At 41.8% G+C, this 144,179-nt stretch overlaps 3 protein-coding genes across 8 annotated transcripts; 2 read left to right on the forward strand and 1 right to left on the reverse strand.

Moving 5' to 3' along the window:
• Positions 1 to 956: 956 nt before the first annotated feature.
• On the reverse strand, positions 957 to 39,107 carry NUP58 (nucleoporin 58). 3 transcript variants are annotated; one of them, XM_075050710.1, is made up of 16 exons: positions 39,073 to 39,107; positions 34,232 to 34,371; positions 32,910 to 32,948; positions 31,292 to 31,444; positions 30,117 to 30,251; positions 29,258 to 29,368; positions 26,367 to 26,391; positions 25,839 to 25,904; positions 24,870 to 25,044; positions 23,421 to 23,500; positions 22,614 to 22,732; positions 20,419 to 20,501; positions 17,503 to 17,704; positions 11,429 to 11,527; positions 8,527 to 8,622; positions 957 to 3,068 (listed from the first exon to the last, which is right to left on the reverse strand). In XM_075050710.1, exons 1-16 carry the CDS (start codon positions 39,090 to 39,092, stop codon positions 2,899 to 2,901), a joined length of 1,713 nt encoding a protein of 570 aa, XP_074906811.1. In that variant the 5' UTR covers positions 39,093 to 39,107; the 3' UTR covers positions 957 to 2,898. The 3 variants fall into 3 exon arrangements, with proteins under 3 accessions (XP_074906811.1, XP_074906810.1, XP_074906809.1); XM_075050709.1 differs by lacking the exon at positions 39,073 to 39,107 and adding an exon at positions 38,298 to 38,610 and having other exon boundaries at positions 32,910 to 32,945; XM_075050708.1 differs by lacking the exon at positions 39,073 to 39,107 and adding an exon at positions 38,298 to 38,610.
• A 2,622-nt stretch (positions 39,108 to 41,729) lies between these two features.
• MTMR6 (myotubularin related protein 6) lies at positions 41,730 to 66,565 on the forward strand. Of its 3 annotated transcripts, none has more exons than XM_075050713.1 (15): positions 41,781 to 41,841; positions 44,977 to 45,186; positions 46,646 to 46,762; positions 48,687 to 48,849; positions 49,815 to 49,972; positions 50,692 to 50,820; positions 51,869 to 52,003; positions 53,165 to 53,297; positions 57,955 to 58,064; positions 59,149 to 59,274; positions 60,525 to 60,574; positions 61,378 to 61,578; positions 62,326 to 62,460; positions 62,540 to 62,666; positions 64,519 to 66,565. In XM_075050713.1, the coding sequence occupies exons 3-15, from the start codon at positions 46,697 to 46,699 to the stop codon at positions 64,777 to 64,779; spliced, it is 1,794 nt and encodes a 597-aa protein (XP_074906814.1). In that variant the 5' UTR covers positions 41,781 to 41,841; positions 44,977 to 45,186; positions 46,646 to 46,696; the 3' UTR covers positions 64,780 to 66,565. The 3 variants fall into 3 exon arrangements, with proteins under 3 accessions (XP_074906812.1, XP_074906814.1, XP_074906815.1); XM_075050714.1 differs by having other exon boundaries at positions 41,792 to 41,841; positions 45,116 to 45,186; XM_075050711.1 differs by lacking the exon at positions 44,977 to 45,186 and having other exon boundaries at positions 41,730 to 41,841.
• Positions 66,566 to 100,263: 33,698 nt separating this feature from the next.
• Positions 100,264 to 102,305, forward strand: AMER2 (APC membrane recruitment protein 2). Of its 2 annotated transcripts, XM_075050415.1 has the most exons (2): positions 100,264 to 100,912; positions 101,318 to 102,305. In XM_075050415.1, exons 1-2 carry the CDS (start codon positions 100,267 to 100,269, stop codon positions 102,196 to 102,198), a joined length of 1,527 nt encoding a protein of 508 aa, XP_074906516.1. In that variant the 5' UTR covers positions 100,264 to 100,266; the 3' UTR covers positions 102,199 to 102,305. The 2 variants fall into 2 exon arrangements, with proteins under 2 accessions (XP_074906516.1, XP_074906515.1); XM_075050414.1 differs by having other exon boundaries at positions 100,264 to 102,305.
• The last annotated feature ends 41,874 nt before the right edge of the window (positions 102,306 to 144,179 follow it).

Consider the following 144,179-nt stretch of genomic DNA (forward strand, 5'->3'; position numbering starts at 1 on the left):
AAGCAATAAGTGTGGTAGTATCTAGCTAGCCAACTTGTCAGGAACAGAGACAAATGTGAACGTAAAGAAAGTTTTCAGGTGCTGGACCAGGAAGAGGTTCATGAAGCAAGCAATCTAAGGCGTAACGCTATCTTACTTCCTGCTACATTCATTGTAGGGAGAAGAGTGAAGAAAAAACAAGTTACTTCTACTAAAAAAAAGAGGTCACATAAGTAAGTTTACACCACAGCTGTACAACAAGGTACAAGCTAACAGAGAACCACATCCTACATATGTGACTTCAACCTTCCTCCAGTACTTATTTTTCTTTCTTTACAGAACAAATAATCCAGACTTGATTTCATTTCACAGTGTTTAAGTACAGGTCAGCTTCTTAACCCGCCTTGTAGATAACCAAGCCACAGCTTGGATGTATTTGTGATTTGCACTCTAATTATATTATATGTCTTTAAATTGTGGGGGGTGGGGATAAATTCAAACAGTGTATACAATGCTGATCCCTGAAAATCATGGCTACATTCAGCCACCCAAGTAATATTCTGGGAACATAATTATTTCAAATCCCATTTTGACTTTAGTTCGTACTCCAGCATGTCATTATTCTATTACATAATCACTTTTTCACTTATGTCCTTAGTTTAGCCTAAGTGTTGCTTTAATGTGAAAAGAAACAGAACACAGGTACCCAGGAGGCAAAGACTGCTTTCAAATTTACAAAGCCATACCTAGTGCTGTGTTACATTACAGCACGATCCAGGTCTATATAGTGCACTGTGAGGAGATCTAGACAAACCCACAATACAATACCTCCCTTCACCCCCTCACTTTCAATCCAAGATCAAGGCCCTAACTTCAGCAAGAACAATTTTGCACTACATAAATTCTAGGAAAAACAATTCTACATATTAGCTGATGACATTTTTGTTTCTCCTATAACATAGGAGAACAGCAGGAAATGATCTTTCAAATAGGGAAATATTTATTACAAGGATCACAGCATTATTGTTTTATTGTTTGCACAATGGTAAGTTGCACATAGGGACAAACAGTACACATTTAGAATTAGTTTCACAAATTAATACATTACAAGAGAGTCCAGTGGTTTAACATATTAACTATTAAAAAAAGCAATAACAAAGGAATACAAACATTACGATTTTGACTGCAGCCCGATAAAAGTTTAAAAAAAAAGGTTGAAATTAAACTGTAAGCTTTATTTTTCCGAGACATTAAAAAAAAACCACATTGTATCCCTTCCTAAGAGACTGCTCACAAAGATGCAATAACATACAAGTACAAAAGTGAAGAATTCTGTGCTCAGTTTCCCTTAATTTTATCAGATCAAGTGACAAACTGAACATTTGTCAAAGAGCAATCACTGCTGGATGCAGACATCATTTCCAAAACATACAAAATGGTAGTAACTCTTTAACAATAGAAAGCAAATGACCTGGTACTAGAAAAATCTTAAGCACTGTAACTGTTTTAGAAAAAAAGGTGCTTTTGTGAAAATGATTGTGAATATTCATTTGATGCATGTTATATACAAAATATCTTCTACATAAAAAGCAACTTGGCTCCAAAGTTCCATGTTCACACTTCAGCCTGTATCTTTATTTGCGAAGATTCAATTGAGCTATTATTCCCTCCTTAAGATGTTTTCCCAGCTATTTCTAGTGCACACCAAATTGGAAATGCAGCACAACAAGCTATGATGTTGTAATATGCAAGATTCATAAACTACTGTTGCAAGAGGTTTAACCTTCAAATTGCATCATTTTCCTCCTCCATCCCTTAGCAGCAAGTTATTGTACTATACCTCGTATTGAAAGCAGATATGCAACTGCTTTTAAGTCAGTGCTAGTAGCACTGACAAGAAGCTAGTGAATCAACTACGTTTTTGTAACAGCTAATTTGGGTTTTCATTAGAATAGCATATCCTATCTCCCCCAGTTGCAGGGAAAAGCTCATCCAGCCCAACAACCCTCTGCTTGCACACAGACCTTGTGGCATCCTGAACTTTCAGCTGAAGTCCTGCAACACTCTACTGTTCAGCTCAGCAGAAAAAAACAAAACCAGTTTGGGAACACCACCTATGAAATGTCTGTGTCAAAACCTCAGATTCTTCTTTACAGTTGGCTGCTAAATGGGTTAAGAAAAAGGTTAAAAAAATCCAGCTACTAACCACTACTTACCAAACTTTATGAAATAGTAAACATTGTAGTCAGCTGGTCTTAAACAACAGAACACAAGAAGCAATGATGACGTAGCCCAGGACCCACTATTTGAAACTCCTTGGAACATCAAGATATGGGACCACAGGGGAACATGGAGAAAGAGAACGCACAAAGAAAAGGAGACCTGTCTATGGGGTGAGGTTTGCACATCTGTATTTTATACACATATATATACACATACATACACACAGATGTGTGCACTGTACTGTATATATTTACATCCATATACACAAAAACACCCTGAAGTAGATTTAAAGGCCATATCCAGGAACAGAAGATATGAACTCTAGTATTTGTACTAGAATATATTTTATCTGTACAAAAAAACAAATATGCATATATTCATATGGTATAAAGCTTATTAACAAAAAATATTCTGCTACTAACATTAGGTTAAATAGATGGTTTTACAAGATTCTTTAATAATAATGCAGTATAGAACATTTCTAAAACTAGGACCAAAAATAAAAATACATAAACGGGTTTCTATTCACAAGAAAATAGCTGTTCAATATGATTCCATTTTGTATTTCAGACTAGGGAAAAGTAGCAAAATTTTTATAAATCTCCTGGGATGCAATTTAACTAATGCATCAATCTAGAAAAATAGACTTTTCAGATGAACAAAGTTGATTCACTTCCCCTTCCCTAAAAGGGGTGCCTATCTTTTCCCTCGCTTGTTTCCAGCTGGAGGTTTCTTCAGCTGAAGAAGTTGCCCTCCTGTCCCAAAGCCTGCAGATGCAGGATTAGATACCCCGAACGTCAGGCCAGCTGATGCTGTGATGCCGGGATTGCTGAAGTTAAACCCAGATGTAGTCGAGCTGCCAAAGCCTTATATGAGGGAGGGAAAAATATTTTAAAACATAAGTTATATCAGAATTGCAAATTTGCTCTCCTTGGAGTTATGAACACCAGCCACTTTATTACCAATATTTGTAATACTTTATACTAACATGGATCTACAGCAGTACGCCACATTGCTAACACTCTTGGACTTGCTATAGCTTGGATACTACAGCACTAATGCAGTCTACCTCAGTGATTGTAATTCTATCCTAAACCACAAGTCTATTATACCAGTATCCATACAACAGCAGCACCCAAAAGTCTCACCTGAAATTGTACAACAGAAGAAGCACAACTCCTCAACTTCTTGGTCTAAATATGTAATGCGTACGTAGGGTGGGGGGGAAGGCAGAAGCAGAAGTAGACCACAGCCCGCTCACTCCACTCACAGCAGGTAAATGGCAAAGCTGGAGTCGGAGCTCCCGGTCTCGTGCCCTACTGTCTAGGCTACCTTTGCCTGTCTTAACGTATGTGGCACAGACCATGCCTTAAATGAGAGGCAGAGAAGGCTCAAAATCCTTGCTGAATTCTTGGCAATTTAAAAACCAACCTTTACAACTTAAACCAAAAAGCAGCACTGAAAACAAAGCTTTGGAAAAACTGAATGACTAGGTGAGCAAATTGCACTATTTCAACTCCTCCACCCTCTTTTATCAAGGTAAATAAATTGAACATTTGGTTCAGCTATCAAACAAGATCAGTTGAAGAAAATCTGCTTACAGTTTTCATCAATACTAACACCAACTCATTTTACTTTCTTTTGTAAATTTGTATCAGTTATGCACAACCAACTTGGATAATAATTGAAACTATTAGAGGATGCTAGAAATTTCTCAACTGTTACTTAATTAGCAGTAGAACTTCATAACTCCGCTTTTTGTTCTCTCAAGAAACTGAGTAAGGTAACCAATCACACAAACTAACAAGTATGACATGAGCAAGTTAAGATTTTAACAGTTTCATACAAGTTGCACACGGAAACCTGTAAACAATTAAAATATTCAGAAAAAATTGGACTGATTCACAAGCAAAAAAGGGCATGTTCTCAATACACATTACTTAACATACTTTTGTTAGTTGTCTAGTAGACAGTTAAAGCAATCCTTTGATCCCATCAGGATCTTCAACTCAATGCCAAATTATTTTTAAAGCACAGAAATAAAATCTCAACTGGTTGTCTCATCAGAATCCCAAAGTGGCTCTCACAAGCCTGATGTCTTCTGTTCTCTCTCGTTACTGATGCTTTGCATCAAGAACTACTTCAAAACATCACGTGAAACTCTTCCTCCTGCAATCTCTGGACCTGAGTTACACACCACATCATCTTGTCAAGAAAATCCCCCATTACCTACATTCCAGTAACTGCAGTCCTTCAACACGCAGCTGCCTGTGCAGAACTCGTTGTCAATGTAATAAGTGGGCAGATCTAGAGTGTGACTAATGATACTGTTCATTTGGGTCTTGTCTAAATTTTGTCGAATAATTTGTCTCATCCTAGGATGTAAGGGGTGAAGCAGATGCAACTATTCCTCCATTTCCCTGCTAACTCTGAATCCCAAGTAAGATTTTTAGAGGAATAAGCTTATTCTTCATCAGGGTGTCTCATGAATTAAAAAAAATCTTTAATAATCAAAACTTGTCTTGGTAAGGTACCTTTTTACTTCAAGTATGTATCTGAGATAACAGGTAAGCATTGCCTCCTATAGAAAACATCATGAATGCCATTCATAATAAAGCTGTATGTGATCTATAGTGTCAGGAGTTCAGTAGGCAAAGGTAAAGTGCTCAAGAAGTACCTCCTCCTAGCTGCTTCTAGATGCAGGGATTATTTTGAAGCACACAGGGAAGGCAGCCTGAGCTTTGAGTAATGTTAGAATAAGAAAGAGATGTATAAACTGTGTGATAGAAGACTGAGAACGTGCTTGTTAATTTAGATATAACTTGGAAAGTAATAGCTGTTGTGTCAGAAGTGCCATTTAGGGCAGCCACAAAAGCGTAGAAAGGCAGAAGGGAAATTCATCTAAATGGCTTTGTCCATCATGGCAGCATAACAAGGCCATGGTACAAAGTTCTTAAAAGTAAACCAAACCCTAAAGCAGAGTAAATGTTCAGGAAAAAACCTTCAACGAGGTATACATTCAGTCTTATTCCTGTTGCAAGGAAAGAAAATCAATCACGGAATAACTCAGTTCTAGACAGAAGAGTCACAAAGTCTTGAACCATAGCTACAACGTGATCAACGATTTCTTTGTTGAAATTAGTATTACTTAAGTGTAAACAATTATTTTCAGAAAGTAAATGACAACCTGCCCTTTGAGGGCATAGAATTAGCATCCCCCTGAAGGACCTTAGAGTACACGTTATTCCTTGGGTTTTTTGCATCTCTGCTTCAGTCAGCTCTTTAGATAGGTAAGCCAAACATGGAGGTACACACCTCCCCGTAACAATTTTTATTTTAATGCTACAGGGATAAACAGCAGTTCAGCAGATCTCAAAGGCAATCTATTCCTGCCCTCATCCCCCATGCTACAATAGGTGCTCTAGATCAAAAAGAATTTCCAGCACAGCTTTGACTAATGTACTATTAGCCTCTGTATCTGAAAGCTGCTCATAGTTACACATGGATTATATTCAGGTCTGTTTTTCAGCAGTATGAGTACGTCCAGCCACAATCCCACTTGACTATCTCTTATCCCATGTACTGAGGCTGCTATTCTTCTGTAAGTCTCCAACACAAATTCTCAGCTCAGCTCTTCAAAGCCTATTTAGCATCTCGGTTTTCACAAAAATAGTGTGTGTGTACACACCCCCCTTAACATTGTATCTATAAATTCAATGGTGATTTTTTTTCCTTTTTGCCATCACTTTGGGAGTCTTAATGCTTTTTACAACATCCCACTCACATCAGCCTTTTCGGTTGCCATCAAATGAATAAGATTAGGAATTGAGACTTGATTTGTAGTCAGCATTCCACAATGTCTGTGTGTTTCAGAGGGAAGTCTGAGACACTTGTTTCATCCCGCAATTGTGTGTACTAAAGAAATTGAGAGAAGACTGCAGTTGCTCAGCTTTTCGTCTACTGACACAGTAGACACAATGACTGCTCCTGGACTAAGCCCAATTTACTATTAGAAGATGCTAAAGTACATTCAGAGGACTCAAAATTTTCTCCTCAAGCATACAAACTGAAATTGAGAAAAGCAGTATTACTACTAGAAACATTTTCAAATCTTTTAAAGCAATTAAATCTAACTCATCACTTACAAACACTTGACAGAAGCAATTTGGGAATTTATAATTTTCATTCTAAAATAACAACAAACTGATTGAAAACATGTGGAGGAGACTTGGGTCATTACCTAAGCAGCCTAGAAGGACAGGGTGATGGAACACTTACTAGACATTAGTTTCGGAAAACACTTAAGCACTCGCATCTAAACACAAGCAGTAACAACACCATACCCCATAAGCCATATTCACCCCCTTTTCCTAGCCTTTTCAAAAGAAAAAGATTCAGAAACAAGATATAACTAATATAAACCATAATATTTTTTCAGGATCCTGTAAATGTTAAGAAACAGGACATATTAAAATTAAAAAAATATATAATCTGACTAGCTTTGGGCATCATTCAAACCCATTTATACACCCTCAATAAAATTAAACTAAAGATTATATACAATCCAGAAGCTATACGGCATAGGATTTCAGATATAAAAATGTAAATGTTAATGTGCTTCTGGGCTACCAAATTTTTATAGAGGTTTCTATTCCATAATCCCAGTCTAGATCAGGATTTCACGACTGCTTTATTTTATAAGCACAAAATGATGGGAATTACATTTAATCTCTTATATCCTGGTTACCACCTTCTGTAGCCGAGACTCTTGAGATAACTGAAAACAATCTTCATTTTATTAGGTCCAGCTCTCTTACTGCTAAAGAGAGACTGGGTGTGCTGCCACCATGACAAAGCCTGTTTTGAGGAATGCAGTGAAATGACATCTAAATTGTCCCTGCACGCCACCAACATAGCTAAGACAGACTTGCTTTGGCTTGATACCTTATTAGTGGTGGACAACTGATCCATACTACTAGTTTTCGAATTACGTATTTTAATATACTAAAAACTAAATTATGTACTTTGCAACTTAGCAGTTTGAAATGCTGGAATACTATTTATATAAATATTAATAATAGGTAATTTAATATAGGCTCAGGAAAAATAAGCTACAAGATAAAAACATAAACAGTGTAAGTTTTCCACTTGTTTATGATATTAAAAACTAAGCAAAAGAAGGTTGATGCTTAGACACAGCATACTGCAAAATCAGAGATGTTCGATCAAGAATTTACAAGGGTGTTACACATTCATGAGTGTTAGCCAGCTTAGAGAGCTATTTCCACCTTATAATATGAAGCTTAAGGTACTTTACAGGCCTAATTTGACAGCACAACCCATTACTAACCAAGTTAAAACCAAAACAAAATGAAAAGCATGGCAACTAACAAGACAGTGGTCCAAGCTAATGTACTGGGCACTTGCTAATAAATACCAGCCACTTGGTATGTTTGTATTAGTAGCAGTTAAAAAAAACATTTTGCTTTTAAAAAAGAAACATGCTACCAAAAGCCAATCCCAGGAGACATAATACTCCTTCAATCTGTCATTGAAGAAAGACTGTAAGACAGTCTATAGTAAACTGTTTGCCTCAAAAACAAACCCCTATTTAAAAAGCAATTAGAGATGCAAGCTGTAGAAGTGACTAAGATTTCAAACATCTGAGTTAAGGAGCAACTGCATCCATATTTTCATTTTCTCACCACCACCAAAACTAAATAAAAAAAGTGAAATTACTACTGAGTAGTTTAATTGCCACAGAAATGTTTTCAAAGTAGTTAACACAATGAATTACGGATATATGCAGAGATACAATATCTATAACTTACTATTCAAATAGAAAGGATAAGCAAATAAACAGTTTTAAGGAAACATTCTGGACTTCTAAAAAATAATTTAAACTTTACTTCTAAATACAGGAAGTCAAATTGCTGGTACATTTGTCACAAATTTATACACTAATTTCAATAGCTCGGTAACTGTATAGACTATGCATTCATGTAGTAACTGCATTTCTGTGCCTCAGGCTGCATCTGATCCAGTCTGATGCATCTGATCTCCTGTTTCCACTCCTAATTAGATAGACACCATCAAACGGAAAAGATTAATGCTCACTCAACACTGTCTACCTAGGAGACCTTTAACAGAACCGGAGAACTTCTCTGAAAGTGTGTATTTAGCAAGTAAATAGTTACTTTAATCGTTATATACACATGCAACTTTAAGCACATTTGTTCAGTAGCTTTCTTAGACTGAGGGCAGCAGTTTGATTATAATACTTTTGCTTTAAGATAAACTTGAATTCAAGAGAAACAAACCAACCTGCACTTAGACTTCCTGATGGTTTACTTGTAGTTCCAAACCCAAACGATGATGCTCCTGTGGCACTACTTCCAAAGGCAGAGCTACTTCCAAATCCTAGTAGAATAATAGTAAAGACATACAACAAAAAAAATTACAGACACAGCAATTAAAGACACATAGGTTTTGGGCTAGTATTCTAAAACCAAACATAATTCTAAGCATTATTTGGTAAACAAATGTTCCTAGGATTATTGTCTCAAGAGTGTTTTATTCTCAACACAGCATTGAGTTAAGAAAACTGCAAACAGGAAAGCATTGGAGAAAAATACTTCCTTCAAAATACAAAACTGAGTAAAGGAAAAGATAAGAACAGGTGAAGTAAACTATCAGAGTTTACAAAATTGCTGTTGAATGGCTGTTAAATTGGCAAGAAAATGGTAAACAAATGGGCCAAAACTAAGAAAATTCAGACACGTTATACGACTTCTATTACAGAAAGCCGCAGTGTTCATTCACAACTCAAGGAAAAGTTTTCTAGAGTAAACATTTTCTTGAGTTTACATTTGGCTTATTTTAGAGTCGTCCCCCTCCCAGGTTATGGGAGATCAGCTTTATCTAGGAAACCACAAAATAGGTTCAATATAGAATAGAAATAGAATTTCACAATATTTAATGGGAGAAATCATTGTATAAAGGGCAGCCATAACCATATAGCTGTAATAAAACTCATTCTGTTAATTCTGTAATTGACATTTTTAATTTCATAATATAACTATTTCAAGATTTCAAATTGTGTTATTAATACGAGATCACTTCAAAGGAAAAGTAAGTTGATATTTGCAGTTTGAGATAGAGGCCAGACAATAGGAACAGTAAGAGAAATACATTCTGTGATTTTGGCTGTCTCCATAGGTTTCCAAAAGAGAAGAGTATTTGTATTTGAGGAATTTATGCCCCCATCTTAAGTTTCAAGTGTCAGGGAAATACTTGCATTTACTGCAAATTGAGCCTTCACCATTCCTTTACAGAAATAATTTTTAGATTTTAAAACTAGTAAGAATTGAACACACTATCTGAAGTCCTATCTTTTGTCCTATCTAGTTTGAAATGAATTACCAATGATCAGGCAAGGTGTGTGCAAATATTTAATGAAGCATAGCATCCCTATGCTATGTATCTTATATACTTAAAATGCAAGAGCCTCTATGTTTATCACTGACAAAATTGACAGAATATTTATCATTGAAAGAAAGCAAGTTTCCCCAATTAAAGTGATGTTTCAAGACTATACATTAAAAATTGTCCTGTTCAAACCCCCCCAAGATTAAAAAAATAAACAAAAAAACCCTTCAGTATTCATTCTGCTAATTTGTTTCCAAGAGCACACCTGCAGGACATTTTGCATATATTCCTTTATTCTTCTACATTTGCTTCTATCAGGCAAGTCTTGATTTGTCAAAAGATGAAAATTTTGCAAATTAATACAGAATAGATGAAGTGCAAGCAAATGCCCTTCTAAGCAGAGAACTAGCAAAAAAGAATACAAGTTAGGCTTCTAAGACAAAACTAGAAGCAGTTGTCCACCAATTTAAAAGAAAATGTTCTTTAATTTACATAGGCAAGATTGGTGAACACAGATAAACAATCTGTAGTCTACAACCTCTTTGGTTGAAAAGGAAGAATTTTATGGGTTTTTTTAAGGCATTTAAAACATTGTGGGAACAACCTAGTAATTCAGAAGTACTTTCCTTTTAGCCCACCATTCTCAGTTATTTTTCCTGTTTAGATGTACAGACTTTCTTGTATCTGAAAAAGCTTAAAATCTGATGAGAAAGAACATTGGTAGATTTAAAGATAACTTCAAGATGATAATTTAAGGTAAAATTGATGCAACATTCAAGTTACATCATCTTTCCAATACTGAGTGATATTTAATCATTTTAAATACAACACTGATTCATGTGTTTGGCTCAAAGAAGCAAAATGTAGGGATGCAGACCGAGGTGGCAGAGAGGAGATGATGTAACAAGAAAAACCACAACACATTATGTCTGTGCTCAGCAGATGTAACAATTTTCTTTGCAGATCTCATACAAAAGCTTCAGAGGATACTAGTGTCTTTTGAGTTGTGCTGTAGGAACAGGAACCCCTGACCTATACAGATAGGAAATTTACATGCAGATTAGATTCTACTAATCACTTAGATTCTACTTGTAGTTCTACTACTGAGAATTCATTACATTTAAATGGAAAGGTCTACATGAATTTTATAATCTTTATTACCACCTACTCTTTCACAGTCACGCATCCTCTTGGAATACATTTCCCACCAGCACTATTAACATTTTGATAAGTATCTTTCCCTCACCTTCAAATGTTGCTTTTTCAGTTTGAAGAGGGATTTTTTTTTTCCACCTCAGCACTGAGGGACAGAGTGACAGCTAAAGCAAGTATGTTTCAGCAAGTAGGATCCCAGAATTGTAGTAATTTTTTAGCATTTATTCTTATCTTAATCCAAGCAGAAATGGATCCCTATAGTTAAGAGTTGTACATAAAAGTGAAAAACTTCTATGGATTAGCTATGGCATGATCCAATGTCTCAGGTGCCTAACTTTCATATACATAAAATTAAGTCAAGTTGTAGTTACAAAAGGATGTACTTGATGTACTTCCCTAGGTTTAAGAACAGAACTTTTATGTGATTAATTCATCCTGTTTTTTCATTACAATGGCTTATTAGTCTTAGTATTAGCCTTAGCAACTCCTTCTGCAAGACATGAAGAAGTTTGGAAAGCACAGACTGCCAGATTGCAAGGTCCTTCCCTGAAAAAGATCATCCTCTTAGGGAGTTAAAGGTTTGCAAGAGATTAAGATGTGCGGTATAATAATTAAATGAAAGATTAGAAAAGTTAAAGTGTACCTCCAAGGCTTGAAGAACCTAAGCCACTTGATTGCAAGCCAGTGCCAATACCTGAGCCGAATGGCGTTCCAAAACTAACTCCCAGAGATGGCTGTGGCCCTGGTATAAAAAAAATGAGAACAAACTTGCCTTACTCTTTCATAGTAAAGAGGTCCTTTATTTATTCAAGTATTTGATAATGTGAACATCATTGCTTTCAACAAATCCCATTAAGATCCCAAACTTTACCTCATCAATATTCCTCACTTAACTGACTGCCTCTACATCCACCTAGTAAAAAATCTAAGAAAACACTGATTGTAATAAGGTGAAACTAGTCAAGGCTAGTAACATGATAACAACACCATTTAGTATTTTTAAAAGTTAACCAGTCTCACCTTACACTTTAAAACATTAATCAAAACCTTGAGAGTACTCATAGGTAACAACATTTTGCCACCTGTATTAATGGAATCAGAGTAAGGGAAAAACCTTCAAATTAAAAACATGAGCACTGACACTAATGTAACTAAAACTATATTTAAAAGTTAATTTAATAAATCAGAATCTTCAAAACTAGTCAAGTATTCCATCCAAATTTAAACAGAACACTAAGATAAAAAACAAGACAATGACTTTATTTTATTAAATTTATTGTTCATTTTTAAGCAAGTCAATTACACAGTAACATGACAATTCAATTCTTTTCCACACAAGTGATAACTGAGATCTTTGAAGCTCTGCTACATAACACCATTCAATAAGGTAAACTAGTCAAACCACCTGTTTAAATAAACATTTACAAAAGGCACAGTTCTGTGTACCTTAATGAATTAGATACATTCAAAATTTCAGAGTCAGAGTTTGTCCCATAATTAAAAAAAAAGTTGACAGTACTTTCCCTGCATATTCACACTAAGATGCAGGACTGTCAAAAAACATTTTCAGTCTGCCAAGATGAAATTTACAGCCTCAGTTCCTTCCCCGCCCCCTCCCCCCCCTTAACCTTGGGAAATAAAGAATCAACTTGCTAGCCCATTACTAACACATTTTAAAATAATTAATTCTGATAAATAATTAATTTATTTTGACAGTTTTCACAGTACAATCTTATACTCCTGTCTTTTTCAAACAGTTTTCAGTGCACTAGTTTAAAATTTTAACCATTGAAGATAAAATACAGTGCCAAGCTCTTAATCCACAGACATTCACACCTTTCCTCAAGGTAGCCTTCTCCATCTTTGAACGTACTTTATGTACTATATCAATGAAAATGATGATTTATTCAAATATTACTATACAAGCTCAGATGATTTCAGTCTTTTTCCTATACCATTATCACACTTGCGCTTATTTTCATTCAAAACTTCCTTCTTTATACTACAAAGTTTCCTGTTACTAATATTTATCTAGAATTTTAAAATGTAAATATTTCAAGCTTTTAAAATCATTTCAGTATTTGAAGATTTAAATGGAAAATCATTCTGAATCAAGTGAAAGGCACTGTATATTGAAAAGTAACATCTTTGCTAGGAACACAAAATTCTTATGTGATCCAAGCTGAACGACATCTGTATACTCAAAGTAGTGTTAAACTAGATTTTAAGGGCAACTAAAAGTTGTTAGCTTTCAGTCTCTGCTTAGCAGGGAATAGTTGGGAAAACCAAGCTATTTTTTCAGCTAAAAAAAAAGTATATCAGATGTTATAATGACAAATTTTCACATAAATTTCAAACTAAACTTGTTTACATCCAGTTTAAATAATGATACATCTACCTAGCAGCTCTTTAAAAATAAGAAAACTGTTATCAATAAAAAGAAACAAAAAAACCTACACAAGTTAGTCATCTAATAAACTAAAAGAACTCCAAAACACATATCCAGTCCCTTCTCAAGTGCACAGGTTTCTATCTCAGTAGGAGGCACTGTTAGTGGAAGACATTAAAACAAAACACTACAGTCCTCCAGGCTAAGCTTTTTACCAAATGCAACATGCTTTTTAGAACCAGTAAAAAAACATTATTCTAAAACACCTCAGATTATATAAAACAGGATCTTATGCCTTAGGCTAACAAGCTTTTCATTGAGCAACAGCATATGATATTTGTTGATTTTGTACCATAATGTTCTGAAGGCATCATCACTACTTACAGTTCTTGTAAGTAAACATAATTTTCAATAGCAAAAACCTAGTAATAAAAGATTCTTCAATGCCAAAAGTACTAGCAAAAATTTGGCACTTCTGGCTATTATAGGTACAAGACAAATTCTTTATAACAAGTATTTTAACATTTTAAAACTTGATATATTTGCCCTGTAGAGCTTTTCAGTTTAATGAATAGGACCCACTACAAAGAGTCCACACAGGTCAGCCAGATTTCCTAAAGTGACATTCTGCAATTTTTTAAATCACAGCTGGTCCTAACAGTGAACAAATTTAGTGTCACAACTTAGATCTGATTCTGACAAAATAATACACTAATTTTAACCAAGGTTGATATCAAATTACACAATAAAAATTTTAAGTGCTATAAAGATTTCAGTATCCTTTCTCATAAGCACTTCAGTCTCATACCGAGTCAAGCCAAAACATAGACTGTGCTAATAGCTCGATAATGCTTTGACTAACTCTGCACTTTACCAGTTAAGGAGAGAGTAACTAAGTTTTTGGGAGGGTACTTTATTTTTAGAGGAGGAAAGGTGAGCTTGAATAAAAGCATTTCTTTAAGACAACTTAGTCTTACCAGAAAAACAGCCTCATGCATTTACAGCTCTTAGTTCACTAGGCTTTGATTTCCTTCAAAATCTTTTACTTTAGTCCTATCAATAGTAACAGGTAGACTAGCCACCATCATTTTAACTTCCATGCTGTTCAAGATTGCTCAGGGAGGGTGCAGGTGAGGCAGTGGTTAAAACTCTAGCTGCTACTGCACAAAAGCATGACCAGCCTCACTGCTACCAATAAAGCTATGCTCAGAGCAAAAGTGCTAAACTAGGGAGAAAAGTTGTGTGCAGGCAAGACTTAAGCATAATTTTAGTAACTCCAGCTTCAAAAAACAGCACAAAAATCGTGCTTCAGTGTGCACACCACAGTCCTGGTATCCTGATTACCCATCCCAGGAGACCAGTGGAGTGCATCTTTGCTCCCTTTCTTCCATATGGCCAGGATCCACTGGCTTGACTTAGTTCAATAGAAGCCAGACATGTCTTGGCACACAGAGAGAACATAAATAGGGTGCGTATCTACACCCAGGAACTGGGGAAACGTTCCCTGATCCCACAGCTTAGATGTAGCTACTAAACTTTTAACTTCTGAACATAAATTTAAAATAAATTATCTATCTTTTTCAGAGAAAGAACAGTAACTAACTCTAAATTAATCTTACAAAATAGACTTAACCATGTAAACATCAATTATTTTTTTTAAAAAGACACTAACCATCCTGATCCCTCAATACTAGAGTACCGTAGATTAGATTTTAGTCAAAAACTTTAAAGCCCAGATTAATTTCCTTGGTTTATTCTTATCTTCAAGAACAGCAACAGCAGGTCAGGTATTACACAGACACCCTCTCCCCCCCTTAGCATACACCTCATTTCATAGTCTTTTCTGTCATAATCTTCTACCACTCCTCATCTGTCCCACACTTCAGGATCTAGATCTTACAAAGAAATACATGCTATTTTAACTTATAGCAGATAGTTTATCAAATTCATAATAACTTAACACAAAGTTAACATGCAAACATTTGCAGTTTTACTGCAGCAAATGGCCATTTGAAAACTCAAACAAGGAAAAGGAAATGAAGAGGAGGCAGTCTTTAAATATTTAAAGATTCCTGCAAAACTGCAAGAATAAATTCTTTTCCTGTTCCACTAAGAGTAAGACAAAAAGTGGCAGCCTTAATCTAAAGCTAAGAGGTTTTAGGTAAACTGTTGGGAAAAAGTCAAGCACTGACATCAGTAATCTATGAAAGCTGTGAAACTCTCCTTTCTAGCCAGCTTTTAAGACTTTAAGATATCTCTGAAATAGGTCAGGCCTGACTAGTCCTGTTTTTGAGCTAGAGGAACAGAAAAGATGACTTCAAGTTCCATTTTCTAAGTTTTAAGCACTCTTGAAGGGCCACTCAAAACATCAATCTACCTCTGTTTCTCCACATCATCAGGTGAGTTGCATGGAGGGTAACAGTATTCCAACTGAATAAGTAGTAAACAAATTGTTGTCTACTTTTGTTGGCATGTTTGACATAAGTTAATGGCTTTGTTCTGTCTGCATCACTCTTGTAGTTGGCACATTTTTGGCTTTTGAAATACTCTGCCAAAACAACCAACCAAAAAAAACCCAAACCCAACCTCAAAACCAACCTACATTGACTCCCATTTGCTCCTTTCACTACAAAACGTTACAAAATACCTCAAGGTATAAAGTGACCTTACATCAGGTGTGTTGGTACAGATCAATTTTGCCTTTTTTTTTTTCTCCTCTCTTCAACTCCTACCCCTAAGAGAACATTCACAAAGTCATGCCATAAATGGCATCAACTTACTGAAGTTATTAGCAGTTCTCTTGAATCTGGACTAGGAAGAAGTTCAAATCCCTCACCCCAATTCACAAAAATGCAGGTGTAAATTTAAACGTGGCATCCCAAGTATATGACTTGCATACACAACTAATCCAGTAATGACCGTGGAGAGTATTTTAAAAAAACATGAGACAAGGAGGAAGATGAAGGGAGGGGGAACTACTCTGGCAACATTAGGTTGCACAAGCCAACTTCTATCTGCATTAAAAATCCTGAAGCATGACATTACATTATCTCGTGTTTTCTGTTTAAAACCAGACTCTTTTGCAGATGTCACTTCAACCAAATTTCCATGGATTAACATAGCAGCAACAGGAAGACTGTGGTGTATGATGGAAATTTAGAAAAGAAATATTTCATAAAGACTTCATTCATTGTGTTCAAAATATTTTGGTGTATTTGTCTTTTAAGCCCATCTCCTTGCTGTTTATAAAGGCCAGGGCTGGAAGCACGTTTTATTTTCCTTTTATGGAGATGGCAAGGACAGTCTATTAATTTGTCAAACTTAGGGTGGTCGCTGCATAGGTCTCTAATTAAATCCATTGAAAATATGACGGCTATTATAAGACAAGAGAAGGAAAAGGTGCTAATATGACTTTCAATACACCTATGATAAACAACATTTTAGAAAAATGGTAGAATGAAGTTACCTATGATTTTCATAATTTGCTGACAGACACATATCCATGTTCAAGTAAAATTAAACGGAATTTATCTTATTTCTGTTAAATGATTAAATATTAATTCCATTCTCTACATTCAGGAATCCCTCTCTGAGAAGTGTTGGTTAGTATAACAATGTCAACTAAGGTGCCTTAAGTTATTTCCTTTGCCATACATATCTATTCTTCATTAGTAGTGGGTCATGCATTTCCTCTGGTTTGGCCTTCCTCTTACACATATGCATACACAGAACCACTGATCCACTCTACATTCTCTAATATTTATCCGCAACAGCAGAATGGCTAGCAAAAACTCCTCAACATCACCCTGACAAAGGAGTTGGCTATAAAATAATAAGCCAGGCATCCATCTTCCTATTCTACAGATGTTTGCTCCACTATCCTTCCTGTTCTACAGCATTTTTCATTTTACAGTTCCAAAGTGCTATATAAAAATGCAATATTAATTTTACATAAGAAAAGGTAATATGCATTTAGATATTCTCTCCTCACCGATTTGCAATAATTTACTATAACCATACAATTCTGGAAAGAGGCTATACTATGTGTATTCAGAGATGTTACTTAAGAGTGAAGACTCACATTCCAAGGGGTAAGTTCGAACAACACAGTAAATATCACTAATACAAGTAAATTCACAAGATTAAGTATCTGTTGTATAATTATTGCTAAGTCTACCCTGCATTTTTCTATTGGCTATGTATCAGTAACTTTGCTCATCACAATGTTTAGATTTTTAGTCTAACACAAAGGAAGACCTCATAGAAAATTTTACACAAATTTACTATTGTCGTAACACTAATAATCTATAACTTGAATGCACTCAGACCTGTAGCAGGCTGTTGCTGCTGAGTAAGTGTTGCAGCCATCGCAACGGCTGCTGCATTTGGTATGTTGCTGAAAGGGGTCGGTCCAGTGGTAACACGTGGCGCGCTCTGCCACTTCTTAGCTTCCGTTCGTCTTGCCTCAAACACATCCATGGCATCTCCCAGAAAGGTTTTCCTGTAGCCAAGGTATTGGTCTTTGAGCATCTGAAGAGGGTGGGGGGAAGCCATTTTAGTTCAGTGTATTTGACATAAAACCTTAACTTAACAAGGAAAGAGACACTGAGTTATAAATAAAATTTAAAAAAAAAAAGCCTCCCACAACCTGAAAGGGTCTAGTCAGGGTATAAGCTGGAAAGAATTGTTTTACATCAGCTACAGCCAGAACAATTCAATTTGTATCACTGTACTAGCGGACCCAAAAGGCAAAATACAGCCATATTACTAGCTTGTAACAAAACAATACACTCTTCTTCAGTGCTACCCTTTCTGCATGGAGTCTGCTTTTGCTCCCCTATTACCTTCACCTCTGTTGCCTTCCTTTCTTTCACTCTTGCCTGCCTTTCTTAGCACAAAGCTAAAGAACCTACCAGAATTTTAGAATTCGCTCGTTTCTGATGCATTTCATCAACTATATAATGCAGTGCAAATGCAATAGATCATTCTGCTTTAGACTAACAAGTAGCCCAAATCTGCTGTGCTGTGATCCCCCTCCCCTTGTCTATGCCCTTTCCTCCCTCAAAACCCCACCTTCTGTGGCAACACCTGGCGTGGCCTGTTCATCATGAGCCACTTCTACCTGTCACAGATGAGGGAACTATGCATATCTTAGGTAACATAAAAAGAATAAATGGCTTCAATTAAAGAACTGATAGAATTATTTCCATCTTCTAACAGAAAATCTTTACATGTAAAAGATTTATTAAAAGCAAAGAACAGTAGGTTCAATTGAATTTTATGGAAGGCATATTATGTCCTGTTGTTCCTGGCTAATGATATGCTTGTTTCCAAGAAGAGGAGCTTACAGTCCAAGAATTCTGACTCAGGATTTGCACAGCTGTAATTCTAAATCTATCAGTAACAGCAGGAAACACAGAAAGAATGACCTCACTGTCACATCAAGAGTGCTGTCTTTGGAGAGAAGAGACATTTGTAGAACTCTGATGAGATTTAATACAATGACATGCTGACTGCCATAAGAGCTGACAAATGCCATTAGACATTGTAGAGCAGCTCTTAAGGTTAATCTATGCAGAATGATTTAATGACATTCTCTACTTGAATTGTGCCCAAGCACATTTTACTCTTCACTGACCTTGGATACAGAATACATCTATATGTTCACAGATGATGTAAATATATTTAACAACTAGCCCTGTGCAAAGACATTTTAGGCCATATTTTTCTACAACTTCAGACCTTTGAATCAAAGCGTATGTGCAAACCAGAAAGCCTACTTCAGACAAAGGAATGAATTGCAGTCACAGCTCTGCCTTCACAAACCATAAGGCAGAGACAGCAGTTTCAAAACTGCTCTCCTCTCCTAGCTGAAAAACTAAAACAGATGGTCAGAATGACAGATCCACTTAAGCAGTACATCCATTTTTGTGATTTTTAAGTTTTAGTTATAATTGCGTCTTCCAAAATATCAGCCTTCATGTCCACCCACTAGATTAAATCTCAAAAAAATTCCCCCCCCCAAAGAAAAATCCTCAAACCAGCCCCTTAGTTTCAAGCAATAGAATACTTAAGCTGAAGTAAAGCCTTTCCTATTCAGTCACGCTGACAAGGTACTGAAGATACTATTGCTTATCCTTGTGTACTAACCCAGCTCTCATACTGAAGAGGAACAAAAATGTGTCACCACAAAGACCACTGCATAAGTTCAGGCTACAGTCAGATCTCAGAAGCAAAGAGTCCAGAACACATTTGGGATCCTTTTCGTGTAATTCTGCTGAAATTACAGAGGAGCTGATATATTCTATACCAAAACTGAGTTAACTAAGAGCAGCATAAATATCTGATAGCAGGTAGCTGTAAACCAGTGAATATCCTTGCTGACAGAAGTAATGCAATGCAAGGAATCTAGATCATACAAGATCCTCAGTATCAAGTAAAAAGTTTCAGATGTTGGAGAACTAGCAATACTGTGCAGAAGAAGCTTTGAGAAGGAAACAAGCAGAAGATTTACCAGAGGTATTCCTATTAAGGAAGTCACTTAGCAGAAACAATCCCAAACACTTGTACTCTTCTCCAAGGTTGTTTTTTTTTGTAACCAAGAAGGATTCTGATGATCTCAAGAAAAATTATGGATTGTAGAACATTCACATTTTGTCAGTATGTCCAGAACTGTAAATGGGAAATTCCAGCCAGAGTCCATGATGGGAAAAAAAACCAAGCTTAACTAGGACCTTTGATACATTAGCATTTTTTTTAACAGTAGCCTTTTTTTTTCTCTCTATATATGACTTTCCACAAAACCAGGTTGAAAAAAATTAAACAAGCCAGAACACAATTTTCACCAAAATTCTTTGCTATGTTGAAAGATCTTACATATGAATACCTACTTTTTTTCCTGTTACCTATTTGAGTAAGAGCAGATTTATATCATCTTCGCTCGAGATCAAGAGGTCATTGGGCAAAAAGCAAAACATAGAAGCATGAGCTCAAAGACAGACATTTCAAAAATTGATCAACAATTAAAAACGAAAAAGAGTTAAATGAAAAACATTTTGTAACGTAAATGACTGTGGAGTCACTTTTTAAATCAAAGCACTTCTCCAGGACAGTTTGAAAATTTTTAGTAGCAGTTATTTTAACAGAAGGAAAAAAAAGAATACCTGAAGATATATTACATTTTCAGAAAGTGACTCTTTGTAGTTCTTTCACTAAATACACAGGAACACGTCAAAACAACATACCTTTACATTTTCATGTATTGATTGAAGTTGTGCAGCTAAAGCTACAAATGTTTGATAGATTTTCTGCATAGCCATAGACAAATCTGTAAGGGGCATATAAAATATTGGTAAGTGACAATCTTACTACCAGGAGAAAAGATTTAGTGCTTATATCACAGCAAGAAACCCACCCAAAACCCATACAGCACAAAGCACAAAAAAAATTGCATGAGAACAAGTTAATGTCTATAGGAAATACAGAATCTGATAGCAATTGGGTGCCACAAGTCACCCAAGGACTACTTTTGATAGGGATTCAAACTGTATTTTGGAAAGTATTCTTTCATCAGATTTATTTTTATATGCATGGTAATTCATTTCCTATGATTCTCTCATTTAGCAAAGCTAAAAAATTTTATTTAACTTAACTTTATCTAATTACATAGGAACATTCTACCCCATTGGTTTTTACATAAAATAGAGTTACATCAGGTTTTCTTGTATTTGTATATATTTTCCACTCTTTCTGACTTAAAGCACAGTTAAGTGTTCAGTTGATTTTGCCAAAGAGACCACAGTAGAATGTAAGCTTTACTTATATTTTAAAGACATGCTTAACAAGCACCACAGGAACTCCTATTCTAGCTCTACCCATAAGCATATCATAAACACAACAGGGAGCTTCTTGCCTACATAAAGTCTTAGATTTAGGATATCCTACTTCCCACATAGATATGAAAGTGTTTTCAGTGCACTGACCCAACTAATGCAAAACTTTAGCATTAAAGGGGAAATCTCAAAGGTTTTGGCAAAATGAAGCATCTGCTGACAAAAAAAACACTTTTCCGAAAGAAGCACTGAAAACAGTGTACCAAAGTGGACAACAAAAGCTAAGTGGTCTTTCACTGTGAAAGGATCAGCTTCTGCACTTCCTTGAAGGATGCATATAACCTACTGAAATGCAAATAGTAGCTATCAAGTTCTTCAAGATCTGTAGGTCTAGCAATGATTCTTGAACTGAAAAGGTCTGTCTCTCTATAGGGCAATTTCTCCATTATAATTTGCATTTCTTTCTGAAAAAGAAAAGCTGGGGAACAAATCTCATGCCAACCTGCAGTGTTGTGGAGGCAGCAGTATCTAGGAAGACTGGCCACAAGTTTCCAAACTATCTAGAGGCAATTTATTGATACTGAATACTAGACATTTGAAAGTTTCCAAGACATTCTGGGTCATGGTTTCCTGTATGGTAAAGGCTACATATGCAATACAGTGTCGACTAGATCACCAGATCATTTGCTGACAATCTGAGCATGGTGGCACAACAGATTAAGCCTTGCCCACACAAGCAAAGAACCTTTAGATAATAGCAGAAACTGCTGAAAAACCTAAGGAAAATCTGTGAAGGCATCCCTCTCCTACTCTGGACAGACAAGAAGATCACATGGAAAGATAGAGGACCCTCAGGATTCAGCAGATCTTCCATTCTGGAAGCTAGGTCTAGACAGTTCTCTTGTTTTTGACATATAAGGTCCAGAGTCTAGGTACCATCCTGTGATGGCAAGATGTTCAAGTATCATGTGGCACAAAAAGACATGCACTTGAAATCACTACTTATCACAGGACCTGTAACTAAAATGGCCCAAAAGATAAAAATGTCTACGATCACAGGAATGGTGGCCAACCAGAAGACTACTGTCCAGAGGTCAGTATTCTCTGACCAGAGAGATTCTCCCAAGATTGAATGATGTGGCAGCAAACAAGACTAAATTTTCTCAGTCTGTCAGAGCTGAAGGCAGTATCAACAGGCTCCAAACTAAGGAAAAGTTCCCATTTTGATTTGGAGCTGGCAGAGCAGACACCTGTGTTTGTCTGGTCACACAGCCCAGTGCAAGACAGAAGGTACCAGACATCAGCCTTACATGAGCTAGATGCTCAATGGAAGGAGATGGATGCAGCAGCAGTCAAAACAAACTAGGCTTACAAATTGCACCTCAGGAACTGGATCCATCTTAAAAAGCACAAGAACCTTTATGAATTTAACCTTTAATTCCAAATCTTTACATTGAACAACTGCAGAATCTATCTGAACACTTATTTCCGTATATTAAACAAGAAAAGCCAACAATAGCAAAGGAGGAGATTAAATACTAAGTTTTTCTTATAGCTATAAGATTTTTTAATTTTTATGTATGAAACATTGAAATTGAAACATTTACCTTGTGGAGTTATGTGTGAATTATTTGCTTGAGTAGCAAGATGATTTTCTAGCTCTTCTATTTGTTGCCTGTATTGCTGCAGCTGTACTTCAAACTGCTCAACCAAGATTCTGAAGTAGCTATAGGAGTAAAACAATGAAATCATATGATTAAACTTCACTAGTCTGCCCGTATTTTTTTTAATCTCATCTGTATTAGCTCCCAATTTTCATTTAATTAATGGCAACAGTTACGTTCTATGACATTCTTGATGTCCCTCTACTTGTGGAGAGTAAAAGACTGTATTTCTCGTGTCTATGAGATAAAGATAAATTAAGTGTAAAAATAAAACACTGATTCTATGAAGCATTCAGTACAAATGCTACAAGAAGCAGAAAAAAAATTCATATTATGAAGTTCATAGAATCATAAAATAGTTTGTGTTGGAAGGAACATTTAAGGTCATCTAGTCCACCCCCCCTGCAAGAAGCAGGGGCATCTTTAACTAGATCAAGCTGCTCAGAGCCCCATCCAACCTGATCTTTAATGTTACCAGGGATGGGGCATCTACCTCTCTGGGCAACTTGGTCCAGTGTTTCACCACCCTCATCGTAAAAGATTTCTTCCTTATATCTAGCCTAAATCTACTCTCTTTCAGTTTAAAATCATTATCCCTTGTCCTATTGCTACAGGCCCTACCAAAAAGTTTCTCCCCATCTTCCTTATAAGCCCCTTTTAAGTACTGAAAGGCTGCAGTAAGGTCTCCCTGGAGGCTTCTCTTCTCCAAGTCATATTATTGACTATTTTTTATGAATAACAGTAACTCACTCTGCTGGGGCTGTATTTTCATGCTGGAGACCAGGAGGAGTTTTCTGTGTTCGTAAAGCTATTTCTGCATTCTTTAGCTCCTAAATAAATAGGGAAAATAAATAAAAGATAAGGTTCTGTATGAAGCATTCAAAAAGAAAAACAGCTACAACTCTACGGTTCATTCACATAAAATACTTTCTTCATATACTTAACAGCATCATAGAATCTGACCAGAAATTCTTCAGAGAATAGACTGCCAGAATAGACTGCCTGGGAGAAATGCAAATACCAGCAGAAGTTTGGGGAGGGACAAACAACAACACATACTGAAAGCACACAGCTCTCAGAAGTTGAGAAAATACTGCACTGAACTGTCAGGTAAGATCTAATTTGTACTGTACTTCAGAAATCCTGTTACGATTGAAGACTAGGGGAAAAAAAGCAACAGTCAAGTGCAAGGAAGTAACACACCTAAAAGAGAAGAAATAGAACAAAAAGGGTTATTTCACCTTTTAAAAAAAAGATTAACTAGTTCAAAAAAATGCTTCTCTTTCTATGGAAATGATCTTTTTATGCATGATAATTACAGCACATACTTCTGTTTAATACTTTCTAATAACTCCACCATTAAGAATTTCTCAGTGCCTGGTTTTGCAATTGTTCTCAACTGCATCATTTGCAGAAATATGAGAATATCAGTAACAAGTTTTTGTTTTCACAGAAAACTGTTGGCAAGGCACAACTACAGAGTATTTCCTTTTGGTATCACAAGATACAGAAAAAACATCAAGATTTTTACTTTAGAATAAAATGCACTTATTTATATAGCAAGCAGCCTTGACATGCCAGATGAAATATAAAGTGGTACAGAACTTAACTTGAAAAGTACTTGCATCAAAACTTGAGCTCAAACTGGTTGCACAGTTAAGATGCAGACTGGTGGACAGAGTTGTGATTCAAGTTCACTAAATCAATAGTAGTGCTAGTTAAGATATTTTGGTCCCTGAAATACTATGGACTGGTTTTTGTTTGGTTTTTTGGGGTTTTTTTTTGGTTTTTTTTTTTGTTTGTTTTTTTTTAAAAGTCATCAGAAGAAAACATACTTGCATTTCTGCTGCTCCAGAGTCCAGCATGTTGTTACAAATATGTCTTCACTAGCAGCTGAATATATAACTGAAACTGAACTAAAGCGGGCACACATTCCCTTCTGATGCCTGCACTGTGTAGGAGTGCATTCCCAAATAAAAGTAATTTTATTGCTGTTGTACTTATCTGAAAATACTGACATCACAGATTTCAGTCTCCCCCAGTAACTTCAAATACATGAGAAGGGATTCAATGTTTCATTTTGTTTACAACTGTTTTAGTTTGGACAGTTGTTAACTTGACTGATAAAGAAGGTTAGTTATCCTATATGAAATAACCAAAACACAAACTCTACATAACAAAATTTATATTCAATTATACCTGTGCAGTTTCTACTTTCAGCTTGTCAATATTAAGAGTGTTTCTCTGTAATCCACTGGCAACTACAGACAGAAGTTGTTTCAAAGCTTTAATGTCTTCTTGTACTTTAAGCATTGCTTTAGAGGACATTCTACTAATTTCTTCCTGAACTTGTTTTTGTTCTTTCACAAATTTCCTGGGGAAGGGAAAAAGAAGGGGGGCGGGGAAGAAAGAAACATATTGTATCTGAAGCACCCAAGTGTTTACCTCTCAGTCACGTTATTTCAATAGCTATTAAATTAATTTTTCCAAAATCAAGTAATGAACAGTAAAGATAATACTATGCTATACAGTATTTTACCTCCCAGCACGCTAATACTGTAAAAAAAAAAACCAAAACAAACGGCCCGAAGCCCCCCTAAACTTCAATAGCAAGTGTTCAAGCATTTTATGCTGAACCCTGACAAACCAAGATATCTATCAATTATATTATATATATAATAATAATATATAGCATCTATGTAAAAGTGATTACTACTTTGAACTCATAAATACAGTGACATGCAATCTCTTTGACTAGTCTACAACCCACCTCCTTCCTGCCTGAGGAAAGGTTCTTTTGTGGTCCTCTCTATTCTATACGAGATCCACAATGCACATGCAATATGGACATAACGTTCAATACTTACCATGCATGTGCAACAGGCTTAATACGCCCAGGGAGAGATGGATTAGATTCTAAGAGCATATTCGTTGGGCATGCCCATTTGTGTAAATGCATGGAAAAGCGAGGCTGAAAAAGAACAGCCTAAGACTTCAGCTACTAGAACTGTCTGTCCACTCTGTTCCCAAGGTTAACCTACAGAAAGGCCTCAGGCCAGTGAGTTATACTGCATGCAGCCTGCAGTAGGGTGTTTTTGTCACAGAGCTTTGACAGCATACAACACTTTAGCTAATCAAACTATCATAAATAAGAAAACCACTACTTACTGTAGATTTTCTACATCTTGACAGATTACTGGAGGTAGATTTTCATCCTTCAGTGCTTTGCTATCTCTACAAGAGACAACACATGTTTAGATGGTGCTTTAATACTGCCAAACATTTTTGCGTTACTACTAAATATTATGAAAACATTCAAGTGACTGATTACACAGTTTTGCACCCATTGCATGTATGCTGCAACTAGGAATGATTTGGATTAATGCACACAGATACTATGCCAGGGTCCAAGCTGGCGGTGTAAGCATTGTACAGATTTGCAGAAACCACTTTTCAGACCACATGATCAGTCCATAGCAGATGCCAGATAAGGTGTAGGTACTGCATTTGATGGGAAAATTGCAATGTTTAAAATTATGAACCACCACTACTAAATTGGCCATATTGCAAAAGTTGGTTATTTACATTTATACCTTTTTCAAGATCGAAATAGTAGAAAAGCCACTACATTTAGTTTAGCTGTTTTCTAATAAGACATGAAATGCAAAGAAAATGCACAGAAAATCTGACACTTACTCTGGTCTTGTTCCTGTTTTGTCACCTAGAAAATAAAAATTGTAGGTCAGAAATAAAGCTTTGAAGAACAAAACAACCTTAATGAAATTTTAGGGAAGAACTAACAATTAGAACCTGCTTGATTTCTCTTGATAAGAGGAACAGACTAGGCTAGCCACAAAAGAAAGGTTTTAATTTACTCCTCCTTAACAGATAAATATCTTTTCAAGACCAATGGTTCAGCAGTTGAGGTGCTAATTTCCTGGCACATAAAGTAATGCAAAACATCTTGTGTCACTATACAAGTCACTACAAATGCATAAACAACTGCAGTTGCATAAGAAATCTATTTCAGCTTGTGCAACCACAACTCACTTAAACCTGCACTCACAAAACACACAGGTGTTTAAATTCAGCAATAGCAGTCTCCTCTCAAATACGAAGGTAATGAAGATTTGCCCATTGGACTTCCCTGAGAATTCTGCTATTGCAGCAAGTCCTGTAATGAGTGAGGTTTTACAGAATTGAAGATGTTACTGCTTACCTACCACCTACACGCTCTGAACTACACATCTGTAGATCAAGATGCCAAATGCCTCTGAGTAATAGAATGGAGCTGAAAACAATATTGTGCACAACACAGGCCATGACTATTTCTAGTCATGGCCAGGGGCAGTAATTGCATCCCATGCCGTAGCAGTCTGCTAGAAATAACACTTACTCAGAAAGCCCAAGCAGCAGGCTTCATCATCTTCAGCTGGATGCAGTTCACATTCTCACTTCCCTCTCAGTGCCACCAAGGCAGAAAGTAGCTATGCAGCTAATGCTAGTGCCACAAACATTTTAAGCTGCACAAGCCAGTGCTCCTGCCAGGAAAAGCTACTACTTTTAGAAGCAACATCTGCTTAAGTTTTCTGTAGACTCTGTCACCCAGTACATTAGAGAGCATGGAGTCTCACCATTCCCTATGCCTTTTGCTAAGGGGAAAAAAACATCTACACAAAATTGGAAAAAAAAAAAAGATAAACCCCAGAATTCAGGACTCCTTTCTCTGCTGATAACCTAAAGATTAGGCAGAAAACTAAGTATACGTTGCTTTCTCTCTCTGGCCGCTTTTCTTTTTTTTTTGCTGTACATCAGAACAATACTTACAAAGTAAAAGATACAGATTCGAAATCAGATTTTGCTACTTTCTGGGCAAGTGAGTGCTACAGTTTTTACATTTATTTTTTTATATTCTTTTTAGTAATACATGAGGAAAATATGTATAAGAACAGCTTCTTTTCCTCCAGCCGTAGACAGTCAGTCTCCAGAAGGAAAAGCTTTTATAACCAATTCCAGAAGAGAGAACACAGGTGCTAGTCCCTATCTGTCCTGAGATTCCTAGGGCACTTTTCTTTGGTAGCCACATCTCCTCCTCCCTTTTCTTCAGGAACAAAAAGAAATAAAAACCTCAAAACCATAAAACCACCACCCTCAAACCTTAACTCAGTTCCTCATATGGTAGTACAAACAATTGCACTGACAGAATTGAGTAGCAGCACACAGGTAGGGATATTTGTCAGGGCTGCTTAAACCAGCACTATCCATTACAGGAAACACTCCTAAATTAAAACCTAAATTAGAGGGGTGGGGGGCGTGGAACAAACCTCAAAACCCAGTCTCCTTCAACATTTCCCACTGCTTAGCTAAGGGGTGTCTCTGCTTATCATCCTGACAGCAATAGTTCAACTCACCCAGTTCCACTATGCAACATGTAGGGAATTCAGGTACTCATCAAGTTTCCACCCTAACAGCTGGGCAAAACAATGCTGAGATGTCAGACTGAAGTAGATTTTGAATCTGTGGTTCTCTGGTCCTCATTTTAAGATACTTGTATATTATAGAAGTGTTGTGATATCCTAATATTATAGTAATGGAAATCCCATAAGAACCTAGGAATTTGAGCTGTTTCATTACTCCCAGTTTCAGTAATAAACTAAAAAAAATCAACAACATGCAGAGCACTTGTTTGGACAGTCAATATGCTATCTCTTCTACAAGTATGAAGTATGTCTACACAACTTGCGTTAGTCTGTGAAGATGGTTTCACAGAGTTTCTATATTTCCTTCTCTTTTAGCTATTGGTATACCTAATTTCTTTGGTTCCTGAATGGAATCAAGAGATTAAATTAAAAGTATTGATTTCCCAGAGGAAATGCACATTTTAGAATCAGCTTTAGTTAAGCTTACTCTGAAAGTATAAAAGCAAGACAAATTAGTAAGTGTCCATATATCAATGCTCAATATTCCCTTACTGAAGTACTTCAAAGCTACAACAGAGGTAAAGTTTTTATAACTAGTTTTAATGACCTGAAACAGTGTATCAGATAGAACTATGTACCACCAGAAATACAGCTTTGAAGAATAACAGCTAAAAATAGGACATTTTTATTGTGCAGCCTTTAGAAAAAACAAACCAAATTTAAGATCCATTACAGTTGGAGAAAGCTGGTTTCAAAACAGTACTTCTCATATTTGCAATGCATTACTTAAACGTAGCTCTACTCCCCCCTCTACTGGCTATTTGACATACAGCTGTTCAGAAATCTGCCACGGTTTTTCAGCAAACAACCCTATGGGTCTTCACTCCCAGAAGGCTAAAGGGTTTCGATCCTGGTTCTCAAGTATGATATCGGCTTATACTTAAATAAATTTACATTCCATTCCATTTGCAACCAAAATCTTGTTCTTCTATACAAGCACAATATCCAAGAATGAAATTAACTGAAATGCCTTGTAAGAGGGGAGGGGAAAAAACAAAAAAGTTCAAGTTGTCAGCTTTAGTTCCACATGATGCAATAGTGTCTTTGCTGTAGTGCTCTGATAATTTTCTCAATAAAAAAATTATGAATGTTTTAAGACAAACTTACTCTTTTTGTCTGAAGAACTACTAAAATCAATGCCACCAAGACCTTCATTGGCAGTAGTTGAAGGAGCTGCAGTTGTCCCCAGAGTCAAACTCAAAGCATTCTGCCCAAGTCCTACAAGAAACCCAAAAAGAATTTCTGCACTTAAAATGCTGATAATTAAAACTCATTTTAAACTAAAAGCACAGATAATCTTGTTTGCAGTTTCAGTGCCCATTTACTACATTTGGATTAAAAAATATGCAAAATAAACAGAGAAGAAAACAAATTGCATGAAGCTTCACACAACTGTATGCAAGTGTTTTATGTAATTTCTTGACATTACTAGGTAGCTAATTTGATAGCTAAGTTATCATCAGCCTCTTCAGTATCTGTTTCATTTAGAGTTTAAGAGCAGTGTTACCAAGACTACAACACAGCACAATTTTTTCCTCTAGAGCTGAAAAAGACAGAGAAGCCACGAAATGACAATACTAACATTTAAAGATTTTATTCAGACCAAAACCCACCAAAATAAGGAGCTCCAGACTTCTCCACAGTTAAAGGAAATACTTATATATCATTGCCCTCTCCCATTTATGATCAACTTCCTTGAGGCAATTATGGCGATAACAAAGATTTCCTTACATTCTCATTTTACAAAAGTGTTAAGTACAAGCGAATGAGAAAAAAGCCAATGATTTCAGATTTCATTTTATTGCCCATGGATAGCAACACTGTTCTTAACTGTAACACTGTTAAAAATTACACTTTCACAGTGTTAAGATTTTATATAAACTAAATCTTAGACTATGAATTTATACAATCACACACTAAATTTCAATGTTTTGAGACAGGAGGAAAAAATTAAAATAACTTTCACCTGTTGCTGCTGTGCTTGTATTCTGGAAGAGTGAACCTCCTAAACCTGCTAAGGCTCCTCCTAAGGAAAGGCCTGTAGAAGCAGTTGTAGTTGGTGCAGTTGTGCCACCCAAATTTAACGTAAAGCCAGTAGTTCCTGCAGAGAAAGCAAACCAGCTTCATGCAGGCACTGCACTCAAACACATCCATAGACAATCTGAAATAACTGAAAGTTTGAACAGCATCTTTATCATAACTGAATAATAAACTCAATTGTTGTTTTTATTTCCTGCAGATTTTCCAAACAAAGCCATAGAGACTTTTGAATTAGATGTTATTTTGTTCTACAATATCAAATCCTGATTAGTCCATATTTACCTGCAACTATATAGAATTTTTGAGTCCCCCAGAACACTAGAGAATCCAGAACCTGGCAAAGAATTTATTTTACAGCATAAAGGATCTAACAAGTGCTACTGACTTTATATATTAGAATGCTGAAATGTTAATGCTTTAGGGTAAAAATCAAAATATTTTATACAAGACAGATGATACAAGAACATTTCCTTGGTAGTTTGAGCTGCCTTCTAGAAGTAAGCATCCCAGCTTTTGGTAGGATAGGGAAGAACTGAGTAGAGAAAGACCATAGGCATAATGGGACAGAGCACAGAGGGCACAGATAGCTCAGCTCAAATGCAGACTCCTAAGGTTAAGAGAAACGAACTCCAGTGTTAATTATCATCATGCATGGTGCAGTTTAGCTGAGTTAAATATGATGGCAGTGTGCCAGTATGAGAACTACACTGGAAAAGACCTTGTTTCCACTACTAGTTAAACCATTTTAGGCCATCTACAGAAGGTAGACATTTTCCAAACCTTTCAGCTGCGCAAGTAGGAAGCTTTCAACCTTCAGTGGGGTTAACAGTAACAAAAATAATGACTTTACATGACAAATCAGCTCTCACTACACTTCCAATTACTTAGATTTTACACTGCCTATTATCACATGGTATACTGCCCATAGATCTATCTGTATTAGGGTACCCAAATTTAGAACTAGAAGTCCAATGAACCTTCTTATTGAACTAACACAAAATTATGTAAATACTAGAAAAATATAGACTGTAGAACTGTTTTACATAAAGTTTTATTGTTTAGAAAAAAAAAGCTAAACAAAACCCCTAAACATTTACCTACCTGCTGCAGGAGTTGATGTAAGAGCAGATGATAATGATAGGCCACCTGCTGAGGTAGAAGTAACAGGTAAAGCAAATGGCGTGGCCGAACCTGCAGGTTTGTTGAAACCTAAACTAAAGCCTGTGGTAGCTGCTGATGTGGTGGCAGGCGTGCCTAAAAGAAACCCAAAACCAATTATCACTCTTAGAACATTCTGTTTGAGAACAAATGTTCAATTCACCTTATTTTCTGAACTATTCCCATTTAAGCATCATGAACACCATGGCATGCAAGATCATTTGCATCAAGTAAAATATCCCCATAGCACCTTCTGATAAATTTCAATTACATTAATTCCACAGGCATTTTCACTCCAGAATTCCTAGTGATCCAATGGGCTTTAATCATGGACTGGCAATTATATCTAGTGGTAATCCAAAAAAACTGTAAAAAAAAAAGGTTTCCACCAAGAGCATCTAATAGATGAACCAAATATTAGCAAATGGAGCTATAAACAATACTGCCCAAATATAGACTTAAAATTCTCAATTGGATGTGCATACCAAAATGAATGCACCATGTCCTTTCAATTTGTAAACAAGTATGTTGAAATGTTACTCCCTCAAACTTTCCTTTTGAACACTTTTAAAGTAAAGCAAATAAAGCTTTCACTTCCTGATGTTTTCATGGTAAGAATACATTTTACATTCTAGAATCCATGTTTCAAAGTAAAGGAGGAATATGCATATACATACACAAACCAAAATAGCACTCATAAGAAACACATACTTGGTATTCTCAGTAACTGCTGTCTGTCTGTTTTGGATGACATAATTTCATTCAGCTATTGAAAAGAATTAATGTTCCTCTGCATAGTACTGACTGCCATGTGTGATTATGCATCACACAATCTGTTCTGGGTTAGCTGCTGCTCCTCCCTTCTGCCCATTTCATTTTCTTCTTTATCCAACACTATTTTTTCCTATCTATTCACAGTATGGCTTCCAAAGTTCTTGGACTGCAATCTATCTTGTAGCACCACCCCCATCCCCAACATTTCTGATAATCAAGCTCATGTTTCTCCTCAGATATCAGTTGCTGGTGTTTAAAAAGAAAAAAACCAAACCCCACAACTACCCACATATTCCTGTATTTCTAATGACAGCTGAAAAATAGTAACTAAAGATGTATCAGAGAAACAAAAGTAAAACATTCCCAACATCCATTCCCTGTTCAACCCTCTTTATTCTTCTAAAAGAGGCAATTACCAAACAGACCCGTTCACACAAAGTTCATTAGAACAAGAAATTCCGTATGAAGAACTCTTTGGTAACGTATTCCACCTCCTCTCTGCTGAAGGATGAAACTCATTAGGGAGACATAAATACAAAGTCTAACTTTTCACTATGACCACTGTCACTGTTGTACAGGAACAGAATAATCCTTTAACAACAAGTAACAGTGCCCAGAACTGCAGGGCTCCACTCTGGTTTGCAGCCTTAACATCTGGGCTGCAAAGCGGACTGCAATTAGTAACAGGGGAAAAAGCTCACGTATGACCACTAACTTACTACATTACAAGAATCTATCTGTATTTTTTTTTGCCTTTGTAACATTAAAATCCAAATGAGGTCCTTACCTAGTGTCAGTCCTGTAGCAATAGTTGATGCTGTTCCTGCTTTAAGAATGAAAACAAACAAACAGAGTAAGAATAGTAACTGAAGACCACAGAGCAGCTATGATAGTAAAAAACATGAAGCAAAACACTGAAGTAGTGCAACATTGAGACAACATGTAGACTATTATACAAGCTTTTTCTGTAGTATGTAGAAAGCAAAACAACACTAACATAGAAAACAGTATTTGTAAGCACCAACAGCACAAATCAAAGCATAACTGACATCAAAACCCATCATTTTTCTTTATAAGAATCTGCTAACAGTGAGGCTGATGTTAACACATCAGTACAGCAAATCGTTTGAAATTTCAAACAAATGAAGATAAACAAAAATATGGAAACTAGTCAGTCTATCAAGTATTTTTTTAGCCACGTGGCAGTACATAACATTAGCATATAAACCAGCAGATTTACAGTATAATGAAGAGGATTATAGAGTCCAAATTCTTTGTACAATCCTGTGTCTTGGTTTAGGGTTTCTGCCCCACTGGTAACTTAAAGAGATTATTTTGAACACAGTGCTATGCCATTTCATATTTTAAAAACATCTGATTAGAAGATCAAAAGAATCATTAAGAGCTAAAAGAAAATTACCCCAATGTAGCCAAACACAGTAATAAAGGCTTTCAGTCTGCTGTTGAATTTATTTCTAGTAGATTGGTTCTTAGAACCTTCACCACCTACTCATACAAGTGTACACCGATGGCTAAAAAAATACCTCCAGTCAGAAAGTTTTATTCTTTTGCACTCCAATATTCCTATAAGAATATGTTCATAGGCTGAATTAGAGACCTAAGAAAATATTAATAAATTTCTTCATGCATATTGCTAATGTTAAAAAAACCCGCAAACAACAAAATCAGAAATGTTTACTACTGCAGGATTACAAACACCACATTACAAACAATGATCTCACAATGTTTTTAAATATTTGTCAGATCAAAATATACCTCAATCTTAAATCATAATTTTGAGCATCCAAGATGAGGAGTTAGATTTCTAGAAAACATCAGCATTCAAATTATGGAACAATTTACACACAGGCCCAGGCACAGTTTTCTGGTAACTGCATTTGTGTTTCTGCAGCATTGGTACTGCATAATTCTCAATGAATGACTTTTAAACTGTTCAATGAAGCCTTTTTACAAAACTAGGTAAGTAATATTCCGAGCTACAGAACTACTGTAAAAAAAAGTAAGCATGTTATGATGAACCAGATTTTGTGTACATGATATATTTCTTCACTGTTGATTCAAATTTCTGCTGTACAAGCATTTTTCTACCTGTACTGGTGCCTCCTAGTGTAAAGCCAGTTGTTGATTTTGATCCAAAAAGTCCACTCCCAAAGCTCACTGAAGGAGCTGATGTAGTCGCTGTAGCAGTGGAAGAGCCCAGAGTTCCAAAATTAAGTCCTCCTGTTGAGCTATTACAAAATAAGACTATTAGCAACAATTATTTTTCAAAATAAAAAAATCCTCCACCACCCCTTATTTGTTTCTTTCCCATGCCATCATTCATTTTCCCAAACCACACACAATGCAGCTGGACAAGACTAAGTCCAAGCTCACTACCACCAAAGAGAAAGAGGAAGCCCATCTCCCTTTTTCCTTCTACAGCTCCATAACTCCCACTGCTTCCTTGACACCAGCTCCAGCATTTGCTTAACTCCTTGCTGAGCTGATACATCTTTACCAGACCAGTGGGAAATTTGAACTTTTTTCTGTTAGAACACCTCATTAGTTCTGCCTAATTATTGTCCCTGAATACTGAAATGGGAGAATAAATGCTATAGGCAGCAGGAAGACGACAACAAACTTGCAACATCTTTTCAAAGCAGGTTACAAGCCCAGTTAGATAACTCTGACCAGAAGCCTTAACCAATGTTACTTTATTTCAATCTAAAGTGATAAGCAGAGATGCACAACCAATCACATCAACAGCACAACTTTGCCCTATCTTACCACCAAAGCACACTGATGCATTAATCCATTTTCTAACCTTCCCCACAAGTGCAAACCACAGAGGACCCATGCCTACCATATTTTCTTTTATGACTGCATACTTGTCAGAAAGTTACAGAAATAAACTTCCACAGCTGTTTTCACAGATGAAGGGGAAGAGAAAGGAAGGAGAGAATCAGGAATCAGTCAGTCATCACCAGTAAAATTAAGCCTTTTGTTTATTTTGGGTAACTACACATTTTAGAAGTTTCATGGTAAATAGAGAACAAACTTTGCATTTCACAAAGAAAGCATTAAGTTACTGTACAAAACACGGGGGAATACAATAATCATGATTATCTCTAACCAATGAAAATACAGGTACTAGCAGCCAGATGAGTCTACAATTTTAAAAACTTTGTTCTTAAACTGACAAAAAAATCAGGTGAATATTTATTTGTAGTAAATTCCTGCTCCCATTTGTGAGCCTTTTTAGAAACTAGGTAAGTTTTCTCTAACAACATTTTGCATAAGCACAACAGTAGCGCTGAAACAAAATGCAATTTAGACTTCAGAGTTAACAGTCATCAAAAAGTATCATATGATTCAGGTGTTCAGTATTCTCTCATTGTTCCCTCATCTCCTCTCTTTTTGTATGATGCCATGTCCTAGGCATAGCAAATGAAACACAAAAGTAAATCCTTAAAAAAAAAAAGAAAAAAGGCTATAAGTAGCTTTTACATTAAAAGTTTTCAAAATATCTACAAAAATGATTGCGACAAGCCCAGCAAAACGTGGTTGCAAGTTCAAAAATCTAGGTGTGAGTTATTTTTAAAGAAGTAATTCAGGAAGCAGAGTGTCCAAGAAGTTTAGAAGGACACAGGCCCACTAATTGTCCAACTCCACAGGAGCCAAAGCATTTCAGCTTTCTTTACTCCCAAAATTTCAACATACCAAACTACACCACCATGACCTAACTGCTCGTAAACTTAAACATACAACATGGTGCTTCTCTCACTAGTCAAGAGTTTGTGTTTCTCATCTTTTCCCAGTACAAAGATGACTCTTCTGCAAAATCTTTTCTTGTTTCAGCATTCCAGTAGAAGAAAGGTAAGGTACAAAATATGCAATTCAGCACTATAGGACAAAACCCCAAGTAAAACAAAGTGACATTTTGGTTTTTAATATAGAAAGAAACCAAAGTGTAGAAATAAAGCAATGGCAGTGTTCTCACCAAGAGGAGAAAGCATGTGCCAGAAGGACTATCTACTCCCCACAGATGGAAGGAAGAGGAGCTCAGGTCACTGAAGTCAGGTCTTAACTCTAATTTTAGAACTAGAACAAAGCATCGCACCTGGCTAAAGCATACTATAGGGAACATCGATTGACAAAAAGAAAGAGCATTAAGTGCCTGAATGGATATTGGTGCAATGCAGGAATTAGGTAGGCTGACATATCACATAGGCTTTGGGCCACCAAAATATAATCTTTGGTCACAATGATGAATAATACTTGTGCTTGGATTACACAATAAAGCCCCTTTTCTCCCAACATCTGACAATACTGTCTTAGACCCAGCTCAGGAGAACAGCTTCTTCTTATAGTCTCAAACATGTTCTCAAGAAAACCATCTCATAGGGACACTCAAGATTCTTTCTCCAATCATCCAGCGGTAAAAAGGCCTCTTTCTCTGTGATACTCCTTGACCAATAGCCCTGAAGGCTTGTCCTGCTTGTAAGAATAAATATATGAATAAAAACACAGAGTACCATAGTGCTATTAATTAGCACCTGTTAAATTTTTACTTATTATTTTAAAGAGATTAAAAAGCCAGCTAGAACAGAAAAAAAACCCAACAGAAAAACATTTAAGTTCAATAGGCCATTTTTAACAAGTGCTGATCAAAAAGACAGGAGTTTCCCTTGTTTCAGGCAGTACATTTAAAAGAACGTTTTTGAATAAACAATTATTTTAACTTGCTCATTTTAATCACAGGAAACCTGCATCAAACAGGCATTAAGTAAAAGAAACTTAAGTGCTTTACCAACTCCATACAAGCTTTGCTGTAGGGGTAAAAAAAACCAAAAAACAAAACCCCCAAAAACCCCAAACCCACCACCTAAGCCAAAAAGCCTAAGTACAAGTAACACATGAATGTCATCAACCTGTCATGACCACAAAATTAAGAGTATTAGAAGACACTCAAAAAACTTGTTCCCTCTCATATAGGCTTCCAAAAAGCAATTCCGCCATTTAATCCAGAGGTACTCTTTCAGATCTAGATTTTCTGTTCCCTTCCCCTCACACTGCGAATTCCTGACAATTCTGACAGACAACTATTTTCAAATATATCTGCTTCAGGTGAAGTTCCCTTGAGTAGCTCATGCTTCCCATTTAGTTTACAATGCAGTGATCAGTTTTGCCTGATCATATTTGGGAAAAACTCTGACACAAAGCTGCACTACACCAGCCCTAATCTTCAACGGAGGCATAATAGCAAGCAGGTCAGAAAAAAACAATCTCTGCTAGTATAGTTGTGTGCAAAGAAAGAAAAAAGAAAAAAAAAACTCAGCAACAGCGAAGATCTACCTATTATCCTGAGAAACCTAATTACTAATAATGCCTTTAGTACAGAGCCTGCTGTATGTCACATGCACATCAAAGCACAGCAAAGTTCTCCTTTTACTCCAAGACAATATACACCAAATACGCAGTTATCTGTTTCAGAAAGGATAAGGTTGCACCCAATTTCGGGGGGGGTGGGGGGAAGAAATTTCACATTTGAACATAAAACGTTTGGGCTTTGACATCAACGAGCTCCATGCCACACACACAAGCTCAGGCTGACTGCTGAAACCTAGATACCGCTACGATTCACATTCTGCGTTCAGAACGTTGGAGACCACCGTGAAGGGAGACACTTCGCTCCGACAAAACCAAAATAAAGCAAAACTAGAAGCGCACCCCCCTTATCCGCCGCTGAACAGATTCATCCCTACGTCCATATTTAGGGACCCGGCCGCCAGGCAGGTGAGGCAGGCAGGGGACACCGCCGCCCCCTGCGTGCCGCGGCAGACGCGGTGAAGCCGGTTCACCCGCGCACCGAGGGCCTTTCCAGCCGAGGGTGCCGGAGCTCCGGGACCCTCCCGGGGCAACAGCAGAGCCGCCCAGACACGCAGCCCAGGGCCTGCGCCTCCTCCGCGCTACCCGACCCCGGCACTCACTCACACACAGACACGCGTGTGCCGGCCGGGCCTGCCCCGCCGCGGCCCAGGCCAGGCCCGCGGAGTCGACGGCGGCCTCGGTGGCGGGCCGGGCCGGGCCGCGGGAGTCTGGGGGCGAGGGGCCCGCGGGCAGGGCCGAGCCGAGCGGGGGTCGGGGAGGGAGGTGTGAGGGAACGCCGCCTTACCTCGAAGTAGCGGCTCCGAAGGAAAAGCCCCCGCCTCCGCCTCCTCCTCCCGCCCCGGCGGCGGCGGCCGCCGCGGAGCCCAGGGTCCCCGCGCCGAAGGAGAAGCCCGCAGACATGGCGGCGGCGGCAGGGGGAACGACCGGAGAGAGGGGCCAAGGAGGCGGCAGCGGGCCCTCAGCGGCGGGAACCGGGGAGGGCGGCGGGAGCGAGCGGCCTCCCGAGGAGTGGGCGGCTGCGGCCTCCTCAGCGCCTCATGGCTGCTGGCGCCAACTTCGAACCCGGCGGCGAGCGCGCGAGCACCGGCCACGCTCCTTACGCGCGCCCGCCGCAATGCACCACGGGACGACGGCGGGACCGCGCCGCCCGCCGGCCCTTAAAGCGACAGCAACGCGCGGGGCGGCAGCGGACCCCGGAGCCGGGCTCCAGGCCTAAGAGGCGAAGATCAAGGAGATCCTTTCCCAGCAAGACAGCCGGCGGGAGGCAGCCTCCCCCAAGGTCCGCGCCTCGCCCGTGTTGGAACCGGCAACCGATTTCTGAAGGGCTTTTGTGATCCCTGCCCCGCTGGTCCCGAAACCGGGTTCGGCAGCCGTGTCCCGGCTGCTGGGGCTGCCCTCGGCTGTCGGCGGGCGATACCTCAAAGGTTACCTCCAGGTGACCGGCCTGGAAGCAGGAAACCGGCTCAAAATCCTACTCGAATTCCGTGAAAACCCCAAAACCCGCTTAATTTCAGGCTGAGCCTGGGCTCGCAGCCAGCACAAGGGCACGTGGTTCTCACCTGCCTCTCCAAGGACCCATCGTTTTTTAACACTGTCGCACGAACAGCACCTGAATCTCGCAAACTCAATTACTAATTACTGCCCGCATTTACTGCACAAATTACCGCTCACGGTTTCCCTACCAGGCTCTATTTCACGCACACGTATGCCACAGGGCGTGGCGTGAAGCTGCGTAAATGGTTCCACCCCTGCCCCGTCTGGTCGCTGGATCACGACATGACTCTCGTATAAAACCGGGGAACTGTAAGAAGCCACTGTTGAAATGCAGGGGAGCTTCTCAGGGTATCCTACATGCCACGTTTGCTCGGGAAAAGGCATTACTAGACTTTTCTTTTAACTATACCTGATAGTCTAGATGAATCAGTGCTATGAAAGGTTTTCTATGATTACCTCCAGAGTTTCTCAAAGCATCCCAAACAATGCAAAAACCTCTACTTTCTGCTGCTCAGTGCTGTGACTGCTGAAGACTGCGGTGGCCAATGGATATTATTTACCGAAAAGATTTTTGAGATTATTTATGGGTGACTGGGTAGCTGTCCTTTACAGAAGGCAGAGCTTCAGGCACATAGTTAAATGTAATTTGTGATGCTTAGTCCATGTTTACTTATATATTGCATGCACATGCCTATCTTTGAACATCTTAAAAAAATGAAAGCCCCAAACTGTGAAATGTTAGATGGCATGTATAGAGTGACTTCCATAGAGTCATTTGTCAACAAGTTCTTCTGATCTGACAGGCCATGAAGTGGCAAGATATATTGGCATAACAGGAAAAGGGGACCTGTCAAGGAAAGAGTGATGCTTTTCTAGTATGATTTTAATAACTTGTGACAGTCTATGTATGTCACCGCTCAAAAACTTCAAGATCATGAAGTCTCTGTGTTAGTAAAAGAGGTTAATTTTGTATAAAAACTGTCCTACTGAATTGTTACTAATTTAGATAATGAAAACAGCACGACTGTTTCTTGCTAGCCCATTCTGCAACCTTTAGGCTAAGTTTTATCATGTCTTTCAACTACTGTACAGCACATGCAAGATTTCGTGCACCAGCACCCACACAACTATGACATGGATGAGTCAACTGCACTGTGCAGCTTGTGAATTTGTTCTTGTACAGCCTAAAACTCTAACCCCCCTCAACACGCTTTTACCAGTTCTTACTTCAGTAAGGCCTTTGACACTGTCTCCCATAAGATCCCCACAGAGAAGCTGTTGACATACGGGGTAGGTGAGCAGAGAGGTGGATTCAAACCTGTCTGAATGGCCAGGCCCACAGGGAGGTAGGTGATCAGTGGCACAAAGTCTAGCTGGAGGCCAGTAGTGACCCAGGGGTCAATACTGGGTCCAGTCCTGTTTAACATCTTCATTAATGACCCAGGTGATGGCCAGTGTACCCTCAGCACATTTGCTGATGACACCAAACTGGAAGGAGTGGCTGATATGCCAGGGGGGTCATGCTGCCATCCAGAGCGACCTCAACAAGCTGGAGAAAAGGGGTGACAGGAACCTCATGAAGTTCAACAAGGAGAAGCGCAAAGTCCTGCACCTGGGGAGGAACAACCCCTGGGGGCCAGCCAGCAAGAAAGCAGCTTATCCAAAAAGGACCCGGGGGTCCCAGTGGACACAAGTTGAACATGAGCCAGCAATGGGCCCTTGCCGCAAAAAAGGTGAATGGCATCCTGGGCTGCATGAGGCAAAGTATTGCCAGCAGGTCGAGGGAGGTGATCCTTCCCCTCTGCTCAGCACTGGTGGGGCCGCACCTCTGCGTACTTGACTAGAGCACCTCTCCTGTGAGGAAAGGCTGAGAGCTGGGACTGTTAGGCCTGGAGAAAAGAAGGCCCAGGGGGATCTCATCAATATATATAAATACCTGAAGGGAAGGTGCAAAGAGGATGGAGCCAGAGTCTTCCCAGTGGTGCCCAGTGACAGGACCAGAGGCAATGAGCACAAACAAACACAGGAGGCTCCGTCTGAACACCAGGAAGCACTTTTTCCCTGCGAGGGTGACCGAGCACTTAACAGGTCGCCTAGAAAGGTGGTGGAGTCTCCATCCTTGGCAATGTTCAAAAGCTGCCTGGACATGGCCCTGGGCAACTGGCTCTGGACAGCCCTGCTCAAGCAGGGGGTTTGGACGAGATACCTCCAGAGGTTCCTTCCCACCTCAACCCCTCTGCGATTCTGTGATACTACAACAAAAAAGACCATCTTCCAGGAATTTCCACATTCTCGAGACTCTAAAAGACCGAAACTCTCCACACCACAAACAGAGGCCTGGGTAAACAGGGAACGGTTCTTGTTTCCCACACACTTACTGTCACCCCACCGCGGTGCCCAGGACCTCTCTCTCCTCAGGCCTGCCTGCCTGGCGAGGCTTCACGGCCACCACTGAGCTCCGTAGCCCCCAGCACAGCACCCACAGCCCCTTCCTCTCCCCCGAATCTCACAGAGAACCCCTGGAGCCCTGCGGGACACAGCCAGACCCGCTCCCCCCTCCGCCCACCACCTCACGCCGTCTCCCCTCAGCCATCCCCGCCCCGGACCGCGCATGCGCGTTGCTCGCCAGCGCGGCCAAAACGTCCTGTCCTCCGCCTGCCGCCAGGGGGCGCTGCAGGCGGTCACCTCCGGCTTTGCCCCGCCCCAGCGGCCGCCCCGCCCCGCCCCGCCCCGGAAGCGTTTCTAGGTGACGGCCGCCCCGGCCTAGCAGTACCACAGCGGGCGGCGGCCGCAGCTGAGGGAGCGCCGCTATGGAGCACATCCGCACCACCAAGGTACCTCCGCCTCGGTTTCGGCCTTCCTTCGCCGGCTGGAGCGTCGCCTCGGCGGGGGAGACGGTCGGCAGGGGAGTGGTGGCGTTGCCGGTGCCGCGCCGGTAACTGCGGGGCGGGCGGGCGGCCTGCTCGGCCCGGCGAGTCCCGGCCCCGCCGCTGTCAGCTGCGGGCGAGGGCGTTGTTGTTCTTCTTCTGTTTTGTAGCTGTTGCTTTCCTGGGAGGGGTATTGGGACGGTCCGTGGTGTTTGGAGTGTCCCTGGGCTCCGGTGGGGGCAGCCCGGCCCGGGTGCGTGTCCCCCTGCCCCGCCGCTCCCGGGGTGTCCTCCGAGCCGAGGGGGCTGGAAGGGGTGAAAGCTCCCGCGGGGAGCTCGGTGCGTGCTGCCCCGGTGGGGCCTAGCCGGAATGTACCGTCTCGTTAACAAGGGGAAGAGCTAAAAATTCTCGTGGCGTAACGGGGCCTGTGGTGTGGGGTGGGGAGCAGAGGAAGGCAGCTGGGAGGGGGCTGCCGTTGTTGTCTGTAGTCGGTATGTGGTTCCGTGCAGTTTTTCCTAGCTTTGGGGGCAAATCGGTTGTGAAAACAAGTATTGGTGTTTTGTTTGGTTTTTTTCTTCCTTTTAAAGACTCTGGTGTGCGTTGTTAGGAACGCAAGCTATCGATATATATGCAATGTGTTAGGCTATTAAAAAATTGGCTAAGCTGCAATTAAGGCTTTAGACTCTTCTGATTTTTTTTTCTATTTTTAGTTTGGTAGGTTGTCCTTTCTCTATAATAAAGATGAAAAAAAACCCCATGAGTCTTTCTTCTTTTTTGTAAATAATTTTTGAGTAAGTTTTTAAGTCACAGCTTTTATAGAATTAAATTTCTGACAGTATTTTTCTTATCTTGCTCATCAACCCTGACTGCAAGGGCTTCTGAAAAGACTGCCCTCTCTGTTGGGCGCTGGAAACTGTCAAGCGATTAGCTGCCTAACCTGGCAGTCTGACTTTAAACTAGATTTATAGATGTGTGGAGAAAAGGAGTGGTCATATTTCAGCTGCAAATAGTACGTTTATAACCAATAATTATATAAAGGTAACAGGCGCTTTCTTTTTGTAATAGCTTATATAAATTTTATATAAAACATGTATACCTAGTTTTATTTTTCGTATACATTTGTATCTGTGCATATGAAACAGGAGGAAGGTCTGTGATGAAGCTACTGTTAGTGATGCTTTACTTTACTGGATGAAATAATCTTGCACCAAGCTGACAGATTGAAGATAAGGTTTCTTTATCAGCCTGTTTACTTATAAACCTGAAAATCCTTGTTTGGGAACTTAATATTGTATTGTTACAGTCAATAACTAATTTCAAAATAAAAACTAGACTAAAACCAAAGTGTCTTGATGATCTGAGTAGCCGTTTCAATGTGAAATTGAGACTAGAGAGGCTGCAGGTCACTGACTTGTCTGCATCAGCAAGTGAGTGTGTTTCTGCATGGTTTTGGGCCCCTGCTGGGGAAAGAATACTTCATGTAGCAATATAATGGAAGAGAGAAACAAGCTCTGAACACAACTTGTAAGATACAAGACTTACTACTTGAAGCAATTATTTTTATAATTCATACCAAAAAAAATTATCCGTTCTAAAAATATCAACGTCATGGCTAGAAATAGCATGAGTTTTTGGTTATAATTGTGATGCTCGCTTAGCTTTTTGTAAGCTGTTGGCTTATTGAATATCCAGGTGGATTAAAGTGCATATATGCTAGATGGTAATAATTGAGTATTACAGTTATAGGAAGCAAGAAAACTAAAGTATAGTCTGCACTGTAGGCCTTAAAAGTTCAGTGCGTGTGTAGGTTCAAGTTAGATCTCATTCCAACTGTTCTGAGACATATCTACTTTTTCTAATCTGACAGCACTTCAGGGTTTTTTTGAATTTATTTTATTAAAGTAATAGTGGAATAAGATTGAAATAACAGTGCAGCCTTGCACAAGGTAACTGCTGTGTGGGGAGCTTTCATCCCTAGGAGAAGGTTGATGAAATAGGTTTTATTTGTCCTTAAACTTCAGTTTGCTGGAAATGTTGAAGTTAAAATTGTCTTAGAACTGTCAGCATAGCTATCTGAAATAAAATGTAGCTTTTTGTGAAATTAAACTGTCCAACAGATTTATGCTCAGTAAAGAAGTAAGGTCAACTTAAAAATCACTTCTGTCTGAGAATATATACTCAAATAGCCATGAATGATGAAAATCAGTTCACAATATGTCATAAATGGTGGTGGTGGGGAAATTACAAGTAAGAATATTGTGGTTTTGCAGTGAAGCTTTGGAATTGAAGTGTCCTTAAAAATATTTTAAAGCAAAATGTAGTAGAAAAGACTGGAATTTCTTCAGCCTGTATATTTTAAGTTAAATCTGTTTTAGTGAAAATACTGATGGGTTTTCTACTGGAGATGGAAAGTTTTGATTAGGTTAACTGCTAAATCCTAAACTTATGTTTGCAAGCCTGAGACTTAAATGGGGAAGGGAAAACTTTTAATATCAGTGAATGTCATACAAAGTTGAAATAAGAGTCTTGGAATGATATACTGTAATTGTTTTTGTCTTGGTTTAATTGTTCTAATTTGATCCTTCAGCTTTTTAAATGTAAGACTTCAGAGGTATAGTTTCAGCCTTCCTTTCTGTTCCAACTTGTCTGCTTTATTGAAATACTTTTTGGTTTTTTTTGCCTTTAACCTGTAACTCCTGGTCCTGACAAACTATCTGGTGACTCTTTTGCTGTAAATACTCTATATTATTGAGGTAGCTGTTCAAATTCTTACTGGTTTAAAAACTCACTAATTTGTTAGTGCTAGCTACTGTCAGAATATAATTTCTGACTATTTAAATGATCTCTACTTACAGATGTGCTAAAACTCAATAGCAGTCTTCCATCTCTTAATCTGAACCAATTCTCTTCAAAACTGATGACCGGCTTGTTTTTCCATAACTAAGGATTTGCCAAACTTTAAAATAAATTTTAAAAAGTGTTTATCTAGCTGAGTACCCATCAAAGCTGGCTTGGGTCAATGAACATGTCATCTATGGAGGCTGAATCTAAACTACATTTCAGTTGCCTTTAAGAAAAGTATATCTAGAACTTGGCTTTCAGAGTTCTTGAAGACTTCACCTATATTAAGAGGAAGCTGGAGCACTAATGCCTGTCCTCATCAAACATAGAAATACAGCTTTGAGAATAGCTGCCTCGTTACATGGAGGAGAATGGAACTTGACATGCCAGGATTTTGCAGGTTGTGTTGCTGGAACAAAACTGGAGCAGTTTCTGTGAGCTTCTTAATTTGCTGGGGAGGTGCAGTGCCAGGTACCTGAGCAGTTACTGCTGCAGAACTGCCCAAAATGAATTCTGTGCTTTGGCTATGCTATATTGATTTATGCTACTCTGTATCTGAGCATTGATACCTTGCTGATTACAGCATAATGTATTTTGAGGTATTGATGCATGTAGCTTCCAATCTTCTTTGCTTTCTAAACTGAAATCTAGAACATCATAGTAGCGCTGGCTTTTAGTAGGTATTTGCATTTCCTCCATTCTGTTTTGTATGCATTAACTTGCTTTTCTAACTTTCGAAACCAAAATTAGGCCTTGCTAGATAATAAGAAATACCTGAATTGAAAAGAGAAATTTTTTTAATGTTTTATATGTGCTTTTAGTAGGTAAATAAGTTTGTACATATGATTTAAAAATGGCCTAACGTCAGCACAGTAGATGTGGTCTCTTCTAGTCACCTCATTGGGTACTGGTCTTGCTGGTGTGGAAGTTTTTGGAGTTCTCCCATGCATTTAATGGCAGTAGCAGCAAGCCTCAAGCATAAGAGCTTTAACTTGGCCTTAATGATGCAGTGCTGCCAAGAAATAGAGGAATGCATGGAGATAAGCCATTTGCCATGCTCCTTTCCTGTTGCATACAAAGAATCGTGTAATGTTTGCTTCAAATAAAGCAAACTGTGGAGCCTGTGAAATTATGAGCAGCAGATAAAATGCAGGCTATCTAGAAGTCACTTTCTTTTGAAATATTTTGCATAGGATTGAGATAACAATGTTGATGGGATACCAGGAGGAGAAATTTGCCCTTGCAAGACTCAAGCTTGAAATACCTGCTTCAAATGCAAGCACAGTCCTTGAATTTCTAGGAGACTGTTATAATTATTAGTATAATGCTTTTATTTCACTAGAATTTATTTTGACTACGAAGCAAGGCTGTGATGATCTAGATTTTTACGGTTGGGGATGATATAAAAGACAGTAGATATCTAAAATTGAAGTCAGGAGGACATAATCTTTATGGCTTTGAGTCTGCAGACAGCCAATGAAGCATGTTGCTGAGATCAGCTGTTAATTCAGTGCTGGCATCTCAATAACAGGAAATTGTTAGTGAGTTTGCTCTGTTTTGGGGAAGCAGTCTAAAAGCTTAGTAATTAATTTTTCTTAATTATTCTTTTTTTAAACTTGATATCCTGGTCTCTTTTACTAGTAAATAAGCATAGTAGTTATGTATATATGGGGTAAGTATTCTGATGATCTTGGCATTGTGCCTTCATTATGCACTTTTGTATTGAAGCAGGATATTCTAACTAGTCAGTCTACTCAAAGCTTATGTGACCACGATTGTGTTCTTAATAGTTTGGCTGGAATAGCCTCGTGTTATGCTTTCCTTTTCAGAGTTATTGCACAAACTGGCAGAGCTTTTGCAAAGTTAGGATTTTGCTTTCTGCAAAAAGCAAGAACTAAATTTTGTCTCCTCCTCCCCTTTTTTCTTACAGGTAGAGCAAGTGAAATTACTAGATCGGTTCAGCACGAGCAATAAGTCATTGATGGGAACTCTGTACCTTACAGCAACTCATCTGTTATTCATAGATTCAAGCCAGAGAGAGACATGGGTAAGGGTAATGAATGCTTGTGGCTCAAAAGCATAGGTTCTCCAGATGCATTTGTTCTTCCTGATCTAAGGTTGAATTTGTTTACTAAAATGTTCATTTAAGTCACTCCTAACGCTCTCCTTGTTCATGGTATCATAATAAGTTAATGATTTGCATGACACTGCTGCAATTGAAGTCAGGTAATATTGAAAATGTCCACTTTTCTTCAAGCTGCTGTAATTTCTTCTATGGTCTTCACTTGTATTCTGGCGTGAATGTGTGGTGGTTTTCTTTAAATAACTGACTGGCACTGCAGTTCAGAGGCAGGAGTGGGAGACTGCTAGATAGTTTAAGCATGAGGTTTAAAGTTCTTGTGTTAACTTACCTTGTATTTAGATCTGGCCTAGGTTAAATGAGACAGTGAAATCCGAAGTTCTAGGCTTTGGTGAAATATTGAAGATGCCATGCCCTTTTTTTAGAGTGGTAAGGAGTTGTGTCTTCCCAAGTGTTCATCTCCAGAATAAAAGGATACAGAAGGGGTTGCAGCTTCTTGGTAACCAGTACCAATGTTGTACAAAGTTGGTTAGTACTGTAATTGCCATTAGTTTTTCTGCTCAACGCCCTGGTGGCACATTTGTGGACATCAAGTTCTGGCTTCCACTGTAGCCCAGCTGCCTGACTAAGTTCAGTGCCTTAAGTCTATCATCCTCCAGGATGAAATCTCATTTCCTTGGGTGTGGTTAATTATTTTTTCTGTAGGTGGATTTTTCTGGATAACCCTTAATCCTGTATACTGGTTATCTGACTAGATGCTTCACGGTGCTTTCAAGAAAAGTTATTTTTCCATGACTTGTTCTTGGATACTATGTACAATTTTGTATAAACCATACTGTTTTCATTTCATACAAAATAGGTAATTGGGAAGAATGTGATTCAGAAGCATTACTTGTGTCTCCCCGTGCACTACGTTAAAAGGTTTCATTTTGGGGAAACTGAACCTATACTCTTGAGTATTGCATTTATCTGATGATAATGCAAGTACCAAGTATAATTGTGATAATGTCTCCAAGATACAGTCTCTTTGTAAATGCATATTTGGCAGCATAGTTTTTAGGTGCCTTTCTAATTCTGATCAATATTTAAGAGGAGATGATTGCTTCAGTGAGGTAATTGAAATGCTATTAAGAACATCTTGTTCAGTTGAGATAATGTATATGTGGCTTTCTTCCCATGGTTGAACAGCTGTTACTTTACCATGTATTTTCCTAAATTTTGTGTAGATTTGCCACACAGATAAAACTATGGACGGCTTTTGTATATTCATTACTGTGACAGTCTTCTGTTAAAGTGGTTGAAAGGCATTTAGCTGAGAGACTGTCATGGCTACATAACACAGTGGGTAATACAGGAGATGTTTTTCTTACCTCTTGTTCATTCTGTATGTGTTAAATACTGGAATTCTAAGATCTTCAGCGTCTTCTGTATCTCTTATAGATTGAGTTGCTTTCTCTGACGTGCTTTATTTTGTCTGAAAATTCTGAAGTATGTTCCTGTAGATCCTTAAAAATAAATCCTGTTTGGATCCTGCCTAATTAGATGTATGCTTGTCAGTTAGCAAAGTTATAAAAGAGGACTGAACAACCGCAGTGGAGTTTTACTTATTGCTTTTGCATTTAGAAGGATATTTACTGTTCCTTACAAACATTAGTTAACACCTCAAAATATGAGGGAAGAGAATAATTAAATTTTGACAAATTATGGTATCCTGACCAAAACGCTAGTCTTAAATTTCTTCTTCTAGATTTATTTCTAACTAAATGATTGACAAAATTAGTCAAAATCTGTATTCAGCATCACTTAATGTTTTATATCTGCTCTTGTAAATAGCATGCAGTTCTCATTTTTTCATCAGTGTACTTATGCTGTGAGTTCTTGTGTGCCACAGATACTACATCACCACATTGCTGCAGTGGAAAAACTTCCCTTGACTACTTCTGGCTGCCCCCTTGTCATCCAGTGCAAGAATTTCAGGATAGTTCACTTTGTCGTTCCCAGAGAGAGAGATTGTCATGACATTTATAATTCTTTACTTCAGCTGTCAAGAACAGGTAATACTTCTAACTGTAAAAGACTTTGCAGTATATGCCTGGATTGGGGGGGGGGGGGGCGCAAAAAAAATCCATAGCTTTTTTTTTTGAAAGGTGCATTATGAATGTTAATGATTAAGTATTAATCCGCATACAAATTCAGAAGATGTGTTGTCTGGCTTCTGTAGGTTATTGATATTGACTAACAGAATGTAAGATTCCTGGGTTTTTTTTGCATTTCTGGTGTTATGCCTGAAATTGTGAATATAAATGTATGTAGTCTCTCTTAATTGGTGTGTTCTATAGATAAAATGCTACTAAGCAAATACTAACTTGTTACTGATTTCATACAATTTCAAAAATAAAGCTGAAGTTTTGATGCGAAATAGCACTACCAATTCAGCTTTACAAGAGACTGCTGTCACCTACTATGGTCTCTTGCGTTTTCTGCTTTGTGTTTAGAATGATGTAAAATGTTGTCATCTGTGATATGTGAATAGTGTATTAGGAAAAACATAAAACATTTTGAAAGCTTTTTTGCTTTAAAGGAAGCTTTAACACTTACTGCTTTTAAAGGTCAGTAGAAGTAAGATTCTGTTCTTACCTCCAAAAATTGTTTGTTCTTTTAGCTCTTATGAAGTCTTCTAATAATTCTGCCTTTTGCCTTGTTTAATTTTCGGTCTTCATTTTGTGACCTGTGCTTTGCACTTACGGATTTAGAAATGTCTCTGCTGAAACAGGTTAAGCACACTCAAGAAAGCTCTCATAACCTAACTTTAACAAAGTATCTATAATTGTCAGTTAACTGTATGATAGCTGCAGAATAAATATTACAAGACTGTCAACTATCTATTTTAGTCTTGCTTCTGAAAACCTTGAAGCCTGAAACTTTCTCTACAATTCAGGCAATTTCAACTGTGCTACCTTTCTCTACTCAGACATTTTTGAGGACAACTTATTACGTAGTCTTATTCTTTACTTTTTAGCGAAATATGAGGAACTGTATGCCTTCTCCTATAATCCAAAACAAAATGAATCTGAGCAAGTCAAAGGTTGGCAGCTTATTGATCTAGCAGAAGAATATAAGAGAATGGGAGTGCCAAATGCTAACTGGCAGTTGTCCGATGCAAATCGTGATTATAAGGTGAGTGTTGTAATGGAAACATGTTTTGCTCTGCATCTGTTTCTGCTTTATCCTCTGACTCTAGTCCTATAGAACAGTCTAATACTATGAAACCACTTGGCTTGCAGCATAAGCAAAAACTTGCAGGCGGGAAGGGTTAACTCCTTAATCAGCGTGCAATCTCACAACTTTCTAATTGAAGTTTTCTTCCAAGGCCTCATTGAGAGAGTGTGTGCATGGATGTATGTGTTCTTTGGGATTGTTTCTACAGTGTACTGACCTGTTTGAAGCCCAGCTCCAGCAATTCTGTTTGCTTTTCAGCTCTGTTATCTCTCTTAACTGAGAAAGATTCTACTTCAGCATTTGCGATGTTGACTGTGGGACACAATGGCTGTGGTGGTGCAGCTGATTCCCAGATTAGATTTCATCTTGCTTTGTAGCCTGTAAATACAAAAAATGAGGGGAATTTCAATATTTTATTTGAAATGCATTCTGAGCATTTCTACTGAAGAGTCACATTCTTGAGATGTGAATGCTAGCATAGCAGTGCTTGGACACCAGTTTGTACTTCTTTATTGATGGCTTTTCTCCTCTTCTGAGCTATTTATGTGTATATAGAGAAACATGTTAACATTTGTCCTTTCTCTTATTTCACCTAACATCTCTCAAACTGGATGCCATAAAACTAGTATAGGCTTTGTGCTTTATACATAAAATTCTTGTGTATCTGTGTCTTTCAGATTTGTGAAACTTATCCTAGAGAACTTTATGTTCCCAGAACTGCAAGCAAGCCCATAATTGTTGGTAGCTCCAAGTTCAGAAGCAAAGGAAGATTCCCAGTGTTGTCATATTATCATAAAAATAAAGAGGTATAGTGTGTCTTCCTCTTAATGCAGATGTACTGAAAATTATTTCTCAACACTTAGCAGTAGTTCAGGGTAGGTAAGGAGGTAAGTACAGTGTCTTGTATGAGAATGGCATAACCTATGATAACGTTAAATACAGCTGACACTAGTGGTGTCTAACAGGATGCTGATTTAAGCTAAGCCAGTTTAAAAGAAATCCTTAAGTTATCAGTTGATAATCAGTTGAATCTCTTAAAGCTTTCAGAAACTGACCTTAAGATAACTGAAGATGGCTTTTTGTCAAGTGAACTGTCTTCCTTGATACATCAAGAATAAAATCTGTTAGGTCAAAATGCACTTTGCAAAAAACCACACCAAGAGAATAGAACTGGTTCTTTAAGGAGGAATTTGCAAGGTAAAAAGAACTAGAGGATGAGAAATAAGAACTGGCAGGGTTTGTTAGAGAGTGGTGTGAAGCAGCATCTGTATCTTGGCTAGGGGGTATCTTGGAAGGGAGAGAAGGATTGTCACATTGTCACCTTGCTGAGTTGAAGAATTTATGAAAGATGAGTGTTAAGCTACTAGATGCATTTGAAGATTATTACTATTTGGAAGATGCACCTGATACCTTATGAAATGTAATTTTCAATGATATATTCTATCAGATGATAACATTGTACTTGCAATAATAAAATTGTACATACAGTAGTAAAACTAACCATAATTCATTTCATACCAGGAGAGTAACTTGCTTTCCTAAAGTGTATTCTTTCCAGCCTGTACTTTTTTTTTGGAGCTTATGCTTGGGGAAAGTCCATTATGTAAACTGGTATCTTGCCCATATAGATGAGTCCGACAAAATGTTTTGATAAACCTTTAGATTTAAGTTGTAGGTACTGTGTTTGAAGGTCTGCAAGGGATGTGCTTAAGAAGTTGAACACCTAAACTTTCTTCAGTTTTGTGCTGTTATCTGCTGAATGAAACAATTTGTTTCAGTGTCTTAGAATTATGCAAAGCATTGCAACTACAGGTATTAAACTGATGCTAACTTATTCTTTGTTTTCTATGGTAGGCTGCAATTTGCAGATGCAGTCAACCTCTCTCAGGTTTCAGTGCTAGGTGCCTGGAAGATGAACACATGTTACAAGCCATCAGTAAAGCAAATCCTTCAAATCGCTACATGTATGTCATGGACACCAGGCCGAAGGTATGTACTTCAGGTTCTACAGACTAGCTTCTTTTCCTGACCATGAGATTACAGGGATACAGTGTAATTCTGAAAAATTCAGTTGACTCTATCCTGGGCAAAAATGTTCTTGAAAGGTAAGGTTAGGCCTCTGTATTCAGGTGTTTAATTACTTGCTTTCTTAAAGAAGTTGAAATCCTCTCAGGACTCGGCTAGAATTCACTGAATATGCTAGTGAACTTTTGGGGAGGTGCATTTTAAAGTGTAGTTAAGTGAATAGTTGAGTGGGATCCAAGTCATTAATGACGTGGTGAGCTGTTTTGGTTGTTTGTGTGGTTGTTTTTTTTTAAATGGGAGGGAGTACTGTGTTCTGTGTAAATATTCTGTGAAAACTGCTATTGCTGTCTGTCTTAACCAGGAAGAAATAGGGAAAATCATGTTGTAGCATTCTGAGGTCATACTTCATCACTGTCTAATTAAATTGAATTATGTTGGGGTTTTGACCTGTGTTGGAATGTGTGGGGTGAGTTTCACTTTTTACACTATCTGCATTTAAATTGGTATTGATTTCACTCAAATCTCTGAACATAGGAGCTGGAAAACAAGGATGTAAAGTGAAAAACCTACACTGTAGGATCTGCACTTATTTTGAGCAGGGTTCAGTAGTAGGTCAGCCTGACAGACTGCAACTGAGCCAACTGGGTTTTTTGTAGTTGTGATTTTTATAGCTGCAGCAATTTATCAGCTTCTCACCCCCAAACCTGACACTTTTTAGGCTGCCTTGAAAGTGCATGTATGGTTAAGTCTGAGTCTTACTCTTTCCTTTTTAGGTTAATTGCTTTGTAGCATCTTTGCTCAGAAATGTTTGGAAATAAGTAAAGGTGTGTTGGTGGGAATATGGAGGAGAGAATAGGAAGTTATTAAATTAAATGCATTATTCAGATATGTCAGCTCTAAATATGTTACTTTTTATGTACCATGCATTTCTTACACTTGAATGCCTTCAAGCTGATTTGCCACTAACTGTTAATTTATTAGAATCTGTTTGTAGTGTGTGCTCTTGAGTGTTGTTTTTTCCCCAGAGTATTCCATTGAAATTGCATGACTTTTTTTTTTTTTCCTTTATTTGAGATTTTTATTTGAAGTACTGGTTTTCAGTATCTTTATTTTGCTTTTTTTAAGCTTAATGCAATGGCAAACAGAGCTGCTGGGAAGGGCTATGAGAATGAAGACAACTACTCTAACATTAGGTTCCAGTTTGTTGGCATTGAAAATATTCACGTAATGAGATCCAGCTTACAAAAACTTCTGGAAGGTATGTTCTAATTGTACTATAATAGCATATATGAAAATATTTTTTGAAGTCTTTAATGATAGCTTAAACTGTATTGCTATTTCTATATTTTATCCCAGCTCTGTTTATTACCAGTTTGCTGTGCTCTATCGTAACGAATTACCTTAAACCTTTAGCTTTAAACTGTAAACCCAATGAATGGAGTTACTTTGAAAAAAATTGAGTAGCACATGTATCTTGGGTGATCTTGATGAGTATGTCAATGGCTTGTGGGAAAGACTTCTGTGTTTTCCAAGTGTACATGCATGTATACACACATGTGTAATATAAATGCACAAAATAGTGTGTGTCTGTGCATACATTTTCATATATAGAATACCGATTCTTCAAGGAGCACTTAGTTCCACAGAATTCACAATGAGCATATGGTCTGTACAAAACTTGAACTCTTTGGGCTGATGAGCCGCTTCTGTGCTTGTAGGTACATCTCAGAGTGCTTGTAGAAAGGGGGGCAGGGGGGGAAAGTGAAGCACTTTGCCATACCGCTGCCTGGTGGTGAAAATGGAGAGGTAGAAGTCTATTAAATAATTCTGTTAATATTTTATTTAAGTAGACATGTGAAAGCAAATCTAAGACACTTTGTGGAGTGTTAATACTGAGATTAGAGTACAGGTGTGGAAGCCTGACTTCTGCCACTGACAAATGATACATATATAGGTGCTTGCCTTGTAGAATTACACAAATACTTCTGGTCATGGGGAAGGTTTACACTTGTATGGAAGCCTATTTTGATGAAGACATTCTATCTACATTGGTCAAGAAATCTTACAGACTAGTGATGTAGTCTTACTTCACTCTAACTGAGCCTGTATCTGCTACTAATCTATTCTTCAGGCACTCTGTATGGAATACTACTGAGCTTTGAGAATATGTATTTTTGTGGTTATTCCTGCATGTACTTTGTTGAAGGGAAAGATGAGCAGCATGAGCCTGAACTTCAGTTTTTAAGTTCAGGATAATCCCTCTTTCTTTTGCTAATATCTTCTTCAGTTCCAGAAAACTAGTTAATAAATCTTGATTATTTTTTTTTTAAAGAGGCTTCCTCCTGTGTAATAATGTCTGATGCAGAAGTGTGTGTATCACGCAGTTAAACTTCAGACTTCATGTTCCTTCCATTTCACTTAGCATCCTACCAACAGTGCTTACCAAGCATCTTTCTGTAGCTTTCATTAAGGATGGAATATGTTTTAGTTTTTCCTTGTGTGGAGGATTGGTTTATTTAAATTCGATGGAAACAAAATCATGAGTAATGTTTGTACCTGTTCTCTAGGTCAGGCTTTGGGGTAAATGAACACAGTTGTTCTACCTCTGAGTCTGTATAATTTACTAGAGTTTTGCTGAATGCCAGTCTAGAAGTAGAAGCATCTTTAGGGGTAGGAAGGACCCTTAAAATTTAGGGAGGTACCCAATAATTTACTCTTCAGACCCCTGTAGAAATGCCCTGAGTGGGGTGATCAGGAAGGAAATGCTATGAAAATGGCTCATAGCTTAAAATGAGGAAAAAAACATTTAACTTCTGTGTACCAGCTTCCCCTGGATGTGCTGAAATGAATGTTGTCAAATCAGGGATGTGATACCAATGACCCTGTTCTTTCAAGAGCGATTGTAACTGGGACTGTCCTCAGTTTTATTTATAACGAACAACTGTTATTCATTCTTTGGCACATGTACTGCTAGGAGACTGTTGGTCTGCCTTTCTGATGTCCTTCAGAATCTAACGATTCCATTTGCAAGCAGAATGCAAGACATAATCCTTCCCAACATCCTTTTGTGGTGGGACTACACCGTGGAGCATGCTAGGAGGATTTACTGTCTATTCTTCATCTTGGATTCAGCTGGTTTTTAACTATCTTGTATGCAGTGAAACAAAACTCTTCCAAAATAGTTTTCTTCAGTGTGGACATGACTCTGCTCCCCCGATGGGCAGACTGCCCACCTATCCAACCCTAATGGAAGAATCTTCACATAGACTAAATTTGTGGTTGTGGCATTAAGTATAAAGTCCACTTTTTATATATTCAAAAATATAGTACTACATGTCAGAAAAGATTGAACTCTGATAACCAAAAGGTTTTGCGTATGTCAGGAAACAGCATTTCTGCAGAAAGTATTTGAAGAAAAGGCTCAATAATGGCTGCTGTGGTCTGCTGCATATATTTTGATGATGGAAGTGTCTTAACTAAGAGTGTTTTTTTTCTGGGTTATTTGGGGTGTGTGTATGGGAGATGGGGTTGTTTGGGTGGGTTTGTTTAGTCATTAAAAACAACCTCTGCCCCCAACCCACTGTGCTGCAGTCTGCAGGTTCTAGTCTCCTCTTGAACTGCTGCCTGATGCATTGCTAGTAGTGTGTATAAGGACAATCAAGCACTGGAACGTTGAGGTTTTGGGGCTCACATGCATGCAGGGCGTGTGTTTATGATGGGATCCATATAGCCAAAACTATCTTGAATGATAGCCATTGTGAAGTAGCTAAACACCTTAGTGTTACCATAAATAATTTTTGACCCTTTTAGGAACCATAAGGGGCTAGAAATCATATGCTAAAAAAATAAGTGTTAAAGCAGTGTCAATGCAATTTCTTTATTTCATCACTAAATAGTATAAAAATGTTTGTCCTCGTTCACAGAAATGGAGAGTAACTCTCTGGGTTCAATGTATGTGTTCTTATCTCTGCCTTAGTTAATAAAAATATAGAAATCTAGCTAGAACAGGGAAATACCAATGGTGAAATATTTCTACCAAGCTGAAAATTCTGATCAAAAGCAGATTTTGACAGCAGTATCTGGGTGAAAAAAAACTGAGGGCTGGAAGCCTGTTAATTTTCTAGCTGAAAGTTTGTGCTTTAAATGATAAGCCACAGAATGTAGGGGTAAGCAGCCATGAATAGTGCCTTTAGACATTGCCTTGTCTGTCCAACCCCTTCCCTGCAGATGTTTGACTTTACAGAAATTGGAATATTTTTAGTTTCTTTCCTTTACCATGCAGTGGTGGGGCCTGTTTGTGTACTGTTGTGATTGAAGAGGTGTATGGAACCACTGGTGTAGAGACAGTGTGAGCTAGCTGAAAGGATTAATTAGTTCTCAGCTGATTTCTTCCATGTGATAGACCTTTCAGAAGCAGAACTCTTGCCTAACAGTGCTATCTCTTTCAAAGACCAGGGAAAGCTAGCATAGCTTTTGCTGCTTTTACTGATATTTAGAGACTAACCTTTAAAATTAGGTCTTGTATCCAGGGGTTTCTTGATGTTTTGTTACTTCATTGTGTTATGGTGTTCTAGCTTGTTTTCTAAATGACAAAGATCTACAGGCTTTAGAAAAGGTGCTGTGACACTTATTGGGAAGCCTGTCTTTGTTATAGCATTCAGCAGCAATTGCCATTATGACTCTTCCTGAGCCATGGGGAATATACCAATGCTTGTATGGCTGAAAGCTGAGAAATGTGTAGTGCAGATATAGGAAAGCTCTGTGAGGCAGTGGTTTAAGAGTTCATAGCCTTTGTTACATCAGGGGACTTGATTGAACATGAAACTGTCACAGAATGGCTTGGTGAATTTTGTTGTCTGTTTTCCCCACTGAGGCACTTCCTCCCATAGTCAGAGAAAAAGATTCTTTTGGAACTGCTGTAGGAAGATCCCCACTGATAGTTTTCAGCTACAGAGCCTTTTTATTTTCATTTGGGGCCCACTAGCTGGGTAGAAAGTAGGCTTCTACTGTGGCAGGGGGTGGTATTTCTGTAGATGGCAACCTCCTTGGGTATCCTCTCTCAGAATCCCACATAGCTGAAGCTGTATCAGCCAGTGAATACTTCTTTCTTTCTTTTTTTTTTTTTTTTAGTTGCCAGAAGTTTGTCCTGTTTGGACATTAAAGTAACTGTGTGAGTTGCTACTCCAAATCATACAAGAACCAGGTTATCTGTCTCACTTGTGAATTGATAAGTGGCTGTGTGAGAAACTTTCAGTCTACCTCTACACATCTTGCTGTTACGCTGCAAGGCAGCTTTCCTTTAACTTGAGTTCTTCCCTGCCCTCTCAATCAGTGTTACTGTTACAGGATCAAAGTGTACTAGGGAAGAATGGTAGAGATCAGAGTCAGAACTGGAGTATGTCAATTCTGGAGGTAGACAAAATGTCGGTGGCTTTCAGTTCATCACCATGTCCTTGTACTGCACTCACTTTATTCTCCTAAGCAGCATAGTGAAGGTGATGAAACTCTGGCAGTCTGACTACTCTGAACTGTGTCTGGATGCAGCTACTTCCTGCTGGTAGTTGTAATTTTGAAGTATTTCTGGTAAGCTTTTGGCATTTACATTGCCCTCCTCGGTAAGGCTCCCTCTTGGGGATAGATAACTAGTGTATTTACTTTGAATGTTACTTTGTCAGAAAGACAAAGATCTTACTCTTGTCATGCACGATTACTGTAGTTCTACAGAATTGAATTTTGGATGCAGGACGCTTGGTAGTACCCCTCTCGCAACCACTTCAGTGGTGATTTCCTGAAAGGGTTCTAATCAACTTGAAGCATAAAGCTTTAGAAACAATATACAATTCTTCTTCTTTCTCCATTGCAGGCTATAGGTAGCTGCAACTGCTTAAAGCTTTCTAACTCTTGGTTTCTTTCAGTCAGTGGCACGAAGGGTTTGTCTGTCAATGACTTTTTGTCTGGCTTGGAGAATTCTGGATGGTTGCGTCATATCAAAGCTGTGTTGGATGCTGCTGTCTTCTTAGTCAAGGTAACTTGTATGCTGCTGTTTTGTTTGATGGCAAGTTCGTTTGCTACCAGGCAGAATTACACTTAATATTATGTAAGGTGTAAACTTCTGCAATTGATGTTTTTGGAAGGAGATGCTTAGTATACACTGATACTTCTGATATGCTGTTTTAAGTATTATGTGTTTCTGATGACTGGAGATGTTAAATATGCCAGCTAATGTTTTGGGACTTCCTGGATGCTCTTTGGTTACCTTACTGGGAGATTAAGGGATTCCCTGGTTCTTTTAGGGATTTATGAACAGTGTAGCCAGTTTGGAGGTGGATGGAGCGAACTATTTAGTGTACCCTGGAGAACACAACTCTTGGGGCACTAATTGCAGCAAAGCCAAACTGTGGCTGTGCTGACTTCATCTGGCAAGGAAATGGGACTGTTTATGAAGAATTCGGAGGAGCAGCTGCCTTTGCCAGGCACCTGTGAAGCCAAGGGCTTGACCTGAGGGGAGCTGGGTGAAGAAAAAACCCTGCATCTTTGGTTTTTACTAGGTGAAATAACAAGGAGTTAACCTGAGTTAAAAGTGGATGATTCTCCTGAAGATGACCCTCAAAACCAATTGGAGTAACAGGATTTGAATTCTTAGCCAAAGCTAATAAGCATTTCCTAGTCCGTAACTTTTGTGTAGTATAATGATGAACATGTGGGTATTTTTGGTGGTGTGTTTGTGTTGGTTTATTTTTTAACCTGTTTGGTCTGTAATGTGTAGTCTACTTCCTCATAGTAGGCATTGCAAAGGGTTTTTACAAGCTTAGCTTCGTAAGGGATGGAAAGAGACCTGGGAAGCACCGTAGATGTTCTTGTTACCTTGTGCCAAAGTGGTAGTGGAATTTCTTTTCTTTATAAGGAATTTTCTCTACTTCCATGGAGAGAAGCTCTTAGCTTTTCAATAGGATCAAATCCTTTCCTCATAAGAAACATTTTTCTGGCTTTGTGAAATAAAATGGGCTATGCTGTGAGTTTGGGGTAAATGTAGCTTTTTTTATTTATCTACTAAATTTTGACTTCTGTCTATAATTAAACATTCACTAAGAAACACCTCTGTTTCACAGGCAATAGCAGTTGAGAGCGCGAGCGTATTAGTGCACTGCTCAGATGGCTGGGATAGGACTTCCCAAGTTTGTTCACTAGGAGCTCTCTTACTAGATTCCTATTACAGAACAATCAAAGGATTCATGGTAAGCTAGCTGTTGCATTCTTGAGTTGTTCCTTGGTAAATAAAGGATGTTAAATGTTTGAGTGTGAAAGTGAGCAGGTAAACATACTGAGGCTTGTTTTTTGTAGTTACAAGTATTAAGATTCGCAGTATACTGATTGATCTTTCTTTTAAAAATACTTTGCTACTGTGAAGAACCATTTATTTAAAATCTAAAAAACTGAAATAAAACCACTGGATTGCTTTAGGTACCCTGTAGAAATGTTGCAATTATTTCCTTTTGTATCCAAAACAGCCCCTTACCTATGCTTCCAGAGTACTTCTGTGAGATAGCAGATGAACAAAATTATAGGAGCTCTTTGCTTTTATCACTTGTCTCAAAATCAACCTTATTAAAATCTAAAAATGATTACTCCCTCAGTGACAGAGACCTGAAGATATTGAAGCAATCTAAATGTCTTCATCTTTCTAGAGAGGGGGAGGAATTTCAGTATAATTATTCCAAATTCTGGAGTAGGAAGATGAACTGTGTTCTGCAGTGGCAATACGAGGTGCTAGAGGAACTCCTGAAAGATAGTGCCTAAACTTAGTCCTATGTATTGGTTAGAATGAACTGCCACAAATATTACAAGCAAATAAAGTGAAGTTGAGGAGGAATTAGAAGAGGATTCATTTCTTACGAACAATGAGAGGTCGTGTGTCATCTTTAGGGAAGTAATTTCACCTTTTTGGTTTTTAGTCCTCACTGTCTAAAGTTAGATTTCTGGGGAGACTTCTGCAATGGGCAGGCAGTCCTGTGTTCCTTTTGGTGCTTGATACTGTGACTGAAGTGATAAAACAAATTAGTGTTGATATTAACAAGCTTACTGCTATAAAGTCTTACAAAGATTATTTTGTGTGGATTTACAGAAACTATGACAGCAGGAATGCAATATTAATTTTTCCTGTACTTTGCAGGTTTTTTGCAAGTTGGTTGACAATCTGTTTCTGCAGTCATACAATAGTAGTATGCTTAAAGTGAGCCTGGCTTAACAGCAGTTATCTGATTGTCAATGAGCTAATGTTTTTTTACTAGTTTTAGAAACATGCTTTGAGAATCTCTTGTGAAAGACTTCCAAGAAAATAAAGGAAGTACAAAGTGATAAATAGTTGCTCCTACTGTAGTTTGACTTGCATTTAAAATACAATATATCGATAGTTGGTGGGGTTAATACTACAGAGGTAAGGTTGGGTAACATTTTACATGAGACTTTGTTTGTTTTTACCCTCTAGGTCTTGATAGAGAAAGACTGGATCTCTTTTGGGCACAAGTTCTCTGACAGGTAGTTCATTCTTCCAATACAGTAAAATGGATATAGTGAACTGAATGAAGTATTCTTAAAAAGAATAGCTAACTTGTAGCTGTTAAACTACTGCAGTGTTGTTAGAAGTTTTGCAATGAGTCAGCTATTTTCGGTAAACAATGCGCTTTGTGTATGGCTATTTGAATACATACCTATTGGATAATTGATTTATATTATAGACATAAATTTTTAGTGCTCTTCGTGCCTCACTCACGGATGTCAATAACTGCAGCTAGATCTGCATGGATGCACAGACAGTGCAAAACCAATCTAAAGCCACGTCCTGGCTCTTTAGGCAATATAAACCACTTAGTTTTGAAATCTTTAAAGATGAGTTTGCATTTATGTTTACTTTTAATGATGAAGTCACACCTACCTTTAGAAGGCCTGTATGTTAAGAATTCTGTTTTCCCTTGATCCGCCTGTCAGCAGCGATGACAATAGCCTTGCTGCTATTTACTGCTTATTAATTTGCTTTTAGCTGGTATACTCCAAATATTGACTATGGAAGTAATAGACACAAAGGAACTTAAGTGTCTTATGTTGCTCTTCTGTACTGAATACAGATATGTGATTACTTACAAGTCAGAAAAATAGGTCAAATGTAAACTGATTTCTAATTAAAAAAAAAATATTGCATGGGTTCTTATAGTTAGGTGCTTAATCTTCAAACCAAAGCTAGTGTCAAATTAATGTGCTGTCCTTTAAAAACAAGTGCAACTAAGACTTTTTTGATTTTTGAACTTAAACCAGTTTCAATACGTTTATGGAATCTTTTTTAGGTGTTGTCAGTTGGATGGTGATCCAAAGGAGATCTCGCCAGTGTTCACCCAGTTTTTAGAAAGCGTGTGGAATCTGACTGAGCAGTTTCCACAAGCCTTTGAGTACAATGAAGCGTTCCTCCTTCAGATCCATGAACATGTCCATTCATGCCAGTTTGGTAACTTCCTTGGAAACTGCCAAAAAGAGCGAGAAGAACTCAAGTAAGCAGACATTGTAATATGTCTTTTGTTTATTCTGGCAGACTAAGGACTCCTGTGGATATTCTTCATTTTAGGGTCTGAATAGAAACAGAGACAGGATTGGTAGTACTGAAAATGATGTTGCACTGCATCAGGGGACAGCAGTGCTGCTTGTGCTTTTGCACACTGAAGACAGTCTTTCTAATTGTGGGAGAAAATTCCATGCTCATTTTTCATGGGGAAAGTTAAGGCTTCTTTATCCCTCTGTTTTGTGTGGTTTGGGGTTTTCTGGTTTTGTTTTTGGTTTTTTTTCTTCCCCTCCCGAAGAATAGGTAAGCTTAAGTCTGGAAGTATCACTCTATTCCTTCCCCCGGTCTATTTTTAGGTAACCTTAAAATTCTTGCCTTCTCAAGACTAATTACTGTCAGTTAGAAGTATTAATAGGATGTTTGCTAATACTTTCAGCTGGAAAACATCTTTAAAGTTTTCCTCCATTCATCTTTGTCTCCAGCTGTATTTTGAAAGCATTTACTGCAACTAGGCAAAACTTACCCAGCATAGGCAGTAGTACTTCTAAATCTGATAGTCCTGTCCAACATTAGCTTATGGCAGGAAGAAATTATTTTTATGAAGAGCTTTTAATTCAAGATTTATAAGTATTTCTGGTAACTTTAAAAAAAATGTTCAGGTTGATTTATTATGCTGAGTTGAGCAGCTTCTGTTTTTTGCTTGCAGTCAGTGTTGACCCTGATCTCTTCTTGCTTTAAGATTAAGAGAGAAGACATATTCCTTGTGGCCGTTCCTTCTGGATGAACGAAAGAAATATCAGAATCCTCTGTATAATGCAGACTTCTCTCCAGAACTAACTCTTTTGGAGCCTAATACAGTATCATTCAATTTTAAGTAAGTTTAAATTATATACAGTATCTCTTCTTCAATTTTGTCTTTATCCTGCATAGTTAAAACTGTCTGCTTCCTTCAGGTTTTGGAGAAATATGTACCATCAGTTTGATCGAAGTATGCATCCCAGGCAATGTGTGTTCAATCTTATAATGAACATGAGTGAACAAAACAAACAACTGGAAGAAGACATTAAAGAACTGGAAGCTGTAAGTATTACAAAATAAGTGTCTGTACTTGTGACTTGTTCCTCAAATTCACATTTATAGTCTGCAGTAATGCTGCCAGCCTTCCCATGAATGTCACTGCTGTATGGCCTAGCACTTATTCTATGTAATGTTGACTTTGACTTTTACTGTGTGCTTCCATGCTGAATGCCAGACTATACAGCCAATATTTTGCTCTTAGGCACAATTTATTTTGCTTTACTGATGGACTGTATTATGTAAAAGTGCTCCTACTATCACAGCATTACTGAAGATGGCTTACTGTAGATTAGATTTATGTGAAACTTATCTTGGATAACAAGGTACCCATCATAGCTACAGCTGTGTTGCTAGTCCAAGGAGTCTGAAAATCTTTTATTTCCATTAGAGCTACTAAAATGGAAGCAGTAAGTATTGTCCTTCTTTTAACTTCATATGCAGGTGCGTGCTGTTGTAAGTCACCATAATGATGGGGTATATACCCTCATGCTTATTTGAAGACAGGGCTAAATCCAGAGATCAGATTTCTGCAAGTGACTTCTACTAGGGCTAGAGTAAACAGCCAGGAAAGACTGAACAGTGTATCTCACTTGATTCTAGTATGACTTGATCAGTGGCTTTTAATTGATGCTTTATTACAGTCAGTTAAGGTGCTGAAACTTCAGACTAATACCTTTTAAGAAATGCACAAGTTTTCTAACTATTAGTTTTACTTCTTTGTGTGGCTAGAAATGGTAACACAACTCCTGTATGTGGTGATGGGGGAGGGAGGGAGGAGGGAAGTATAGCTTTTCTAGGAGGAAAGATTTTCATAAACTGATCCTACTGTAACTAATGCAGGTCACTTAAACTGTTTCAAATCTTAATTGTATATTTAAAATTTTTTCTACAATTGAAGCAGCAAAATGAGAAAACTCAAGATGAAGCAAGATGTAAAGTGAAGTTTCATTTTTGAGTTTTCTAGAACCTCGTTCCAGTGTGTTAACTTCACCTGAGCCCACATTTCTCACTTGAGTGATGAAGAGATGTAGTCATTTGAAATCTTGATGTAGACCTTCCTACTGCTGTTTCCGTCTTCAAAAAGTTGGTGTCAAGAAACACCAAAGTCTTCTGCGCTCAGTCTTAGTTCTAATAAAGCACAAACACATCCACAAAAAAATCAGTTCAGTTAACTAGATCAAGCTCCCAGTTACTGGGTGAGATTGTTTAAATTTATAAAAAAAAGCCAAAAACCCCAACCCTTCATCCAAATCTTTCCTCTTTTGTTACTGAATGCTTGCAGGTTAATGGGTCCCTTTCTCCAGTCCTGCTTTCTAGTTGACATCTTTTAGTATAATCTGCATTTGAACAAACTGTATTGGCATTTTTCAAATCTAAAGGAAAAGTCTTTTAGAACGTTTTTGGGAAGGACATAAGGGCTTAGGTATGAAACTGCTCTTTGTCTTTAAGGGACTCATGGTATGCTGCAAGCTCCCTGCTTGCTGATAGTACCAAAGCCTGTCTTCCTCTGCCTGTACTGTAGGAAGTATTCCCATCTTGATAGTAACCAAACAAGGGGCAAGCCTAGAAGAACCTTTCTTCTATGGACATTGTCAGGCAACCTGTCTGCCTTCTGCTCAGCTGCAAATTCTAAGCATACAGTGCTTGTAGCATCTGCTGTAAACTGGGGGAAAATGTCTTCTCCAGTGGCCTAATATTTAATAATACTGTTACATATCTAACCTGGGGTAAGTAATACAGGGTTTTGCAGATGCTGAGCTGGCCAGCAAAAGAAGTGGATTCACTTCCTTTCAAAGGAGAATATTATCAGCAAAGCAGTCATGCTCTCTGTTAGTAACTGTTCTTTATGTTTCAGAAAATAAAGCAGAGAAATGGGCAGTCAAGTGCAGTCCCTGTGAAGGAACATCAGCAGTCTGCTCATCCTGCACCTGTGGCACTGAAGACCCCTCCATCCTTCCAGAAGGAGCAGCCACTGATCCCTGTGAATGATGCTGTAAGAACTATAGAGGGCAGCAACACAGCAGACAATCGCTACAGTGAATTTGTGGCAGAGTTCTCGAAAGCTGAGCCTGCTGTAGTCAGCTTGGAGTACGGAGTGGCCAGGATGACCTGCTAATTAAAATCCAGCACTGTGCTCCTCTTCTAGACTGTTTGAATGAAGAGATGGATTATTTTGAGGATGGCTCTGTGCTGCATGACCAAAACATGACTTGTATATCGGCAAGTTTTGTTAACGTAGACTAGAACAGCATGCTAGTTGTCAAGTGTTTGCTGTTCTTTTAAGAAAAAAAGTGTAGTTGTGTTTTAAAAGAAATAGGGGCATTTGGTAAGTGGTGACTAAAAATCAAGGAATGGTATGTCTTTGGACTTAAGTCAGTTTGCACTAAATTGGTTAAAACAGTAATATTACTTTATTCACTATAGGAAAACACAGGTGATCTTTCACAGATTGATTTTATTTGGGCAAGAAAACTTGAACTTTCTATTTTAGGAACTGAAGCTACGTGTATATATTGCGTATGATATGAATATGTATACCCATGTTTAATGCCACCCAGTACTAAGTGTGAGTGTATTAAGTGCCATGGAAAATTATGATATGTTTCAAATCATAAATAGTTGGCCTTAAACCTGTCAGATCAATGAGATTGTTGTCCTTTACTATTGCAGTTTACCTGGCTCTGTTTACATTGTATTTGCTCAAAATGTTATTTCCTTAAAACAGGACTGAATAAAAGGAATGAAGCATGCCTGAGCTGGCGCAGCCTTTTGGCAAATTGCTACCTGAATGTTAACTTATCGCTGAAGACTTTCTTTCTTCCAGTTCCTCTGTTGTTTAAAATTATATAATTAGCCTGATTTTCTTCTCTGGCAGCTCAGCAGATAGAGCATCATTGAAGCTGTAGGTTGTGTCTGACCTTAAATGTTTTAATTTGTGGCAAGGTATTTTAAGTGTAGAGTAAAAAGAGTAAAACGTGTCATGTAAGAAAACAAACCTTAGCCAGTAACTGAATTGTCAGGTTTATTCCGATTGTTTACTGTGTACTGTGCAGTTGTTCAAGTTGCAGGAATGGAAGTGGAAGTTTTGGAAGTATAGTCTACTGACATTGTTCCCAAGTACAAAAAAAAAAGTCATCCATGTGTCCAAAGCTCATGAGAAACTGAGTGCCTCCTAAATCTTTCCTTAGAAGAAAATTTTAGTTTTTAGTGAAACACCCTTCTCATCTTGTAAAGACTTGTCCAACCTGTGCATATTATAAGTAATTTCAGTACAGTCTGGAGACTTTTATGGACTTGGAGAGAGGACAAAAACTTCTTCTAGCAGGATGCAGTAGAGATGATGGGACATAAGAAAAAAAAAAAGGGGGGGGGGGAAACGTACAGTTTATAAGCTTAATTATGTATCTGTAACCTTCTAGTGAGGGAGAAGGTTTTTGCTGAAGTTTGTTACCTGATGGATTTTCTGAGCAGACCAGAATAGGGAAGAAAAGTGCTGGTGTCCAGGTCTTAAACAGAGGTATAAATTATAACTTTGGGTATTAAGATCTCTAGGTATGATGTTAGATTAATGCTACTGACCTTTTATCTCTGGATTTAAATAATTTTTGGTTACAAGTTCTTATCCTAATCCCTGAAGTCTGTTTTGAAGTCTGTTTTGTTAAAATTACTGGTGTGCCATGCACAATTTGACATAATTGGCAGCACTTTCCTCTGCACCATATTGGATCTAGGGCTCTATTAACAAGGCCAGTACAGGTCATGATCAAGTTGCACTTGTGAAGCTGTCTGGGAGAAGTTAACTGTGACTCCTGTATTTGAGTGTTAGTTCACCCGTTTCACTAATTTGTTTTTTAAAAGCCTATAAGTGTAAATAAAGGTTCGTAAGTCTTTTTATTCCCAAAGATATGAGCATAGTGTCATCTTTAAAATACATTATCCAGTCATTTAAACACATTTAGAATTTCTCCACTACAGGTTTTGATGGTTTCACATTTGCACAGTGGTGCCTTACAGGGTTGCAGCAAGAGAGGTTTTTGTGCCTTGTTATTTATTGTCTCCCCTTCTCCCTCACCTTCTGTATCAACTTGGTTCTGTGGTTTTCGTTTGGAAAAACAACCTGTATATTAAGCTTGTGTTGTAGCACAGTAGTGACAAATTTATCACTGGCAATGTAGGTAAGTGTTACCAATTTGTACTTGTTTGTTTTAATATTTAGCAGCTCTGGTGTTCCATGGACACTTTTCATATTGTTTAGAGTTTATAGGTTCAGAAGATTGTATTAAGCTTTCTTGCAGATATTGTTGTATGCTGTTTTTACTTTAGCAACCCCCTGAGTGCCCCTGCATACAAGGCTTTTGAAGAGAAGATCTGTTCCCTTTCAGTCCTGTTAAAGTGAGTTTATTTCAGTCTTCAGGCCCTCTTTCTTGGCAGAGTTAACTTCTTGGCGAAAGGAATCAGGCTGCCTTTTTATTTTAAACCAAGGTAGGCATGTTAGGTCAGCTTTAAAATGTTATAAAACTATCTGCTCAAGCACAGAACCTGTTCCTTCATCAAAAAATACAATCCTTCCTGATCTGAAGTGAATATTTTACTCCTGTTAATACGTGAATAGAGTTTTATCAGGCTGTTTTGTAGAGCAGCCTTCTTATACAGTCTGGATAGCTCTGCCAGCTCAGCCTGCAGGGTCACCAGTGAGAAGAGTTCCTGCAGAGAGGCAGCTGTCTCTTCTCATTTGCTGTTCAGGCTTAAGCCAAAACTACCTAAAGCACCTGGGACCTGTGCTGAAGTAAATAGATGGTAGCAAAGTGAGCTCCAACAGAAAGCTTGGCATGATGGCCAGGACTCAGCAGAGTGGGGCTGTTCTGTGTCCTTCAAGGAGGGTTTAAAAAACACCAAGCAAGCTGACTAACAAACTGTGGCGGAAGCCTTCTGGGAACAGAAAGAATGTGAATTCTTATTTAAGTGGATGCGCTTTTCTTCATCATGAACATTCTGCTTCAAGAGCAGTTACAATACTGAAAGGTGCCTGGTACAGCTCAAAATAACATGCAGGACTCTTTCTTTTTTCGAGCTGTGGCATTAATGTGTGGTTGGTGCACTCACCAGTTGCTTAGGAATATAATGCCCCAGACAGTTGCTATAGTTGATTCTGCTCCACTGGTTGCAAGACTTCAGCACCTGTCAGTTCTGTGCTTCATCGTGAGAAGGTCTCTGTAAAGTCATTGGGTTTCTGTGTTTGTGCTGTGCTTGATCTTTTTTTCCAATCTGAATGCCATAAAAGAAATAATTCCTTTTTAATGAACCAAGCTGCTGGTCTCACCTGAGCAACCGAAACTGATTTCACTTTGTACTTCAGGCAATTGAAAATATTTATTTCACTAGTACCAAAAGAGTTGAGCTTATTTTTGGGAGGCTTGCTATTGTCCTAATGTATTCTTCAATGCAAGTCTAAATACCCAACCGTTCTGTTTTGTAGGATGACTGCCAGATCCACAGATGAAGAAATTAATTAAGCCACACTGAACTGAGCCTGTGCATTTTCCACACGTCCAATTACTAGTGACCTAAATCTAGGGCAAAAGCCTGAAGTCTGGAGAGTCCTTTTAGAGAATTGTAACAGCAGTCCTTCCATAAAACCGCCTGTCCCTATGTGGAACAAATGCCCTAATACAATGTTCTTTTAGAGGGAAAGCTATCGCGAATCAAGCTGTGACAGTTTGATGTGTGTCTCTTCCTCAGGACAACCACAGTGGAGAATGCCTTACTGGGAAAGATGATGTGTTCTTCCTCAGTAGCTGTGTCCAAGGCCTTTTGATAAAGTAACGCATCAGCAGTGCTCTGAACTTGCTGTTCCCATTCTGGTAAACTAAGCACAGAACTGGATGCACAGCTGGGCTGAAGTGGGGCTGGGGTGGCTTGGCTTAACTACTATCCTCTTAAGGAAGTGACATAAATAACATAAAGAAATTTGATGTTAAAATAGCACAGGGCACGTGCTCTCAATATCTGTTCTTTAAGAATCCTGCCCTGCTTTTGAGCAAGTGTGGCTAGCATGAGGGTCTTGCATAAGCATGATGATTGCTTTCAGGTTAGTTTAAAGATAATCTGATTCCAAATGAGATCATCCCTCCACAGTGGTGTTTATAGATCTTTAGGTCAGAACCTAAAGGTTGCTCTTAAAACTCTTGTTTACTTGCTAATTGTCCTAAAGCTGTAGCTGATCATAGACTGAAGTATACTGGTTGTGAAACCTATATTCACTTTCAGGATTAGAGCTTTAGATCAGACCAAAGTCTGCTTTGACTTGCTTTCACTATTTATGCCACACTTTTCTCCAAGCGTTGCTTATTGTGGTGCTTGATATCTGCTTTTACGACGTAACAGGCTTCTTAGTGCTTTGGATGTTTCAAAAACCTGGAAGTACTGCAATTTTCTTCTACTATTCTGAGGGCTCAGATTAGTGAACAGGATGAGTGAGTTTACATTTGATCTAGCTAGCTTGACCTGCCTACATGTTAAATAGCAGGGAAAATCAGCATGGTGTCGTAATTCAGTGGTGCAGCTTCTGTATGGAGGGTAGGCTTAAGGAAGAGGATGTAGCTGGGATCCTTGTCGCAGCATGTCGCCAGCCACGGTACCCTGCTGGGGTATGGCTCATTAAAAGTAGAATTAGTAGAGCTGTTTTAATGTCCAGCAAGCAGCTCAGGGACTTGAGGTGGAAGGCCAGGGGCATGCTGCTTCTGAGATCAGTTTCCAGGTCCCAGAGAATTCAGTGACCTGGTCTATTAAACACTTGCAGCTGAGCAATTCTGCACTGGCATCAAGCAACAGAACAAAATATATGAATTTGTGTTTCTTAATCTACTGGCTTCAAGCAAGAAATGTCCTGGTGGTGACTTTGAAATTGGGGTGCAATATTTTGTTTCTTGTTTATAGTTTAACTCTAGAGGTCAGTTGTATACTGTTTCTAATTAAGTGGGAGTTTAGTTTTTGACATGTACTATAAAAGTCTTTCCCATCTTGATGACAAGTTTAGCACATATGTATCTCATGCTTTGTATCTCTGCACATGTTTCTGCTGAGCGTGTTTCTTCCAGGTAGGCAGTCTTGGTGAAGTCCCCTGCAGCCCCATAAGGGCATTCCTCATTACCTAGCGTTACAGATTGGTTTCCTTGCTCTGTCGTCTTGTTGTTCTTCAGCCTTACAGTTTATCTTTACAGCTGTCTGTTGGCAACATCTCTTGACAAACAGCTTTCCATCAAAGAAAACGGGTTTGTTGTTTCTCTGTCTCTCAGGGATTTTTACCCCTGAGCTAGTGAACTTGAAAAATATTGCTTATTCTTCTTTTCAGGGCTCCCAAGTGCCAGCTGACTTCCACAGTCAGTTTACTTACACATTTTAACTTCAGACCTGGTTATTTAAAAAAAAAATAAAAATTACTGAAATGTTGGATGTGGCAAAGGGAAAGAAAACTGTTTTCATTGTAATGTACGTGGAAAGACTGGCTGTTTCACTAGCATTTATTGCTCTGTAACGCTTTCTGTAAAAGTCATTTATCTGTGTGCTGGGATCATGCTTGATGTATATTCCTGAAGAAACTTTAGCAAATGAAATTTTGTAATAAGTGTATTATTTGTATGTGTTTTGAAAATCCATAAAGCTTAAAATAAAATTACCTTAATATTGCCAATCTAACTGGGCATTAAGTAGTCCATTTAGAGCAGTGTATGAACATTAAACATATGGAATAAAATTTTAATTTTATGGATGAATCATATTGGATCCAGACTGTAGAGTACAGAAATGACTTGGCCTATTTATTAGTTTCTGAAATGATCCTGTAACTTTCAGATAGGGGAGACTGGCTCAGCTTCATGATATTGACTCTAGACTGCTAGTCCACTAATTACAAACACTATTCTGTGTTTAGTTTAAATGTTGGGAGAAGAGAGTTCTGTGTTTACTTAGCATTACTGTTACTCCATACTTGGTAATCCAGATGAGTGTTTTCAACAGCTCCAACAAAGCTGATGAGGAAATTAGAATAACTTTCTGAAAACACCAGCTCCCCTTTTCAGTGACTCTTCCATTAATTATGAAGAACTGTTTTCTTTAATTCTTAGTTCTGAGGCTTCTTAGGACTATACAGCTGTTGTCTTCATTTAGTAAATTGGTTTATTGTCATGGTAATAAAGCTCTCCCTAAGGACTACTTGCTACACAATGCTCAAGCTTCTTCCAGCAGCCTTTTGCTCATATTTACTTACTTTACCCACATCCAGCTCCATCTTGATCTGCACAGGGAATATAGTTTCTCTTCATAGTACAGATGGAAAATAAAGTACTGGAGTATTGGATTCTGCAATGTTGTGTTCTTTATCACAGAGTGGTTCCCTCCTGCTGTGTAGGTACCTGCAGCTTGAAGTGTTCTCTTCAGTACGTTGGAGGCTTTTATTCTACTGGCTTCCTTTCGGGTAGGCAGGCTGTACGCTGGAACTACACCATGGGAGAATCTGGTTAGTACCATTAGGGGAAAACATCAAACCTGCTAATTCAGAGCAGTATGGTTTAACCGTGTGCCACAACGGTCATGGCATCTGTCATGGGTTCCGCATCCAGCGGCAGCAGCTGGTCCATGGAGCGCACCAGTGTGCGCTTCTGGTGTGTGGATGCTCCTGGATGCAGTGCAAGTGTGGAGTTTTGTATGTGCCTACATAAGTGGAGGGAGAAGCAAAGTTTAACTTCAACTCTTACTATAGCCTAGAGGCTGGTTGGTTTATTTTCCTGGCCTAGCCCAGGGAGCAGTCGTTGCCTCGCTCGTCTAACTACAACCTCCTTAAGTTTAGGTGTTACTTGGAGTGTGCATGTTTAAACTGAGAGTAGACAGCATGTATGAGAATTAGCTGGCTGCTGTGCAGAATGGCTGAAGAGAAGCAAGTGGGACACGAAAACTACATAAAGGCAAAAATGGGGATGGATATCTTGTTCTTGTTTTTGACCTTTGTGATGGCCATGTTGGGCTGTAGGGAAGGAGGGCTGATCCGGCAGCAGCTTGAGGGCTTTGATGCTGGCTGAGCTAGTTCCAGATCTTGATGCAAGATTGAGTGATCCTAAAAATGTTGCTGCCCGCTTTGTGTTTATTTTCCGCCCACCGAAGCTGCCCTGGGTAAAACGCTAAAGGTGGCTGTGTTATTGCAAGAATGTGGCTTGGCAGAGGACAGGGCTGTTCCCTGAATATTCAGGAATATGGATGCTGTTCAGAACTGTTCCTCGGCTGTGGTAGTGGCTGCTCTGGCTGAGTCCCTCTGTGAAAGCACGAGACTGCTGCAGCTTAGTGCTCTGTTTGAGATTCATGTGAGAATGCTTCAGTGGGAGGAAATGCTCTCAGTGATTGGTTCCTTTATTTTCTAATCCCGCTTTAAGCTTTTCGTAAACTTGTTTTTAGTAGTGTGCTGGTGGAAGAAATAATTCTTAATAAACCAGATGCTTGCTTTTCTGCTCACTTGCTGGACTTTGCACATGCACTGTCTTTCTAATGTTCGAGGTTATCTGGTGCTGTGCAAGTGTCCCATTAGTCAACACTATATTGGGGAGGTTAATTGATTACTTTTTTTTCTCTTGAATGTGATAAGGACAGCACATGAGCAGGACAAATGTTCCATCTGCTATTATATATCACTTACTTGAATGGCTTTTAAATGCTCATTGTGGGTGCAGGAAATGTCAAAGGAGACTACTGATGGCTCTTATGAAGCATATTGACAAGGAATGATTAGGGGAAGAACAAGGACGAATGTTTATGCATACATTAAAGGTACATTTAAGGAGGGTTTTATTTGGTAACTCTGCTTCATAAGTGATTTAAATCCCAGTGCGAATGCAGTTAGAATGATAAAGGTGTCTGCTTAGTAGTGTCTCAAAAGAGAAGCGTAAGCCCTCTTAGTGCCTGGTGCTTTATCAAGACAAAGCTTTGTCAATATTAATCTAGCAGTTCTTTTTAACTATTTATGATGAGTTGACTTTGGATGGTGAATGCGTTTTGGGGCAGGAAAATGTAAAGGAGCACAACTGCATGTAATCATCACTACAAATTTTATGAAATGTGGTACAGAGGAGAGCACGGAGAGTTTGGTAGTTGTAAAAAATCGAGGCTGAACTGCACTCTAATTCCTGTGCTGATGCTTATATCCCATAGCACACAGGTCCCTCCACAGTGCCAAAGGACAGCCTGGAAAAAGAGAGAGAACTGTTATCTGGCAAATTGCTGATATGAACCAAGAAAAGGAAAGGAGAGCTGCTTCCCAAGCAGAGATCACATGGAGGAGATTGCATAGCAGGAGCGGGTCACAAGGTTGTAAAAGAATTAATTTCTCCTTAGAGTGTTGTAGGAGAAAGGCTGGTCAGCTGGAGTTCAGCAGTGAGAAAAGGATTAGGGTTAGCAGTAAGAACTACTTTAAGTTATTTGTGTTTGAGGTATTGTAATATATGGAGGAACTGAGCTATTTATATAACCCTATAACTATAGCCCTAAAAATTAAAATTCCTGGGTCTCAGTTTGGCTTGTTCTATTTCAAGATAAGAATCCATCTGTAAAATTCTGCTTTGCTATCCTAAAGTCTTGCCAAAAGTTTAAATAAAGAGCACAACTTGGCAGAGACTGCTCTCTTATTTGCAGATTTGTGTTGAGTCCTATATGCTTTGTTGTGGTTAGTGCTCTTGTGGCTATGGAGTTTCTGGTCATTTCTACTATTTTCTTGCTTTTTTCTCTCCTACCTGCCTATATTCAGTCAGACTCCAAGGCAACTGAGGCTGAGAAGAGCTACTCATATGTAGCTGCAGAGGTCGGCCAAGGGACAGTGGTTTACTACTGAGCTGCTCGTCTTGGTAACAGCTATCCAAGTCAGCAAGATAGAAACCCACTATTTGGGATTTCTAGCAACAGTATGCCGTGCTTGGTCTGAGCTGCAGAACAGTGCAGTATTTTGGAAACTGGTGGTATGGCAGGTCTGCAGAAGAGCTCATGACCTGACCCTGTTCTGAAAAGCACCATTAGGCAAGGGCTGGAAGAGCAGCACTTCTGAGCAGCACTTAAGGACGTGAAGAGCGTGGTGCTCTGTCGTTGTGAGGATTAGGGAGAGCTGCTCTGACTTACTGCAAGTAAAAGGCGTTCTGAAATTGTGCTGCTCATGCTCAGTCTGTTGCTTTGTAGGCTTGTTAGTGTAACAGATAATGGGGGTGCCTTTAGTGTTAGTTAAACAGGCAGCATGTATATTGAGGACGTGATCTTGCTCTGGGGAGGTTTTTAGAAATTGGTAATCACAGCCTAGAAGGACCTAAAGCACGTCAGGTCTTACAAGGTCAAGGGTACTTGGTTTTCTAGCAGCTTTTGGGCCATTAAACAGAACTACAGCTACACCACTGAGTGAGTCTCCACCAGCTCCAGAGAGACTTTTGGGCTCATTATTAAATCATGTTTTCCATAACTTGTCATGTTCATCCCAGTTTCCAAATTACAGAAAAGCTCTCCTCCCAGCTCTCTGGTAGAGGTTGGGCTAAACTGAGTTCTTCATTTTGGATAAAAAATGTTCTGTATTTGCCTCCAAACTACAGTACATTTTACTGGAGAAAAAAAATCCAAGATGTTCCCGTGTCTGAAGAGTTTTTGAATTGAATGTAGCAATTTAAAACTGGTAGTACTTTGTGTAAAACATCTTTTTAATCCATATAGTTTTAAGAAAGAAAAAAACCCAATAAAGACATCTTTTGGCTTAATTCTGAAAACAATACTGGGTATTTGGTGTAATTTTTTCATATTTTTCTGTACAGTGAATTCACACTCCCTGGAGTGGGTAAGTAATGCTTCTCTGAAGACAATATAATGAATGCTGTGACCTCAACGTTTGCCACTTTATTAGGAACGGGATGGTTTCCTGCATGCAAGGATTGCTTCAAAATGATCCATTGTCTTGAAGATGTTCCTATGTGGATGCACTGCAGAGGCAGTGACTCGTTTTGGGTGAAGGAAGTGCTGTATTCACAATCTCTTCCTTTTTTCCAATTATTTTTTACTTTGTTGTGAAATCTTTTTTATTAATATCTATCACATAATATAATCTGATAGTGACATGTACTCCACAATGCTTTAATTGCCCATTCGGGAGTGTAAGTCTTCAAATATACTGAAGTTTAGGAGAAGGAGCTGTCAAGCCTTTGTACTCTTGATCATATTAACAAACTAAACGAAGGCTCATTTCACTTTTAAACCTTCATTGAGGGTGAAGGGCTTGGCAAAGAAGTGCATTAATGACATACTCATCCAGCTGCTTACTCTTTTTTCTGAGCCAAACCCTGCCTCTCTGCACAAAGCTAAGCAGAATGGGGGGGGGGGGGGGGGGGGGAGAAGAGAGCTTCTACAGAAAAACTCTATCAAAGTTAAGTGTACCTTGTTACTAGAACATAAAATACTCGGAACTGGTCTTTATGGTGACTTGAAAATGGAAATATTAGCTACTGTTAGTCTGAGTTTGAGAGGCAGCTCTCAAATCTGTGTTTAGTTCCTTGTTTTTACTGCCAATCAAACGAGAGTGTAATTGGAGGCACACACTCACTGTTGTCCTGGTTGGATGAGCTTTTATGTGCCACCTAGTCTGAGGTAGAACTATGGAAAGAGCCTCAGGCTACTTACTTAGTGCAGTTATGCTGCTTGTGACATTATCATTTTCAGCTGTAATGCTTAAAGTACCAATAAATCAAATTACTTGTTTCATTTCTGTAGTACAAAGATAAGAGCAACTGGCCTCTTACCTTCTTTCTGCTATTTTTGTTGACTTTAATATGTATGTGGTTATGTTTTATCAGACTTTAGTTGGATAAGTTGATTTCTGAAAAACAGATTTTATTTAAAACTGAAAGCCACAAATATGGCAGGGAAAGCCGTCTACAGAACTTCTTAGGGAAGATGCTCGCTTTTTTGTTTATGAGGTCCTGTAAGACTACAAATAGGACTGAAAACCTGCAGAACAATGATGAGGTTACTGAACAGTTCATCAATCCTGAAATTCTCAGTCATTTCCAGAATAATAGATTTTTACTGGCTAGAAGAGGTGTGTGGAAGGGAATTTCACATGAAAGCTTGAGCAAGCAAGTAATGTTAGGTTAGTTGTGCAAAGTCTTTTAAGGTTGCCTCAAGATCTTGGCGCTAAGTTACTAAAACAGAGGCAATGCGGGAATACATGTCAAAGCTGTAAATCATAAAAAAGCAATGGAAAGGGAGATGAAATTACTCTGCCCACTTGAGCCAGTATCCATGTAAATTATTAAACCCTTGAGCACTCTTTCCAGCAAACCTGAAGGAGGAATCACAAGCTGCTGGCATGTGCCCAGGTCCCAGTGGCACCCAGTGGGATTCATCTCCAGCTTCACGTGCCCACTTCTGCGCAGACATCCCCTCTGAGCTGGTCACCCTTAGCTCCTTGCACAGATGAACAGCTGCTTCTGGTGCCCGGCTGTCCTCGGGCAAAGGTGCTCATCTGAAATAAGTCGTACGAGCCCCATGGTGAAAATGTCTGTTTCTGTCATTTGCCTGTGCAAGGGAGCCTCGGGTGACCCACTCGTGCGCTGCGAGTCACGTCCCTGCTGCTTTTACAGGTTAAAAGTCTGGAATTTGGAGCAGCTCAAAACTGGGTGCCAAATCCTACCTCTCTGGCAGGGCTCTCCGGGTGCCGAAGCTGCGTGCTGGGCTGAGCGGGGCTGCGGCACAGCGGAAAGCACGGGACAGCAGCCAGCCCCCTCTTGTCTTCGGTCTCTCCGTGATGACTAAAGCTTGCCACGGAGCATCGTGGTACTTTCCGTCCCCCCAAGGGAAGCAAATAACTAACCAAGATGCAGGAGGTCAAGAGAAGGAATGGGGTGTAAGGGGGAGCAAAACTCTGAGGCGCTTGGGCTAAGATCACTGTAAAACCCTGGTCTTCATCGTCCTGGCCAAGTGCTCTGAGACCCTTTGGGGCTCAGGGGATGCAGTGAGACCAGCTTGGATAAGGAGAAGGCTTTGAACCACAGTCCCTACCCCAGGTAGGGAGATTTGAGCCTAATGGGCCAGAGGAGACTATTCTAAATAGATGGGTTGGCTCTGACAAGGGGAGTGTTTCTGAAGTGGTCTGTGCTCTAAGTATGTTGCTGGGAAAGCCAGGCTAGAACTGAAAAGCCGGTTTCTGCAGAGCTTTGCAGTGCTAAAAGGAGATGTACTTTGTGTGCTTAACTTGTGCTATCCCCAAGGAATATTGCTCCCCCCTACAGCTGCATTTCCCAAAGGGCTCAGTGATCCTGGTGTTGGATCCTCATCGTTTCCAAGGCATGTTCCAGATGTGCCACGATACCACAGGTATACCAAGGTCTGAGGGCAAGAAGTGATGCCAATAGTTGAATCCATTGAACTGGTAAGCAGAAGAGCAGGGTCCGTAGTGCTGACTCCATCGAGGTGTTCCTCAGCAGTGGTGAAGCCCCACGTGCTGCGTAGAGCTGAGGTGTTTATTCCCTTGGGCACATGGGAAATCCTTCTCTCCCCTCTCTCTCAAAACACAGAGTTTGAAACACAGATATAAATTGCCATCTGTGCGATGGCCAGCAGTTGTGCTATACACCGAAGGTAGTAATTTGTTACCTGTTAGTTTTGGTCTCTGTGAATCTTGGAGATTCACTTCAAGATAAGTTGTGGAATAATGTAGCCGTTGGTACAGAAAGCAGTATTTCCTTTTTATGTGGCAAGTCTAACAAAACAGATGACATTGTCACAACCCAGCCTGGACAGACCAGGGAGGGGTTCCAGAGGGCACACACACGTGGGGCTTTAGTTTGCGTCCTTTTATCATCTCCTTGCCCCTCCTTCAGGCAGATGCTCAAACTAATATTAGGCTAATTAGGCATCACGCTCAGTTTGTGCTTTCAGAACCTTTGGGAAATGGGTCTGTGGCCTTGGGGGTTGTTTGGGGAGTAACTTCTCCCTCCCTGCAGACGTGACCATCATTTGATCATTGGCCATGCATAGTGAGCTGTCCCCCTCAGTTTATCTGAACGGGGAACTGCGCACCCTCCCGCAGGTCCTCCCTGTCCTGTTGCTGATGGGTGCTGATCGGCTTCTTTTCACCTGCGGTTCATTGTTACTCACCCCACCACAATATTTGAGACATTAACTCTTTCGGTCTCTCACAGACGTGAATTTACACGACTTGCTTTCACCAAAGTGTTTTAGGTAGTTTGTAAATATTCCTATATGCCAGATTCTCTAGGCGGAGCAAGCGAAAAAATTTTATTGTACCCCAGCTCTCTGGAGAAACTATTAAATTACTAGCAGATACATGATTCAGTGAAAGATATTTGGTTTCTCTTAGAGATATTGTAACAATTTCCAGACTGTAATAAACTGAGGGTTAATTCTCTAACTTTTTAAAATTATCTCTTATGATTGCATGAGAGTAGGAAGATGGCTTCATAGTTAAATGTGGAACTTTGGGAGATGCGAGTTGAGTGGCAGGGTCTGCTGCAGGCTTTCTCTGACCTCAGATAAGTCTTTTAATCTCCATGTTACTCCTGTTTGCCTGTGGAAAACTGAGATAATATCCTCTTTTCGTCAGTTCTGCCTTTGGTTTGCTTGGATTGCAATCTATTCAGGTCAAAGATTTAGTCTTATTTTCTATGGTGTTTGTGTGGACTGATTTCACTGAGGGCCCTGAAGCTTGATCTAGAGATAATTATATTTTCTAATAGTATTATCTGGAAAATATCTACAGTTTATCCATGAAGAGGTACTAGAATCACAATGAATAACGGTTCCTCCCCAACTGCTTAAAATTTCTATCAAATTGCAGAATGCCAATTTTATATCTAGATGCTTGGAACAACAGTATACAGCTGGCAGATGAAGGTCCCCAGTGTTGGCACAGTCTGAATATTTTATGCTGAAGTGCTGTTTTTACTCTAAGATGGCTGGTATTTGTTGTGGCTTAAAAAGCTTGTAAAGCAGAAAAAGTAAGTTCTGCAGAAGCTAGATAGTAGCATTCCCCCTCATTACCAGTTTCAGTAGATCTGTTGGGTAAGAAAAAAACACTAAAGATAAGTACCAGTGAAAATCAAGATATTAAATCTTTCTCTTCCATAAGCTTGTGAGGCAAAACTGAGGAATAATAACTTCACACAAACATAAGCTTGTGAGGCAAAACTGAGGAATAATAACTTCACACAAAACATAATTCTGAAGTGAATGAAAGGTCAATACATAGTTTTAATGCGTTAGCTTTCCTTTGTAAACAGGACAATTGAAACTGTTGTATCTAGAGACCTTGGAGAAACTGGCAAGTACAAAATTAAGCAGTAGTTGACGAAGATGAGAATAATAAAAAACTTTCCACAAAGCTGTTCAGAATCAGCTAAATAACATCAAGGCACCAGGTTTCTCTGCCTATGGTGAAGCAGGTACTAAAACTGCGAGCTCTGATTATCCTGCTAATGGTCGCTGCCAGCTCCTCCCGGTGGGTTGCAAGTCTGCTGGCACCTTCCCCTCTTTGCCTAACCCACCTGCTAGCGTGGCTTTAGTCCTCTCCCTCCTACAGCACAGGGCAACCAGAGCAAGAGCGTGGAGTACGTATTGAGGTGCTTATGTCCTGGTGTTAGGTGCCAGCATTTGAAAGTCCTCTGGATTCCCTTGTAGGCTATGGGAAGAAAGAGATGTTTCTAGGTAGTCACCCAGGTCACCTATTTTAAGACCTCTACCTCACTTCAGATTTCTCTTGACCGACTGCGAAGGATGAATCATGTCCCTTCTATAGGATAAATGTGAGATTATTGGTCCCCCAGAGGCTGAACCAGCTCCAGGCTCTTTTGCCGTGACACACAGGGGCAGCACGAAGCCCGTGTCCAGAAGATGTCTTGGGCTGGTGCCCACCTTTACCGGCTCCCTCAGTAAAGCCCCGCGTGTGTGATTCTGCCCCTGCTTTTCCTCCAGCCCCTCTGAACGGAGGGGCACCCACCAACCTTGGCCCTACCGCCATGTCCTGGGACGCCCTGCGTGTTTGTGGGAAGGGCGAAGGGCGGGCTCTCGGCTTTGGGGAACTGGGACTGCATCCTCACTGCTGCGTAGGGGAGCTCTGGACGGTGTGAAAGCCCTGGTTTGGGTTTACATGGCAAATAAGGCTGTATCCGTAGCAGGTGGGGTTAGGCAGAAACACCCACAGGGATGCAGGCTGAGACTGCAGTGCTAGCTGTTTCCCAGGAGCCCTTCCTCAAATAGGGAAAGAAAGGGGATTTAGAAATGAAAAAAACCTCTGAAATAACAACTTGCAGATAAATCTTCCCAGTCTCTGTCCTCGCTTCCTTTGAGGTGTTGTTTTTTTCCAAGGCCTTTCACATTTGAATAATGTCTAATCTTAAAATCTCTACTTTTTCACAAATGGAAATGAGTGTGGTGGTCTTGCAGCCTTCTGACCACTTGCAAAAGCTCTGGTTCCTCTTTGACACACTTGCTTCGGAGGGGTCCCAATAGTGAAATGCTGGTGGGGTGTTTTCTGAACACCTTCACTGCTTTTAACAAGTGCTACTGCCTCCTTGCTTGTGTAAGGACAAGTCCATGTGGGCATAATTGCAAGAGAGAAGTCTAAGGGAGACAGAACTTCAAAGTTTCAAATGATACACTTCACTGAAATATATAATTCATACTTGTGAGAATTTTGTACAGATATTCTTCTTGCATTGTATAATTTGTGCGTATTACCTCCTGTAGTTTCTCAGTGGATGTCTTTTTTTTTTTTCTTACTAAGGTATAAAAAAGGGTTTTCTGTTCTCTCATTTTCCTAGAGTTTGCCAATTGTTTGTAATTGGACTTGTCTTAGATAAAATGTTTCCTGTTTCTTGCTGGATGGGACATGCCTGAACAGGGAGCGTGAACAATTATCATCTCAGTATGTGAGATTTAATGGCAAAACACCCGAGTCCTTCGCTATGTGACAATGCTTGATGTGTACCTAATGGCTAGGGATTTATAGCAGTGGTCCTATAGATGATGTCCTGCTGCTTCCTGCGCTAGGTTAGTCATCTTAAATGTTGTTGGTTACCCACAGCTCTCACCAACTTGAAGAGGCTTTGTAGGTGTGCAGTGCTTTAGAAACTGAGACCTCTTAAGGAAAATAAGCAAGGACTTGATTAGCACTTTTCAATCTATGTGACAGCTAATCTTTTTCTACTTCGTCTACTGTTTTTTCAAGAGCCAGAAACCTTGCATCTTTGCTTTAATAGCCTCTAATTAATGCATATTTTCCTCTATTACTAGAATACCTGACCTCTCTTCTTCATGTAGTATCTAAACATGATCTCTGTTTTTCATGTCAGCAGCTGAGTTTCTCATTCCTGTCATGTATAAACCCATGCAGGTTGGATCTCCAGTGTTTTCATCAGCAGCTTACACTATATTGTGCCCTTTCCTAATATCCTTAATCTCTGCTTCTGGCAAATAAAGTGGTGACCTACTTTATTTTTCTGCCTTCAGAAAAAAAACAAAGTGCATGTGGTGGAGCAGCTGCTGCTGCTTCCTGACAGCGAGCAAAGAGCCGTAGTGCTCCTGGTTCAGAGCTTTGCTAAAGCCCTTCTTGCTTTTACATCCCCCTCTCCCCGCTCCGTGTGCGTGAGGGCTGCAGCAAGTGCCATCCCTGCTGTGGGTGCTTGGGTGCCATCACCCAAGTCTGGACAAAACAGAGCAGAAGAAGGGATTGCCCACAGCTGAGGATGGGTTAATGACAGGGAAAGTGGACTCAGGGGCCGCAATCCTCTCTGTTAGTGCTCCTTGATGCGGCGATGACTCCTGCTTGCGAAGCTGGAAGCATGCCAACAGCTCTTGAAGGACATGTCTCCTCTTTGGTGTCCACCTGAGCTACCGCTTATTTGGAAAACATGTGGGGAGTGGGGACCAATGCATCGCATTCACTTTGCAATAGGGGAAGAATGAGGGTGTCTTTCCCATGGTTCCCTCCCCCTCCCTTTCTGCGGTGGGTGAGGGTGTCAGCGTTGACTCATCGACCTGCTTGCTTCATGGGCATCTTCCACTATCTCCAGGAGCTCCAGTGCTTCACAAGACTGTCATACAGTGATGAGAGCTAGGCACCAAAATAGAAAATCAACAGTATGCAAGCAGTCGCCTCCCACATGTGCTTTTGAAAATCTCCCCCCCCAACCTTTTGCATCAACACTAACCAGATTTCACCTATAAATCTGCTACACTTAATCTCCCTGAGTACCTCTCATCCCCAGCTTAAGCTCCCTTATTGACAGATGCACACACACACAAACAACTTTTTTTCCCCCTCTCAATCCTCCATTGTTCAAACCCAACATACGACACGAGCTCTGGCAGGGCTGTATTCGTCCTCTTTGCACTCAAAGTAGTGAACGGTTCAAAATGGGAGGACGGAGCTTTGCTCCTGCCCAGCTTTCACATTGCTCCTTGCGAGAGGCAGCCTGTGGTCTCGAATCTGGAGGCTCGTGTGCCCATCTCCAGCTTCCCTGCAAAGCCATGGCACGTATCTGCACAATTGCACAGTAGCAGCTGGATGTTTTACCCTTGGCTGGCTTTAATGCTGTCTTCAAGTTATTGTTTCAAAGCTGCCTCATGCAACATCAAAGCAGCAGCCCAGACAAAGCACATTCAGGCTGGGAGCTGGGGTGGAAAGAAGGAAAATTTGCAGCAGAGCGATCATGCAGGCTGTTTTTTCTTTTGCTTCAATGGGAGTGAAGGGCATGCAGGAGACCTGCTAGTGCAAGAAATTTTATAGGTGTGAGCCTGGCTAGAAGAAGAATCCAGCCCATCTCAGAATGCTGTTAGCTGCCTTTTTGTTTGGCTTTTCTTTTTCTGATTGCCAAACTTTTTTAGTAGGTGTTCATTGGAAGCGTTGGAAGGAATATTTGGACTAGGGTAACAGCAGTAAGAGTTAACAGAGTATCTGAGATAAACACATTGGCTCTTTCATGTAGTAAGAAGAGATGAGTAAGCTGAGAATCCTAACAAGAACTAATCTCCATTTCAGATCTTGTTTAAGAGATTAATTATGGAATATTGTAGACCTAATTAAACACATAATCAAGGGCAAATAGGCACAGCCTTACACCAACTAACAGAAATACAAAAATTGTTGTGCTGGAACAGACTGTATTTCTGTACTTGGAAAGCAAGAAACAGCCATAGCTTCTTACAGCTCTCACATAGATGAAACCAATAACAGCAAGAAAAAATGGTCTCACATTAAACTACAAATTCTATAGTAAATAAAAAGTAATGACCTTCTACAGCCACAACTGCAGTGAGTTTTGTAGGCACCAGGAGATCTCATACTAATCATTTTTCCACTTGCGCAGCATCATCAATTTAAGGAACCTAAATTACCCTAAAAACATTAATTCACCTTATTACTAATCTGTTGAATAGCCAGAGAAACAGAAACCTGAGTACTGAAACGATGTTCTCCCACAAAACTGGTGAAAGAAAAAGTAATATGAATTGAGACTCTTGGCGTTTAGCTGCTCTGTCAAGATTTAAAGATTTAAGGAAGTTACTTTGTAAACATACAAAAAAACACCCCGGGGGAAGTGAAATCACAAATTTAACTAATTGAGACAAATAATTCCAGGCTACTCTTGTCAGCTAGCAGCTCTTGGGTTTGAGGTTTTGTTTTTCACTGAGCTCTTGTGAATTCCTTGTTGACTCTTCAAGTCTTCGTCACTTCAAAAAATGGCAGTTCTGTGTTTTTTTAAAAATTTTAATGAAATTGTCTGTCACAGACACATAAGTTTGGCTCTTTGAATTCTGCAGTTACTTAAATCACACATGGCCATCGAATCAATCATATCCTCAAGCAAGGGATGACGTTTCCATCCGTGTGCGCGCTGGAGAAGCTGCTGGCTTTGGCTACAGATGTCCCTGCTCCTCTCCTTTGAGTCGCCCCAGGTATTGGAGGACCGTCTGGGATGCAGCACTGCAATGTGGCCATTTTGGCCTTTCGCTTGGCCTTCCAGCCCATCTGTTTAACACCAGGAAAGCAGCAGAGGATGGGCAGTGTTTCTAGCCAGGAGGTACCTGCTTGAATATCTGCAAGGGCTCGCTCGTGTCGGTCCCACCAGGTCCCACCAGTGTTAGTGGTGGCGAGACGCCTCCAGAGCAGCCAGGTTTGGGAGTGACTGTTGTAGCACCCATGGCTGCTCCTGCCTTCAAAACATTATTTTGGACTGCTGGCTGCTCTGCTGGTCTGCCTTGCCTGCGCTCCAGCTGTGTTTCCAGCTTTGCTTTGCAGTAGATTGCTTTTTGGTACAACTGATATGCTGACCCCATCACAAAACAAAACAAAACAATCTTCATTTCTTAGCGCACCTGCTCTCTGCTCTCTCATCCCAGTTTGGTGCAGAGCCACTGGAGCCCATGGAGCTCTCACAAGTGACATGACTGAGCTCTGTCTCCCCAGGATCTTCTTGGCTACCTCCAGCTTCTTTCCCAGTTTATACCCAGTGGACTACAAAGCCAACACCACTCTGGTCCCACTTCCCATGACTCCAATGATCAGGTACCTTCCTAATCAAGCACAGCCTGTGCATTTTTTTTATTTCAATAGCAAAGTTTTGCAGAATCAGGCACGAATGTTCCTTTGCAGCGATGCCAGTAAGACTGGCATAAACCAGTGCTCTTAATATATGTGTAGCCACTAGAAGGTGACTAGTGCCTGTTCTGATACTGAAATGGGGAAGACAGCTACTGCGGTTATCTTTCATGCTAAAAATCTATGGTTTTGTTCAGCTTTTAAGGAGAATGTGGAAAACAATTGAAAAGATAACATGCTAAATATAAGAGCCGTCTGTAAGAGTTGTTTCTCCCCAGAGCAAAACTAAGTCTTGTGTCAGTTGCTGCAAATAAAATTAGTGGCTAAGATTTGCAAAAGTGAAAATGTTGATGGCAAGGTGGGTCCTGCAGAGCCTCTGAGAGTGTGGGGCTGTATGCGCTTGCAGGGACCAACCCCAGAACACACCAGCAACTTGTGCTTTGCAAGATGTCAGAAGTGATTACTGTTTCTGTCTCAGGGTTCAATAAAGTTATTCGTACATTTATGGAAAAAGAAAAAAAAAATCAGCCATTTGTATTTTGATAGCAGTGGTTCATGATACATTTTGTGTTCTAGAGGAGCAATAGAAAGAGTTTCAAAAGTCTGCAGTTCCCTGGTGCAAAAACTCAAGGAATGTGCTCAGAAATAAGACTGTTTCACAAACACAGGAGCCCCAACGTGTCCAGCTGAATGGCTGGGGACTGGGCCAGAGTAAAAGAGTTTTGCAATTTATTTTTTTTTCAATCCTGCTAAAAAAATTGTTCTCTTAATAGGACAGCAATCCACATGTGCTGTAATACTGGTTACTAATTAAATAATTCTGAGACTTAGAAATGCAGATAAAGCAAGCAGGGATTAAACTGGTCTGGTGGTTTTAGACTCTGTAGGAAATTCCCAGTTGAGTTTTTACAGAAAACTGCTTAAATGAGCACAGAGACAGCAAAAACACCTTTTCAACAATCACTGTTTACTATATGGAGCCTGTTATGTGTCTAATAGTGTCGTCTTCGCACACATTAAGGGAAAAAATGATGCAATACATATGAGGTCAGTATTTTCTATAACTCAGTAATATCCAATCTTTTTTACATGTGAGATAAACCCGTTGCTACTGACAGAAAGTATCAGCCTGGGGCAAAGACCCCAAACTGGTAAGTGTGAGGCGTATCAAACACGGCCCAGGAGGCTCCCAGAGGCATCGTGCGTAACTTGGGCACAACGACGTGCCTGACTAGGAAGGATGCATTTGGCATCTCCCTCCACGCTGTCCACGGCTCTCCTTTTCCCTTGGCTGCTTCCCCTGGAGGTGCTCGTCTCCCCTTGGAGAGGGCTCAGGGGCTGGGATCAGAGGCGTTCGCTTCTCCTGCAGTCCTCGTCAGACCTACAGGAAAGGAAAATCCTCTCTTGGCTCCATGGGAAACCTCCAACTCTGTATTTCCCCAACTCTGTGCAAGAGGCATCTCCTTGGTGTTCCTCAGGGGTCTCCAGCCACGGGGAACGGGAGCAGCAGGGAACCAGGACTTGGGGAACTGTCTCCTGATTTGACCCAGGGCTGGCCACAGTGCATCCAGCCACCCCTTCTAGCACCCCCACCCCAAAATGTATAGTCTCTCTGCTCTGCTCAGTCTTTGGCTCAGGCTCTGCAGGGCCTGGCTGAGCTCCGAGTTAAGTCAGCTGGTATTTTTGTATTATGACTTTGATTTTTGGTGCTTTCATTTAGCTGTTTATTAGGATGCTTAAATGCAAATTCAAGTTTGCAATTCAAGGCATTCAAGTTACGATTTATACATTGCCTAGATCTGTACTTCTCACTTGAAAATGTGTTGATGTAAATTACTGGCAAGTGCAGCTTTCTACATCTCCGATAGCACTGTCTTACACAACCAGGTCCCCAGGGTTCTGCTTGATCCTGGTGTTACAGATGTGGTATAAAAATAACTACATTTTAAAGCCCTGCCTTTGTAATTTAGCCCAGTAGTATGATTGTCCAGCTATGGCTTATAGCAGGAAACCCTCAGTAAAGAGAAACACATTGAACAGAGATTCATAGTGGCATGCTCTAGTCTTCCCACTTTCAAACAAGGAGAGTGAAAAACATGTTACCAGTATGAAATGAAGGCGGATGGAAGTGTTTGACTATTGCTTCCTGCCATTTTAAAAGTATCCTGTGTCATTCTTGTTCGCTTTAATTCTTATTAAGTTAGAAAAGAAACATGACAAACTATGCATAAGCACCTTATTACATAATAATATTTTACCATTTGATGCTAAGATACTTAGAATTTTCAGAAACCTCTTGAGAATACTATACTCTCTTAACTGGTAGCAGGTTAATGTATTTCCTTAGTGTAGATGACTTTTCACTTCTGGTGTCAAGAGAAACTTCTCTGGAAATCTTTCTCCCTAGCTAGAAGCAAATAGTTTGCAATGCTTTATTATAATTGAACATCCATAATGTTCAGTGTACAAAAAAAAAAAAAAAAAGACTCTTACAAGAAATACCCTATCAATACTATAAATGATTAATAGAAAGCATTGTTGCCTTAAAATGCTTCACCGTATTTGCAGTGCAAAAAGCAAGTCAGATGCTGGAGTCACACCAAATTTATATTAGTGCTCTGCGCTACTGTGTTCTGCTCTATCTTATTTTATATGCCTTCCTATCACTGTCTAAGTGCTTTCCAGTCGCTCAGTAAGGGAGCTAATTGATGTTATTTGGTCTTTTTCTTACCCTTTCCTTTTTATTTGTGCAATGGAGTATTTTGGTAGGGTTGGTTTTCTTTAGGATGCACAAAACTATTTATTTACATTGGAGAAACCAGAGAGAGAAAGCGTGCCTTGCACTCGAGACAGAGAGTTGTAAGGCTGAATGTCTCCAGTCTCCATGGGACTCCATTCCCGGAGCAACTGGGCTCTCTGATTTCCAAGGACACTGAGTTGAGCCCTTTCCAAGAGCTGCATTTGGGTCAGCATGTTTAGGTTTTTCACACGCCTCTAGAAATTAACCAGCTCAAACCCTCCTGCCTCCGTGAGATACCATCCTACCTCTGCAGTTCAAATCTTCCTAGGGAACTGAAGGAGCGCAGATTTAAGCCAATTCACAGCAGCTTTAATTAAAACTCAGTTAAACTGGTTCACACTTAAACATCCAGGAGACACACTCATGATCCACACTTAATTACCGTAGTGCAGCCTAACGCCCTGTTCTGTGCCCACGGGTGCCGGGCTTGCTCTCGGGGGGCTGCCGGGGAGGGCTGTGGGGTGCGGAGCTCTGCCGGGCTGCTGGAGCCCTCCGCTCCCTTCTCCCCTCCTCTGCGGCTCCCAAGCCCCCCCTGCCCTCTCCCCACACCTCGCCGAGGTTCAGCAGCCCCTGGAGCAGCTGCGGAGCGTGGGGAAGGCAGGGGGGGAGCCCGGTGCCCACCCCAGCGGGACCACTGCCGTGCTGCTGAGAAGAAGCCGCTTCTACGGTCACGGGGGGCAGCGGAGGCCGGTGGTGCCCGGCACTGCCTGCGGCCATATGGCTGCTCCAGGGGCTCCTTGGCACAGCCCCCAGCAAATCCTCTTAGTTCGGCTTCACCCTCTTTCTCGCCTCTTTGATGTCGGTCTTGCCTTGGTGCCTGCTCCAGTCTCAATTCCCACCACAAACTCTCGCGGTCAGACGGTGGTTGTGGGGCCCCCCTGGAGCTCTCACGGCCCGACCACGGCTCAAGGATGGGACATTGAGGTTTTAGCTGCTCTCTGCACGGGGTCTGGCCCGGTGATGGGACCACAGGCACAAAATGGCCCGCATTCGTGCTATTAAACCCTCTCGCCCCCCAAACCACGTGGCTGCAGCCAAACTACCTTGCCCGCTGCTCTGATATCTAGCATAGGCACCTAACGGAGATGAACGAGCCTAAGGAGAGCAAAAAGGGCATTTTGTAATGAGGTAGCAAAGACCAGGAATGAAGAACTTACTGCTAACATTGATTCTCCTCTTTGATACCTTGGTAAGGTATCTGTCTCCCTGTGTGACAGACAGACAATGAACACAAAGCTACTTTCCTCACGCTGTTGTGAGGATTTTTGTTAAAATTTAGATCAAGAAAATGAAAAGCAGTAAATAAAATGTGGAAGTAAGTGCACAGCCTTATGTACCAGGAAGGGTGCGTTCCCATTAACAGCAGGTTGTTGCAATTTATTCTGTTCCTCAAAATCTAGGTGAGAAAACAAAAATCCCTGCTGATCCCTTTTCAGTTTTGAAGCAGGACAATAAAAAAACATCTGCTAAAGCTAATGACTGCATTTGCATAAATTACATGTGACAATCCAGCACACACCAGGGTGTCCTGCCATGTAGACAACAAGCCACAAGGGTGATGCGCTTCTTTGGCATTTGTTGCCAGAAGTCAGCTACCCTTCTACAATAATCACGTCAGCTCATTTCCAGGAGGGCTTTGGCTGACAGCGCCAGAGAAAATTACTGATTCCTTCTTGTTTTCCAAGCTGAAAGGTGTAGGGCTCTCTCCTGCCAAGTGCGGAGGAGAGGTGGAGGAGGGAAAACAGCTTTCATGACGGCACCCAGCAAAACCCCTCGTCTCTGGAGTAGTGGGGGGGAAGGAGTTCGATTCTGCTGGGCTGAGGCTGAGCCCTGAGCCCTGGCAGCACGGGCACGGGGCTGGCCACAGGCGACACGGGGTGGCTGGGCTGAGGGAGGGCCGGCGCCTGTCATGGGGCATCGTGGCTGGATGCCACGTTGAGTTGGAGGGGGAAAAAATGGTTCCTTTGTGTCTTCAGCACAGCGGTTGAGTTTTATGGCATCGCTTTGTTATTCTTGCAGTGTTGGCTATGGACAAACACAAGACGACAATTTATATCCTAAGGCAAACTGGCTCTGATATGGTGCTACTCCTTTTCGCTTTGCTTAATTGGGCTAACAGAAGAAGACAACAGCTGCAGTGGTGGGAATGAAAAATGCCTTTGCTTGTCCTGGTTTTGACAGTAATCAGCCTGACAAGGGATTATCAATTGATCTGAGATAAGTGTTAGTGAAGGATGCAGTTTGTTGTCCATTTATCTCCTTTACTATCTCAGATACAATTGCACTTCAAAAAACTAGTACAGAGATTTATTTTGAGAGAGAGTAAACTCTTAGGCATGTTTAAGTAAGACCAGAGTGTGAAAAGGGGAAGAATCTCTCTGAAAAAAAATGCTTTGGGACTTCTGTGTGTTTAGATATGTATGTATGTGTGCACATGTGTGTCACGAAGCGAGCAAGTGACACACGTGTGCACACATAGATACATATCTAAACATACATAACACAAAGAGAGACTGGCCATAGGCACATGTTTTTGAAAAAAATCAGGGCATTTTCTCCAGCTTTTATCTTCCAATACTGCAGATCTGACAGTCACAGGATGCTTCCTTCTGGCCTGGTAATCCATGAGTTCCGGCAAAGCTCTGGAACCACCTGTCAGCCTATTTTTGTGAAGCTCCATGGAAAAACTCCACAAAAAGGAGTGGATGATCTTCACTGTCCCATTTGAAACGTATGACATCTTTTAGACTGGCGCACGGTTTTCCCATCGGGTTTTGCTGGAAGCAGGGGACGATATACCCTGGCCAGGAGTCAAGAGAAATGGGCTTTCCCCAACCAGCCAGTGACACCAGGCAAACCTATGCTGCTGGTTTCCAGTTTGCTCGCCCCTGGCCCCGATCCAGCCCCGTGGAGTTTGGCGGGAGCTTGGCAGTTATCCTTGGTAGATGCTGAATTCAGCTATTGTGTGTGGAAACACCGCTGAGGAGAGCCCTCCGGGTCCCAAGGGGCTGGGGGATGCTTGCTCTGCGTCCCAGCTACCCTACGAGCCAACTCAAAGGGCCTAATCCTACGTCTCTTACATGCTCCTTGCACAAATGGTGCTTCTCTGGAAACCTGTTTTGTCCGAGCAAGAAGAAGAGCAGGCATGGAAGCCCCGGTGATTATTCCTCTTGGTGCTAATCTATTCTTAAACTGAACTGTACTCTTCAGATATTTTAGTAAAACTGTCATACATCAACACCCACCGCTTCATTTTTCTTAGTGATGAAGAAAAGGGAAAAAGAGAAAACTGAAAAGCTGTCCTTTAGCTGACATTCAGTTAGAATTGATCGAGCGATCTGCTGTCAGAGCAACAGCTCTTGTCAAAAATAGCCCTATGGAAAAAAAACCTCTGGTGTTATTTGTATCGCGTGTACCACACAATGCTTTTCAGTGAGAGCAGGGCATCAGAGACCAATATTAAAAAGAGATCAGTGAAAGTGCTGTGTGGGAAATGAATCGTGTGCTTCTCTACAAGCTACCAGCGTCCCTATGACTGCCTCCAACTAACGAGTTCACTGATGTGTATCAAGGCATCATTTTTAGAAAGAACAAACGGGGTCAGATTTCTTTAGAAACTCTCACAGCTCTGAGGGACTGATACAACCAAAATCCAGGCTGCACCAAGCCTTTCCCATGGTGTAACTTTGACCAGAGTCCCAGTCCTGCAAACTCCCAACCATCTTAGTAGCTCCCCGGTGCAAGAAATAGGCATCGCCACACACACGTACATTGAGCAATGCACACGCTTGCATTAGAGATGATGGAAAATATTTTATTTCTGTGTAACAATGTTTTCCCCAAATGGAGAAACTGAAAGCTGAAAAATGTTGGCTGATATTTTTGGGAAAGGGAGGAAATAACTTAAAGTCCACAAATGCTGAAACATTTGGGGAGGGGCTGATTTGAGCAAACTTGCATGTTTTCTCTGAACATTTAACTTGGGCTCAGAGCTTTTAGGATAAGATTTGTGTCATCCACCCTTAAGCTGACATGTAAAACAGGTCAAATAAACTGCGCCCTAAGAATACCTGTCTTTTGCCACATTAGAGAAAGGGGATTTAAGCTAACTATCTGAGATGCAGCTGTTTACCCTGCAGCTGGTTAAAGCACGGGCAGACAAAACCTACCGTTTGGTTGGAAACAGATGGAAACCAGCGGTTCCTACAGATTTGCAAGGCATGGCCTAGTTTCGTATAGCATCTTGTATTCAATCCTTTTGGAAGCTGCTGAGACATACCCTACTTCAAATACAAAATATATAGTGTCTATCTGCTTAAGAGCAGCTTATATAGGAGTACTTGCAGTTTTGGGGCTCCAGAAAAAAATCTTGACAGTGAATTCTGTCATTGGTTTTGGAAACTTGTCATAATAAAAAGCATAATTATTTCTCTCCTCTCCCACCATGTTCCAAGGCCCAGATTTAGTCCCAAAGCTTTTCAGTAATTCCCTCGAAGCCTCTGTGTTTCACACATGCTCAGGTTTATATTCCCTCTTTCACATTTGGTCTCTGAGTCCTTTCACCTGAGCCCAAAGCCTTCCACATGCTACCACGGTGCTGGTACCCACCGGCTCCGAGTGATGTTGTGCCCAGGGGCTGGTTGCTTTATACACAGTGAAATGAGGGGAAGGAAGGAAAGTGAGACAGAGCACTCCTGAAATCAAACTAAAAATGTATCTATCAGTAATTGTAATGAAAGGACTTTTTTTTTTTTAATCGGCAGCAACTGAACCTAGCAATAGCCTTGCTGGTGAATTGGAGAAGTATTTCTTATTTAAAAAAACCCACAAGTAATATGATCACATCTATCTAGGTATCCTATTTAGGGAGGCTGAATCTTTAATTAAGGGCCTGATTCTGACTTTTCCATCCACTCATACTCATCAGAAGTATTTCTGCTGAAGTCAATAGAAAGGTCTGAGATAGTGAGGAAAAAAGAGTGAGGAAAAAAGAGTGAGGAAAAAACCCAGGCATCGCCAATGCGATGAAAGTTTTTTAAACGCTTACCTTTCAGTAAAAGTGTCCTCATTCTCCAAAAAAATCATTCTCAACTGTTTGAAAAACACGTTCTGACCCAGTATTCCCCATCGTTCCCCTCATCTGCTTACAGTCTTGTTTGGGCTTTTAATTAAAGGTAGTGTGGAGGACCCATCCCTCCTGTGATACTATTGTCTGTCAGGTCTGCTGGGACTGCACAGCCAGGATTTTATTTTCATTTATTTTTGAAGTAGAAAAACTTAACTAGCACAATTAGAAATAAAAGAAAAAGTTGTTATTATGTCTGGGATATTGCAAACATCCAAAGAAGAAAGTGAATGGCTGTATATCCACTTAAAAACCCAACCATATTTACTGGATTTTTTTCTTTCTAACATTTTGCTTTTCAGTTCAGTATATGGAAGAAAATAAACTCTCCACATTTCCAGTAATTACAATACAAGTAAATCTGGGATTGGGCTGGGTTAATTCTTAGAGATTCTAGCTACAATGTTACAGCAGGATTAATCCAGAGGGTTGGCTTTTTTTTAATGCAGAGGGCTAGGGCACTAACATATTATTAATTAGAAGTAAATCTGTCCCTTGGGGGACTACATGCATTGCCTGCATTTTTAATTTGTATTTAGCTTTAAGACAAATGATGGGTATTTTCCTTGTTTCCCTATTTCTCTGTAATCCTTTTATTTTGCATTGGGAAGAGCAGTTGGATAACACAGAGATCACATGCAGACAATCGATTTTTTCAGTCTGTTGGCTGAACTGGAAAACATTCAATAATTTTCTTTTGGGTCGAACTCATGTTTTCCTTCCTTTTGGGAGGCTTACTATTATTTTCCCGTTTTGCTTTTTAGAACAGCAAAACATAAGCTGTTTTTACAGAAAAGTTGTCTCAACAACAAGAAAACCTACAAAAATCTTGAATGAAATACTGTGATTTCATCCTTTCTCAGCTCAGGTTGTTTACTTCATTTCAGAAACCCCACGACTGGTTTGCTCAACCTGAACATCCATTTCTTGATGAACATTTTTTTTTCTCTAAAATTGCAACCAGAAGGGATGCTGGGGCTGAGTGACAGTAATAAAGGAAAACCTCACAGTGGCCACAGGATTCCTTTCACATGCAAAGATGTTGTTGGCCTTCGCTGCAAGAATATCATCAGTGAGAACAAGAAGTATTCCTCCTCGTGAAGTTGTCACTAGCACGTCTGTGATCTAATACACAGTCTTCCAGGCTCATGAAATGGGACTTCTTCCCATTTTGGCTAGACTGGACCAGTGTTTAAATACATGGCTGTTTTTTCTTTCCTCCACATTTATGCTGCAGAAGGGCATGATCATTTACCTGGTCAAGGATCTGTACCTCAGCTCGTTTGGTGTGATTTCTTGGAGATTTAGAGGATATTTTGGTTACTTAAATTGCACAGTTCTGCAGTAGGCACTTCCAAATTCTGTAAGTTTGTGGGATTCAGACATAATTTTCTGAAAATAGAGTTCAGGTCTCTATTTTGAGAAACAGGTCTTGTTCTGCTCACTGTATGCTTCCCAGTACTGCAGCTCTTCAGCCAATAAAACAAAGTAATGACAGTATATTATCTCCCGGGAGATTGGAGATACGCTTTACAGGGACATGCGCATCTCTCAGTCATGATGATTTTTGCTATCTGTACATTGCACTGATACCAGCTTTCCCCAGTGACAGTTTTTCATGTGTTAATTGGGCAGTTTCTGGTGAGCATGAAGCCTGTGCAGACAGTCTGATGGAGTGTAGGAAACTCACTTTATCCCTCATCTTCTACTTGCCCCTCTTTATTCTTCCTTCCATACACTGCATTTTTTAGATTCCTTTAAGAACCTTTTCCCTGAGACATCCCCAAGTTTGAGCTGCCTAAGAGTGAGGGTCAGCCAGGCTCTGGACCTGCTGAACCGCACACATTTATGCTCCTTATGCCTCTGCAGCTGGGGAGAGTTTGGTTTGCAGAAAAGGATGTGGAAAATGGTCTGGTCTGGGGAAAGGGAGGGAGGAGTAACAAAGCACATGGCCCCGAGGAGGTCCTGGCTGCTGCCACATGGGCTGGAGAGGGAAGAAGGAAATATGCAATATCAGAGGACATGGATCTATTGGGAGGCAAATGCAAACACGTGGCAAATGTTAGAAATCCAGACACTTTTCCCTTGTACCTATACGAGCAGACACTTCCCACTGATATGCGTTACAGCAAGAAGACTCATATGGAAAATAAGAGGGATTCTTTAGTCATCCATTTCTTTTTCTGAAAAAATTTTTTTACTGTTTTTAGCTGTTCTCTTTTTTCAGTCCTGGTGGTTCCCAAAGCAGATCTTAAGGTATCAGCAGAGATCTGACACTGCTTATGTCTTCCTTAGAGAGCCCATTGATTTTGTAATCCAGCAAACAGCATCTCTTCCATTTCCTCATACTGTAATGCATTGGAGAATTTATCTGTGCAGTAGCACACCCAACCACATAAGAAGAAACTGAGGTGTCTGAAGTAACTTTTCAGGTAGTAGGCCTGTTTTTCTTATAAACCTGTTATTGCTCTGGGCCTCCCTGCACTCATCCTTCAATTCTAGACCCTGGCATGCTAATTATCTATTGCTTTTTAAAAGCCTGCTGACTTTCTCCCATCACCAGCTGGGGTCTAGATGCAGGCACTGTGCCGGACAAAGTCTTACAATTCACTTTCTGCAATTTAGATTCACTATTTATCATTAGGAAGACCTACTAGATTTAAATTGATGTAGCGTCTTCAAGCCCCATGAATTATATATACACTACAGTATATATGGTAGAAACACAGCTGTAAAGAATGCTAACAACCAAAAAAAAAAAAAAGGTAAAGAATTTCAGCAGGAAATGGGTAAACTGTGGCTTAAAACTGAACATATCCTGGGTACTATGTTGAGAGGGCTGCTCCTGACTCTGGAGTCACTGAAGCTGCTTAGAAATGAAGCATGAAGTGAAAAATTCCTGCAGAGATTTTCAGACACCTCTGTCCTGTCACCCTGGTGCCCAGTGCTCCCGTTCAGCATGAGGCAGCCTCGAAACACCAAAAAACTCTGGGGTTTCTGTCCAAATGATGGACAAGACGGTTTGCTAGCTGTCATTTCCATTACTAATTCATACTCAGTGAATCCTAGGATTTTTATTCAGTATTCATTCTGTGCCATATACTGCACTTTCTGGGGGAACTGAGAGCATCTGCCTGGTGTAATCACTGGGGAAAAGCAGGGAGAGGCTCTGCCGGCTGGTTTGTAATTATTGCTGCTGCTGTTTTACCTGATGGCTCCAGCTGGAGGGGAGGCGGGGGGTTGTGTGTGTCTGTGTCTGTGTGCCCCCCCGGCTCCAGCACTCTGTAGGGACTGAGGCTGGGACAGGACTGTGGTGCCTGTGGGTCACTTGGAGAAGGCATCCCCAGCTGAAATGGAGCAAAGCATGAGTCCTCCTTCCTGAGGACCACAGCACAGGTCGGTGGCGGAGCCAAGGCTGGGAGCTGGACCAGCAGTTTGTGACAGTAACCTTCAGCAAGCAGCCCAAAAAAGCTCTAGGCTATGTCCAAGGAACAAGGAGAGGATAGCTTTCACCTCAAAATCCTTAATTGCTATAAAAAAGCGTACACCTATAAATGCTACATGTTTTTTAAAGGACCTTTCCTGAATAATTTTGTTATATAGTGTTTTTCACCATTCATATTCATTCTAAAGATGAAACAAACCCACCTTCGAAAACATTTCTTCCACAAACCCTTTTCGATATCCCCTTCAGCTGGAATAAACCCACTGGTGTGGCTGTGCCGTGCGGCTTGGCATGGGATCTCTTCCACCATGTCAGATGCCCCTCAGGCTAAGCCAGGTTGGGGGTGGGATGTGGTAGAAACAGTTCTGCCACCACAGCTGCTCAGCTGCCCCTTGTCTGCAGGTCATCAGGAGCTCCCAGCTGACTGAGGAGTCTCTCTGTGCTTTTAAATTAGAGCTCCTCATTTGTTTTCGCTTTGTGAGGTGTCTGTCAGTCTTTCCCCAACCTTGCCAGGAAGACAGAGTTACAACATTTTTCACTGTCAGAAGCAGACTTCCATTTCAGACCTACAGAGGTGAAGGGAAGCTGTAAAGAAATCTCTGGCATAATTCAGGGGACTGAGTTTTAAACCTCTGAGAAAAACAATAAATAGTAGGTATTGCCTACACAAGCTTTGCACAAGCTTCCTAGAGTAAAAAAGGACCACAGAGAAGAAAATGTCCCTGGCTCCATTTCATGCAGCTCCTCACCATCCTTTTCCAGAAATCACCCTCGCTCACCTTGGAAGGCCATTCACACAGCTGATCCTGTATCCCTTTATAGTTTTGCAAAAATGACACCATGCCATTTGCTTCTGGGGAAATCCCAGCCAAAAGCAGGGGGAACCAAAAGGGCAAGGGAATGCCACCCAACTCTCTGTGTGAAATTCCCATTGCACACGAGGACATGGGCACAACAGACGTGGCAAAGAACATTATCTCCCAACCTCCTTGATTGTACAGCACTCAGGTGTCCAAACATCCCTAGATGTAAGAGCTATTTGGCATCTGTATAACCACCTTCCAGCATTACTCCTCTTCAGTTAGAAGTTGGTAAATGTTTTGTCTAAAGCTTTTCCTATGGACCCCTTGTCGCAGAAGCTTGCAAGAAACTAAATTAGGCAGGTGATAAACTCAAAATAAACTTTATTCTGACCAGAATTGTTTAATGAAGTGACAAACTAGGAATGAAATTTGTTCTAATCAAAATCACTTAACGCTCCAACAAACATTAGTAAACCACAGGTTCAAGATGTCAAACAGAATCAATACTACACACCCAACCTAAGAATTCTTAAGCTTTAGAAATGAGGGTCCAAAATGTACAATCACTCACCTATAAGATGAGGGCTCTCAACGTGCAGGAGTTACCTTGGGTGGTGTCCTGACCCAAGGGAAGGGTCCCTGGCTGCAGACCTGCTGCTGCAAGGAGGAGGAGGACTGGCTCAGTTTGCCCTCCGGCAGGGCTCTACTTATACCCTAGTCCAATCTGATCTGTGGCCAGATGTGGTTAACGGTCGAGAAGTTTCTTTTGACCAAAGTGTTTCACTGGCTGAGGGCCTTGCCCTTCAACCAAAGTGCTTATGCGACAGTTGTCACTAGGGAGGGCTGTGGTTGAACAGTCGAGAAGTTTCTAGTGTTGTCGGGGCGGGGGCACCTGGCACAGCCCTGCAAGGGCAGGTTGACCAAAGCATGTCATGAGTTCATGATGAATCCACAGATGTCTTCAGGTTAAAACAAAATAATAAAATAAATAAGAAAAGAAAAAATAAGCACGTTTCATTTGTCACTTTCAAAATTCAGTGATTTAGTATTTCATTTTAGAATGACTATCCATTTCCAGAGGTACTTCAAGGTTATTTAAATAATATCTTAAAATGTGCAAAAAGGATTGAAACCAAATGTGTAGAAAAAAATTCAGTTTGTCAAAACATTTCTAAAGTAGTAATTTCAGGTTGACCTCAAGCCACTTGCCTCCATTAACACTTGGTTTTCAAGCTGACTGAAAACCAAGCTGAAAGTCTGCCCTTTCCATCATGGCTGCAGATATTCACATAAAAAGAAAGAGGGCACAGTAACTTGTCTGTTCCATATAGCTGTGAAGCATTAAGTCACCTGTCCTCTGCCTTTTGTATCTCTGTATCTCCTTCCTTTGGACTCAGTGCTTGTCAGAAGAATTGGTGAAATGTAAAGGATTGGTGAAACGTAGCAAAGTGCCAGTATGAAAGTGCAAAAATTGGTAAGTTTGGCCATGTGGCCAACTCCTACTTCTTAGCATCTTTGTCCACTTTTTCCCAAGATACATGACCAGGTTTTGTTCTTTCAAATTTCCAAAGGACACCTAGCTCTGTGTATTGGCATTTACAGAAAAGCGTTTGGTATTTTCTCTTTTTTTATCAAGTTTCCTTCACCTGTCTGAAGAGCAGAAATATTACCAAGTGATGGGGGAAGTCATGACATGGCACAATTGATGGAGGCAGAGTCAAGGTGAGCAACTTACGCCTATGGGTCGAGGTTCTGGTCTGACCTCCTGCCTCCATGGCTTCTGGGTGCTGGGCATGTTTATGAACTGCACTCTGTAAAATGTAACTCACTCCTTCTCCTCCAGCCAGCCACAATCTTGGCTTCTGTCTCATCTGTCCTTTCCTCTGTCTCTTGCAGAAGGCAGGAGAGACCTGTAAGTTGAATGATGTGCTCATATTGCTCTTATTGAACGCTTGTAATTCCGAATGCAAATGGCACTTTTTATACGTGAACAGAAAAAGGACTAAATTCGCTGGATAAATTATTCACAACAGATAATTCAACCTGGCCTCGTGGGAGAGTGCAATGAATGTCTGATGATGTTAAAAAAAAAAACCCACAACTAATTCTTCCAGCCAGTGAAGTCAATGGCAAAACCTTTTACTGACTTCAAAGGGAGCAGAACCTAGCCCCAAGCCAGAGGGGCCCACATGCAACTTCTCTTTAGTGGTTCTCACTTGCATTTGGAGCTAAAACCCAGACAAGCGTTTACATTTTGAGGAGCCTAGACTAATGCTGTAGAGCAGAGTCGGGCTGCCAGGGCACATGCATTATTCCAGCTCTGGTTGAAAGCAGGTCTGCTCTGCAGCCCTGGCGCAGAGCACAGCCCCCCAAACTGAAATAACCCGACCTGAAGACAGAGCCAAGGTATAGGTGGTGTTTAGTGAGTTTGGAGCTCAGGGCAGGTTCATTAGGCCAGGTTTGTCTAGTTTGGAGAAGAGGGGGCTGAGGGGCGACCTCGTTGCTCTCCACAGGTTCCTGAGGAGGGCAAGTGGAGAGGGAGGTGCTGGTCTCTTCTCCCTGGTACCCAGGGACAGGACTGTTCAAAGCTGTGCTACAGGAGGTTTAGACTGGACTTTAGGAAGCATTGCTTTACCAAGAGGGCGGTCAAACACTGGAACAGGCCTCCTAGAGGTGGTCAATGCCCCAAACCTGTCAGTGTTTAAGAGGCATTTGGACAATGTCCTTAATAACACGCTTTAATTTTTGGTCAGCCCTGAAGTGGTCAGGCAGTTGGACCGGATGACTGTTGTAGGTTCCTTCCAACTAAACTGCTCCGCTCTGCTCTTACTCTATTCTAATTTACTTTGCGCCTTGGGATAGATTCGCAGCCAGTGAGGGGGTTTGTGACTAGGGTGCCACCAGCCCCCCCCTCCCGATGCGGCTGCCATCATCCCCGGTGGCAGTGCACCACGGGCACGATTCCGGTGCCACGACTGCGTGCAGTGGGTGGGTGCAGGGTCCGGGAAAAGGCTCGCGTGGGGGCTACCGCCGTGCTCCCCCCCTGCGGCAGGGGAGGCGAGCGGGGAGAGGGCTGGGCTGCGCCCCAGCTTGTGCCGCTGCTCCCCTCGGGTCGTCGGCTGGGGGGGGGACGACGTGTGGCCCATCTCATGGTTTCAGTCACGCTTCCCCCCCCCCCCCCGTGCTCCGACCGTGCCGGGAGGATGCCGAACGCCCTCGTAAATAACAGCCGAGCTCTGCCCGCCCGGGTGCGGCCCCGCGGCGCCCTGTCAGCCCCCCCCCCCGAGAGCCCGCCTTTGCGCGGGAGACGGGAAGAAGAAGGTGCCGTGAGGGGAGAGGGGGGCCCTGCGCTGGCCTGGGGCCGGGCGGGCGGGCTCGCTGGCCGCCTTCTCCCCGCGGGGGCCGGGGCGGCGTCGCCCTCTCCCCTCACGGTGTGTGTGTGTGGGGGGGTGGGGGTGGGTGTGTGCCCCCCCCCCCCCCCCCCCGCGGCGCCCTGAGGCAGGCGGGCGGGAGCGGCGGGAGGAGGAGAGGGGTTAAGTTATGTAAGGCGGGTCGGGGAGGGCGGGAGGCAGAGGGGCGCTGCCGGCGGGAGCTGCGTCGCCTCAGGTCGCTTCGGAGCGGGCGACGGCGGCCTCGGGGGCAAGGCCCGCGGGCGGAGGAAAAGCGGCTTAATTCCCCTCCCCGGCCCGCTCCGCCCCTCCGGGTTGCCATGGAGACGGACGGGCGGCGGCGGGGCTGTCAGTGAGGGATCGCACCGGGCACCCGGGCGGCGGCGGCGGCGGCGGCGGAGGCCGCGGCGGCGGCAGCGATGGACTCGCACTGCGACTGTGCCGAGCCTCCGGCCGCCGAGCAGCCGTCGGGGAGGATTAACAAAACCGCCTTCAAACTGTTCAAGAGGAGGAAATCCGGGGGCACCATGCCGAGCATCTTCGGGGTGAGGAGCAAAGGCGGGGAGGGGAAGGGCGCCAGCAAAGGGGGAATGGTGCGGAGCCGGACGCACGACGGCTTGGCCGACGCCGTGCTGGAGAGCAGCAAGAAGGAGGAACCGGGCGGCGGCGGCGGCCCCGAGCCGCAGAGCAAGGAGGCGCAGGGCCGGCCGGCCGGCAGCCTCGGCGTCTCCGCCGGCAGCTCGGTGGCCAAGTCGCACAGCTTCTTCTCCCTGCTGAGGAAGAACGGCAGGCCGGAGAACGGCAAGGCGGAGAGCGCGGATCAGCGGGCTGGCGGCAGACAAAAGAAGGGGCTGAAAGGGATCTTCAGCAGCATGCGGTGGCATAAAAAGGACAAATACGGCAAGGAGGAGAGGGGGGAAACCTCGGAGATCCGGTCCGGCCTTATCATGCCGGGGTCTTTGACCGCCAGCCTGGAGTGCATCAAAGAGGAGACGCCAAAACCTTTGTCTGAAACCCCCAACGGCGCGGGAGACGTGGGGCTGGAAGCGCCGCGGGAGAAGCGCGGCGGCGAGGCCCACGCCTCGGCCGAGGAGCCCGAAGCGGGCGGTGGGGAGCCGCGGGACAGCGGGCCCCCCCCCGGGGAGGACCCTACTGCTGCTGCTGCTGCTGCTGCTGCTCCTGCTCCTGCTCCTGCTGCTTCTGATTCTGCTGGAAGGCGACCCGAGGAGCTCTGCCGCGAGCGACCGGACCCGGGCGCCGGAGAGGTTGGGACTGCGAAGGATGCGGCCATAACAGGTGACATTCCAATAACGACTATCCCCCTTGTTGAACCTCACTGTGATAGCGGTCAAGAGACGGCAGCCGCCCCTGACCCTTCCTCTGTTGATCCACCCTCAGAGCAATCGATTGATCGTATTTGTTTGATGTTTGCTGACGTGACTTCACTGAAAAGCTTTGACTCTCTTACAGGCTGCGGAGATATTATTGCGGACCATGAGGAGGATGTGGGCAGCGGGAGTGGCGGCTGCGAGAAGAGCACCCCCGGGGCCGGCAAGCTGGGTGCCTCCAAGAAGCACCCCACCATGGTGGCCTACCAGGGAGGAGGGGAGGAGATGGCCAGCCCGGACCAGGTGGATGACACCTACCTGCAGGAGTTCTGGGATATGCTGTCGCAGACAGAGGAGACCCAGACAGAAGGAGGAGGTGGAGGTGGAGGAGGGACAAAGAAGCCTGAGGGGTTGAAGGAGAACCGAGGTATCGAGGGGCCCCAGAACAGGGTGGCGGTGAAACGTGGTGGCCTCCACCAGATCCCCGTTCACCTCAACCACAAAGAGGAGCAGAAGGGCAGGGATAAGGAGCAGCACGAAGGTGTCCCAAACAGCGACGAGGGCTACTGGGATTCCACCACCCCTGGTCCCGAGGAAGATGGTTCCACAAGCATCCAGAAGGAGACCATTCCCAGGGACAGCTACAGTGGGGATGCTCTCTACGACCTCTACACCGAGCCGGATGAGAACCCACCAGCAGGGCCTGCGGGCGAAGAGGTCACCTGCGTGCCACGTTCCAAGCCCGTGTCTCCAATAACGACCACGTGCTCACTGAAAACGCCCTCAAGCACAGTGAAGGACTCCAAGATACCCATCAGCATTAAACACCTTTCATCGCATCCTGCCAGCCATGGAGCAGACGCCAGTAACAGCCATCACGTCGCACACCATCACCTGGCCAAAAGCGAGATGCACAGAACAAAAATCCCTGTCTCCAAAGTACTGGTACGCCGGGTCAGTAACAGGGGCTTAGCAGGGACAACAGTGAAAGCTGCCACATACCAGGACAGTGCCAAAAAGTAGTTGAATAAGAGGTGGAGACAAAGACGGACAGCAAGGTTGGTGTGTGAAAGTCTGCGTAGGAGACCACAGATATTGAATTAGTTTTGCATCACCTGAAGAAAGGCACCTAAAAGGCTTACTTCACTGTATTCCATGGGCCTGCACTTCTGAATCCCTTCTTACTAGACTGTATGGCTGAATATAAGAAGTCGACTTCTTTTCGAGCACTTTTTTTTACATTTGTATCTTTTTTCTGCAGCACTAAACACTGGGGAGGTTCATTTTTACATGCCTTTTTGGAAGCAGGACTTGGATTACGAACCTAAATGACCATCCTTCCTCATGCAAAGCAGTGCCATGAGTTCTTCAAGGGAACAGAGTTACAAAAGGAGCAACACGAGAGGTTCTCCAGTACACTTATCTTTTAATCATTTCTGGGGGAGGAGTGGAAGGTGGGTGCCTGGCTCCGAAAATGGTTTTTGCTCTACAAGATGTTGGAAAAAATGCCAAGCAAAAAACAACCAACCTAACAGGTATTTTACCTGCTGTAGGAACGAGAGCACTGCTCGACAGCAGACTTAATTGACTTGTGTGCAGTAGCTAACTAAGGAGTTAGGTGGACTTGTCTAACAGGAAAACACATTTTTGTTTGTCTGTCTGTCTGGTTGTTTTTGATCTGGTCTAATGTAAATGGGTAACAGAGACACCTGACATAGGTTCAGATGTTTACATCAATACTTGTCCAATAACGCATACAATCAGGTTCAGGGAAACATTTTACTAAATGCCAATACATACACACTGTTCGCATTTATACAGTAACTTGCTTGTTATGTGTAAATATATACATATTTTAGCAGATTTACTCAATGCTACAGATTTTTTATATTAAAAAAAAAATCACCTGTCTGTATTATCTAGAGTTTAAGCAAGAGTTAGTTTTTATAGGTAGATAATTTTACAGTTCTAAAATGATAGAACTTTGTGTAAGTACCTTAAATTAGAGCAAAACTCTGTTTTGTATGGGCTCCTGCATCCCCAGATAAGTAAGTCTGAAGTGCTGATTTTATTCCAGTGGCACATTCCTTGGGTCAGAGCTGAGGTTCTGACAGCATTGCCACTGCAGACCTCTATTTTCAGGGGTTTAGACAAAGTTGCTCTGGGCTTAAACCTTACAGAGAAGGAACCCAGGAAAGAAACGTGTTTTTTAATTATTATTTTTTAAAATATATAAAATTAGTTTTTGACTATTTAAAGAAAGTTTGGGTTCTCGTTGCTTTTTATTTTCATTCTTAATAATGTCAGAATAATTTTACTTTAAGAGAGAAAAGAAATATGGTAAGCTAGTGGTACATAATATGGTCTGATGAGCTTGGATCTTATGAGAAATGTATTAATGGCCAGGACGTTTTTGAGTAGTGGCTACTGTACATGGGCATTGACAACATTTCAAAGAAATTTAAAAGGTTTTTAATGTGCCTGAGGACATATTTTTATGATACACTGAAAAAGCTGCAAAAATCACTGAAGTCTAAAGGTAAATGTTATGTATTTACAAAATATTTTGATATAAGTATTTAATCATCAGACCACAGTTAATATAAAATATATGCTCCAGTGTATCTGAAAAATAATATACATTTTAAAAATATACATGTCTATATTATGCAGAGAATCCTAAATTCACATCATTGAAGCTAAGGAGTCTGATCTTACATAGCAGTTGGTTTTATTGTCTCTTAAATTGAAAGAAAAAAGGAAAATAAATATACAGAATATACATTTGAAGGATATTAAGGTTATAGATAAACCATAAAAAGCCAGGAAATACCATAATAAGAATTGTATATATGTATATGTGTGGTTCACTGGGGAAATGACCTTATAGTCACAAGGGTAAAATTGGCATCTAGTTCTGAAATTACTGCAGGATTTAATACTGAACTGCAATGCCCCAGTGAATAGGGAGAAAGTGTTAGTTTTCCTGATCAGTCCCTGTTTTCATGGTTTGAGTAAGAACCTTAATGCACTTCAAAGAAGATTATTTCATGTTTTCTTTCTAGTGTATATGTGTGTGGTTTTCTACATGCCTACTCACACAGACGTGTTGTACATATGCATGTGTAGTCAGAACGCACCTCCTCCTCGGGTACATGCACCTGGGCGAAGGCGCACACCCGTGCACACTCACACTCACGTGAATGCAGCCAGGCGTGCGGCTCCCACACGCAGGCTGAGGGGACGTGCTGTAGATCTGTCCCCAGACACGCTGGCGGTGATTTCCTTTGCCTGAGAAAGGGATTTGCATTTGGCCTGACTCTGCTTGTGCATTTTAGAAAGTTAAAGCTGAAATACCCTCAAAAGGATGAATGTACAGAACGTAGAGTATTATCCTGGTCCTCAGCCCTAAACCTAACATTCCTTTTTCTGTTCTTTGGTTTTCATTTGACTGTAAGGGACACATCTTTCCTTGCATGACAACTCTGCAGAAAAATCATAATTTCCCCATTTCGTTGTAAGGACAAATTGTGCAGAGAGATTCTGTAGGGTACTGGAAGTTGAGAGGGAGGGAGGATGTGGTGAGCTTGGGGTAGTGCCATAAAAACTGGAAGCACCGAGTACAGGTAGTAGGAGTGGTGCATCTTTAAAACCACTAGAAGATAGCAGTTACCGTCTCTACAGGACTTGTGTGTGGCAAATTATTCATCATTGCGTTTTGTTTGCATTGTGGCATGTCTGTATTGAGAAACCAATAGTGACACTAGACTAGCTCCCTCTCCCGTAACGACTAACACGAATCATCATTAAAATGCTTTGGCTTCCCTTCATTTTTCTCTCTCTCCTTTGTTTTCTGCCCCGTTTTTCTTCCGTCCTCTGCATGCTGGCGGGCGGCTTCCTCCTCGGTGCTAACCCCTGGTGCGGAGTGGGGAGCCCCGGGCTGGCGGCCGAGCGTGGGGTGGGAGGGCGGCCGTGCTGCCTGCCGAGGCCAGGTGCTCCCCAGTCGCTCTCTTGAGCTTTCTGTCGCATACCCAGTGTAAGTACATTTTGCAAATCTCTTGGCGGTTCTTTTGGCTGCTTGCTGTGTACATATTTTAAGGACAATCATATCCTTAAAAGGAAAATGGGAAAGTAGCTTGTAGTAGGGTGTCAGTATTTTGAATCATTGCGACATACTGACGTTGATTCAGGGTAATGGTTGTGTGAGAGTAAACATACAATTTAATGCTCAAATTAACTTTGTATTTATAAAACTCACTTTTGTCCTTAAGCCATCTATGTTTTTTATTTCGAAAGGTAATAGAAAATTTAATATTTAATAGGGCTTTCAATTTTCATAGAAATATATTTGTATAACTCCACACAATGCCTAAAAACAATCATTGGGAGGAGGTTCAAAGGCTTTCTTTAGACCTATATTTAACTCCTGAAAGATCCCCTGTAAAATACTGTGAGATGCCTAAGAACAAATAGTTAATGGCTTGCTGGATTTAAAGGCTGAGACATAAAGACGTAATAGTCCTGAGGCATTCTGTGGTGGTTTGCATTCTTATTTATGTTACCCTGTTCAAGCATATATTTTCCTTGGCTTTGGTAGGTGTCAAGGTAGAAATGGTGTTCTGAGTCCCAAAGATAACATTCCCAATGCTGTCGTTGTTTTGATTTTCTTAAAGAATACTTCTCTTTATTTGTTTATTTGTTGTTTTGTGGTCTGAATGATGCTTTGTAATTATCAGCTTGTATGTCATTCATAAAGGATTTTAGAGATCAGGACTTGGCATTTAGTTATATGTACTCTTTGCACTTTCAGGTCACTACTGGTAAATTTTATATGTTCTTAGTATATTTCTATATATTGTGTAGTGTTTTATAGCTATCTACAGTGATTTCAGTGGTATGCATTCCTGTCCTGTATATCAGCACAAAAGATTTCCTTTCGGTAGCATGAAATGATGTTTCTGTGGACTTCTTTTGTCATGATAGGAGTTAAGTTTCCTGTACTATATGTGTGGCCTGCAACAGACATAAAGGGTGAGTAATAGGACTCAAACATACGTAGATTTCAGAAGAAATTCCGTGACTTGAATAAGAAAAATCTATGTTCAGTCTTATTCCATCAATCACCAGCATTTTCTTCATCGACTGTGAATATCCTCACCGCCATTCAGGGTAGTAGAGGACTGAATTTTAAAAATTACATGCATAGATGTACACTATGAAAATTAATTCACTGATTATTTTTTAATGAATCTTACTAAATTATTTATCTAAGCTAAGCGAATATTGCACCAAAGTCTTCAAAATGTCTGATACAGATGGCATTTTCAGTAAGATGCTGTAAGTGCAGATGAGCCAAATTAACAGGCTTTGCTTAGCAAAGCAAAACCTTGTTTCTTAAATTTGTAGTACTGACTGAGCTTGCGGATCAAAGGAAGCCATTGATTCTGCTACATGGCCATGCTCGGAGGTTTTTTTCCCCTGCTCTAATGGACTACTTTCAGAAAAGGCTTTTCAGCAAGATAATGGTATGAAAGAGACAGTTCACAGTAACAATAGCCACTTACAAGGCAGATGGTTATCTAACAGCCACAATGGGGGACTCTAAGCAAGGTGGCCTGAAAATGTATTTTCATAGTTATTGATATGAAAAGCTGAGGCTTCTGTCTTGGAAAAACAAATTGACGCCGACTCAGAGATGCTGCAGAAATGAGTCTTGGCAGAGTTTACACGTGACAGCTTCTACAGGGTTGGGTTTTTTTGGTTTTTTGGGGGGGCTTTTCCTTTTTTTTTTTTTTCTTTTTTTTTTTTTTTTTTTGCTTTTGCTTTGTTTATGTTTTCATTACGATGACATAACCCCACGTGTTTGAGCAGAATTGCACAACTGCCTCTTCTGAGATTCAATGCTGAGAATACACTGTCAGTTGTCTTCAGTGGCTTGGGACTGGTCCCGCTGAACATCCCTCCCTTCCATTGAGGGATGGGATGATGAGATTCCCTTGCCATGAGTCCACATGCTGTTTACTGTGAGCAGGAGGTATCTGAACCTGTCTTGCTGTTTGTGTTCAGGGGACAGGTTATTTTTAATTCAATTTGCAAGAATTTTTTAGCTTATCATTAGTTCACATCTTGTCTTCCTTGTGAACGTCTCAGCTAGGAACAGCATCAATTTGGTGTTTCCTAGGTCCATTTCATGTAGAGAGAAATGGAAGAACTTCTCATGTGCAAAGGAATAAGACCTATAACTGTTCGAGCCGCATCCTGGGGGCTTTTATTCCTGCAGAAGCAGGTCATTAAAGCTCCTCTTGCCTTAGAGGGCTTCTTCATCCAAAACAGTGAGTACTATTGCCTGGAACCCCCCCTTTCCCCCCCCCCCCAATGTCTCTCATTCCCTCTCAGCCATGCTGCAGTTGCTTGGGAAACAGATTTTTGATCTAGCCTTCCAGCACTAGAAAAGGGGAGCTGCTGCCAGTGCAATCTTCAGGAGGTCTTTGCTCCTACTTCTTGGTCTTTAAAAAATTAATTCACCTTCAGAACAAGTGGCAGGGGTACTTAAAATGGAGATTTCTGCTGTGTGATCTCATACACATGGGTGAGGATGTTGAGTGGTATTTTGCATAGAGTGGAATATATCCTCCACTTTCCTGTTGTGGACAGTTCAGCAAATCTAGCAGGGAAGCATGTCACTTTTGTAGGAAAGCCCAGAAGCTATTTGTTATGGAGACTCTGCCCAGATTTTGTTTCTCTTTGGTAAGAACTGCTTTTCTTTTTCCTTTCCATACATATTTAAATAAATGGAACCAAAGTTGTAGTGGAGAGAGGAAAAGGTTATGTACTTCACAGGGCAAGGAGTTTAACCTGCTAGGCTGAAAGGCTTCTTGTAGCAATGGATTGCTTTCCCTACTTTAACATCCCATCCAAGCAATGCTCTGCAATAGAAGTTAATCCAGCTATGGCCACAAAGTTAGAAAACTGGCATTTGCCAACATGACAATCTCTTTCCAAGGTCCAGTTCTGCTGTGGCAAAGCTTCCACTGACTCCAGTGAGAACTGGCGAAGGTCCTTAATCTCTTTATCTTAAGGAAATAGGAAGTGTTTCTTAAATAAGTCTTCCCTTTTTTTAAAGACGAATATTATTCAGGTGATTGTGCAGTCTTTTATATTACTGTAGTAGTGTTTTCACTGATCTGAATGCAAAACATGTCTTTCCATTGTTTTTCCATCTTAACAAGCAGCCACTCCTGCACATAACTCCAGTGCTCAGCGTGTTTAAATTACAGTTAACACAATCACTGCCTTCCTTAATTTAACTTATGATGGCAAAACCAGGACCAGATCCTTTCCAGAGCACTAAAACCCCTGCTTATCATGTTGCTGTTCATGTTTTTTGATATGGTAATGAACGATACCTCCCTTTAATTATTACACAGCCACATTTTAAATCTGTTTTTAGGGAGAACGGTATGTAGGGACTGAATTGTAAGCTCTTTAACAAATTTTTTATTATTTTGGATGACATTGCGTCAAAACAGTTGCTATTTCAGTGTCAGGTTGCTTCCATGGGCTTTTTATGCAGATGCATTGGAAGCTTTGAACATAATGTACTCATAAAAGAAAATTGGCTACATCTGCTTTGAATTAAGCCTGAGCTTAAAATGTAAAGCTACACAACTGGTGGTGTTTCTTGGTTAATGGCAGCAAAGGGGAAGGTCTGCCCCAAGTCACCTGCACGTGGCGGACTGAGGGAGCACGGCACTGTCACCGGGAGAATTTGCTGTCTGACCCTGCCGTGTGGTCCTAGGAGAGGGGAGCGGGGTGTCACGGTGGGGAGGTGTCTGCCAGGTTGGATGGCAGCGGGAGAAGCCAGGGTGGTGGGGCTGGGCTGGGGTGGGAGGGTTGCTAGGGGGGCTGGGAGATGGGATGAGAGCTCTGGTCCTTGTGGAAAAAGAGAGTTAAACATATGCCTATAAATTCTGGCTCCTTTTTTTCTTGCATTGATGCTCGGATTGCTGTGTTTCCTGAGTTAGGAGCCAGACTGTGTAAGTCTGGGTGTGCTGAAGCCAGTTCTCCTGCTGGTGGACCACCGTGTGACTGCTCTCATCAACACCTGAGCAGTGCCTTTTTCTCCGAAGGCAGTTTTAGCACAGAGACTTCCACAAATCCCCTCCAGCCCAGCACTGACCTGTGGCATTTCACTGCTCTTCCATCCTCATTTTGCCAGGGGGATGCAGAAACCCAAGCCCTTCGCAGGGTGGTAAGCGCTGGCTGCACCCTTGCAGCCCAAGGGCAAGTGGGGAGGGAGCGCAAGACACCACCAAGCCCTACGTAGAGTGCAAGTAACTTTCTGCAGCACGTAGCTTGATAAAAGCCATCTTATCCTGCTTTTCAAAAGAGGGAGAAAGACTAAAGCTGTTGCCCTTGTGTAAAATTGAAGTAAATCCCCTGCCATGGGACAGATTGCAACAGCTGGACCTATCTCGGGTCTACTAGTATTCCCTCTGAAATCAGTGGATCTGTTAGTGGTGTCAGTTGTTATTGAGTGAAGATTCCCATAATTTGGCCCCATCTCAATTTCCTTGCCGTGTTTGTCAGCAGAGTCTGTCTCAGAAAAGCTCTAGTGTTGAGGCTTGTGGCCCTGTAGAAGTGGTGTTGAGGTATGAATGTGGTTGGTGGAAAATACAGATTCAGTAAGTCCAGAAAACACAGCATGGCTTCAGTCTTTTATCACAACCCAACTCTGCTTAAATATCATGGTGTGCCTGAGGAAAATGTAGCAGGGACTGTTCCACGCTGCATCTGACAAGCTGATGCTCTCGGGGGTTTTCTACGTGCTGAAAGGGACAGATGTGTCCTGTTAGAAGTCACTTAACCTGTTTCTGTAAGACGTGTTACAGCTGACAGATCACTGTTAATTACAATTTTCCCTCGTATTTTTTGTGTCGGCCACCTCCAGTAAGGTAGCATATGACCTATTCAAGATAATGAGTGAGTACAGCCAGAGCTCCCCGCTCTTCTTATCTAAACGGTTTGCTAATAATCTGGCAAGTCTGTGTGCACCAACTTTTCTTAGTGAAAGCTCACAACACTCTGGGGGGTGTTTTTATAAGAGACTGTTAGACACACTCTGCTCCTTTCCACCTCTACAAACCTCGATGAGTATGTGTCTCCTCAAATCACTATATTCTTAATGTATTTACAACCTAACTGATAGCAATAGATGTCTTTCTTCCCTGGCAGTTCACAAGGATATACTAATCAGTGTTTATTATGTTTTTAATTCTGTAAATATTTATTTTGGTACTCTGTGTATTTATTGGCACTGATTCTGGTGTTTGCTTATGCGTCATTGTAAATGTTGATGGTTTCAATAGTCTTGCTTCTAATGAATGTAAGGAACTCAGACTAACTGCACTTTTCCATTCAAAAATCTTACAGTGAAAAATATTCCCACTGTCATATTATGTGTTATAATGGATACAGTTAATAAAATCAGTTGACACTTTTCATTGATGAACGTGAAGGTTACTTCTTGATGTTCAAGCTAGAGATGGAGCCAATCTATTCAGTGCACTGGAAAATACTAGGCTTTTGAAAGCAAGACATTAGGGAAATATGTCCCCAAAATAGCATAAAAGAGAATACTTGGGCATGTGTGCACTTTCATTTTTATGTAGAAATGCCTTTAGCAGTTTTACTAATAACATCATAGAATAACTAGACTAAATTCATTACTTAGGGGAGAGCTTTCATAAATGAGAGTGTTTTGGTCTTCTGGTCATGTTCTTGTTCTCCCCCCTGACCCCTTTAAACCACTTAGACAATGGAAATGGACTGAGTTTCATTCTGTTTTTCAAATCAGCTTTGCTTGCTGATTCTCCTGGTCAGAAAGCCAGCAGGAAAGCTGATTCTCTTGGCTCAAACTGACTTTGGAGTTGCAGTTTTGGTGTGACAGCTAGAAAATGCAGTCTGCTGTAAGCTACATTTCCCACCTTTAAAACTGGGGCTTGACTGCTATGACTATGAAGTGACATTTATTAGAATCTCTGTTTTGCAAGTTTCTCTAAATTTCTTGCAGTTAGAAGATGCATAAAGCATTTGCATCAGTCAAGTTTTAATCCTTAAGTTTATTTACTTCACTTGGCTAAGTAGCACTGCCTTGCTAAGGGTTCTTCCGTGCTACTAGGCATCCATGAAAGATACTGAACCAGCCAGAATAAGAACTGGAATAAAATCTGCTCAGAAGTTTTCAAGGAACAACAAAATAAAAGATATGAAAAGCTCATTATGCAAGTAAGGAACAGGACATGGTGACACAGTATAAATTGATCCTATGTTCACAAAGCGTAACTCCTCTTTCCAATAGCTGGAGTGAGGCTGAAGAAGTGTTTTCCGAGTGATTTGATGCACAAGCAATTTTACTTTCAGGCCTTCTCAGCCTATGTCACCTATTGCACGTTCATATATTTTATCCGATGCATCTGGAAGCGGAAGAGTTGTGGTTTAAATTATTCCCTGCCGCAGAAGATTGCTTAGTGATTACCTTGCTTGTGTCCAAGTAGAGCTACTGGGGTTTTCTGGGGCAAAGGAGTTGCAATGAAGTGCAGGGCAAAAGTACAGCAACCTCATGAATCTGGGTAACTGTAGGTCTGTGTGATGCAGCTGTTAACAACTTCCACAAAACCAGGCTACAGTAGTCTGGCAGATCCACTGTGACAGAAAAAATTGAAAAGTCTCCTGAAACTAAGAGGTTTGCCCCAAATATTCTTTTTGAAATCAAGATGAAGAGGCTGAGGTTCTAATATTGAGCTACAAGTCCCTTCCCAATTAAAACCAAGATCAGTCATTCCTGACAGTACATCTCTGTGATTTTCATGACCACCTTACTGGAAAAGTGTTTGCAATGGGAGTGATGACCTGGAAATCTGCCTATGACCCATTCATTGAAGATGAACGCTCCATCCAATCTGCAAATCTATCAAGCAAGAAGGAGAAGAGAATATTCTTGACTCCTGATAATTGGTAAGGAATATTGGCAAGACTAATGGACCAGTCAACTGACTGTGAGTGCGCACTAGTCTCATTTTAAATCCTTTCCCTTGAATCATGGTATTTTCCCCTTTCAAAGTGATCATACCAGGAGCTCACATTAAGCAGACGCCTGCTCCTACCTACCACATTGCACATCTGCTTCCAATTAAAACCATTCCACAGTGCCCTGAGGGGGATGGGAAGGAGGCTCAAAAGTTCTGCAAAGGGTTATTTCAGCAGCCATGGATGCTGCTGTGGCAGCTGAGGACTAAGAACATGCTTCATCTCTAATGACACATCACTCCTTTCGCTCTGCAAAGACCCTTAGCACTTGGCTCAGATATTCAGTTAGAACCTGGGAACAGGAGGGCTGCTGTTCTGACTAATGAAGGAGACTTGTCCTTGACCAACATGAGTATTTTTTCCAGCTTAAGAAAAATGGATATTTTTTAAAAGATACAGATGGAGTCCTATTGCTACTATTCTAAATAGAACAATACAAATGCAAGGAGTCTGGTGAAGTACAACTCCCCACAGCTACTCCAAAGACTAACAAACAACACGTGCTGATGCTGCGTCCTTATGCAAAGACATTTCACAAAGCGGCTCTGTGCAGCGCTCCCACACGAATCCCAGGTGAGATGTCCGAGAGCCGAGGGTTGCCACCACAGGGGAGGGAGGGCTTGTGACTTCTGACAAAGCATGGGTCTGGACCAGGGAGGTCCGAGTCCCTCTCCCACCGCTTCCTTTCCAGGCAGTTGTGACTTGATTTGCAGAAGGCTGCAGGTACCACATTTTAAAGTCTGATCCACAAAATCGGCTGCACCTAGCTGCGGTGTTGCTCAGAACTTGTGGTCTGAAGTTTTCTGATAAAATTTCACTATCACTTAAGCACCTTCACCAGGCAGGCTCAAAAGCATCTCGTGGCTGGGTCTGCTCTCCTGTGTGTCACGGTGGGAGTCACGGACCGGCTCTTCCTCCGGCTGCATCAGCCTTCTCTGTTCGTGTCACTTGAAATTCATAGGTCCCTTGAGCAGAGGAGAGACTTGAGTAAAGATCCTCTGGGTGAAGGTCCCGAGCGAGCAGAGGTCGACTGGGTAGAAGTGCGGCAGCATCGCGGAGGTGGTGGGAGAGGTTGAAGCAGCAAAGCCCAGGGCAGCCAGAAGCTTTGCGGGCAGCAGTGTCTTCTCCTGCTTCACAGGGAGATGGTTGCCTCCGGGGCACCTCTGTGGCTCACGGTGCTTCAGGAACATGTTCAGCTGGAGGCTACTGCAGTGTGGCAACAAATCGTAGAAATGGTGCTGAGCTCCTAGCATGGAGCTGGGAACGTGCAGGGTGACAAGGCAGAATGCAAAGAAAACAAGAATCCTATGACTGAACAGTATTTTAAGGACAGAAATTATGCTAAATCTGTACATCATGTAAAGCAAATCTGTCCCATTCCTGCTGAGCTCCATTTGTTCACCTGTGAAGGTGAAAAAACAAGCTAATTTTGCAACAAAATAGGTTTGAATAAATAAAGCAAATGTGTCTTTGTAAATATGAGTAGTGAAAAACCTGCTCTTGATTATGGCTGTGAAGATAATGGCCACAATCTAAAGTGGACATGAAAAAGACATCTGTTCTACTAAAATGATGAAGAGGATCAGAAAAACGATGGTAACAAAAATCAAATGGATTGTTCTGAGTATTTCTTAAGGAAAAATAGAGACAGATAAGAATTCAAATGGTCTTGGTCTATCTTTACAATAGGGATATATTACAGCTACATCTGTCTTTCTCTGAGTTTCTACCCTTCACATTCTGCACTAATAGGTTTTGTTTACTGACAGATAGCAAGTCGTACAAAAATGCAGCACTTGCAGTCCTGCTACTCTTTTGCTTATAGATGTCTTTTTTTTAACCCGTGTTAACAAATTAAGCTTTTGATCCTTCCAATTAGACCATATCCAGTCATTATCATGCCACATTTAGGGTCTGATTACGCAGCTGCTGCATCTGAACAGCTTCATTCAAATCAGTAAGAAATGCTTACATGCAGCAACTGCAGAAATGGTGCTTGCATCCTTTGCGGAGCTGCCTATTGCTGCTTTCTCAGGGGCTTAGAATATTTATGTCTGTCATCACTACATGATGTTGAATTTGCCTGTATTTTTTTTCTTAGGGTCTGATAGAAAAACCCATAAATCTGCAAGTTTTATGAAAAAACAGTTGGACCAGATTACACAGTTAAGTTAACTTGTCTATGCTGGATCTTAATCCTCTCTGAAGATGTAACATGTATTCAGACTGATTTAAAATAAATGACTGTATCGGAAAACAAAACAGACATCAGAGCACAAGCATAAAGGCAAATGTCAGCCCCTGGCTCTGAAACGACTGGGACCCTCAATCCGAGCTATGAAACCTTACATTTCTGCCTCAGCGCAGGCAAACACACAGCACTATTTATAGCACAGCCTTTTACTACCCTTCTTTTAGAATAGGCTTCATCGGAGGATTTACATGACTAACGAAAAGCAAAAGCCTTTTGTACTTGGTTTCCATAAAAGAAGGCCAGTGTGAAGCTGGTGTTCACTGGGCTGAATTACAGAAAATATCAGTTACTAGAAAACCAGTTACTAATTCAAAGGCATCTGTTACCATGGCATAAGTCTCCTCTTCCCTCTCCATGCCCCAGATTTAGCACCAATGATGGGAGCTTAGTGAAAGCTCAAAAAGAATGGTTCTTACCTCTGAAAAATAAAATGCATAGTCAAGGAAGACCACATGTTTTCATGGTAACTAAGGAGTAAAGGGTTAAGACCTAGAAGATGGCTCTGAACCAGTAAACAGCACAAAAGGCTCCCATTAGCAAATCAAGAGCCCAATGTGCTCTCATTTCCCCCCTCGTATCTTCAATTAAACCCTTTGGGCCACAAAGTTACTGTTCCTGCCAAGGACAACAATCAGCATGAGGTGATTATTTTAGATTCTGCTACATACCCTGAAGTCTAGTGAAAATGAAAACCAACCCTCCTTTCACCCTCTGATCCGATTTCCAGGGCAGGGCAGGCCCATCAGCCAGTCCCCATCCTTTCATCTCGCCGTGCCAGCTGCAAGCACCCAGGCTTTCCCCAGAGATGCCACTTTCTCACAGATGCGTGCCTCCTCCTGCCTTCCAGATGGCAGCGGGCTTCTTAACAAGCTCCCCGATTCCTTTTTCCCCTTGGGACTTCACTTCAATGTTATCTTGTCGCATCTGGTTTTCTCCAGTTGGGTGACGTGCAGGAGCACGAGATGTAACGCTGCTTCGGGAGGTTGCCAACCTGCAGCTCCCGTGGCCGTTTCAGACCTCCCCGCTCCAGAATTGCCCCCGTGCAGCAAGGATCCCTCACGCTCTGGTGTGCCAGTGACAGCCCCTGCCCCAGCTGCCGAGCAGAGCTGAGGACCACTTTGCTGAGGTTTGCGGGCTGCTCGTTTCCTTGTCTTGTTCTGCATCACTGAACTTACTCTTTCCTCCCTAGAGCTTTTCCGCAGGGCTTCTCAAGGCTCCCCGGTGCTGTTACGGAGCTGGTTAACATGGCTCGGGAAGGAGGAGAATGGCTGGAGAACAGAGCAGGGAATTGGGAGTCAGGCCACGATATCCTTTCACACATGTCCTCTGTGACCTTTGGTGCAAAACTCCACCTCTTTGCTTTTTCCGCCTCTAAATGGAGATTGTGATCCTTCTACAGGAAAGGTTTCGTGTGGCCAAATCCTTCACATTTTACCCGACTGCCTGTGAAGCAATTTGAGACGTGGGTAGGGGCATAGTGCAACAGCAGCACTCTCTCATTCCACCCATTCTGACCAGATTCACCAGGGGCAGATGTGGCCATAACCTGAATGAGAAGAGAGGAGGAAAAACTCTCTTTCCATATTTTTTGCACGGGATGGCAGCGGTAAGTTCCCAGGGTGAGAATTTGGCTGAAGAGAGACCATGGAGCTGCCTTCCCATCTCCCTAGCTATAGTGCTGGTGTCCCTGGGGGTCTGCAAATGAGGGATTAAAGAGCTGGAGAGGAAGGGTGTCCAGGAGAATCAGCAGCATCATGGAGCAGCGGGAGAGGGGTATTATACCCCACTGAAGCCCCACAGTGGGGATCCTTCCCCTGTCAGAGGCAAGAGAAGGAGAGATGTTGGGGCTAAAACATCTTGAGCCTCTTGATAGATCTGTCCTTAGACCTGGCGACAGATGCTCTTGCCACCAGATGACCTTTCCGCAGTGTCCTGCACAGCTTTGACCTGCTGATGGCCACAGACTCTCCACTTTCATGAAACTAACTGAAGAAACACCAGGGTAGTCAGAAATACCAGTCATAAAGGGATGTTCTGCTTCCTCCCTCACTTCCAGTTTTCCACTAGGGATGGCAGCAGTAGTTTTTCATTGCTCCCACCATGCAGCCAGAAGGCAGCTGTCCTTGGGATTTGATGAGCCAGGCGATGAGCCTCGCAGAGTGATGTAGTGCCATGGCTCTGGAAACGGGCAATGTAGGAACTGATATATTGGTTGAACTGGTGACCCACCTGATCAAGCAGTCTATTGCTGTACACAGCTGCCAGCAGAGGAGATATTTTACAAAGACACATGAAGATGCTATTGTGGATAATTATGGAGTGTATGTTTGGCAGAAGGGGTATCTTTGCAACTTCAGGTAGTTGTATGTCTGTTTTGATGAAAATTGTTTGTATGGCTTGTTACCTCCAAGGAAATGATTCCCACTTGCATAAATATTCACTTTTAGTGAATCTTTTGAGGTTCTTTGCTTCAGTAATATCCTGTGACTATGAGTTCCACACATTCATTATGCTTCACTAAAAGAGAGAAAGAAAAAAACCCCACCTTATGAGATGTAAGGGAAAGGTGCTAGGTAATCAATTTTTAACTGGGCAGGCTCAAAAAGAAAGAAAGGTAAGAGAAGGAGAGCATCCTGATGAGGTGTATTATATTGCCATGAGGTTGTCTGAAACGGCCTCGTTACTCATGCATGACTCGTGCATTTACAAAGGAAAAAGTAAAATCTTTTTAGGGATATTGATCTGGAGACAAAAGGGATCTCCAGGCCTTCAGCCAGCAGCCAGGACCGGGGATGACGCTGACCCGACACAGCTTTCCTCCTGCACTGGGCAGAGCCAGCTGGGCTGTGCCGCTGCGGCTTTTGCCTTCCCTCCCTGCCTGGCAGGCAGCAGGAGCGCGGCGGTATGAAATGGAGGTACTGGGAAACCTAATTCAGAAACCATTTGTTTCCAAACCACGTGGTGCTTCGTGCTCTGGTAGTTCTTAACCATCTGGGTTTATTCTCCTCCCGCGTTCCGAGGGTCGGTGTTGGGGAGCTGGGTGCTGCCATGGCCGGGGTGTCGAGCAGCCGCCTCCGGCAGCACCTCCGCAGGGGAAGGTGCTGCCTTGGCTCTGCAGTAAATCACCCCCGTGCCGACGTCTGCTTGTTCGATGTTGTATCCCGTGGGAGACGTGTTAGTTAATTTAACAAGGTTTTGCTGTGGGCTCTGTTTCAGTGACTGGCTTTGGTCCCAGAGCAGTGCCCTGAGGGCTCCTCAGCCCGGCCTGTACGTGCCCGAGCGTGGCCCCTGCCTCGGTGAGCCCCTTCCTCTGGGCTCTCCTTGGGCTGTCCCTGACAGAGCCACAGAATTGCAGAGGGCTTGAGGTGGGACAGGACTTCTGGAGGTCATCTGGTCCAACCCCCCTGCTCAAACGGGGCCACCTGGACCCAGTTGCCCAGGACCACGTCTAGATGGCTTTTGAGGAGGGAGACCACCCTGGACAACCTGTGCCAGTGCTCGGTCACCCTCACAGGGAAGAAGTGTTCCCTGATGTTCAGAGGGAACCTCCTGTGTGTCAGTTTGTGCCCATTGCCTCTGGTCCTGTCACTGGGCGCCACTAAGAAGAGCCTGGCTCCGTCCTCCCTTCAAGTATTTATATACATCGATGAGATCCCCCTAAGCCTCCTCTTCTCCAACCTGAACGAGAGAGATGTTGTCTAGAAGAAGCGTCACAGGTCACAGCGCTGCCAGAACCACATTGGAGAAACGTGCTGGGGTCGGGGCCTGTCCTTCCTCAGCCCCACACCGTGCTTTGCCCCACAGCAGGCCTGCATGGGTGCCCACCTGGAGCCCAGTGAACCTGGAGAACTTTTAGGACCGTGGACTGTCCCCAGCAGGGAGAGAAAGGGACACACAAGCCCTCGTGCTGTGCACGGTGGCTCTGGGCTGAGAGGTGGTGGTGGGATTTCTTTCTAAGCACCAGCACCAGCTGGTTCAGCCACAGACTGGTGCATAACGGCCTGAACGAGCCCCGTGCACCTCCTGGCAGCAGGTTCGGTGAAGCTGCTGCTGCTGGCAGTGCGCACGAACGCCGCTGCTTTTCTCCAAGTCCCAGCTCCCCCTTCTTTTTCCTGCTAGATTCTCCCACAAAGAGATCATTTCCTTATGAAAGGTGAGGCGCCAGCCCAGCAAGCTCTCGACTGTGAAGAGAAAATGGTTTATTTAAGACATCTTTGCACTCTGCTGTGGACCCCCAGCTGGATGAGAGCCTGTCGAGGCTGGGGCTGTGCTGGAGCCACAGCCCCCGTGGTTTTACAGTGCCGATAGACCAGACAGAAGGCATGGGCATCTGGAGAAACCCAGTCCACCCTGAGGAAATGTGTCCAAGTGGAAAACACACTTGCAGGTCCAAAGGACACCTGTGTTTTGGTCCTGCTTCTGGCACTCCCGCTGCCTGCCTGCGTGTGAACCAGCCCAGCTCCTCGCTGGGCGTTTGCACAGTGCAAATGTCACTTGTTGGAGTATCTTCTGCTCCAGCTGTCCAAGCGTGGGTGCAGGAGAGGACCCCAGTTTATGGCTGCTGCTCCTGTCCAAGCTTGCGCTAGCTCCAGGGACCATTCTCCCCTATGACTTCAATTAGCTCCACCATACTCTTCGTCAGGAGAGCTCCATCAGCAACAAGTGTGAGTACTTCCCACCTCTTACCTTCCTCTACTGCAGCTATTATCAGACCCTCCTGTGTGGTTTTAACAGCATAATTTCACTGAGGACCTACCACCCACGGAAGGGCTTGGGTGCTGCCGAGGTGCTCTGGCTCTCATTAGGCTCTGACCCCGCTCTCAACGGTGGTGGATGAGAGCTTTGCAAGTCATTTAGGCTGGGAGAGGATCAAATCTCTGCAGAGTTTTCAAACCCCTCCGGCATTAGAAAAGCTACAGTGCTTACGAGGCACAACTTCTACTTCTGTACAATTTATAATTTCCTTTAATTGCTTAAAGTGCTCTAATTTTTACACCGTTGTGAAAGGATCTTTGTTTACAATGATTGCAGAGGGTAATATTTCTAGCATGGGTAACCATGGCAATGAATAATTCTATTCTCAGGAACTGTGCCAGCTGCACTAATGCCTTATAGTAGCACTCAAGCAGTTTGCTAATGAGAGACTTCTCGTTTATTGTAGGAGGACATTTTCCCATGTCCACGCATTAGCCTGTAGTTTCTTAAAAGCACATTCTTTATCAGTAATACGTGGAGAAAAAAAAACCGAAACAAAACAAAACAAGCAAATCTCAGTTACAGAGCTCCTCTTGCATGTAAGGTTTTCCTGTTTTTTTTCTTGGAGGCTGTATTATAAGATACATTATTTAAGGAAACTTACAGTATGCAATAGTCTGTTTTGTTTGTACTACCACCTTCTAAAATAGGGATGAGCTTAGGATGCTCTAAAGCAGCTTTCTTACACAAAAAGCACCATCCTGTAAACTGATCTAGTCAAAGATATGCAGCTTTTATCACTAGAGGAAGGACTTAAACTATTTTAAAAGATTAGTTTTATAAAGAATTTTATTCGCGTAAAGAATAATTTAAAGTTATATTACTTTATAAAAATATATATTACAGCTTGGAGTTGAATTACTTCAACACCAAAGCATTGAAATTGATTAAAATATTGTTCTCATCTATGTATAAGCATGATTACTATATTTGTAAAAAAATTATATAAAATAAGTAAAATATGTATTTTTACATGTTTCATTATTTAAATGCAATTTAAATTATTTTAACAATAAATGTTCCAAATGGAATACTTTTTTAGCTTATATGATTTAGTGTATGTTCAGTAGAAACCCTCAAGGAATAGCTAAGCTACAGTTCCTGTCATTCCACGGACCGTGGTCTCAGAGTACAAAAACAACCAGGTGGAATAAAGCATCCTCTCCTGTTTTCAGAAAAACATTAATAACAATCCCAAATCTCTTATCCAAGATCAAAATCCTTAGGAAAGATTTATGGAGCAACTGTTGAATTGGGCAAAGTTGTTTGGAATGGTTGTAGCTCGAGGCTTTCTAGAAAAGCATTTCTTAGCCTTGTGTCTTTGATCAGAGAGAAAGGTGAATGTGTCCAAATAAACAGCACAGCGCAAACCTTCCGTTTTTTTCATGTCGCAAAGCGGATTGATCTCTTTTCTGTGGTTAGTGACTTGGTGCCCTAATTAGCGGGCTCTGTTGTCACCAGTCTCTAAGTGACCGACATCTGCCCAGAGCCAGCTGCCGGGTGGCTCACGCAGTGCCTGGCCTCCCTCCGCAGGGCTCCCTATCATCACCCGTTCGTGCTCTGCTCGCCAGAAAAGGTCCTCTGCCCATATTCCTAAAGACAAAGCAAGATCCACCAACTACGGTTTCCCAACAAGCTCAGTCTGAGTTGACTTAAACGAGAAGAATTCCCCCCAAATTCTGCTCAGCCTTGGGATAGCTTGGTTCTTCTGCAGCTCAGTAACGCCCCCACCTCTCCAGCATTTAAAAAATAGGTCAGTGCTGAAATTAAAACAGCCTGGAAAAGCCGTAGTGATTTTCCACAAAACTGTCACAACACAATGGCTGACTTTTTCCTCCTGTTTCTTTTTCCAGCTAAGACAGTTCCCTGGGTTAACTCAAATGATCACGTCGCGTGGGTCTTCCTCTGCCCCCCGAAGCTATAAATACTCATTTTGTGGAAATTTACAGCTCATTTGCTTCTCGCCCTCCATTTTGTCCCAGTGTGGACAGCCACCGAGAGGACTGGTTCTCCCAGCCCGGGAGCCTTCATCCCAGCGGGGCTTTCTCCCTGGCTCCCCTTGACATGGTGGCGGGGTCCCGGCTCTCAGGCAGCCGAGCCAGCCTGGGCACACGTGCCAGCGGTGGGGGGACTGCCGGTGGATCCGATACCTGCTGGCCTGAAGGTCTCCTTCCACGTGTACGAAGCCATGCTGTCTCCTCCCCACTTTCCCTGGAAGCTTAGAGGACATTTTCCAACAGGACGACGGCACGGGAACGGTTTGTGCACTTCTGTGCACTGGCCTGATGAACCCTGATGGACCTGATGGCAAACTTGATGAACCCTGCAGAAATTGCCTAGAAGAGAAACAGGAGCTGACCTTGAGCCGCTGACCTGATCTACCCCAAACTACCCAGTGTTTGCTGCTGTTTGCATGGCTAACCCAGATAGCTGCCCTGGCGTGGGAACGCTCTGTTTCTGGGTTTTGTTTTTTTTTTTCTTTTTTAGGAAAGATGTACCGACAAAGGAAGAGCTACAGAAAGGGAAAAGAAAAAAAGGGAGAGAGAGAGTCACTTCACACAGCTGTTCCAGATGGCAGACACCCAAATCCAGGCTCCTTCGTGGAGGTGGAAATCCAGCATGCACTTCTTGAGGTCCATGGAGTTACCCTTGATTTACGCTGGTGTGTGAGCAGTCCTGGCTGGCAGAGCAGTAGTGCAGGATAAGTGCTCAGGGAACAGGGAGTTTGCATCAGGATTAGAAAATAAGGCTGTCCTCAAGGGGGAGATTTATACAAATTCCTGCTGGGTTTGGGAGCTTGTGACGGGACCAGTGTTGTGCATGGTGCCGTGGCTGGTCCTCCGCAGCGAGCGGAGCTGGGATCCCCCCTCTCACTTTGCTGTGGGCAACAGACCTCCGCAGAAATCCCCTCTCCTTTCGGGTGTGGGGATGTAGTGCCCAAAAAGCTTCCAGTGAGGGGACTCACACCACAGAGGGTTAAAGTGCTGTAATTTCCGAGGCAGTCCTGAGTTCATCCTTTTCTGAGGGCTGCAGCACTGCTCATTAGAAGCAATTAATCTCCAGCGCTGCGCTCTCCTGTCAGCTCGTGCCACTGTCACGGGCCAACTCATCCGCGAGGAAGCAGCTGGGCATCCCACGCTGACCAGCGTCTCCTCCGATGTCTCACTTTGCTGTCGTCCCACACAGGTGGTTTGGGTAAATATGTGCACGGGCGTAATACATTAATGGCAGTCACATCTGAGACCCATGAATAAGGGGAAACCTGAAAAGCTTCTGCTGAAAATTAAGTTTGTGACTGAATTAGATGCAGTTTGAGAGATGTGAGCCATACCCCAGTGCCTGGGAGCTCTGTGATCACTCTGTAAGAGGGCTAAAGAGGAATCAGCACACTGATTTGGGAAGTTTTGTCTGACAGCTCTTTTCTTTAACATTGGTGCCAACTGTAGATGATGTAAAACACTGCTGTACCTCTCTTCATGGACAAATTGTCACCAACCTTTGGCATCCCTAAGACCATAAGAGAAGTTATTGCTCAGCGAAGGTCAGAGGATGGTTTTCAACACTCTTCTGCCACATACATTATTCTTGGGCCTCTGTATAAACCTGTTTTCCCTTTAGAGCTGTGAGCTTGACTTAAGGGTTTCACTGCTGGTTTTACAGGTAGCACTGTCTGTTCCCAGCATACAGGCTTCATGTTGCAAGGCAGCTGCCAGCAACCATCCAAGGTAGTAGGACTCAGCCTAATTTTTTCTCTCTCGTCTACTGATTGATCACTTGTAACCCAAACCCTAGTCAGAGGTCACAAACATTGCCTGAGACATTACAATTATTTCTACAGCAGATCTCAGTTCTCCTGAACACCCCAGAAACCCTCTACAAAACACGTGGGAGACCCTGAAACTATCATCTTGGAAAGGGCCAAATCTACTTACCCTGGCTCAAAAGGGTTGATGATCTTATCATGCAAAAATGCATGTCCCCATTAAACTTGACACTACCTGCCCCACCAGAGACCCAGGGAATTGTGGTATCCACTGCTTGATTTGTTTGTCAGCCGTGACTTTCATTTCTCCTTTTCACCAAACTAACTTGTTTTTTCCTTTTTCCTTAGAGCCTCCATTCACCCAGTTTGCAAGTCATTGAAGAGCAACAGCATTATGTGTAAAGACTACAAAAACCAGGTACCGGGACCCTGTTGTATGACAAAGATGCTTTGCCAGCAATAGAAATCTGGCTGGAGGTGGCCTCTGGAGAATCCCTGCTGGGCACAGGAGCTGCACAGAAGCTTCCAGCCCAGACAGCCTAAGGGAGGCAACTTTGTGCCTTGTGTAACAGCTCGGAGTGGTAACCCTTAGATTTGCACCTACACAACTCTAGTTTGTCCTACATCCTACCTTTGTCCACACCTGTCTACTGGTGCTCCCGTCTCTTTACAACTTATGATGCGTTTCAAGTGTATTTTTGAGAAAATTTCAGATTATTCTTGAAAACTTGCGTGACCAAGAGGATTGCAGTGGGGATTTCTACTGCAGTCTGAGTCGCCTCTGCTCTGCTCCCCCTGCAACCACCACTCCAGGGCTTTGCCAGGGCCTTGGAGCCGGGGGGGCGCGTTGCAGCTCCGACACCATCTTTTTGTTGCCTCCTTCCTGGCGGTGGAGCAAGCAGAGTTCACCACGCGATGCCACACGGATGAAACGCACCACCGACCTGCCACGCTGCCCTGCCCCGCTGAGCTCGGCTCCTGCTCCCGTCCCTGAGCCGAGGAAGAAGAGCAGGCAAGCGTCTCCCGCTTGTCGAAGGCAGAAAAATATCCTTTTGCATAAAACTGTTTTGACTTGGGGCTGACGTGCCCAACACGTTCAAGCACTGCGAGGCTTTATTTAACAAGTGCCCCTGCGGAGTGCAGGCTGCACCCATAGCCCAAGACGAGGTGCCAGGCGGAATGGTTTAATGGTTTTGGCAGCGATTCCTTCCTCCCCTGCAGCCGGGGAGCTCAGGACCCAAACCCCAGGAGCTGACCCTCGGCAGCTGGCACGGCAGGAGGGACGGCAGACGCCGGCGGACCGACTTCTGCGTGCAAGCTGCCGTCTCCTTGCCTCGCTAAGCTGGTCGGCTCCCTGATGCGCCCTTCTCCCAGGTGGGCTGGCCGCGCCACTGCCTTCTCCTCCTGCTGCCGGAGCCCAGCACCAATCCTGCACCCAGACGCGCTCCGTTCCCTCTGCAACTCCAAGGGGCGTACGCGGGGGGGAGAAACCTCATGAGGGTGGGGGGAGAAGGAGTTCAAAGGTTTGTCGAGGCTGCAGAAAAAGGCATGGTAGGGAATTAATAATAGATTTTGCAATGGGGAAAAAGAATTTCTGAATGTGGGGAAAAAAAATGCTCGTCTACTTAAACCCTTCGCAGTTTGGAGCTCTTCTGCATGCTTGGTGGCTAAATTCCCACTCCTTCAATTTGTACACAGGTAGCGGTCCCACGCAGTGTCTTTTGAGTTTAGGATCGGGAATTACTGCTTTCTCCCAGTACTGAACATGAGCCTGTGAAGAGACTGAGTGTTACAAGCTGAATCTTCCCTCTTTTTTTTTTTTTTTTTTTAATTAATGCTGTTGCCGCTGTCTTCCAGCTGCTGTTGAGGAACAGTCTGGAATGACTTGTGAAACTCTCCAGTTGTCCCTCGTGACGTCTGGCCTGAAGTGGATGGGATGATTTGCCATGATCCTGCCTGGCTGTTTGCGCTTTGCAAGCCACGCAGAGGAATAGGTAGCCCAGGTGGGCAGAGGGGGCTAAGCCCCTTCCTGAAGGCAGCTCCCACCCCATATGAGCCCCCCTGCCAACAGCACCTCATGGGTGGGAGAGGCTCTGCTGGAGGGTCGGCAAGGGTGGCCAAGTGATGGGTCCTAACGTGATGACCACTCTGCCCAGTTGCCATGCAGGGCTGTGGTTTCTCCCCATCTTACTGGAGGGAAGCCGTCCTGCCATGGCACAGGCTGCCTTCTGCATTGCCAAGGATGCAGTGCAGGAGTAGGAGGTGGGAGGATGGGAAGGGGAGGCTGTTGGATGGGGAAAATACAACTATTTGCATCTCCTCTGCTAGCAAGTCTGCCCAAGTGCTATGTCTGTCCAAGAAGAGTCTGCTTGTATCAGTGGGTTGTGCTTAGAAGTCAATTGTAATGCAAATGCAACAGAATACAGCTCTCTGGTGGTACGCCAGGTACTACCCCTCCTTGGCTTGCAGGAGTACGGTTTTTACTTATTGTCCATGCTGGGCCAAATTCTTCTCTCACCTTAGCACATTCTTGTCCAATTATTCTCCAGACCACCTTCCTTTTTTTTTTTTTTTTTTTTTTTTTTTGCTACTGTCTCTGCAGGCTTCTGCGAAGTGCTGCACTTGTCTGGGTTTTTTCTTCTGCCCATCAGGTCCTGGGTCATTTGGTTTCGGAGCAGTGAAGAGATGCAGTGAGCCTGCTGTGGGCAGACTGCCCTGTGCGGGGCTCAGGGGCTGTGGACTTGCCTGAAAAACAGAAAAACACTGGAGAAGTAAGAGTAGCCTGGCCATTATCTGTTGATTTCCATTATAAAGGAGCACCATAGACCGTGGCAGTATTTCAGTGATGTAACCCAGTCCTGTAGAATTTGGCCCCCTGTGTCCTGGCATAGGAGGTGGAGGGAAGCCGTGGAAGTAGGTCCATCAGGGTGAGTGCATTAACTCGATGTTTTGAGATCTAATTCTCAGAGTTAAAATGCATAAACAGAGATTTTACACTGAAATCTATGATTTCCTCTGAATTCTCTTCTTTTGTGCCTTCTGCATGTGAGCTTTTGTTAGTCAATTGCTACACAGCATTTTACAGCGTGTCTTTTGTGTAGTGGCCCTTTCAGCTGTCATGCTCTGATCGCATTCAGCCTAGATGTATAAAGCATTTATTGTTTGCTTTGGGAGTTTTTTAATGAACAATTCATTTAATATTCAGCCTTACTTGCCATTTGTCAGCAAGATCAACATCCTGTTGAATTTCACTCCGAGCAACCTCAGTGCATCAGTTATGGGTCCACGTCTCATTTCATCAATAGTTGCAAATAGGCCACAAGACTCTCTGTGTCAGTCGTGTATAAGAGTGAAGACAACAGAGGTCTAAATACAAAATATAATGGAAATTACCCACTTTTTCCTTTCCTTCTCTTCTCAGGCTCTGATCCATTTTCTTCCCCCATATCTCATCTTTAGTAAATGTCTTGAGCTCCATCTAAGGGTGTCCTGCCAAGGGGAAAAGAGAATTATGTTTGCTTTCTTCCCTTGTTTATACTGCATGGAGCAGGCTTAAGAGGTTTTCCCCTCTTTATCCAATAATATTATCTTGTTTTCTTTTTATAATAACTCCAGGGCTTGTCCTAATAGGCTCACTGGATAACTGGAGTAATACAGATATATACAAAAACTGCTTTGCTGAGAGGAGTAACAATTTTTCATTAAGGCTATTGATGTCCTTAGGGATTTTTATTCTGTTTCACTGAAATGCCTAAAAATATGTAGCAGAAATTATACTCTTGTTAAATGATTGGATAATTCTGCCATCTTAGCTAAGAATTGGGCAACCACTATCATCTGAGACGTCCTGCAAATTCTTCAGCAAAAAGAAGGAAAGCCAAAGTTGACATTTTACATATATTTTTCTTTTAGAGCTATAGGAAGGAGTCCCAATACTCTTATGACTTTTTTTTTTATATAGAAATAAAAGCACAAGCAAGAGCACAAGCCAATTTTTTTTTGTTTTCCTTGGTAGGTCACTGCTAACAGAGCATTTTTTGAAATCCCAGCAACTGCTACTAATCCTGACCTGATTTGGAGTCTTTTCAAAGCACACAAATAAAACCAGGTTGACAAAGCTCAGCTCAGAGACTGGTTTGCCTTCTTTTATCTCAATTGGGACTGCCACAGGGGCAGGAGAAGTACCACCAAACCGATCAGCTGGCAGCATTGCTTTCAAGAATATGTTATTACTCTGGAGCAGCGGCATCAAATCCTGTAAACTTCCTGGGATTGCTGGTGTGTTGGCCATGGCAGCAGCAAATGCTGCACATGAATGCTGGCCTCCAGAAGCACTTTTTCTCCTTCTCTTTCCCTCTTTGCATTTTCTTAAGTTTCCTCTTTCCAATACCCATGTGCGCCTTTAGTGCCTGCAGCACTGACCTTCCCTAGTATTTGTTTCCTCTTCTGCACGTTCCTACCTGTTATTTCAAGGGGAATTGAAACTCTTTTAAAAGCCCTGGGAAAGGGCTTTCCTTTTGCTACAGAGGCTGCAAATTTGCTGTATTTCTCCCACATTACAGCAGGGCTCCAGACCCACTTGTTGTCAGTCATGCTGGCAGGATCGATAACTCCAGAAAAGGAGGTCAGAATGGGCAAATAAATTGACATTGAATACAGTAATAAACAACCTGGCTATAAGCTCCCCTCACATACATATTCTATTTTCTGCAGTTTGTCATTTAAACATGAGGCAAGCTGTATTCAGATAGGAAGTCAGGAATGATGGGAAAGGAGGAAGAAGGATGATCAAAGCACTGTTATGACAGTAATTAATTTAACAGTGTGTGCTTGTGTGGATGCGTTTCAGGATTTCATTGCATCAAAAAACCCATCTCAGGTAGTTTTGGGACACTGATGAAGCTTTATTACTCTTCCCAACCCTTGTCTCTAAACCCAGAGTTTGTTTGGGTTTTTTATATCATGAATCTGAAATATCGGTATGCTATGACCTGCTCTCCCTACCGCTTCTCCTGTAATTCACTCCTGGGTCCTTCCTCCGAAGTGAGTGCTGCCAGTGTTGTTACTGCCTCCCCTCTGCAAATCATTCCTTTCACAAAGGCTCTCTGCTTGAACTAGAGAAAAGGGATTTCCTCCCTAAAAGACCAGAATTTTATCCTCATCACAGAGCTTTTACTACTGTGTAATACACAGCAATCATCTAATATCTGTCTTCTTTATCCATAAAATGAAAGCATTAATATCCCCATCTGTCAAAGATTGCATGTAAACATTCATTCCTCCCAGGATGTGATAGAGATCCACATTCCCTTTCATATAAGCACTGCTACCTCTTCTGTCCTAATGCCTGATCCATGGCAGTGGCCTCGAAGAGCTTTTCAGAAGACATTCACACTCTACTGATTTATTCTCATATAAAGGTAAATACATACATAAGCATATACTTGAACAGCTGTTTCCACAAGTCATCATGTACTCTGTATCCAAATAATATTTTAGTGCCATAAAAGGGAAGCTGATTTTAAGGACTCACAATAATTTCGAACTCTGGGGCTGTTTTCCAGCAAACAGATTACATGCTTACAGCTCTATGCTGTTTTCCCCATACATTTCAGATTCTCTCAGCTCAAAACCTTGCTTGGTGCATTTTCCATGATGGTTGTCATTGGTCCATTAATTCTAGGAGCTCCAGGGTAAATTCTATCTGCATCTTCCTGCAGCTACACAGCATTTGATTTGTCCTCATCTACATAATCCATCTGTCCCCCGATCTGAGAGCTGTGTGCAGCCCTAGGTGCCAGGGAGCATGGGCTCAGTGCACTGCTCTGAAAGGCATGGACAACAACCTTGCACAATTTCTGGCTTTTTTTCTTAGCATCTGATTAAATTAATGTGATTCTTGCATGAGTCATGTAATGGCTGTCTGTTTAATGTACGGCTTCTCAGCCGTGGCACCTGTTTCTGAGAGGTGATGGATATCAGTAAATGGAGTTAGAGGTGCTTGGTTTGTCTCAGGATCTCATCTGAAGTAGTGTGACAGTTCCTCGGTGCGGCCAAAAACCACATGCAGTGCCTCTGAGCATGGGGTGGGGGCCAGCCCATGGGTGCCAGTCTACCTGGTTTCTCCATCCTGAGGGCTTCAGCAGCAGCTAAACCAGAGGGAACCATCAGCTCAGACAGGGAGACCTCCGAGGCAGACAGTCCTGCGTGCGAGGATGCTGCGGGCAGGAGCCCGAGCACGCCGGCACTGACACAACCTTTCTGGATCCAGCCCGCAGTGACCTGGTCACCGGAGCACTGGCAGTCTCCAGCAGATCTGCTTTGGTTCACCCCCACTCAGATTTCCATATCAGAACTCATCTCAAGTACTGGAAAAAATGATCTTTGTGGCGTGGCTGGCTTTATGTACAGTTTATTATGTTTGTCTCCCCAGCGATCTTGATTTGTTCAGAATCTGCAAAGGTCTGTGGTGTCTGATCCAGATGGGCTAGCGGAGCTGACATCCCCCATCACCATCACAACAACATCTGGCTCTGGCCTACTTGTGGCAGGCATTTAATCAGATACTTACAGTGTATGTGTCTGTGGATGTGTTTGCACAGTGGAAACTCTCCCCATGTTCCTTAGAGCCTGGTGCTGCTGGATTTATTTTTTTAAAATCCCCAATTTCTGCTGCTTTTAAAAAAATTTTGCAATATTTTCATTCAGGTAGGCATGGCTGTAGGAGGACAGAAGGCTGAGGACAAGTAGCAAAACACGAGAGCATCCAGCATGTTGGATCTTAGGGAAAGATGCACAAAGATGCCCAGTAAAATTATGCATGTTGGATAAACTTAAATCGTCCCCTGCTAATATGCAACACACAGGGGTACTCTGTAAAAAGCAACCTGGACGGAGAGAAAGAGGTTGTGTTCACTTGTAAGTGGACTAAAATTATTTTTGCTTCCCATTATCAGTTTATGGCAGTTGTTGCTGCTTTAAAACTCTTCCAGCAAGGACAAAACATGTTGGGGTTTTTTTTCAAAAAATTGTTTGTTTCCAATGCACTGTGCTTGAGTCAGCAAGCATAACCCAGAGTTTTGCAATCTTGTGTTTTGAGGGGATGGGGAGGACTCTGAGGCCAAGCTCTGTACCAAATGTGTGAAAACATCTCACCTCCTTGCCCCCAGGCTTTCCCTCTCCTCAAGAGAGCATGATGCTGCCTCACTAAAAGGGCTTAGAAGTCTTTGCTCCGGAGCCACTCTGGAGTTGTTCTGTGTTATTGAAATGACAGGTTTGTGTTGAAAATTTCCTTGCAACTCGCTCTTCTGCCACAGCAGGCATTACTGGTTGGTTCCCGGGTTTGCATATCATCAAGGTCTTTGCTAACCTTGTCTCTTCACTGACTGCTTCAGCACTGCAGGGAAAGGGATGTGAGAGGAGACCAAAAGAACTAGGACAGAAAACAAATACCGGGAAATAATAGCTTGTAAGTGAAGAAGGCCTCCAAGGAATCACAGGGACATGGCTGTAGATTGCTTGAACTAAGTAACAGCAGCAAAACACACCTGGCAATTAAGGAAAATGAAAAACAGGTGATACTTCACCTTGGGGGTTATTCTCCTGATGGCCACCCCTCCTGGGAGCAATCAGCCCTTGAAGCCACCTGCACTGGAGAATCCCCAGCTCACAGTTTCCTAGCTACGAGCCCCAGCAAGAGGTTTGGTTTATAATCAAGCCTATAGTTTGCAACACTTTTTTTATCCATAAATCTTTGGCTTTTTTCTTGGTGGCAGGGAAACACTGCTCTGGCCCCTCCAGAACCTTCCTCCTGATGCTTGAGCCATGCACGTGGGGGCCACGTGGGGTCCATGCCCTTAGGATGGCACTAGGGCATCAAGTTGTTAGTGGACTGCTTACCTCATGGGCTTCATAAGCAACACAGCAGCAGGGCTACCTCTCTCCCTCCCCGTGTCCCCAGGGACCAGCTTGGAGCACACCGGCATATCAGCTAACTGGGCTGATTTGGGGTAATTGGCCTGTCTGGTCTGGGTGCACACCTGACAGCAGGAGAGTTTGAGGAAGAAAGAGCCAGTTTCCTGGGTCACAAAGTCACTGCAAGAGAGAAGACTGGCCTATTTCCAGAGGTGAAGAGGAAAAGTGATTTTGAAAGGACAGGTTGGAGTCAAAAGGAGAAACGTATGCAGTGCTCTCTTCGCTGGATTGCGTAGGTTCAGGGTACTTCTGCACAGCCCCCTGACAGACCCCAGTTCACATCACACAGATATAATTTTAATCCCAAATTCATCCCCAGAGTAAGCCCACTGCTTCCCTCCAAGATGAAACCCACAGCCCAGCGCTGGTGTTCTTCTTGCTCGACTCATCCACTCCCCCCAGCAGAAGACCTGCCCCTGGGCAGTATCACCCCATGGTGGCAAACCTAGCATAGGGCAGTACTCGTGCATCGGCGTCCTCTTTTCTTCTTCTACATCCCCTCTCAGAGGACGGGATACCCCTAATTCTCCCTTTCCCACTTTTCCCATGGCTCTAGGACACAAGTCACCTCTACTCTTCTTCTCCAGCCTTTCCTTGAAGGAGTGCCAGGGAGTCCTGCAAGGCACAGTGTTGGCAAGAAGAGGTGAGTGGGACCTGGCTGCATCCCCTCCCCATTCCCACTGGGGTGCGGGGAAGCTGGGCACATTTTGGGACTAGAAGGGGAGGGAGTGGATCCCGAGGCAGAGCAGGGCCAGAGCCTGGGCAGGGAAGGGGACAGAAGGGAGCACAAGGCTGCTGTGGATACAGTGGCAGTAGCTCTCAGCTAGTAATACTGCTGGTTTTAGGCATTTTATGTGTTTAGGATTGTATAATTTACCAAGTGTTGATACATTCCCCATCGCTAAGGATAAAAGCGTTGCTGCAGCTTGAGATCACTGTGTTTGTAGGTTTGTTACCGTGTGGGTCTTTTTGCATTTTTAGGATGGCTGTGCTAATGTCTTTAGGTCAACCTGCCCAAATTCAAGTTCCACTGCTGAACCACATGCTTGTTGGACTTCAGCCAACGCCACGCGACATGGCCAGTGCCTGTCTTTGTGCTTTGATTTTAGGAACTCTCATTACCAGAGGGAAAACAGATGCTTCCCATCTAGACTAATCAGGGAAGAAGTTTCACCCAGGGGATGCATCTGTTTAAAGATAGTTTAAATGTAATCAAATTGGTCAAGTTTGAGGACTAGCAGAGCTCTGCCATGAGGGACAAAACAAAGGGACTGAATACAAATATTAAAATCTGTGCTTAAGCAGGATTCTGGGGACTGTGCTGTGCACTTCACTATGAACTGAAATACCCTGAGGATAAAACAGCAGCTGGGATTAAAACAAAGCTGGCATCAGTCCAAAGTACCAGTAAATCACGTGGGATTATTACTTCACTAGAGATTTTACTGGTGTGGAAAGAAAAGAAAGTAGAAACTGATTTCTGCTAAACAAAGGAGTTCAGAGGAATCTCCGGCAAAACTAAGCCCTTGTCCTGCAAAATCTCTACCCAGTTCTTAACACTAAAATTAACAATGTATGAAACTCTAAACCCACTGTTTCCAAGCAGGATTGGGGTCTGACAAGGGATTATTTCCTCCATGCGGTTCATAACATTACATACAAAGGGTGGGAAATAATCAAATGTGCATAGATTTTTTATCTACAAAATTTCCTTTTCTCTTTATACAGACATTGAATGAGAACACAAAGGAGAGCAAGCATTTGGTATGTTAGAGAAGGGCAGAAGAGGTGAGGAGGAAGGAACACATGGTAAAAAAATAGGATATAAAAAGAAAGCCTTAAAAATACACTGGAGCAGAAGTGTCAGAAAAGTCCTTAAAATAACCTGGCTGATGGGTATGATGAATGATACGAACTAGTGCTTGCTGTAATCAGGTGTCCAGGTGAAGCATCCCCCTTTAACGACTTTCTCTGGAGGCTTCGAGCTGGACCACTTGCTAGAAACCAGCCACAGCTCATAGCTGGTACCATATGAAAACAGATGTTTACCAGCATCCTCCGAGAAACTCATTTGTGCAAGCCAAGCTCCCAGTAAACATGTCACAATCCCCAACAGCATCAAATCAGTGGGAAGACTGGATTTTGTCAGGGAGAACAGGACTGAAGAGCAATTAGAAGGGGACCAGTACTGTCTCCCTCCACATCGGTGCGAGGGCTGGCTGGAACCTGCTGGATGTCTAACGTGCCGCCTTGTCTCATTGCTGAGGCTGGGATAACTTTGTTGAGAAATGGATGTAACTCTTTTAAAAGCAAAAATGAAACCATGCCCACTTATTTCCATCCACCTTTGCAGAGGCAAACATTATGTTTTAGAGGTTATTAGGGAATTGGCCGCTCTCTAGGTTTTTGGTGACAGCTATGGTTGAATGTGCCTTGGGCTTTGCTTTGCTGAGAAGCACAGATTAATGCCATGCTGCTCTTTCTTCCAAGGCTCCAGCACAAATGAATTCAAAGGCAACTGTTAGTGCAGGCTGCATTGAACCTTGCATTAATTGAGCTTGCTGCAAGGCAGGCGTATACAAAGTGGCTGCAAGTCAAGCACCATTTGAGGAGGGGAATGTGAGTATTCTGGTGTGAGAGCAATCTGGCCACAGCCTCTGGCCCAGATTTTTGCTGAATTCATTGCCTGACATCTTAGAGCCAAAGCATCAGGAGTCCAAATGTCTGGGTAGGACATGGAAAACGGATACTGTGAAAGCCTCGACCTACATCACTGCAGTATCTAATTGTGAAGGATACTTCAATGTAATGTCATTCATATGAAGTTCACACCAACTATACCTATCTTAAGATTTCATAACATTCCTTATCATGGTATCTGAGCCCTACACAGTCAGTACTACTGGGAAACTCTAGTAAATACATGTAGTTAATCCATGGACTTTTCCCCTCCCTGTAGTAGGAGGGCTTCAGGATTTCTGCTTTTTTTCTTCTCCTCTGTTAAATCCTTCTCTGGTGAGCTGGTTTTACCGTGTAGTTATGCTCCCAATGGAGAAAAAGCTATTGGGGCTGCTTGATGATCAGCAACTAGAATTCACAGTTTCTTTTAGAAATGTGTGCAACAGCCCAACCCTTTGACCAAGGAGGTAACTTTAGATCCTAATGATTAATAACAATCATAAAAAAAGAGGACATTAGACTCTCTCTTTCTCTGTAGCTTCATGGAGTGCATCTAACCAACAAGATTCAGAAGGAAATTCAGGTCCTGCCTTTCCCATCTTGGAGTCTCTGGAGTGTGTAAGTGTACTTTGTGCAGCCATGGTTCACTTTGCTAAATATTCAGTGCAAGTCAAAGCCACGTATCTGTAATCCTACTCTGTTTTATCACTGATGTAATGACATTTACTGGAAAGCACATTAGGAAAAAAATAGTCTGGGCTAACTTTGCCCTTTCAAAAACCTGCAATTTAAGCTGGATGTCAGAAGATGGCAGCAGTAAAGCACAATTAGGCCCTTTTTGTCCACAGGCTTTGTTTCAAACCATGTTTTTGTTCCAAAAAGAGGCAGATTTTTTAAAAGGTGTCATTTTTAACAGTGACATCAAGTATGACAGGCGTCCTTCCAGTAAATGTGAATGCATGACTGCCTTTCGTCCTGATGGAATGCAGTATCAAGAGCAGAATATACCTTATTGTATGCAAGCACACTCTTAGAAAAATCAGGTTGCTCTATTATCTTCAGAAAACTAGTCTTCCGTCTTAGCCATAAGAAAAGATAACATAATTCTGTAAATGCCCATCCAATGCAGTGAACATTTACTGAATTTCAAGGATCATTTCTTTTAAATAAAAAAAATCTATTCGTATTGCAAGCATTTCCCCCAGTGAAGACTACATTTTAAAGCTCAGGAAAAGCAGAGTCTGCAGTGGGAGTATTCATCAGCTGATGAGCAGAGAGAGTCTGCAGTGGGAATATTCATCAGCTGGTGAATGTTCAACGGTTTCACTCTACCTCTAAGGTCTTTGTCTGTGAGTCTGTCAGCTTCACCCATAGCTCAGCAGGGTGTCAGCTATGAAAGGACACAGTGATGCCAAGAGACAAAGTGTGTTTGATTGAAGCTGTTGTTGCAGAAAGAAAAGCCAAGAAATGAGGCATTGTCACTCAGTCTGTGTCCCCTTCTGCAATAATAACTTAATATGGTTCCTAGACCATATTCTCAAGGTTTACTGTCTGACATGACTGTCAATATGCTTGCTGAGCTTTGGCATGACAAGTCCTGCCCTTCTTCAAGCTCTGACCTAACCAGTTACCTTACTTTGCTGTATCCTCACGAATGTCATTGCATTTCACTCTCACTTCAGAGAGATTTAAAGCAATTCTATCCACTCCTTTCCATCACTGTAAGGGGACATTCCTGGAAACACTCCTGCGTGATGCAAACCAGATGCTGCTTTTGACAGTGTGTGATATTGTCTGTGGTATAAAACCAGTGTAATATGTCTATAGATGATAGTGTTTATCCCCTCAGCTATGTACCTCACACTCTTCACTTCAATGGGGATGACTTGCCCCAGGATGTCTTTCTGAAACTATTACTGAAGAACCAAGTGCCTTTTTCTAGCTAGAGCTCCTCAAGCGTTCTGGTTGTGCAATGTGCTGTTGCAGTGTGTCCTTACCTTGGGAATGATGAACTCTGGAGAGTTTCTTCTCCCTGGTCCAAGCTATATGCTTTTGTCTGACACACAGGATTCATATGTCTCCAGTTAACAGGTTCATGAGTCCAAGTAATTTCTGTTTTTCACTGGATATAAAAAAATTGTATATAATGCAAAACATGCCAATGATGCCTTTGTTTTATAACATTCATTTCTTCCAACTTTATTCATGCCTGTGGCATGGAAATAGCTTGGGATAGTCATGTAATGGTTTCCACAAGTAGTTATTTATCTTGTACAACAGACTTCTGCTCCTCAGCTGCTATCAATGAGTGTTTCTTAATTTCTTCAATGAGCCTGGGCAGATTGACACCAGTTGAAGATCAAATCCCATGTGATTAACCGTGACAATAACCACAGCTAATATGGTCTTACCCTGTATACCTCTAGTAATTCGTGTAAGACCTAAGTAATCTAGTCAAAATAATAATTTGTGAGGTGGCTGTCAGTTGTCAGAAAGGGGGAAGAACATCTGTGATTCTTCTGCCTGTCCCAGTCTCTCTCCTAATGATCTGAGCTGTACCTTCCCACTGCACACAGCTGCTTCAGGGGACACTTACAAGTCACTGCCGTGCAGTTATTCACCCTGTATAATACAAACATGTAACTTGATTCATCACTGAGGTACTCCAGAGTTATGACAATATGATTCGATTAACTTTACAAAGATCTGCCTATTACTTGCTTTAATGAAGATGCAATGGATCATGACACAAGCTATAAAAAATACCAGCGCAGTTTGAGTAGTCTATTGACTAAGCAAGAGAGAGAAAGAGTTCTTCAAAAGCTGGTACCATCCTAAGTCCTGAGAACCAACTGGATTTCCAGCTGATTTTTAGAGTACCCTGAAGCAGTATTTAAGAAAAAAAAGGTTCGTAATCAAAAAGACAAGTTAGGTCAAGATATGGAGACTTTCACCCTGTATTTTTGACAGGGTGTATTTTACAGACCTAAGTGTTGTAATCTTGTAATACAAATTTTCATAGAACAAAAACATCTAAAGGTAATGAACGTATATAACCCCTTAAAGCTGGGGAGAGGGAAGTTTATGAAATCAAAGTAGACAGCAGTCCAAATAGCATTCAGTTGCACATCTTTCTTAGATACATTGGCTCTACACATGACTACAGGTAGGACTGAATGATCTTCCCTGTTTTGCTGTATTTAAAAACAAGCTTCAAATCACATTTTCTCAGCAGAGAGAGCTTTTATGTAATACATGATTGTTATCAGTAATAACAAATGAACTAATGCCTTCTTTATTCCACTCAGCTAGTGGGGCCAGACAATAAAGTAATCTATCTCCCTTTTAATTTAATTTTGCCATGGGAATCATTGGTGCTACTTGGCAAAATCCCAGCACAGAAGGAATATATATTGTTGAAAAAAATGAAACAAAATCCCTGTATGCTGATGCTATCTTGATAATGCCTAAAAATCGGTCTATGTGCCAACTTTCAGTTCCTGATCAAATCAGAATACGTGAACATTACCTGTAAAAATGTCTGTAAAAACTTTGATAGAAACATTTTGAGTTTTGCCTGGGAAAACTACTCAGTCACTCATGACACTATGGAAATATATTAATGGACTTTTCCTACGCATCCAATCAGAAAGTGATTTTCTTCACTATAGGTGGTTGTTCTTCCACTGAGGTTCAAAATAGAAAATGATTTAGCACCTCCATCTGAGGGATGGCAGATGTTCCCATATATTAAATGGATCTCAGTGCCCTCCAGAGAGAGTACTTTATTCAGTACAAGCTGGGGTGTATTACAACAGCTTAAACCACTCTTATTTACATTGATGTCCCTATGGAACAATCAAAAGTTCAAGTTTGTGGACAAAATGGCTTCTCAATGTGTATGCGCTCAGTCTGTAAGGCCTTGATCCCTCCAGCTCCCTTTGGGTGCTGAGCTCCTCTATCGGCAAGTGCCGCTCTCGAGTCAGCGTGTCCCTGGTCTGACCACGTGGGACGGGGATACACACAGGAGGCTGCTATTTTGATTTCCCCAGTTCCTTTTGTTTCCACAGAACACGCCGCTGCCCGTTCCGGCAGTGATGCTATGCATGGGAACACCTGCAAACCTTTGTGCGAGCGCAGGTCCAGCGAGGCGGGGGCTGTCTTTGAGGCACGGTGGGATCAGCGCTCTCAGAGTTGCAAAAACCCCAAATGAGGAAAACCCTCAGAGGGCTGGTTAGGAAGTCTGGCAATAAAAGTTGACCTTTGGGCATTTGTTTCAGGCTGAGCTACTGGCTATGGAAAAGAAAGGGATTTGAGATTCTTGTCAACTACCAGACTATTATCGCAGACTCTCAGTAGTGCCACTGGTTCTTCATTTCTACAAACTTTGAGAAAAACATCATTAACACTGAGAGATACTATGGCAGAAACTTTATTTATTGGCATTGCACACACAGGAGGAACTTCACCACCCGCAGTCAAAGCTGGAGAGCAGCCGAAGACATATAATCAAGGCCTTAAGAAATTATCTGTGGCGGGCACTTGATTACAGGGTACAGTGCACTGATTACAAGCCAAGATACCCCCAGATCAGAAATCGGAATTAGTACTTTTTAAGCTCTAAGGGTAGTTTAAAATATTCATCTGAGCCCATTACTACATTCAGTATTTGGAAATAAACCCCATTTCTCCACGTAAGGCTAAAACTTCAAAGCGGTAAGAATTTGCACATGTAATCCTTACCTTGTTGCTCAGTAGGACATTAACTACATGTTTATGTTACTGTTAATGGTTAGACTTCTCCATAACACAGAGGAGAATATTATAATTGGTGGTAACGCAGACTCCACCTGCAAGGCCTGGAATATTGCATTTTCCATGTTCGTCTTGATTGGTTGGTTGGAGTTGTGAAAATAGGATGTGACATCTGCCTGGGCTTGTGTGTGCAAAATAGCAGCTGTGTGAGATGTGATAGGCAATAATTGGCTGCCTGCAGAGCAAGAAAACACGCACATAAATGACGTCTCTCTCTCTCCTAAAACATTAGGCAAGGAAGCCTTTCAAGAAGGGGCAGGCAGCCTCTCAGGAAAGAACTGTCAAGTCTGCTTACATCATTGTGTCTCATTAAATTGGGAAATGCAACTCTTCTAATCATTAGTTCAGACAGCGCATCATCCCACCATCCATCAAGATAGTATTATTGTAATGTATTATTTGTGTCAGTGTTTGCCATAGCAGAGTTCTTGGAGACTCCCGTAATGCAGCCTTTTTTTCTTTTACAGAAAGGCAAAGGAACTATTTAAAATTAGGGATTCTTAGGAAAGAAATAGAAAACAACACGAAAAAGCATCATTACATTGCCAAATAAATCCATAACGCACCTACACCTTCAACATTGTAGGCTCTTCAAACCCCTCTGTCACAAGGATATGGAAGAGTCAAAGAAGGGAAGCAGAAGAGATCAAGGAATGGCACCTCTGTTAGGAATGAGTATATCATCTAAGTGTCTTTGAAGTAGAAGAGAGACAACCTGGGGAGAGGAGGCATTATCATATTGGTCTACAAAGTCTGAGTGACAAGAAGAGATTAAGCACACAGTGTTACCATTTCTCATAATTCAGAAATCATAGCTATAAAATGATCTTGTTATGTTTAACACTGTTGAATTCCAAACAGTCAAAAGGATGTACTTTTCATATAGGACACGGCCAAATGCTGGAACTGACGCCATAGAGTGCTTTGGATACTGAATGATGAGTTCACTCCATGAGTTTGTAGAAGATAAAACCACTGACAACAGAAATAACTACTGTTGCAACTTCTTGATGAGGAGTTTCTCTGGACTGCTGAAACTTAGAAGGTACAATGCATGCCCTATTCTTACACTCTTCCTTAAACACTGACTTCTGTGAGCTAGCTGGATCTTTAATGTGAGCCAATAGACTTCTTTATATGTTTCAATGGTGTAAATAAATTTTTACTGTTGCTATTATTAGCAACAATAATGGAAGTGATAAAACAGTACCTTACATCAATAAAATTATTTATTTTTAAAAACATGCTGGTTTCACTAATGTAAAAAACCTCAGAGGCCTCTTTGCCTTGAACTGAAAAGTAATATGGAGCTGGGAAGAACTGGTATTACAGTCAAGGCCTTGGATCAGTAGCAAAGTCTGACAAGAAGTCAGTTTTTATGTGACCCAGTTGCAACTCAGATATGGAGGTGACCTGGCTGCCAATTTATTTGTGACACTACTGTGATAGTTCCTGCTTAAGTTGAAATGGCTTAAAATGAAATTACTTTTATCCAGCTTTTCAGATTATTCCTGAAAATTTTTTATATTTTTAATTTTTAAGCTGTAATTTTTTTCTTTTTTTGATCTGTAGCCCTCACCTGATTTCAATTTTCTTATTAAAAAAAAGAAAAACTAACCCAGATTTTAGAAGCATCTAAAAGATATTTAAGATCATATTTACAACACCTTTCAGCTGTGATGCCAGGGCAAGACGTGACAAGGGCTGTGACTCCTTAAGTTGCTCCCATCTAGTGCCTTCATCCACTGGCGGATCTCATGTGGATCCCTTGGGGCAGGGAAAGCGTGTAAGCGATACTGCAGTAGAGTCCCAAGAAAAAATAACATCTGCAAGTTCTCTTGAGCTCACAAAAGCTCCGCTCCTCCTCAGTCATGTGTGGTATCCTCTGAAATTTGAAGTCATAAAAGAAAAAAGAAAATAAAAGTGATGCAGTCAGAATTGCGACCTTCACAGCTGCAAATCCACTGGGAGTCAGAAGAAATTGTCTCCTGATATAAGAAATACTGCACAGATATACACAGGGACCTCAGCAGCAGCTGGCCGGCCAAATCCAAATTCTGGCAACTAAATGCCACAGATGTCTGCTAGGTAACTGATAAGCAGAAGCATCCCATTTGCACTCCGTTTTGGCACTCTTCAGGCCCGCATGGAGAGTATATGTGTGTGGTAATGCAGTTACTGAAAAACAGAAAAACATGCTTGTGAAGGATAGAGAATAGGTATAAAATGGGATGGGATTTTTATTTTTCTTCATGAATTTTATTCAAGAGCTTTGAGTTAACCAGGAGGCAAGGTTTCTACAAGTAATATCTACTTGACATGTCTGCTCTACTAGTAATATGCAACGCAAAAGGGAAGATAAGGATAGAGAGCAATACAGAGAATGAGGGGTTTGGGTGTTTGTCCCCATAAAGGCCGGCCATAGCGCTGGCTGCTGTCTGGGCTGGCTGGTGGTTGGCATCAGCCACCATCCCACTGCCCGCACTGGGAAAGGTCAATGAGCTGCCTGGTACTGTGTGGGGTCCGAGGAACGGAGATGGGCATCTGGCTTCCACACCTCCCTTCCTAACGTGTGCCTGTCATCCCTGGGGGAGAAGAAGGAGGTATGAAAAGAGGGTACCAGGGTGGCTGGGAGCAATATGCACAATGTCTGTGTCTTTAACATCCCCCAGGACAACAGAAGAAGCAGAGTCCATCCCTCCACTGCTGGCTCTCTATTCTGGCTTCCCTTTCTCCGATGGGATAACATCAGAGACAAGAGCAAGGTTAGGTCTGAGCTTGGGTTTCTTCATTTGCTCCTCTTCACTTGTGTGACAGCGGTGCTGGAGGGGAAGTAGGGACCACTTTCTGGTGAGGGAAGGGATAAGGCTTCTCAGGGGAACTGGTGTGAGATGGCGTGGGGCTGGGCTGCGTGGGGGTGATAGGTGACTCTGTCTCAGGAGGTGAGAAGCAATGGGATCTCGTACTTTTGGAAAATGGAGAGATGTGAGAAAAGAAAGGAAATATAAGGCAGTTATTTTCCGCTAGTACTTGGGGCAGAGAAAAAAATCACTTTTGGTTGTGCAGCTGAGGAACCGTGGACTGGCTCTCAGCTCTGCAGGAAATACAGGGAGAGTCTTTCATGCTCCTTACACAGTAATCTGAACGGCAAACATAGACTAAACTCTGTATCTAAAACTAATGACCCAATTCTGTGTGACGCTGAATATCACAAACTTCCGTGGGGTTGTGGGTCTTGCAGTATTGAGGCAAGCTACTGAAGACTGCTAGAGCAAAGCAAGGTGAGACCTGGGAAAGTGCACTGAACAGGTCCCAGATGCATCCCATGTGGCCACTGAATGACTGAATGTGGGTGGGAAAATCCCTTCCCCTTCCAGTGCTTCTTTTTGCTCACTCTTGTAATGGGCATAAAAGTACTCATCTCCATCAGCAAGCTCTTTGAGAATTATGACCACCGGGTAAAAGCAAGGCATTTCAATAAGTTTTCTGGAGTTATTTGTGCTAAATGTATTTTATATCATTCCAAAATCAGAGACAACTATAAAGTTAATATATTAAGAATACAGTCTGGGAGCTGTGACTGCCAAAGTCACTGTGTGGCACCAGGCACGGTCTCTTGCACGGCTTTCCTATTAGAAAACTGTGGTGATAACATCTCAGTGGGCAACTGCAGGGTTTGATGTTAATGATTATATGCTGTTTTGAAAGTTCAGACTTGATAGAGAAGTACTGATATGGGGGTCTGAGTCCACATGAAATGAAATTAGGCTCTCAGTCTCACTGCCAGAGGGGAACAATAAAAACTTACCTAGGAGCCCCTGGCAGTTTCTGAGGGAAAGGTGTAGGCGGTCACAAAAGCTGCCCTATTCCTTCAGCCCCCTCAGGTCAGGGGCAGGCTGGTGGTGCTACCTGGGAATATTTGTGTTAAACATGCCTGCTTTACTCACATTCAGCAAACACAGGTTTTTTCTACTCCCTTCCTTCCAGCACAAAGTTCATTTGGAAAACAACAAAAAATAGTCAAAGGAAAGTCCCTTCCCTGCAAGTGAATGCCCTTGCTAAACCTGTACTCCCAACATAAAGGTCATGTGTCTTAGCTCTCACAAGCAATGTAGGTCGGTGTAACGCAGGGATCACACCAAATAGCCCTTACCTGTCCTCCCAGATGGGCACGTTATTTTTGCCCAGCTGAAAATGCTAGACTAAAATTTGGCAAGAAGATAAAACAATCATACATAGGTTGGTAATGATGATATCACTGGGTGTCCTGTAGCTTTGACTTATTAACAGCACAGCAAAATTCATTAGCATGTCAAAGCATCACAGCCCAGAATGCATACAGACCAGCATAAAGAATTAAGGCATGAAAGACAGCTTATGTGGAGAGTCACCAACAATGAAAAAAAGAGAATATTGTGCTTGGGGCGATTCTCATTCAACAGAGTCTTGTCAGAATAGTTAGAGACTACAGAATAAATGTGTCTAACTACATTTTGTTTGGCCACACTAGAAAGCAAAGGTTATGAGGGTATCCTCCAGTTTTTTCTATTTGGCAGATGCAGATGTATATAGGACCCTTTTCTCTGCCTCATCAGCAACTTCGTTTCTGCTGTGTAGTACATGATGCCATACCATACAGTAAAAGGTGTAGCAAACGATCCATTTTTCTGACCCTCTAGATTGATGTGTTTACACTCTCAGGCAGTGTAAATCACTGCAGCCTCCCTGAAGTCATCAGAGTAGTGTTGATTTAGAGAATTAGGTCTCCAGACCAAAACCATATGTGGTCACACTGCAATTTGCCAAGCTCTTACAAGCTGGTGCAATAACTGTGCAGGAGATTTTGAGAATATTCTTCTGCTATAGATACTGGTGGTGATAATTAACCAGTCCCTCTGAGTCACTGGTCTGTCAAGGGTCATTTCAGTGTGAAGGTGTGCTCAGGTGCTATATATGATGTTTTCCAGGCAAGACATAAAACGTGATTCTGCATTTACAGTAACTGTTCCATGAGGAAATGTAATGCTAATGAAATCTGGTGTCCTACTTACATCCCAAACTGGAAAATTGCCACTCTGCCTGTTTGAAGGTTTATTTGCTTCCAGTGCACAATTCTTTTTGAGCCCTACGCAGTCACACATTTTTGCTGGGTGTAGTTAGACAGCTGCTTTCTTTTTCCCCTAATTTGAAGGCAACCCCGTCTTCCATCAGGGATTGAAAATAGGGTACATTCTGCTTTAAAACTTGATAAGCACCTCTGAATTCAGGTTGCATGGCTTTGGCAGCACTACCATTTTTATCTGTGCAAGGTAACATGAAGTGAGAGATTATTTTACTGACATTAATGTTCAGTGGAACTGGAGCAGGCCAGTATGAAAAATGGATGGATGTTAGTTAACTAGCAGGTGTTAGGTATGAGTAATGAAAGAAATGTGGGAGGCAAACTTTGCCCATTCACTTTGTGTAGTACCTGTATCTCTGCAAAGAATGGCCTCTTTGTGTGGGCATAAGCCTTGCATTCATTTCCTGCTCTGATCTTATCTAGAGAATTTGAGTGACCCTGATATGCCATTAAATATGGGTCCCTATACACTGAACTACTCCTTCCATTTTTATTCATGTCTTGGCATTACTGGTCATCCCATTTTTCTCCTCCACAGATAGATCAACACCCTG

Source organism: Buteo buteo, chromosome 18, assembly GCF_964188355.1.
Source record: "Buteo buteo chromosome 18, bButBut1.hap1.1, whole genome shotgun sequence".
Taxonomy (NCBI): domain Eukaryota; kingdom Metazoa; phylum Chordata; class Aves; order Accipitriformes; family Accipitridae; genus Buteo; species Buteo buteo.

Coding starts and splice junctions, on each gene's coding strand:
- MTMR6 (XM_075050711.1), top strand. CDS start 41,818: ATGGAGCACATCCGCACCACCAAG. Junction 52,004..53,164: donor TCATGGACACCAGGCCGAAG/GTATGTACTTCA, acceptor GCTTTTTTTAAG/CTTAATGCAATGGCAAACAG. Junction 62,667..64,518: donor ACATTAAAGAACTGGAAGCT/GTAAGTATTACA, acceptor TTTATGTTTCAG/AAAATAAAGCAGAGAAATGG.
- AMER2 (XM_075050414.1), top strand. CDS start 100,267: ATGGACTCGCACTGCGACTGTGCCGAGCCTCCGGCCGCCGAGCAGCCG.
- NUP58 (XM_075050708.1), bottom strand. CDS start 38,413: ATGTCTGCGGGCTTCTCCTTCGGCGCGGGGACCCTGGGCTCCGCGGCG. Junction 30,252..31,291: donor TACATCAACTCCTGCAGCAG/GTAGGTAAATGT, acceptor CTTTCTCTGCAG/GAACTACTGGCTTTACGTTA. Junction 17,705..20,418: donor CAATACATGAAAATGTAAAG/GTATGTTGTTTT, acceptor CACCCTCTTCAG/ATGCTCAAAGACCAATACCT.